At 44.5% G+C, this 125493-nt stretch overlaps 1 protein-coding gene across 3 annotated transcripts; it reads left to right on the plus strand.

Moving 5' to 3' along the window:
* Positions 1 to 10240: 10240 nt before the first annotated feature.
* Positions 10241 to 114028, plus strand: ACTN1 (actinin alpha 1). 3 transcript variants are annotated; one of them, XM_040412547.1, is made up of 22 exons: positions 10241 to 10502; positions 55168 to 55282; positions 59824 to 59943; positions 64834 to 64920; positions 66897 to 66984; positions 67184 to 67262; positions 68520 to 68601; positions 74798 to 74883; positions 89627 to 89719; positions 90853 to 91083; positions 93214 to 93361; positions 94342 to 94492; positions 95417 to 95525; positions 96309 to 96449; positions 100356 to 100538; positions 101151 to 101285; positions 101406 to 101585; positions 102047 to 102193; positions 107723 to 107803; positions 108123 to 108188; positions 112379 to 112537; positions 113343 to 114028. In XM_040412547.1, the coding sequence occupies exons 1-22, from the start codon at positions 10401 to 10403 to the stop codon at positions 113499 to 113501; spliced, it is 2742 nt and encodes a 913-aa protein (XP_040268481.1). In that variant the 5' UTR covers positions 10241 to 10400; the 3' UTR covers positions 113502 to 114028. The 3 variants fall into 3 exon arrangements, with proteins under 3 accessions (XP_040268481.1, XP_040268479.1, XP_040268480.1); XM_040412545.1 differs by lacking the exon at positions 108123 to 108188 and having other exon boundaries at positions 10242 to 10502; XM_040412546.1 differs by lacking the exon at positions 107723 to 107803 and having other exon boundaries at positions 10242 to 10502.
* Positions 114029 to 125493: the final 11465 nt, after the last annotated feature.

Consider the following 125493-nt stretch of genomic DNA (forward strand, 5'->3'; position numbering starts at 1 on the left):
CTACCAACTTTTCACTCCACAAAGTGGCATGGTGAAGTGCAACTCTCAAAATTTTGGACAAATCCTTGCATGCAACAGCACTTGTAACATTTCCACGCCAAAAACCTGGCACACCAGATTTGATAAACGTCTCCTTATTTCACTTCAAGGTCTACTGAATGACTCAATTTCTCTGCCACCCAATGTCTCAGACCTCATACTTAAAGGGGTTGTCTCACAAAGCATATTCTACATTTTACAAACCAGCACCTGGATCTAAATACTTTGAATAAAATGTATCTGTATAGCGCCACCTGCTGTTTGTTCTTTTCCTTATTTTTTTGTCCATCTCACTGAGCTGGTCACACACGCTCAGTTCAAATCTTCAGCTGCCACCGGCCATATGTTCTGTTAGAAGCTGTGGCAGTTACAGGGAGAGAGCTGCAGCAGAAAGGACACGGCCCCTGAGCTGCCAGGCCGACGATAATCTAGAAGAGCAATTGGGGCAATGAATGGGGAGATCTCTGGACCCATGTGAGGTACAGGGCTGGTTCTAGCTTTGTTAGAAAGAGGTTGTCATGTACTATATGATGTCTGATTATCACTTTTTACATCGATCATGTCATAACCCCTTTAAGTGGTTGATGTGAATCCAGTAGCTGACCCCTAGATGGCACCCTTCAAATAATTGGACAACATACGTGTATAGAGGTTGGCTTGTCATGATGGGCAATCTCTATGTATACTACCCAGTAATCTATCATCTAGTGGTGGAGGACAATGGCCTTGGTGATCTGGTGACCGAGTGTCCACCAATGCGATCGGTTTCATTTCTAACCATGAATGCAGTGACCTATGGCTAGTCCTGTAATAACCCAGTCCTACAGCAGCCCGGCTCTCCTCTGACAGGAAGATAAGTACATCACATATGAATCACAGGAGGAGAGTTGAGATTGAAGAATGTTGTCTGTAGATTCTGATGAATCATCAGTCTTTGTCTTAATAACGGTTTCGACAAATTAAACCATTGCCAGCCATTGTTTCAACAAATTAAACTCGGTTCATTATTCCGTTAATTTACAGGACTTGCAATTATTATCCGGTCTAATTCAGCTTCATGAACTTGAGCTGAACCTGTGTGAACCTCCTGCTGACATTTCAGCCCTTATTATATCACATTCATAATTCACAGCATATTTAGAAATGCCATTTAAAGTCCTTTTAGTGATTAGTGCGGTATTCAGCGCCCAGACCCTCACGGTATTATCTCCTGACATGTTGTTGAGCCACAAAACGTGGTATCAAAGACACAGAAAGTAACCTATTAATATCTAACAATATTTAAGGGGGTTTCCAACACTTTTTAACGGATGATCCATCCTTTGGATAGGTCATCAGTATCTGATTGGTGGGGGTCCGACACCCAGCACCCCCGTGATCAGTTGTTTGAAAAGTCACATGGCCTAGGCCAGTGATGGCTAACCTCCGGCACTCCAGCTGTGGTGAAACTACGACTCCCAGCATGCTCCATTCATTTTTATGGAGTTCTGAGAACAGCCAAGCAAGTGTTTATCTTGGGAGTCGTAGTTTTACCACAGCTGGAGTTCTGGAGGCTAGCCTTCACTGGAGGCCTAGGCACAGCTCAGTCCTATTGAAGTGAAAGGGGCTGAACTGCAATGCCAATCACAGCCGCTATATAATGTACGCCGCTGTGCCACTCCACTCAAAGGCACGCCAGTGACTTTTCAAACAGCTGATTGGCGAGGGTCCCGGATGTCAGACCCCCATCTATCAGTTTGATCACATCTAATGATAATTGCTTCACTTAGGCTACGTCCACATCTGCGTTTTAGTGTTCCGCCACTCTGTTCCAGCAGAGTATAGGCATAGCCAGGGCCCGCGAGATCACTATTCACTGTAATCGGATCCGTCAGGTTCCAAGAAGAAGAGATGAATGCAAAACATTCTTGCAATACACCCAATGGATCCCATTATAGTGAACAGGGATCCGGCGGTGTCTGGCTATGCCTGAACTCTGCTCCTGTGTTCTGGAATGCTAAAACGCAGATGTGGACGTAGAACAGCATGACCTAAAGTCACTACTGGATGAAATGTTGTCAGACAAGTCCAAATGCAGTGATCAATTTACGTAAACAGTCTTCTCCAGCTATCAGCATAGATATGTCATTGTGATAGAGTGATTGCCTGTACACACACTTCATACAGTCATCCATAATCATCATGCTAATCATCGCAAAAATGACATTATGCAAACCATATGACAGTACAATGATTGCGCCATTTAAATGTTCATGTTGATTGACATGCTATATTGCGATATCATCTATTAGCGCTCATTTACACTGCGTGCAGAATTATTAGGCAAATGAGTATTTTGACCACATCATCCTCTTTATGCATGTTGTCTTACTCCAAGCTGTATAGGCTCGAAAGCCTACTACCAATTAAGCATATTATGTGATGTGCATCTCTGTAATGAGAAGGGGTGTGGTCTAATGACATCAACACCCTATATCAGGTGTGCATAATTATTAGGCATAATTCCTTTGGCAAAATGGGTCAAAAGAAGGACTTCACAGGCTCAGAAAAGTCAAAAATAGTGAGATATCTTGCAGAGGGATGCAGCACTCTTAAAATTGCAAAGCTTCTGAAGCGTGATCATCGAACAATCAAGCGTTTCATTCAAAATAGTCAACAGGGTCGCAAGAAGCGTGTGGAAAAACCAAGGCGCAAAATAACTGCCCATGAACTGAGAAAAGTCAAGCGTGCAGCTGCCAAGATGCCACTTGCCACCAGTTTGGCCATATTTCAGAGCTGCAACATCACTGGAGTGCCCAAAAGCACAAGGTGTGCAATACTCAGAGACATGGCCAAGGTAAGAAAGGCTGAAAGACGACCACCACTGAACAAGACACACAAGCTGAAACGTCAAGACTGGGCCAAGACATATCTCAAGACTGATTTTTCTAAGGTTTTATGGACTGATGAAATGAGAGTGAGTCTTGATGGGCCAGATGGATGGGCCCGTGGCTGGATTGGTAAAGGGCAGAGAGCTCCAGTCCGACTCAGACGCCAGCAAGGTGGAGGTGGAGTACTGGTTTGGGCTGGTATCATCAAAGATGAGCTTGTGGGGCCTTTTCGGGTTGAGGATAGAGTCAAGCTCAACTCCCAGTCCTACTGCCAGTTTCTGGAAGACACCTTCTTCAAGCAGTGGTACAGGAAGAAGTCTGCATCCTTCAAGAAAAACATGATTTTCATGCAGGACAATGCTCCATCACACGCGTCCAAGTACTCCACAGCGTGGCTGGCAAGAAAGGGTATAAAAGAAGAAAATCTAATGACATGGCCTCCTTGTTCACCTGATCTGAACCCCATTGAGAACCTGTGGTCCATCATCAAATGTGAGATTTACAAGGAGGGAAAACAGTACACCTCTCTGAACAGTGTCTGGGAGGCTGTGGTTGCTGCTGCACGCAATGTCGATGGTGAACAGATCAAAACACTGACAGAATCCATGGATGGCAGGCTTTTGAGTGTCCTTGCAAAGAAAGGTGGCTATATTGGTCACTGATTTGTTTTTGTTTTGTTTTTGAATGTCAGAAATGTATATTTGTGAATGTTGAGATGTTATATTGGTTTCACTGGTAAAAATAAATAATTGAAATGGGTATATATTTGTTTTTTGTTAAGTTGCCTAATAATTATGCACAGTAATAGTCACCTGCACACACAGATATCCCCCTAAAATAGCTAAAACTAAAAACAAACTAAAAACTACTTCCAAATATATTCAGCTTTGATATTAATGAGTTTTTTGGGTTCATTGAGAACATGGTTGTTGTTCAATAATAAAATTAATCCTCAAAAATACAACTTGCCTAATAATTCTGCACTCCCTGTATAGGCAGATTATCCACCCACGTACATTGGCTGTTGTCCATCTCAACTTTAAACTGTTGGGACATGGATCATTCTTCGACATTGCTAGTGTTTCTAATAGTAGAATGTAATTCTATATTATTTATGATGTTTTCTGTGTCCCTATGCTGCTTGCTGGTAGCGACTTGTGTATCTGAGGTCGGTCATATTGTCCATAATGTATATGCCTGACGTTTCTACTTGGTTGGAAGCGCCGTGTGCAGGAGGCTAAACAGTGGATATGTATTACCGGGCCCCTGACACAGAGTGGCTCCGTTAGGGCCCATATCTCAGTGCTTCCAGGAGAAAATACCTCCATAATATAGAATCCAGGAGAGCACGCTGCAGCTTCTATTCTGTCGGATTCATAGGGAATCCAATAGGAGAACACTCTGGCCCAGATTTACTAATCTATAGAGGGTGTAAGGGTACTTTCACACTTGCGGCAGAGGATCACCAGAACTGACTGCCGGATTCGTCAAAACATATGCAAACTGATGGCATTTGACAGATCCGTATGACAAATGCATTGAAATGCCGGATCTGTCTCTCCGGTGTCATCCGGAAAAACGAATCCGGCATTTTTTTTTTCACATTCTTTGCGGTCTGAGCATGCGCATGCTCAGTTTTGCCGGAACACTCGGGGCCGGCATTAATGCATTTCAATGGTATAAAATGCCGGCAAGTGTTCAAAAATTTTGGACGGAGATAAAACCGCAGCATGCCCAACACGCCCATTGGAGTCTATGGGACATAACACGAATGGCATCTGTGTTTGGTCCGTTTTTCACTGACCACTGGTAGGAGATGCTCTGGAAATTAATTTTCAGCTGCGCATTGTCCATGGAATATGGATGACACACAGAGGACAAAAAGCAGACACATGGACCAAACACAGATATCTTCACAGATAAAACATGGACAGATTTTTTCACAGACATCAAATTGACACGGAAATATGGCCTTAGAGCTGATGCATGTGACCGTATGTTTGGTCCGCATCCGGTCCTCATTTGCGGACCCTCAAAAAATTAAGAACATGTCGTATTCTTGTCCGTTTTGTGGACAAGGGTAGGACATTTCTATTGAAGTTAAAAAGAAAATGGCAGCATGCACATGGCCAGGATCCATGTTTTGTGGGTCCGTGATTTGTGGACTGCAAAACACATATGTCCGTGTGCAGGAGGCCTTAAAGTCAGTTTTCTCCACTTAAAGGAGTTATCCGGGTTCAGAGCTTCACCCACTCAGCCCCTCTAAGATGAGCATCGGAGCATTTCCGCCTAGCAGTGTTGCCGTCACAGCACTAATGGGCGGGCTTTAGCGCTGCTCTAGCTAGAAAAAGCCGTTACCCTGCGCGATTCAGTGCAGGGCAAGTGAAAGCATCAGAGCATGAAATACTCCGATACTCATCTCAGAGGGGCTTTCTGGGTGAAGAAGGGAATATGTCCGGGTTAAGCTCTTGAATTGCCCCATAACCATTAGTGTGAATACTGGACTATTTATTTGACATGCACGGTCATGGACTGTCACTAAGCTGAAAATGAAACCATTTGCACAGGGGCTGAGTACAGAGGCCTGACAAGGTTTTGGGCAGGTGGATGGACACCCTAGGCCTTTCAACACTAGACGTGCCCCAGTGACATGCAGACACTGGTTGTCACAGCTAATCTAGCATCTCTAGTATAAAGCCATTGTTATGTTGCAAGAAGATCCAGATTGTAACCCAGAAATGTAATAGCTTTACTTTGAAACAAGTTGTACTGTCTTCATAGTGATGTGGGGCTTAGCTCCCCTTCATGTCATTGCGCAGCGTAGGGGGAAGTCTGACCAAGTACATAGACAAAGGAGGACATAACAGCAAGAATAAACAGCTCCCAAGTGGGCAAACTGCAATCCATCACAACACTTTATTTTCTTATTATGCATCATAAAGCAAAGTGAAATATAAGATCTTCTCTTATAGTGTTCTGTGGATTTTGGCTTAATGCCAGGAAGCATTAAGATGTCAGTCAGGCACAGGTTTCCTTGCCACAGGGCATATCTGTTTACTGTGCAGCTATTTCACGTGTAAAGTATTTGTGATGACTGGAGGATGATGGCTAGTCACTAATCATTATTTTACGATTATGTATCTGGTGATCATTGGGTCGTCCGTTCTGCTACACTGATTCTCCAGTTGTTCTTAACCCTTCTCCTGCTCTGCTATATTTCTTTTCCTGCTCTGCTACACCAGTGCTACCTATCTGTGATGCTCAAGATCTTCTCTGTTGTAAAAGATCCGCCATTTATTGTCATTTACCATATACCCAGTTTTGTTATCGCCCCTATATTAGCTTGCTATTAGCATTTCGGCATACAGTGCACGCTTCTGGGCCGTGTTCAGCTGGTACATCTACAGCTTGGAAAAGAAATGCTGTGAAAGACTGAAAGACTTACATCAGTTAGAAATTGCGAGTCCATAAGAGAGACAAGGGCATAATCGACTGATCGGCTGGTCAAGTGTGAGGAAGCATATATGGGGTAACAGCTACAGGTGTATTCTGATAGCATTTATCATTTGGGAACTGTGGACTGTTCCTTTTTGCCTGTATTGCAATAAACTATATATATTTTTTAAATGTTGCATCTGTATGTGCTGATGTGTAACATGAACTTACAGAGAACGGTTTATCTTCTTCTCTTTTAGAACAGCATTTGAAAAGGGACAAAAGGTGGGACTTTGAGAAGTTGGATGGTCCATCCGCCAAATCTCAGAAAAAGGGCTCATGATCCCGAGCGTTAGGTGTTTTGCGGTCGTGCAGAATGGAAGGGCCGGCCCCTAATTGAATAGTCCTATTCTTGTCCGTAATGCAGACATGTTCTATTTTTTGGGCGGAACAGTCACACAGAGTCATTTCCGTTTTTCTTGCGGCCCCATGGAAGTGAATGGTTCTGCATACGGGCCGCAAAAAGAACGGAATGGACACGGAAAAAATAATCAATTGTGTGCATGAACCCAAACAGCTGGTGAAGAAGATAACTGCAGCATTCCTCTAGTCCTAGCAAAAAGGTGATATATTTATCAGCCAGCATCAAACTGTTATGTTTCGACTTATCCAAAGAGTTGGAAGAGAAGTTTCTGTAGTGCATCAGTGATGTCAACAGTGGTGAGTAGAGATTTTTCTGGACATGCAAGACACAGCTTCACACCAAGATCACCGTATCTCAATGGACAGCCATGGCATCACAATTGGTTCTGCAGTAGCCCCTGCAGTTACCGTCTGGACCATAAGAAACTGTCTACTTGAAGCCGGACTGCATTCACAAATTCCACTGCCTCATTTACCACTGACCTCTCATAATCACCTAGAAGCTGTGCACTGGTGCCACAAGAGAGCCCAGTGGAGGAATGTTTGGCAAACAATAGTGTCCATTGATGAAAGAAGGTTCTGCCTTGATACTATTGATGGCTGCACCAGAGTTCTCAGGAGGGCTGGAGAGCGTTTGCTGTCATCATGCATAGTGCGGAGACACATGGAACCGACTTCAAATGTCATGGTGTGGGGCACCATTAACTACCATGCCTGTTCCCATCTGGTATTCATGGAGGGAACATTGACCAGCTTTTGGTATGTCCAGCACATTGTGGAACCAGTCCTACTTACTGCCTTTTCTGACTGGAGACATGTTGTTCCAACACACACTGCTGGAGCTTTGCAGCAGCTCCCCTGACCAGCTCCATCATAGATCTCTCCCCCATGAAGAATTTCTGGGACTGGATGGGGCCGATGTCCCATGCACAAAAGCCAACAACCACCTTGATTCCAAGCTTGGAATGACATATCACAGGAGTTTACCTGCTCATAATCGACATTGCACTTAAAGTTAATGGGACGGAGGAGCTGTAATTACACTGCGCGGCCGCTGCATTGTCGACAGCAAGCGGGTAAACAGTTAAGACTTGCAGGCTCAACCTGCGGCCCTCCAGCTGTTGTAAAACTACAACTCCCACAATGCCCTGCTGTAGGCTGGTAGCTGTAGGCTGTTCAGGCATGCTGGGAGTTGTAGTTTTGCAACAGCTGGAGGGCCGCAGGTTGAACATGCCTGATAAGAGAACGCAACGTTCATACAAGCACCGCAGTCTCTTCAAACTCGGGACAGGTCATCAATATCGTAAACCGGACAACCAGGTGTTCTTTTTTTTATTTCCCGCTACTGTAGTAACGGTCTTGCAGTTTTGCTGGTGCTGCACGGCCATGCGGTCCGAATTCATTCATCGGCTCGTATGGCTGCACGCAGGGCCGTTTCTTGGGCCGGGTGGCCGCCCGGGGCACTGTCAGAAGGGGGGCGCCGGCAGGGACACCGCGTAGAGCGCCCTCTTGTTGCTGGGGGCGCGGGTTCCTCTGTGACTCTCCTGCGCCCTGGCTCCCTCCCTCGGATTTCTCCTGCCCTGTGACCTGCGCTCCTCTCTTAATTACTGTGTCTGTACCTCACCAGTCACTTCGCTCCGGTACGTGCGGGCGGCGCTCACTGACGTCACGTGCCTGCTCCTCCCACTAGGCGGAGCAGGCGCGTAACGTACAGTGAGTGAGCGCCGCCACCCGCACTGCCTGCCTGTTACCGCCCGCCCGGAGCAGTGCTGAGAAAGAAGCCTGCTGTGAGTGAGAGCCTGAGTCTGTGGGACAGACCTGGACAGTGGGTGCGGCACCGTGACCGTGCAACGTGGTTACACATTTTTTTTACAATGGGACACTGTGGGGGGGGGGGGGGGGGGGGGGGCGATGCGGGAGACATAAAAATGGGGGCCACTGTGGGAGACATAAAAATGGGGGCCACTGTGGGGACAGTGGGACATGAAAATGGGGGCCACTGTGGGGGACATGAAAATGGGGGCCACTGTGAGGGACATTATTTTTAATAAGGATCACTATGGCCATTATTTAGAATGGAGGCTGCTGTGGGTGTCATTATAACTGTATAGTGTCTGATAGGCCTAGTCCTGAGTTATATTACCCTGCCCTGTATAATAATGCACCCTGATTCCCCTTAGTTATATTACCCCTGTATAATAATGTACCCTGATACCCCTTAGTTATATTACCCCTGTATAATAATGTACCCTGATTCCCCTTAGTTATATTACCCCTGTAAAATAATGTACCCTGATACCCCTTAGTTATATTACCCCTGTATAATAATGTACCCTGATACCCCTTAGTTATATTACCCCTGTATAATAATGTACCCTGATACCCCTTAGTTATATTACCCCTGTATAATAGTGTACCCTGATACCCCTTAGTTATATTACCCCTGTATAATAATGTATCCTGATACCCCTTAGTTATATTACCCCTGTATAATAATGTACCCTGATACCCCTTAGTTATATTACCCCTGTATAATAATGTACCCTGATACCCCTTAGTTATATTACCCCTGTATAATAATGTACCCTGATACCCCTTAGTTATATTACCCCTGTATAATAGTGTACCCTGATACCCCTTAGTTATATTACCCCTGTATAATAATGTACCCTGATACCCCTTAGTTATATTACCCCTGTATAACTGATACCCCTCAGTTATATAATATAACTGAGGGGTATCTGGGTACATTATTGCCTTCCTTTATACTGCAGTTCTCCTGTACCACTCTGCCTGCGACTTTTAGCAGTTTAAGCAGTAATCAGCTGCAACGTGGCCGCCTTGTGTGGTTGTACCATAAGGGCCCATTCACATGGTGGGTTTGATTGCAGAATTTTGGTGCGGACAGCAAAAACTGAGAAGGGACAAGTCCATTATTGGCGCCGGCCGTGGCTTTAAGCCGCCGCTCTGCAATCCTCACCGATGCCTCTCATTGAACTGAATAGGAGACTGAGAGGACACCACGTCTGCACTAAAATTCCGCATTAAAACCCGCCGTGTGAACAGGCCCTTACGATTCCAGAAACATTGCAGATTTTCAAATGCCCATATTTGTTGTCTGAAAGCGCCATGGATTTTACTCACTGCAAAGCGAAATCTGCATGTATTTAAGGTGCAAAAAATTCCCAGGATACTGGTGTGGGCAATCTCAATTTCCTACACCCCTATGGGAATTTGGACTGTGAGCAGCACTGATGGGTGGATGCAAATGGTGACAATCCAGGGAAAGAAACTGGGAATAAAAAACAAAAAACAATGTGAAGCCTTTACTGGGCGGCTGTGTCTGCCTCTCTGCTGCACACAACCGCCTGGCCTCTGCTACATCTGCCTCCCCCGCCCTGATTGATGGGCCCTGCCTCCAGTAGCAGCACTCCCAGCCTCGGGCAGGGGGAGAGACCAATCCGCTTGGTGGAGGCGGGGGGCTGACCGTGCCCCCTCCCCTCTCCCGGGCAGGCACTCTGCTCTCGGTTATTACATCGTAGCGCTGGCTGCACGCTCGGATCCGCTGCTGTACAGGGGGGACCCGGGAGCACTACAAGTCCAAGCATCGCTCAGCAGTGACAGCCGCCAGGGATGGATCAGTATGACTCTCAGAACCATGACTATATGCAGCCGGAGGACGACTGGGACCGGGACCTCCTGTTAGATCCAGCCTGGGAGAAGCAGCAGAGGAAGGTGAGCCTTGCCATGCCACTCACTTGGCCTCCTTCTACTACTACCCCCATCATGTCCTGATAGCTTATTACTGCATGCAGGTTACTCAGGAGGGATTCTCTCCAGTCTGTTAGAAGTTTTCACCAGTGCCAGGGATGCCAGTCACATATTACATTATAACATGCCAACCAGTGGTCAGGCCTGCAGTCCAGGGACTATTCTATTGCATGGATGTTACAAGACTAGGAAGGGGTTAAGGCTTTCCCAGTTTAGAGGGCAGCTAAACAGTTCCAGTAATCCAGTCCTAATCTAGCGGTGCGCTGTAGTACAGGTAGGTGGCAGGGTGTTGCCTCTATCACACCGGTGCGCTGTAGTACAGGTAGGTGGCAGGGTGTTGCCTCTATCACACCGGTGCGCTGTAGTACAGGTAGGTGGCAGGGTGTTGCCTCTATCACACCGGTGCGCTGTAGTACAGGTAGGTGGCAGGGTGTTTCCTCTATCACACCGGTGCGCTGTAGTACAGGTAGGTGGCAGGGTGTTGCCTCTATCACACCGGTGTGCTGTAGTACAGGTAGGTGGCAGGGTGTTGCCTCTATCACACCGGTGCGCTGTAGTACAGGTAGGTGGCAGGGTGTTGCCTCTATCACACCGGTGCGCTGTAGTACAGGTAGGTGGCAGGGTGTTGCCTCTATCACACCGGTGCGCTGTAGTACAGGTAGGTGGCAGGGTGTTGCCTCTATCACACCGGTGTGCTGTAGTACAGGTAGGTGGCAGGGTGTTGCCTCTATCACACCGGTGCGCTGTAGTACAGGTAGGTGGCAGGGTGTTGCCTCTATCACACCGGTGCGCTGTAGTACAGGTAGGTGGCAGGGTGTTGCCTCTATCACACCGGTGTGCTGTAGTACAGGTAGGTGGCAGGGTGTTTCCTCTATCACACCGGTGCGCTGTAGTACAGGTAGGTGGCAGGGTGTTCCCTCTATCACACCGGTGGGCTGTAGTACAGGTAGGTGGCAGGGTGTTCCCTCTATCACACCGGTGCGCTGTAGTACAGGTAGGTGGCAGGGTGTTGCCTCTATCACACCGGTGCGCTGTAGTACAGGTAGGTGGCAGGGTGTTGCCTCTATCACACCGGTGCGCTGTAGTACAGGTAGGTGGCAGGGTGTTTCCTCTATCACACCGGTGCGCTGTAGTACAGGTAGGTGGCAGGGTGTTGCCTCTATCACACCGGTGTGCTGTAGTACAGGTAGGTGGCAGGGTGTTGCCTCTATCACACCGGTGCGCTGTAGTACAGGTAGGTGGCAGGGTGTTGCCTCTATCACACCGGTGCGCTGTAGTACAGGTAGGTGGCAGGGTGTTGCCTCTATCACACCGGTGCGCTGTAGTACAGGTAGGTGGCAGGGTGTTGCCTCTATCACACCGGTGTGCTGTAGTACAGGTAGGTGGCAGGGTGTTGCCTCTATCACACCGGTGCGCTGTAGTACAGGTAGGTGGCAGGGTGTTGCCTCTATCACACCGGTGCGCTGTAGTACAGGTAGGTGGCAGGGTGTTCCCTCTATCACACCGGTGCGCTGTAGTACAGGTAGGTGGCAGGGTGTTCCCTCTATCACACCGGTGGGCTGTAGTACAGGTAGGTGGCAGGGTGTTCCCTCTATCACACCGGTGCGCTGTAGTACAGGTAGGTGGCAGGGTGTTGCCTCTATCACACCGGTGTGCTGTAGTACAGGTAGGTGGCAGGGTGTTCCCTCTATCACACCGGTGTGCTGTAGTACAGGTAGGTGGCAGGGTGTTCCCTCTATCACACCGGTGGGCTGTAGTACAGGTAGGTGGCAGGGTGCACACCTAGCCCTGTCATCTGCCGTAACAGTGGGCATGGCGCAGAGCGACCCCCTACCATGCAGTAACGGATCACTTGCTGAATCAAGCCAGAACCTGATCCTGTAGGTGGACCTCTATGGCGATAAACTTTTTGGAATCATCTGGTCCGGTCAAGATGCAACAGCAAAAATCCTCCCACCTACGGCAGCTCAGATCCTTCAAGGAGACACTATGCGCTTTCTTTCCTCGTCACAATCCCCTTTTTTATGTTTTTATTTTTTCTTTGCACATGTGAAAAGCGCCCCCCCCCCCATAGTGAAGGGTACGACGCATAAAAATGCACCACAATTAAAAGAAAACCACTACTAGCATGTGCGTGCTGTAAAACAGACTTTTCACCTAACATCTGGAGTTGATTTTATTTATTTTTTACAAACAAATGCACCTAAAGATTTATATGTAAAATGCCATAAAAACTGTGAACCTAGCTCTAAAGTTTTCTTTTATTGTTTTTAGCACGTGTGACAAGTTTGACAGTAGGGTGGTCGATGAGTGATAATTGTTCTGCAGACACTCGCCGTATCTATTGTCAGCCTTGCTACAATGTATCCGATTGGTTAGATCAAACTGATACGATGGCGTATCCGTCAGCAATCCATTCTCATTCAGTGGTCGCTTCCATTCGTGGGGCGGATACAAGACTGATGCCAATAAGATGACACTATAGTACTAGGAGATGATTGCAGTTATTAGGAGCATATAGTAGCCCAGGCGCAGCCCGCTGTAGTATATACCTCTAGACCGCAGGTATGCGGCCGCAGCCACCTGTAGTATATACCTATAAACAGCAGGTACCGGCCGCAGCCCGCTGTAGTATATACCTCTAGACCGCAGGTATCCGGCCGCAGCCCGCTGTAGTATATACCTCTAGACCGCAGGTATCCAGCTGCAGCCCGCTGTAGTATATACTTATAGACCACAGGTATCTGGCCGCAGCCCTCCGTACTTTTTACCTCTAGACCGCAGGTACCCGGCCGCAGCCAGCTGTAGTATATTACTTATAGACCGCAGGTACCCGGCCACAGTCACCTGTAGTATATACCTATAGACCGCAGGTATCCGGCCGCAGCCCGCTGTAGTATATACCTATAGACTGCAGGTATCTGGCTGTAGTGTATACCTATAGACCGCAGGTATCTGGCTGTAGTGTATACCTCTAGACCGCAGGTGTCCCGCTGTAGTGTATACCTCTAGACCGCAGGTGTCCCGCTGTAGTGTATACCTCTAGACCGCAGGTGTCCCGCTGTAGTGTATACCTCTAGACCGCAGGTGTCCCGCTGTAGTATATACCTATAGACCGCAGGTGTCCCGCTGTAGTGTATACCTATAGACCGCAGGTGTCCCGCTGTAGTGTATACCTATAGACCGCAGGTATCTGGCTGTAGTGTATACCTCTAGACCGCAGGTATCTGGCTGTAGTGTATACCTCTAGACCGCAGGTATCTGGCTGTAGTGTATACCTCTAGACCGCAGGTGTCCCGCTGTAGTGTATACCTATAGACCGCAGGTGTCCCGCTGCAGTGTATACCTCTAGACCGCAGGTATCTGGCTGTAGTGTATACCTATAGACCGCAGGTATCTGGCTGTAGTGTATACCTCTAGACCGCAGGTATCTGGCTGTAGTGGATACCTATAGACCGCAGGTGTCCGGCTGCAGTGTATACCTATAGACCGCAGGTGTCCCGCTGCAGTGTATACCTATAGACCGCAGGTGTCCCGCTGCAGTGTATACCTATAGACGGCAGGTGTCTGGCCTTGGTCCGTCCTACACAGCAGCTGGTCTGCGGGCAGAGCTGACACTGAGACCAGGGACTTTATCTATTATTCAGCACTCGTGATGTTCTCGGTGATGTCACTTTGTCACACTGGTTAGCTATTGATGATGGGTAGAAATGTTGTTCTACTGCAGAATTGTACAAGGTGAACATTATGGAGGGATTCCTCCCTGGCCTATGTAAGGGCCCTTTCACACTTGCGTTCTTTTCTTCCGGCATAGAGTTCCGTCGTCGGGGCTCTATGCCGGAAGAATCCTGATCAGTTTTATCCTAATGCATTCTGAATGGAGAGAAATCCGTTCAGGATGTCTTCAGTTCCGGAACGGAACGTTTGTTGGCCGGAGAAAATACCGCAGCATGCTGCGCTTTTTGCTCCGGCCAAAAATCCGGAACACTTGCCGCAAGGCCGGATCCGGAATTAATGCCCATTGGAAGGCATTGATCCGGATCCGGCCTGAAGCTAAACGTCGTTTCGGCGCATTGCCGGAGCCGACATTTAGCTTTTTCAGAGTGGTTTCCATGGCTGCCGAGACGCTAAAGTCCTGACAGCCATGGTAAGTGTAGTGGGGAGCGGGGAAGCAGTGTACTTACCGTCCGTGCGGCTCCCCGGGCGCTCCAGAGTGACGTCAGGGCGCCCCAAGCGCATGGATCATGTGATCACATGGATCACGTCATCCATGCGCTTGGGGCGCTCTGACGTCATTCTGGAGCGCCCCGGGAGCCGCACGGACTGTAAGTTTACCGCTCCCCCGCTCCCCGCTCCTACTATGGCAACCAGGACTTTAATAGCGTCCTGGGTGCCATAGTAACACTGAAAGCATTTGGAAGACGGTTCCGTCTTCAAATGCTTTCAGTACACTTGCGTTTTTCCGGATCCGGCGGATCCCAACAACGCAAGTGTGAAAGAGGCCTTAGCAGCCTGTAGAGATCACAGGCTGTATATGAAGACCGGCAAACTGTGGGGCAGCTGTCCAAAACCACCAATAGGAGCACCACTTTCTTTTTTTTTTTTTTTTGTACTAAAACAAAAACTATAGCAAAGATCTGATCAGTTCCTATGACCTCCTTCAGGTGGATCAAGAAATTAGAGGACATCTAGTGCTTTGATATTTTATATTTATGTAGTCCATGTCTTTTGCGGCTTACTCTGCTGCATGTAACACTAGACATGCGGTAAGTGCAGACCAGAACTCTGTTTGGTCACTTACCTCATGTTAAAAGGGAAGTTCCATCAATCAGTATGGTGTATCCATAGGGTGATATAAATGTCTGAATGGTGGGGTCTCATCCGTTGGGAGAACAGGGGTTCCTTTACATCTCTTTCAGTAATCCAAAGCCGCTGGTTGCAGGTATATACTGTACATTGCAGGGCTGCCTGCGCGTGTGCACCGCGTTCTCCAGTGTAGCTTATGGGTGTTGTGCAAATGGTTGCGTTTACCTTCCTGTAGGCCAGATGTCAAAGTAGACCCTTTTATGTTTCATTCGTATGCTTTACTCACGTTTTTCAGTATTCAGTGTTCTTCACATCAAACGTGTGTACACATACTTCCCTTTTATATGGCATTTGTGTGTTTTTTTTTTTTTGTTTTGTTTTTTTATTCCTTTTAGAGGATCCTTTGGAAAACCATTTTTGTGTTTAAAAGAGTTCTCCTACCATAAGAGCGAATGCCCTATCCACAGGATAGAGGATAAGTATCTGATCTGTGGGGGTCCGACGGCTGGGACCTTCAACCACTGTACTGCGCTTCTATGGGGCAGTTCCATACAGCTGAATGTAGCTGCCGCTCCGTTGACTCATTGCCTTTAGCACTTCGTTCTTGTAAGTGGTCGGACCCCCACCGATCAGATACTGTGGATATGGGATAAGGCTTTATGGTGGGACAGACCCTCTGTTAGGGCATATGCACATCATAGAGAGGGATCTCCCACTTATGATGCCCCTCCATGAGCCAGAGTACAGCAACAGGACCGAACTGGTCTGTCTTTACAGACAGCCATTCATTTCAGTGGACGCTATAGGGAACTACGTGGCTAGCCACAACTTCCTGCAGCAATCAGCTGTGGCTGCTTCATTCTCAGAAGGGGTTGGCATGTTGACATGATACACTTTTGTAGATGCCTTTGACCTATAGTAGATCTTTATCCACTAACAATCTAATCTATATGGGCAGCTTTAAATAGCGGCTGTAGCTCTGAAACTTTTTCACCTCCATGTTTTTCTTCATGATCATTTTTTTGCTTCGGCTTTATGCCTCTGGCTTCAGCTTTAGGCCTATTGCACACGACCGTATGCCCTCAAAGATATACGGTCCTTGAGCGTGCCATATGTCCCGGAGCGGCATTGATCGTGCACACAGCATCATAGATTACAATGATGCTGTGGACTTCAGGCCACCCGCGGGGCTATTGTCCCACACTTATATGATCTTATGAGTGCGGGACAATAGTCCCGCGGGCGGCCCGACGTGCACAGCATCATTGTAATCTATGATGCTGTGTGCGCGATCAATGCCGCTCCGGGACATATGGCCCGCTCAAGGACCGTACATCTTGGAGTTCATACGGTCGTGTGCAAGAGGCCTTAGGGTGAATTCCCAAATGGCCAATTTGTTGCAGAAATTTCAGTGATTGTCCCAACTTTAAATGGTAACATTTTCAGTCACAGTAATTTTAGCAACAAAATCTGCTGCATGTGAATCCCCCCTTAGGGGATATTCACACGACTCTAAGGCCTCTTTCACACAGGCGTTGCGGGAAAATGTGCGGGTGCGTTGCGGGAACACCCGCGATTTTTCCGCGCGAGTGCAAAACATTGTAATGCGTTTTGCACTCGCGTGAGAAAAATCACGCATGTTTGGTACCCAAACCTGAACTTCTTCACAGAAGTTGGGGCTTGGGATCGGTGTTGTGTAGATGTTATTATTTTCCCTTATAACATGTTTATAAGGGAAAATAATAGCATTCTGAATACAGAATGCATAGTAGGTGATCAATTGAGGGTTCAAAATTATTATTATTTTTTTTTTAAAACTCACCTTCTCCTCTTGTTCGCGTAGTTCCCGGTCTCTTCTTTACTTCTTTAATGATGAGCTGTGGGCTAAAGGACCTTTGGTGACGTCAGATCACATGGTCCATCACCATGGTGATGGAGCATGTGATCTGACGTCACCACAGGTCCTAGCCGGTAGTTCATCATTAAAGAAGAGACCGGGAACTACGCGAACAAGAGGAGAAGGTGGGTTTTTTTTTTTTTTGTTTTTTTTTTCCCCCTCAATTGATCACCTACTGGTGTAATACAGGCCTAAGGCCTCCTGCACACAACAGTATTTTTTCGTGGTCCGCAAAAAGCTGTGCCGTGATCCTTGATTTTTGGAGGATCACCAGACATGAAAAGTGAAAAAAGTCAAGTTTGCCTTGCAAATTATAGGAAAAAAAACGGATGCGTGGCTGCGGATGACAATCTTGTGTGCCTCCGTGTTTTTTCACGGACCCATTGACTTGAATGGGTCCGCGAACCGTTGTCCGTGAAAAAAATAGGACGGGTCATATTTTTTTGACGGACTGGAAACACGGATCACGGACGACAAACGGTGCATTATCCAAGATTTCAACGGACCCATTAAAAGTCAATGGGTACGCAGAAAATCACGGAAAACTGAACAACGGACGCGAAACACAACAACAGTCTTGTGCATGAGGCCTAAGTCAGAAGGTTTTCCACCTGCATTATTTATGTTTTAGGCCTCCTGCTCACGGCCGTTTTTTTTTTCCCGTTTACTGGCCGTTTTTTGCGTTCATATCAATGGTTCCGCAAAAAAAACGGAATGTACTCCGTATGCATTTCGTTTCCGTTTTTCCGTTCCGTTCTAACATAGAACATGTCCTATTATTGCCTGCAAATCACGTTCCGTGGCTCCATTCAAGTCAATGGGTCCGCAAAAAAAATGGGACACATACGGAAATGCATCCGTATGTCTTCCGTTTCCGTTCCGTTTTTTGTTGAACAATCTATTGAAAATGTTATGCCCAGCCCAATTTTATCTATGTAATTACTGTATACTGTATATGCCATACGGAAAAACGGAATGGAAACACAACGGATCCGTGAAAAACGGACCGCAAAACACTGAAAAAGCCATACGGTTGTGTGCAATAGGCCTTAGACAGATATTACCTGTATGTGTAATGGAGAGTCAGTGAGTGGTGAGTAGTATCAAGGCATAAAAGATTTGCTTATCCGTGCTGGATAGTTGTGCAATTAATAGCAAGATATAGATTTGCTCTCACACCAGCTAGAGGGTCACCAATCACTGTGGTTTGGGCTGCACAGAGTTCTCTCTTTGTTTCTGCAGTGTTTGCTTTGTAGATAAGGGTAGCGGTGTAGACTTGCCGTACAGCCCACCTGCCCCTATTATTGTTCTGCTTGTCTCAAAAGAAGAGGAAGGAAATTGATGGAAAGCCGGTATAGGCCAAGTGTACTGATTCCAATATTTAAATTCAAGCCCCCAGCTATTGCACTAAAGCAGATCTGTTACCATAATCTGCGGCACTATTCAAATAGGGACTGCGCTTTCAACAAACTGTGCAAAAATCAATAGTACAGGTGAATATAGAAAATGCTGTAATATATCTTATTAAGGAAAATGCCTTTTTCTCCACATATCAGCCACTTCCTTTCTTCCTGGGTTGATCATTCATTTTTAAAGGTCCCTTTACATGGGACAATTTAGCAGGCAGTTGTCAGGAAGGAAGCGTTCTTTCCTAGCAAGCGCCTGTTCGTCATTGAAGGAGACCTCTGCAGGTACATGCAGCAATCTCCTCCACAGTTTGGGGAGAAGATGCTGTTTAAATGGCACAATCTGCTGCCGGCAAATGACGATTTAGGTGGCTGCATGAATGATGCGATTACCCCATTTGTTAATCTGCGGCACCTTTAAGGCCTCTTTCACACGGGCGTCATGTTTTTGACCCGGATAAGATGCGGGTGCGTCGTAGGAAAATGCACGATTTTTCTGCGCGAGTGCAAAACATTGTAATGGGTTTTGCACGCGCGTGAGAAAAATCGGCATGTTTGGTACCCAGACCCGAACCCGGACTTCTTCACACAAGTTCGGGTTTGGGATCGGTGTTGTGTAGATTTTATTATTTTCCCTTATAACCTGATACAGAATGCTTAGTACAATAGGGCTGGAGGGGTTAAAAAATAAAAATGTAACTCTCCTTAATCCACTTGTTCGCGCAGCCCGGCTTCTCTTCTGTCTTCATCTTTGCTGTGCACAGTAAAAGGGCCTGTGGTGACGTCACTGCGCTCATCACATGCTCCGTCACCATGGTAGATCATGTGATAGACCATGTGACGAGTGCAGTGACGTCATCAAAGGTCCTTTTCCTCAAAGAAGAAGAAGACAGAAGAGAAGCCGGGCTGCGCGAACAAGTGGATTAAGGTGAGTTAATTTATATATTTTTTTTAACCCCTCCAGCCCTATTGTACTATGCATTCTGTATTAAGAATGCTATTATTTTCCCTTTATAACAATGTTATAAGGGAAAATAATAATGATCGGGTCCCCATCCCGATCGTCTCCTAGCAACCGTGCGTGAAAATCGCACCGCATCCGCACAAAATAGAGCATGCTGCGATTTTCACGCAACGCACAAGTGATGCGTGAAAATCACCGCTCATGTGCATAGCCCCATAGAAATGAATGGGTCTGGATTCAATGTGGGTGCAATCCATTCACCTCACGCATTGCACCCACGCGGAAATCTCACCCGTGTGAAAGAGGCCTTACAGAGGCAGATAATTGCCAATGGGCATTTCTATGAACGCTTGTTAGCAATTATCTGGCTAGTTCTCTGCCTATGTAAAAGGCCCTTAAGTCACTGCTAAAGTCTTTTTTTTGAAAGAGATGAGATGGACTATCAGCTCTTTGAGGGGTCAGATTACATGCTGCCTATAGAAGTCTATGGAGAGGGCTGGAAGAGGAGGGAGCTGCTAGAGGGAGACAGTGGCACCCACCGACAGAAATGCTTCTGCAGCAGGCTACACTAAAAGTTGTGTCTCAGGGCTCTTTCACACCTGCGTTGTTGTCTTCCGGCATAGAGTTCCGTCGTCGGGGCTCTATGCCAGAAGAATCCTGATCAGTTTTATCCTAATGCATTCTGAATGGAGAGTAATCCGTTCAGGATGCATCAGGATGTCTTCAGTTCCGGTACGGAACGTTTGTTGGCCGGAGAAAATACCGCAGCATGCTGCGCTTTTTGCTCCGGCCAAAAATCCGGAACACTTGCCGCAAGGCCGGATCCGGAATTAATGCCCATTGGAAGGCATTGATCCGGATCCGGCCTTAAGCTAAACGTCGTTTCGGCGCATTGCCGGAGCCGACATTTAGCTTTTTCAGAGTGGTTACCATGGCTGCCGGGACGCTAAAGTCCTGACAGCCATGGTAAGTGTAGCGGGGAGCGGGGGAGCAGTGTACTTACCGTCCGTGCGGCTCCCCGGGCGCTCCAGAGTGACGTCAGGGCGCCCCAAGCGCATGGATCACGTGATCGCATGGATCACGTCATCCATGCGCATGGGGCGCTCTGACGTCATTCTGGAGCGCCCCGGGAGCCGCACTGACTGTAAGTATACCGCTCCCCCGCTCCCCGCTCCTACTATGGCAACCAGGACTTTAATAGCGTCCTGGGTGCCATAGTAACACTGAAAGCATTTGGAAGACGGTTCCGTCTTCAAATGCTTTCAGTACACTTGCGTTTTTCCGGATCCGGAGTGTAATTCCGGCAAGTGGAGTACACGCCGGATCCGGACAACGCAAGTGTGAAAGAGGCCTTAGCTTGCTCAGAAATTCTTCTCCTAGAATACATAAAACTTTATATTGCAGAGCTCAGCTTCTGTAAGTCTTTCATATCCTTCTCTCAGAAAGGGCAGCAAAAGTCAACTGACAGACTGAAGTCTCTGCTAGGGTTTGGACCAGGGACATCCACATGCAAGGCTGACCACTTATCTCCAGGCTACAACTTTATCATATTGAGAAAAGTGGTTTTCTTTACATAGAAAGTGAATACCTATTACTAGTTTCTTTATAATAATATATTGTGTCTGTGGATAAACCAGTAATATGTACAGTCAGGTCTATAAATATTGGGACATCGACACAATTCTAACATTTTTGGCTCTATACACCACCACAATGCATTTGAAATGAAACAAACAAGATGTGCTTTACCTGCAGACTGTCAGCTTTGATTTGAGGGTATTTACATCCAAATCAGGTGAACGGTGTAGGAATTACATCAGTTTGCATATGTGCCTCCCACTTGTTAAGGGACCAAAAGTAATGGGACAGAATAATAATCATAAATCAAACTTTTACTTTTTAATACTTGGTTGCAAATCCTTTGCAGTCAATTACAGTCTGAAGTCTGGAACGCATAGACATCACCAGACGCTGGGTTTCATCCCTGGTGATGCTCTGCCAGGCCTCTACTGCAACTGTCTTCAGTTCCTGCTTGTTCTTGGGGTATTTTCCCTTCAGTTTTGTCTTCAGCAAGTGAAATGCATGCTCAATCGGATTCAGGTCCGGTGACTGACTTGGCCATTGCATAACATTCCACTTCTTTCCCTTAAAAAACTCTTTGTTTGCTTTTGCAGTATGCTTTGGGTCATTGTCCATCTGCACTGTGAAGCGCCGTCCAATGAGTTCTGAAGCATTCGCCTGAATATGAGCAGATAATATTGCCCAAAACACTTCAGAATTCATCCTGCTGCTTTTGTCAGCAGTCACATCATCAATAATTACAAGAGAACCAGTTCTATTGGCAGCCATACATGCCCACGCCATGACACTACCACCACCATGCTTCACTGATGAGGTGGTATGCTTAGGATCATGAGCAGTTCCTTTCCTTCTCCATACTCTTCTCTTCCCATCACTCTGGTAGAAGTTGATCTTGGTCTCATCTGTCCATAGGATGTTGTTCCAGAACTGTGAAGGCTTTTTTAGATGTCGTTTGGCAAACTCTAATCTGGCCTTCCTGTTTTTGAGGCTCACCAATGGTTTACATCTTGTGGTGAACCCTCTGTATTCACTCTGGCGAAGTCTTCTCTTGATTGTTGACTTTGACACACATACACCTACCTCCTGGAGAGTGTTCTTGATCTGGCCAACTGTTGTGAAGGGTGTTTTCTTAACCAGAGAGAGAATTCTTCGGTCATCCACCACAGCTGATTTCCGTGGTCTTCTGGGTCTTTTGGTGTTGCTGAGCTCACCGGTGCGTTCCTTCTTTTTAAGAATGTTCCAAACAGTTGTTTTGGCCACGCCTAATGTTTTTGCTATCTCTCTGATGGGTTTGTTGTGTTTTTTCAGCCTAATGATGGCTTGCTTCACTGATGGTGACAGCTCTTTGGATCTCATCTTGAGAGTTGACAGCAACAGATTCCAAATGCAAATAGCAGACTTGAAATGAACTCTGGACCTTTTATCTGCTCATTGTAATTGGGATAATGAGGGAATAACACACACCTGGCCATGGAACAGATGAGAAGCCAATTGTCCCATTATTTTTGGTCCCTTAACAAGTGGGAGGCACATATGCAAACTGTTGTAATTCCCACACCGTTCACCTGCTTTTGATGTAAATACCCTCAAATTAAAGCTGACAGTCTGCAGTTAAAGCACATCTTGTTCGTTTCATTTAAAATCCATTGTGGTGGTATATAGAGCCAAAAATGTTAGAATTGTGTCCATGTCCCAATATTTATTGACCTGACTATATTTGCTTTCTAAGTATAGAAAACCTCTATTCTCAACATGGTAAGGCTATAGTGAGTAGTGTATATGATACGTACCAGCTAGGACACAGCTCTGCCCTCAGCATGCTGCTGTCTAACCCTATCAATCAAGGAGAGGGGGAGTGTACAGAGTGTTACAAAAGCAGTGCCCTAAGGACTCGGCCCTGCCCTCTGGTGCCCCAATATGCTAATTTGCATAGGAATAAAAACGCTGAGATTTTTGCAGCTGTTTAACATGCAGACTAAAGAGAGGTATAATTTTATTCAGCATGATAAACTCTACCAGGCAGTATGCCTGGTTTAATAGGGTTGATAATGCTGACAGTCTCTTTAAAGTCATAGATAACTGACAAATGTAAAGAAATGTCATAGCACTTCTGCTGCTGGATATGATACCATTTATGAAACTCACTTTTTATTGATCGACTAATGCACCGGTATAAGAGTCCTAATGCAATACTGTTGTATCCTTAAAGGGGTTGTACACCTTTGGAGGAGACCTGCGAAAATGAGCATACTTACCTGCTTTTGCAGCGCAGGCTCCCGACTCTCTGTAAACTTCCTGTTTGACGCCTGCTCCCCCTTACATCACGTCGCCATTTGTCATGAAGCAAGGCGAGCAGGTCGCTGCATTGGCCAGTAATTGGCTGCATCGGCGTCAAACGGAAAGCCTACATCCAGAGAACCCAGTGGAGCAGCCAAGAAGCAGGTAAGTATGCTTCTCCTCACACACATCCAGAGGTGCACAAGAGTTTCTATGTAACTGAGACATCCTGCGGGTTTGATTTATTTTATATTGATCCCATACTTGCAACCCTTCCGATACCTTATGGTATGTTGTGAAATCCATCCCGCCCTTTGAATTCTCACCAGCCTGCCATGACCTAATAGTCATCAGCTGCTTTTTTTTTTTTTATCCCTGCAGTATTTCCGTTTTGCATCCATAATATCCTCCTGTCTCCCCCCTCCTTCCATCTGCCACATATTACTGGGAAACATATGTAGATAAAATAGGGAGCCTTCGTCTCCTCGGTATCATCACTTAGGAGTTGGCTCGCGTACAGCTTCTCAGCGGCTCGCATGGTATGTTGACCCCTGTTTAGTCCAGAGGTCCCCGTCTGGTCTGACTATCTGGTACTAGTCTGCCTAATATTCTTGACCTAATAAAATATTTTCTTTACGCAGTATATTTCTCACAGTACGATCACATCTCCTACTGGTCATATGGGCGTTTGGGACAACAGGAAACCCTTGGCCTCTGTTCTCACAGTGGCATATCCATAAATAACCATAAAACGCCATGGGGGGAAGTTTATCATCTCCCTGCACCAGAAAAGTGGCGTTCAAAAATTTGCACACCACGTATTTGCGACTTTTTGAAGCAAAATTTTACGTTTCTGCACTGTGTTCACCACTTTCTGAAAAGAAGGTGTAGCAACGAGTGGATGGGGACAGCATTTTTGCCACATGTATCATCATTTTCAGGCAGCTCAGACCTTCTGTAGATTTCACACTGGCGGCCAAAGGCCTGCGCTTCGTCGTAAACTAGTGGCAGCTTCGGACAGCGCAAGAGATCTCAGACTGGTGTAAAATTCAGGTCTTTGATAAATCTCCCCCTATGATTCCCCTTCCCGGATATCAATGGTTTATGTGACTGGTGAAGCAGTGGAAAGGATCAGTTCATAATTATAATTATCCGTACGCGAATCAGCGCATGACCTAATATCATACTGATCCGAAATTCGCTGCCCCATAGTATTCTGCACAGAGGTTTATTCTTACAGGAAAACATGGCTGCTTTATTCCAAAGATGGTCCCATATCTCCATGGGTTGTGCCTGGTATTGCGCAGCTCCATTGAAGGAATTGGACTGAGCTTTAATACTACAAACTACTCCCTTGCTCCAAAGCATTCCCTATTGTGGACCGTTTTCACATCATACTGTGGCCCCAGACATAGCGGCATGTACAGGACCACAGTGCCTCCGTGGACATGCTCCCTCACACAGTACCTGTGCCCAGACTCTTTCAGTAGAGTAACAGTTTGTATTCTGCAAACAGAATGCTGGCTGCTATAAACTTTACCTGTTTTTCGTCAATGTCATTATTTTTCTTTCTTTTACCATTCAGAGGCTATTAACCCATTCTGACCCAGTCATACTCTGACATCTGATAGATGTTTCTACACTGATGCATTTTAACAAATCAATCCGCCTGGACAGGAGTGAGTTTTGTGCAGATTCTGGAGTGTTGTCTGAATTGCATAGCGTTTAGTGTGAGAAATATTGGATATGTATAGCATCCTATTCACTGACAACAAACAGAGACCTTGAAATGGTGAAGAGTTGACAAACTATAGTAGAAAATAGCACAGTGTTTAGTTATGTTAGATAGGCCTCATGCACACGACCGTTTTTCGGGTCCGCATCGGAGCCGCAGTTTTTGCAGCTCGGGTGCGGACCCATTCACTTCAATGGGGCCGCAAAAGATGCGGACAGCACTCGGTGTGCTGTCCGCATCCGTTGCACCGTTCTGTGGCCCCGCAAAAAAAAATAGCATGTCCTATTCTTGTCCATTTTGCAGACAAGAATATGCATATCTACAATGGGCCGCCCGTTCTGTTCCGCGAATTGCGGAAGGCACACGGGCGGCTTCCGTTTTTTGCGGATCCGCGGTTTGCGGACCGCAAAAAAACGGCACGGTCGTGTGCAAGTTGGCTTTTGTTTTACATTCTGGAGGCACCATGGTACAGTAAAGGGTCTATTAGATGGGCAGCTTTTCTGCCTGATGATCACTAACGAGAGTTCGTATGAACGCTTGTTAGGCTAGTTTCACGCTAGCGGCAGGGGACTCCGGCAGGCTATTCAGACAGGTGAACAGCCTGTCGGATCCGTGCTGCTGCTAGTTCACGTGTGCCCCCGGACTGCCGCTCCGTCCCCATTCACTATAATGGGGGCGGAGTTCTGGCGGCAGCGCACGGCTAGAGGCAGCCGGACTAAAAGTACGACATGCAGTACTATTAGTCCGGCTGCCTCTCGCCGTGCTGCCGCCGGAACTCTGCCCCCGCCCCTGTTATAGTGAATGGGGACAGAGCGGCTTTCTGTGGGCACATGTAAACTAGCAGCAGGACGGATCCGACAGGCTGTTCACCCGCCGGACTCCCCTGCCGCTAATGTAAAAGTAGTCTTAGCGATCATCTTGCAGTGTAATACCGCTGCCGATTGCCCGATAAACATGCAAACAGTCGTTCATCGGGCAGTCCAGATCTTTTAGCATGCTGAAAGATCCTGATTTGACGGCGACAGATCATGCTGTCTAATTACGATCTGGCGCTGGCAAACCACGGTACAGCATGGGGACGAGCGATGGCATAGCAATTGGGGGGAAAAAATCAGTTTCGTCTGCAAGTCCGTTCAGTGTTTGTTTTTTCTGTCCGGATTGCATGTATTCTTCACGCGCATGAAGCAAAACTGAGGAATAACATTCAATACCTCCTAGCAACCTTCAATGAAAAATGCATTGCACCTGGATGCCTTCCATTCATTTCTATGGGGCCAGGGTTTCGTGAAAAACAGACAATCTAGAACATGCTGTGATTTTTCCTGAACGCAAAGCTGGTCAGTGATAAACAATGCTCCTTTGCATATACCCATGAATAGGAATGGGTCAGGGTTCAGTCGCTGTCTGTTTGCAACACGAAGCGGTTCCGGATGAAAAAAACGCGAAATTAGCCTAAAGGTGGTGTTCAGATGCCTAGTGCTGACCAAGTATGTCTCCTGGCTGGTCTTCATGATTGATGCCATGAGCCGCGCAGTGAATTGTGCAGGCCCATCGCATCTTTCATGATGGGATTGAAATGAATGCATCCAGGAGGCTGCTGCGAGCACGTGTGCAGCCCCTTCCCAATATGAAGTTACCTCTGTTCTAGGGAAACCAGAAGCAGGATATTAACTCTGCACAGCGGGGGGAGGGGGGTGGAAAATTAGCGAGTGGCCCTGGAGGTAGCGCTGTCCTTGTTTGGTGTTGGACATTTCTATAGAGCTTTTATTGTTTGGCGACACTCCTGGAAAGCTATGCTGCAGCCTGGCTCGTGACCACAGTCCCCAGAGCCTCTAATCCCGGTAAATACCTCCCAACCACCGCCTGTGTGCGAGGTGTGAGCAGCACAGAGGCCAGAAGACCCTGCTAATTCCATTCCAAAATTTACTGGGCTGTTTTTATTTTTTCTGGTTTACAGATACATTTTTGTCTATGAGCCATTAAGGAATCTGGAATCCAGCACGGGGCCCACAGCCAGTGCCACCATCTTTTCTGGCAGCTGGGACCAGATATGTGCCACAGGGGGCTTAACAAACCACCATGGGGCCCCATAGCAAAACTTGAAATGGGGTCCCGTTCCACCATGACCACGTTCAGAAAAGCTTATGCTTAGTCTCTCTAATGCACAGGGCTAAGGCACACATTAATGTAATGTGTACAGTGATGTCACAGTATAGAGAGCGCACACAGTGATGTCACAGTATTGGCACACAGTGATGTCACAGTATTGGCACACAGTGATGTCACAGTATTGGCACACAGTGATGTCACAGTATTGGCACACAGTGATGTCACAGTATTGGCACACAGTGATGTCACAGTATTGGCACACAGTGATGTCACAGTATTGGCACACAGTGATGTCACAGTATTGGCACACAGTGATGTCACAGTATTGGCACACAGTGATGTCACAGTATTGGCACACAGTGATGTCACAGTATTGGCACACAGTGATGTCACAGTATTGGCACACAGTGATGTCACAGTACAGGGATAATCTACTCAGTGATGCTACAACACTGCAGCTGAAAATTTGTGAAACACGGATGCCATCTGTGTTATGTCTGTGATTTTCACGGACCCGTAGACTTCAATGGGCGTGTTTGGGCTCTATCAGGGACCAAAGTAGTGCATGTCTCCGTGATTTATTTTTTTTTTTTTTCACTGACCCACGGTCAGTAAAAAAAAATACTGATTTGTGAAGTAACAGATTAAAATCAATTGGTGCGTGTGCTGTCCGTGGTAAATGCACACGTCGGTGTAAAACGTAAATATGAACGAGGCCTTAGGCCTCTTTCAGACGGGCGTTGCGGGAAAAGGTGCGGGTGCGTTACGGGAACACCCTCGATTTTTCAGCGCGAGTGCAAAACATTTTAATGCGTTTTGCACTCGCGTGAGAAAAATCACGCATGTTTGGTACCCAAACCCGAACTTCTTCACAGAAGTTCGGGCTTGGGATCGGTGTTCTGTAGATTTTTATTATTTTCCCTTATAACATGGTTATAAGGGAAAATAATAGCATTCTGAATACAGAATGCATAGTAAAATAGTGCTGGAGGGGTTAAAAAAAAATATATATATAAAAAATTTAACTCACCTTAATCCACTTGCTGGCGCTGCCGGCATCTCCTTCTGTCTGCTTCTTTGCTGAACAGGACCAGTGGTGAGCATTCATTCCAGGACCTGTGGTGACGTCACTCCGGTCATCACATGACCCATCACCACGGTAAAAGATCATGTGATGACCGGAGTGACGTCACCACAGGTCCTGGAATGAATGCTCACCACAGGTCCTGTTTAGCAAAGAAGGAGACAGACGAGATGCCGGCAGCGCCAGCAAGTGGATTAAGGTGAGTTAAATTTTTTTTATATATTTTTTTTTTTAACCCCTCCAGCGCTATTTTACTATGCATTCTGTATTCAGAATGCTATTATTTTCCCTTATAACCATGTTATAAGGGAAAATAATAATGATCGGGTCTCCATCCCGATCGTCTCCTAGCAACCGTGCGTGAAAATCGCACCGCATCCGCACTTGCTTGCGGATGCTTGCGATTTTCACGCAACCCCATTCACTTCTATGGGGCCTGCGTTGCGTGAAAAACGCAGAATATAGAGCATGCTGCGATTTTCACGCAACGCACAAGTGATGCGTGAAAATCACCGCTCATGTGAACAGCCCCAAAGAAATGAATGGGTCGGTATTCAGTGCGGGTGCAATGCGTTCAACTCACGCATCGCATCCGCGCGGAATACTCGCCCGTGTGAAAGGGGCCTTAGGGCTCATGCACACAGCTGTATTTTTCCTCAGTGTGCTATCCGTATTTTTTTGTAGACAGCACAGTGACCCATTCTTTCCTGTAGGGCCATGCATATTATAGAACATCTCCTATTGTCTGTTTTGCAGACAAGGATAGCCATTTGTATAAATGGGACTGAGAAAAATGCGGATTGCACACGCAAGGCATCCGTATTATGTGGATCCGTGGTTTGTGGTCATGTGCAGGAGGCCTTACCTGCTGCCCACGTCCTTGGTTGTGAAGAATTGGCCCAAACATGGCTAAGGAAAAATTTTATTTGCGAGTCTGAAGAATTACGGTTAGAAAATCCATTTTTTTTTTTCTGCGGTTTCCAATTTCATTTCTCCACAATCTGTAAATGCTGCAGTCATGGTATGGGCTTTGGATGGGGCCCAATTCTAATATGGGCAGAATTTCCTTGGCCAGATATTTGCAGTTGTCAGCAACTGCGATTGCAGTAAAACTGTGAAAAGAGGATTCTTGAAAATATTAGTAAGGCCTCATGCACACGACCGTTGTGCGTTTTGCGGAACGGCACGGACAGCCATCAATATAACTGCCTATTCTTGCCCACAAAACGGACAAGAATATGACAGTTTATATATTTTTTGCGGACCACAGAACGGAGCAACGGATGCGGACAGCACACTGCATCTTTTGCGGCCCCATTGAAGTGAATGGGTCCGCTTCCAAGCCGCAAAAACTGCGTCTCAGATGCGGACCAAAACAGCGTTCGTTTGCATGAGGCCTAAATCAAAGCAGAAATTGGGAATCATTAGGAAGAAGCTGATGAATACACTGGAGTCCAGGCTCGCGGCACGCCACGGTTAATAAGAAAATGCTGCCATACACATTTAATAGCCGTCAGCCAAACGATCATTTGCCCCATTCTCTCCTAACTCCCCCATACACACCCACTTGTATGTGTATTCAGTGTGGAGAAGGAAGAAAGTTGGTGTCGGACACCTCTGACTACGGCTTATCTCTAGGGAGAAAAAAAAAGGATCGGGCAAAAATATTCAATTTGCCCGATCCTTCTCTCTCCTGACATCATCTGTCGGGGAGAGAGTCAGTAGCTCCCCATACAAATTAGACTACACTAATCTGTATGGTGGCCTTAAGTGGCAGTGCCTATTTTGTGCCATCAGAAAGGACACTGTGAAGTAAGTGACAAATTTAACTTTAAAGGGATTCTCTGGGAATAATTAAAAATGGCCACCAGCATCATGTCCTGGAATGGGAGCAGGACTGGTTGCCACCATTTGCAGAGCTGCCTAGGAGGGTGAGAGGGCAGGGTCTCGCTACACACTACGCTCTGGCACATATACTACATATTGGTGAGTTCTCCTGTCAGGCTGCTCAGCCATGATGGCATATTGTAGGCAGGATCACATCTATTGTAGAGGAGTGTAGTGAGGCCCTGCACCCGCACCCCCCTAGGCAACTTTGCAAGGTAGCAACTAGTCCTGTTCACATACTAGGGCAGGTTGCTGGCGGCCATTTTGAATCCTTCCTGGAGAACCCCCTTTAAAGGGGTTGTAATATTTGAACGGCCCCTGTCAGTATGCTGTGGTATAGCAGATGGACTTTATAGAGGTGAGAACGCCGCTATAGTCAGAGTTAGGCCGGCTTCACACGCTGCAGATTTTGTTGCAGAAAATTTCTGCAACTGAAATTCCGTTCCATTCACCTGAATGAGGCCTGCAGAAATCCATGTGCCGGCTGTTCAAACAACCCCATTCACATGAATGAACTGATTGTCAGCTACAGAAATTCCTGCCACTAGATCTGCACAAAGCCGTTTTTGTCCGGCTGCTCCGTGGCTTATTTGCAGTGTTTGTGGTTGGATGTCCGCCGGACCTCATCATAGTCAATGGGGCCGGACGGATTGCCGGCAGCGCGTTGTTGTGCCTGGCCGGAACAGTATGATATGTACATCGTGATCAACCTACCTCACATGGTTTACTATAGCATTTCTAAAGTACTCCTAATGCAGTTTGTGCACTGTGGTGCGGTATTATTGCCTCTTTATTTAGTATTGTTTTTTCTGACTAGGTCCATGCTGATTGCTCTCACTGTCTTGTACAGACACTTCCAAGCCCTGACAGTATGTTAGCCGTGTTCCTTTAAATGCTAGGCCTGCGGCGGAGCAGACTTTACCTCCCATCATTTCCTCTCAGCTGATCGCAGCCAGCCTCAGTTTATGTCCCTGTCTGAGCTTGTGGTCTAGGACTATTCGGCAAGAGCTCCCGCATGTCCAAAAATGGAAATGTTCTTCTTTTTTTTTTTTTATTCCTATTAAACTTAAGGGGACGGCGTTTAGGAGGAGTTTTCTTTTGAATTACAAAGCCAAAGGAATCCTGCATTAGATCACTCTCTGGAATCCAGAACCCTGCGACGAGGAACTTCATGAAGCCATTCATTTCATTCATTCTTGCTGTGCTGCTGAGAATCTCCAAATGTGGCATAACACTGATCATGTCCCTGCCGTTACCTTCTTGACAATCTTTAGAGCCGCCATCTAGCAGGCCGCGCTGAGATTTGTACTCCCTTTTGTTGTTAGAGGGGCCCTAATTCCATAACAATACATTGGGAATCTAAAAAGCATTGGAATAATATTCATATTAGTAACTAATTGACAGCAGTGGCAGAGAGAGCAGAGCCTCTAGGTGTAACGGTAACGCCCCCGTTGCTCCTAGAAGCTCATTTACATACATTAAAACATCATTTTTCTCAGCAATGCGGGCACATGAGAACACGGGACCAACACAGATGCCTTCAGCTGCCAAGTGCACATGTAACGGGTCCGCCAGTGTCCTAGGGACAGATCTGCTGACAGATGCCCTTTAAGATCCTGCTACATGAAGAGAGGAGCATATGTGCTGGAGGTTTTGCCCATAGATAGAACAGTCAAGGGAGACTTTTCACTTTGCTGCTAACTAAAACCCTGTGTTGGTCAGGCTGTGTCCACATCTGTGTTGGGGCCTCCGTTCAGAGCTTCTGTTGCAGATTTTGTCATGTGTGACTGAAAAAAAAAAAGCACAAAAGCACTATATATTTCTTCTAAAAAGACTCCAATCTAGCAATGTAGTGTGTCATGGTGTCTGCCATGTGACAGATCCGGCAAAGGCATGGTGCCGTTCACATGTTGGCCATCAGCATGGTTTATAATGAACTTCTGCCGTTATAAGTGACCCATCTCCGTCTTCTCTATCATTAGGCCATGTTCACACTTCAGTGATTTGATCAGTTATTTCCATCAGTGACTGAGAGTCTAAAACCCAGAACAGGAGCAGATCTTACCCTTATACCTCATCTCTTTGTGGGCCTCACTACTGGTTTTGAAATCACTGACCAAATCACTGAAGTGTAACCTAGGCTTTGGGGCTCATGCGCACGGTCTGCAAAACACAGATTCCCCCCCCCCCAAAAAAAACAGGCGATGTCTGTGTTACATCAGTTTTATTTATTTTTTGCAGATCTGTTGTAACAGTGCCTCTCCTTGTCCGCAAAACGGACAAGAGTAGGACATGTTCTATTTTTTTGCACAATGGACTTATGTATACAGATTGTACAATGAGTCATTTCCGTTTTTCTGCGGCCTGTATGCGAAACCATTTAAAAAAAAAAAAAAAACGGACAAAAAAAGTGTTCATGTGCATGAGTCCTTACTCTGTTGTATCACTGAAATAGTCAAATATAGTACACTGGCTTGTATTAAAGGAAACGTGTCATCTGGAAATGATCTGTTGTATGAAGCAAGTTTTTTATTTTTTTGTCACTATTAGGGATGAGCGAATCGACCTCGGATGAAACATCCGAAGTCGATTCGCTCATCCCTAGTCACTATATTAAAAAAAATAATAGGGGCCAATTCTTGGTCTGTTTAGATCTCAACAATCATCTCGTTATCATCAGACAGGATTACAATGACAGATATCGCCTATAAATAGCTCAGGATTCACTATGCACAATAGGTGACATCACACTCACCTCCCTCCTTGTACAATGACCCCTCAGTGGGTCACAGAGCCTTCTTTTATGTAAAATTAGTAAATTTGCTGGGTCCGGAGTGCTCTCCCCCCCCCCCCCCCCCCCCACTACCTCAACACTCCTGTGCGTCACAAAATGGGGGTAGTGCAACAATTTTACGCCAAAAAATGGCGCAACGAGACTCTCCCCAGGACTATTGTGTCTAAGGTCCATGCAGATCTCTAAAATCTGTTAGGAACCGCTCAGGAGGATGGCCGCCCCCATATTCATGTTCAGGAAATAGTTGCAATCAGATGTCTGTCACTATCTAGCGTTGACTGGTAGAATAAAAATAATTGACGCCCCATTTAACCCAGATCACCACATAGGGCCACACAAGGTGTTCAGAAAAAAGTCTTCACCAATCATTAGGCTCATGGTCATGTTTTCTGTGGACAGCACACAGATCCATTGAATTCAATGGGTATACTCAGACAGGTTCAAGTCTATGGGTCGGTGAAAACCACTGACAGCATATGGACGCCATCTGTGTTTGGTCCATTTTTTACAGACCTTTACTAGGAGACGCTCTGAAAATCCACTTTTCAGTAGGATGGGTCATTTTTCTCATGCACATGAAGAATGACAAAAAAACAGCCTCGCAGAACAAAACTAAGCTGCAACACGGACGTAGTCCCTGATGGAAAACTAAAAATTTTTTCACAGACAGAAAACTGACACGTGTGTGTGAATAAGGCTACTTTCACACTGGCGTTTTGGCTTTCCGTTTGTGATATCCGTTCAGGGCTCTCACACGCGGTCCAAAACGGATCAGTTTGGCCCTAATGCATTCTGAATGGATAAGGATCCGCTCAGAATGCCTCAGTTTGCCTCCGTTTCGTCTCTATTCCGCTTTGGAGGCGGACACCAAAACACTGCTTGCAGACTTTTGGTGTCCGTCTGATGAAACTGAGCCAAATGCATCCGTTCTGACACACAATGTAAGTCAATGGGAACGGATCCGTTCTGGCACACAATTTTAAGTCAATGGGAACGGATCCGTTTTCACTGGCACAATAGAAAACGGATCCGTCCTCCATTGACTTTTTCAATGGTGTTCAAGACGGATCCGTCTTGGCTATGTTAAAGATAATACAAACGGATACGTCCTGAACGGTGCAGACGGTCGTTTTATCTGAACGGATCAGTCTGTGCAGGCCCATGACGGATCCGCACCAAACGCCAGTGTGAAAGTAGCCTAAGGCCTTATGTCTTTTATAATATAAAAATCCCCAGAGGCTACAACACCTGAACATGGGCTAATCAGACAGTCCAAAGGAAGGTCACACAACCGTCCTTACATACAAGGGGACAATTATATAGCAGGGAGGAGCTCTCATATCTTATGGGGAATTTACACTGGGCAATTATCGGGAGTGAATGTTCCGATAATTGGTCCTTGTAAAGATGCTTCCAATCACCGATTATCGTTGATGCGGACAACTACACCATTGTTTTTAGGCAGTAGGTCGTGCTGTGTGAACAGCAATCTGCTGCCCAGATATAACAAATCTTTATAAAGGTGAGCGATTGCGCAGTGCTAGTTCTGGCCAACGTGGCTCTTTCAGCATACCGCGACTCGGCACTCATTTGAGTGATGGATCTTTCCGCTTCCAGCTCTGTCCATTATGTGTCCAGTGCCGATGGCTTTTGAAAACAGCTGACCAGTAGAGGTGCAGGATGTCGGACCCCCACCACTCTGGTATTGATGACTTATCCTGATAGGTTTAGAAGATCCAGAAACTGAAAAACCCTTCTAAAGGGGTTGTCCCATCTGCCATCTTCGGCAATCCCATAACGTTGAATGGAACATCAGACACAGGATAGAGAATTAGCGCCACTGAGCCAAGTACAAGCTCTTGGCTAGTCCAGCATAGTCGAGTGAGGCCGCGGACATGCAGGCTTGCCTTCCACTCCATTTAAACGGGGAACACAGGCCGCCGTTCTCACAATCGGCAGGTGCCCCAGCATTCGGACTCCCACCACTTTTCCTCTATTCTGCACATAGGGGATCATTTTTGGTAATGAGACAACTCCCTTAAATGATCTAGCAGGGAGGATTTGTATATGCTGATATTTTTTGGGTCAGAGTTAGGGCTCATGCACACAACTGTGCCGTTTTTTTTGCGGTCTGCAAAAAACGGATGCCGCCCGTGTGCCTTCTGCAATTAGCGGAGCGGAACAGGAGGCCCATTATAGAGATGCCTATTCTTGTCCGCAAAACAGACAAGAATAGGACGTCTCATAATTTTTGCGGGGTCACGCAACGGATGCGGACAGCACACAGATTACTGTCCGCATCTTTTGCTGACCCATTGAAATGAATGGTTCTGTATACGGAATCAAAATACGGTCCGTATACGGAATGCAAAAAAAAGTTTGTGTGCATGAGCCCTTATGCTCCAAATTACTTTTCTGTGCCAAAACCCACATCCAAAAACACTTCCCATAGTTTTCAATGCGTAAGCACGTCATTGGGATGTACGACAATTTTTTTTATTTAATGCATAGAAAAAAATGACTGGTCAACTGTAACTGTAACCACCTACGAATCGGCCCCATGAAAAGGGGTTAATTCCACAAGTATATTCGTATGTTCCGCAGCAGTGCAGACTGCAAACCTTGGCTGAAATCCAAGGGTCAGTCTTTGAATTGCTGCCTCTGGTTCCACGGCAAAAATACACGTCAGGTTTTATTTTCGCCATGTGAACATGCCCTAACTGATTCTGTTCTCAGATGTAATGACTGTGGTATGCTGGTCCATGATTTGTTTGTATATGGGAACAGAGCTTCCTAGTCTGAATGATATCATCATCGTCGTAGCATGTACATATAATCAGACCATAAAGAGAACAAGCTGTGAAACAGCGAATAGAGATTTCCTCGACTTATCATTTTATCCTTGACCCTCCCTAGAGCTCTACAGCGCAGACTGGCTGAGGAAGCCATGGCGTCCTGCATGTGAATAGTCATGTCTTCTATCTCTCTATTACAGGGATCAGCAACCTTTGGCACTCCAGCTGCTGTGAAACTACAACTCCCAGCATGCGCACTTACTCAGCTCTTCTTGTAACTCCCATAGAAGTGTAAAGAGGATTCTGGGAGTTGTAGTTTAAGAACAGCTGGAGTGCCGGAGGTTGCTGATCCCTGCTCTATTACATGTCATGTTGCATGTGACATCTAAAAAAGAGGAATTTAATTCCTTTAGGCTACATGCACACGACCGTATGTGTTTTGCGGTCCGCAAATTGCGGATCCGCAAAAAAAAGATGACGTTCCTTATGGCATCATTTTTTTTTTTTTTTGCGGATCCATTGTAATAATGCCTATCCTTGTCCGCAAACTAGAAAAAATAGGACATGCACTATTTTTTTTGCAGAGCAACGGAACGGATCGGACACAGAAACAAAATAGGGTCGTGTGCATGAGGCCTTAATCGTATTTCAGTTAATATAAAGTCTGATATCCCAGCCCGTGTTTCCTGCGCAGATCTGACTATTCCAATAGCAGAAAGCTGAGCAGCGAAAAACATTTAGGAAATGACTGATTCTACTTACAGTAGCAGATCTTTATTTTTGGGCTTCTCTCCTCAAGGTATTCTAATGTAATAAGGCTAAATTCACGCGACCGTGCTGCCGCCATTCCTGTGCTGCGGACCGCAAAACACCGGCCATGTGAATGCCACCTCACGGTGCAGACTCATTGCCTTCAATGGGTCCGTGATCCACAAGATACGACGAAAGATAGGACATGTTGCGGCGCGGAGGCACAGACCCGGAAGTACATGGAAACACACGGAAGCCCTTCCAAGTTGCATTTATTTTTGTATTGCGCAGCTATTCTGCGTCTTGCTGTTGCGTAAAACATGTTGCCGACTCTTCAGTATAAATTTCCCCAACATTTTGGCCCGTGAGGGTCCAGTTCTTTGCTCTTACGGATACCATATTACTTATATGTAATATTTACATTAAATATTTATGTTAATATATTTGTATGTATCTCAAAGAGAAAACACAAAGTGCAGCGCTCACCTGCTTGCAATCGCATAAAGAGACATGGAAGTGTTTGAGATGTAGCACTAGTAGAATCCCAAAAACAAGGAGATAAATCCGTCTTCCATTAAAAAGAATGACCTTTATTTTTAGCTCTGTAAAACCCAGTCCAAAATACACCATGGAACACACACGGTCTATGCGTTTCGGATCAGGAAAATGCGATCCTTAATCATGACCAAATAATCAAGGATCGAATTTTCCTGATCCAAAACTCGTAGACGCTGTGCGTTTTATGGTGTTTTTGTATTAATGGAAGCTGGATTTAGGCTGCTTTCACGTTAGCGGCAGCCTTCTCTGGTGGGTGAACAGCCTGCCGGATCCGTGCTGTTCACCCGCTGGAACAGCCTGCCGGAGAAGGCTGCCACTAGTGTAAAAGTAGCCTTATCTCTGGGTTTTTTGGACTTGTATGTAACTGTATATTTACGGTTTGTGGTCTTGGGACAAGGACGCTTTTTTTTTTTTTTTTTTTTTTTTTTTTTTTTTTTTTTTTGTGCTTATGCATTGCCATATACTTTGGTGTATTAGGTTCTTTTTTTGTAGGTGCTTAGCTTGGTGTATTTTGATCCTATACCATTTACTGATTTAGGCCCAGGTTTTATATCTTGGTGGTCTCAAAACATCTAAGAGGGTAATTGACAACTGAAGATTCAGCACCCTATGCAGATTTTCTGTCCATTTATGGCAAAATAGATGCTACTTATAGACCTTGTCTTTTAGGAAAGCGTTGTTTATAGCCGTGGAGTGCCTGATTTAAACATATCCACATGTAAGTTTACACTATGGGAAGACAAGATTGAGGGTAAGATAAACAGCTTGAGCTGGTCCCGGCCGTCGTCTTCATTCCCTGTTAACTTCTCTCCCTTATGTGTTTAGGTTTAAATGCAAATAAAATATTCTTTACATGAGACAGCTGTAAAACCTGGAGTGTGGCACAAGGAATAGGGCTACCTTACAATGTAAAAGTTTGTAATGAATCTGAATGCTCTAGTAACGTAGTACGGGATACTTGTAAAATCCTGGTATTCATGGATGAGTTGGTTGGTTGCACATAGATCCCCCTTTATGTGCTCTTGGTTGAGACATAGTTGATCAGTCTTGTATACTTTTTACCCCTAGGTATGTATTATTTTCCCTTGTAACCATGTTATAAGGGAAAATAATAAAATCTACAAAAGACCTAACCCAAACCTGAACTTCAGTGAAGTAGTTTGGGTTTGGGTACCAAACATGCCAGTTTTTCTCACGCGCGTGCAAAACGCATTACAATGTTTTACACTTGCGCAGAAAAATTGCGCATTTTACCGCAACGCACCCGCATCTCATCTGGGCAAAAAATATGACGCCCGTGTGAAAGAGGCCTTAGGGTAAATAGGACAAGGGTTCTTGCCCCTAAGGGGGCTAATAGTTAGTAAAAAAAAAAAAAAAAACACAAACGCCAAAATATTAAGTATAAATGATCATTGGCCTTAAAGTTCACAGATTATCGGTATCGGCTCTAAAAAATCACTATCAGTCGATCCCTAGTGCATAGCCTTTATCCGCACTATATGCTTGCTACATTTCTGGCTCTGTTCACCCTCCATTGAGGTGTTCTCTTGGCCTTTAAGCTTTTATTGACATAAAGAATAGCAGAGTCTCAGTAAACCCCATTGTATTGACATGTGTCCATCGGGATCTGTTTGGATCTGTAGAAACGGATTCATCATGGATTTTGTTAGTTTGGTAAGGTGGCAGTCATTGGCATTAGTAGCGGGTCTACAGCCGAGGGCTGGTGTCTGTGACCGCAATTTGTCTTCTTTTGACTTCTATTTTTTATTTTATTTTTTACTTTTGGTCTTGAAGGGTGAAGCGGCTGATGTGTGTACTTCACTTTCAAGTCAGTGCTATGGAGTGGTCGCCCTTATTCACTGAACGAATGTTGAAATAAAATGGCGGACTCAATAGCGCATCATTATAATGTGGCTATATAGAATTGGGGTAAAACTTGTCCCTGTGACATTCTTTACTCTGTGAGTATTTGCCCATTAGTAAGGTTATATTTGTTTCTATAGTAACAATGTATTGTTTGTGGTACGTTGTATTTCGCATACCACGATGTGACATGTAGGCTGCTCTTTTCTTGCTGACCCCTTTAACTATCCTCCTGTGCATTATTGTATGCATCTGTATTTAAAAAAATTTAAGCCTCATGCACACCACCATATACAGTGCTTTCTGCATCCACAAAATACGGACGATGGGGGCCATTTACAAAGCACGCCACACCATACATTTTTTTTTTTTTTTTTTTTTAATGCTCATATAGAAACATATAGAAACATAGAATGTGTCGGCAGATAAGAACCATTCAAGTCTGCCCAATATACTGAATACTATGGATAGCCCCCGGCCCTATCTTATATGAAGGATGGCCTTATGCCTATCCCATGCATGCTTAAACCCCTTCACTGTATTTGCAGCTACCACTTCTGCAGGAAGGCTATTCCATGTATCCACTACTCTCTCAGTAAAGTAATACTTCCTTATATTACTTTTAAACCTTTGCCCCTCTAATTTAAAACTGTGTCCTCTTGTGGTAGTTTTTCTTCTTTTAAATATGCTCTCCTCCTTTACCGAGTTGATTCCCTTTATGTATTTAAAAGTTTCTATCATCTCCCCTCTGTCTCGTCTTTCTTCCAAGCTATACATGTTAAGGTCCTTTAACCTTTCCTGGTAAGTTTTATCCTGCAATCCATGTACTAGTTTAGTAGCTCTTCTCTGAACTCTCTCCCTAGAGTATCTATATCCTTCTGGAGATATGGCCTCCAGTACTGCGCACAATACGCCAAGTGAGGTCTCACCAGTGTTCTGTACAGCGGCATAAGCACTTCACTCTTTCTACTGCTTATACCTCTCCCTATACATCCAAGCATTCTGCTGGCATTTCGTGCTGCTCTATTACATTCTTCTTCTTACCTTTAAGTCTTCTGAAATAATTACTCCTAAATCCCTTTCCTCAGATACTGAGGTCAGGACTGTGTCAAATATTTTATATTCTGCCCTTGGGTTTTTACGCCCCAGGTGCATTATCTTGCACTTATCCACATTAAATTTCAGTTGCCAGAGTTCTGACCATTCTTCTAGTTTTCCTAAATCCTTTTCCATTTGGCGTTTCCCTCCAGGAACATCAACCCTGTTACCTATCTTTGTGTCATCAGCAAAAAGACAAACCTTACCATCGAGGCCTTTTGCAATATCACTTATGAAGATATTAAACAAAATCGGTCCCAGTACAGATCCCTGTGGAACCCCACTGGTAACATGACCTAGTTTTGAATGTTCTCCATTGACTACAACCCTCTGTTGTCTGTCACTCAGCCACTGTCTAATCCACTCAACAATATGGGAGACCATGCTCAATGACTGCAGTTTATTGATAAGTCTTCTATGTGGGAGTGATGTATTTTTATTTTTTTTATTTTATTTTTTTACGCCGTCTTCTCATTTGGGAGTGGAGGGGGTCGGGCTGGGGTCGCATATTTAGTTATAGTTATCAAAGTGGTCTACCTCTTCCATTAAAAAAGTGGGGTAGTTTTTCACGATAGGGGCGCACACAGCAGGAGTATGTGCCTATGCGCCTCGTCATAAATTAGGAACATCCTCCGCCAGCAAGAAGGAGAACCAAAGAATGGCGTAAAAAAAGCCAGTCTTTTTGTAAATGACCCCAATGGGTACACAAAAAAAAGTTCTAAAAATCGTATTTATCATACTGCAGGCCATGACTGTAATACAGTACTGTCTAGCAGAGCTGCATTTTACATTCCGAGTACCGGATATGTTTAGCGTAGAAGACTATAAATTCAGGGTCCTGTCTCGTGGACACACAATCCCCCTTAGTTCCAGCTGGAAAATGCATTTTACACATTGTATATCCAGGCATTTGGGGGGGAGGGGGGGGGGTTCTTTTACAATCATTTTCTATTTAATGTTTTTTACCAGACTGACTTGTATTGATATAGAATCATTAATACAGTCCCTTCAAGCCAAGCGTATGCGCAGGGGAGATGTGTCAGTAGTCTTGTACTTTTTATAATGTCGATTAAATTTACAGTGTCTGCAGTGGTACATCGGAGCCAAGAGGCAACTGTGCCAATGCAGGTCTCAAAGTGCCAGCTACATGGCAGCTGCCAAATATCTACTTGTGCCGTCTATGAAACTTAGTGTATGTCCATGCATTATCATTTTGCATTCCATTTATTTGTACTCAAGAAGACCTGGTACGTGGTGCATTTTGGGCCTGGGTACCCTGAACTGACTTATGTCAGCCCTTTGAAAAACCCAGGAGAACACATTGCTACCAGACGTTATGCCAATATGACCCTGTTTTCTGCTGTGGCAGATGAAATCAAAGCTGATTACCAGTTAGGTTGTTAATCTGGAAACGTTTTGGACTTGGAGTTGTAAAGTGACTCATGAGGATGGAGGAAACTGCTTGAGCTTTGGTAACAAATGCCGAACTAGACTCTCAATAGATTGTGTCTCAGAAGACCTCATGTGCTTATGTGTGACCTTTACGTGATTACACATAAGACAACCAGGAACGAGTGCGAGGAATGACTTCATTGCTTGGGTTACATCCAGAAAGACAAGATGACTTATACATGTGGGGTTACAACAGGAGCTGCTACTTTTTTTTCTTTTTTTTTTTACCAGGTTCTGGGAATTGCTGTCAGTGTAGTCGATGATTATTTTTTATTTTTTTTTATATATTCAGAGTTTTTTATATTTTATAGCAAGGGATCAAACAAGGAACATTTACAAAGTGTACATCTTGTGATATCGAACTAAACGCTGTGTAGATGTTCCTCAAACACACTGGCTTGAAATGTGGACATCAGGATGGATCCAACATCTGACCCTGCTTGATAAAGATGGATTTGGGAGTCATCAGCCCAAGGAGACCAATTTATAGTGTACGTGGTCCAGTTTTCGTGTCCAGGAGGCCAGTACTGTTGTGGTCATGTTCTGCTATTGTCCATCCATGTGAAGGACTGTAGGCATGGTGTGTGGTCCTTTTTGTGTAGAATGCATGATTTTCACATGCAGCATCCTCTTCTGTAAACGGACATTGTTTCACAACTGTAGAAATGTAAAGTCCATCCAGGATACCATCCTGATACTGTAATATTGTGTGTAGACCCTTCTGTGCATATTACCGGGTGCTTTCCTCTAAAATCTGGCCTGTTGGTTCTGCAGTTATTCGTCCGCTGAGGACATGAATGGACCATGTATCCGTTCATTAGGGTGCTGTCCCAGAGGTTTTGTTTTATTCTTTTTTTAATCCCACTGCATACAAAAAAATGAACAAAACCTGAATTTGTAACACACCTATCACATGATAAAGGTGGAAAAATAAAAAATCGGACATCATATAGTACACAAGAACCAGCCTTGTATCTCACATAGACCAACATTATTATTATTATTTTTTTTTGTAGGACAACTTCTTTAACTATGGCTTGGGGTCCTTTTACATTTTTGGACGCTGGTCTTAATATAAAGAGTTATAAAGAGGCACCGGCCTCTACAGAACTTCGGCGCATGCGTCGTCGGTCTCAATATCAGCCAGCTTCCTTGTTGGCTTAAATTTAGACCATTATTTATGCTTACAACAGGCATAGAAAATGATAAATGAGACGGGCCTGCCCACACCACGTCCACTTTTTTTAGACCTGGCATGAGTGGGGGAAAAAGTCGCACAACCTTTGCGCCACAATCTGCGACAGATAAATGCCAGAAAACTGGCGTATATCTGATAGTAAATGACCCCCTTTGTGTTTTACTAGCAACATAAGCCATTTTATGCCCTTGTCATGCCGCAGTCTTCCTTATATCTTGCGTATAATTATCTGGCATTGTTTTGCAGTTTCTGAATGAGGTGAACGTTGACAGTACCATTAACACGTTTCTTGTGCTGTTTTGCAGCTGCGGTTGCTCCCTGCGACACCCCTCCCCTCCTTTTCTCTCTCCGCTTCTACCTTTTTATAATCCTGATTTTAAGTAGTTGCTTGGCAACCAGAAAACTGTCAGCTTTTAAGTAAAATGTAGCGAGAGTTTGACTTCTTGCTACAGTTTGTTACATATCGGTAATGTATATTACAGGCGAAAGCTATTGAGTCAAATGGCTTCCTGGTCGCTCTCCGTTTATTGCTGCCTGCAATCAGAACCATGTCACTCAGAAAATCGTGCGTGTTAGAAATCAGCCAAAGCACTTCCAGATGGCGATGGTTCTTGTTGTGTACGGCTCTATATATATTCAGCAACACATATGCTCGGAAATGTGTGAAACTGTCGCCGCTGATCAGTGGTTTGGTGCAAAATCTGCTGCAGAGAGGGAGGTCAGTGGTTCCCAAAGACGCACACGTAAAGGACAACTTTTGACTTCTAAGTAGTGTTGGGCGAACTTGTGTTTTAAGTTCGGCGTCTAAAGTTCGAGTTCAGGTTATCGAAGTATCCCGTTATGGATTCTAAATTCAGTTATGGTCCATGGTAGCGGAATCCATAACGGGATACTTTGATAACCCGAACTTTAGACGCCGAACTTGAAGCACAAGTTCGCTCAACACTACTTCTAAGTCTTGGATCCAATCCCACCATATTGTAAAAAACAAACAAAAAAAACCTGCTTTATTCTCTAGAATGTTTTGCTTCCCAGAAAGTAGTCATTTTTGATGGGGGTACGTGAGATCCGCGCTCCTTGCCATTCTTTGCGTCGAGGTAATTTACCTGGACTTACTTGAAGGCACTTACAGGTCTACAAGCAAAGTGCTGTTGAGTCACTGCTCATGCAGACTGTTTTATTCACGTTGCTGAGCAGCTGCATGGCTCTGTTCATTTGGCGGCTTTATTCTTCTGTTTGTCTTTCAAGCGGTAGAGGAGAGATTTAGCTGCGTTCACATCACATGTGTTCGCCTTTCTTCGGGAAAGTTCACAACGTACACGGTAAATGGGTCCATTGGGCTCCATTAGTCAAATATTCTTCTTATGGTCTCCATCTGGCCATATGTTGGTATATTGCAAAAAGATCCCAGTATAGAAAAGCGTAGTAGACGCCATTCATTATCTTCACCACCGGCTCCATTTCATATCATGCTCGCAGGTTCCCGGCTGGAGGCTCCAATTTCTGAACAGTTACCACATATGAAATATACATTCATACTTATGGGGAACGTGGAGGAAGTCGCCATTCTGTGACCTGTGAGGAGGGGTGTATATAGGCAATGTTCCCCTATACAGTGGGATGACGGCCTTCTGTTGGAGGTATATATATTGGGGCTCCTCCCAATAGATACCTTCAATGGAAGCCTCCAAAGGTTCTATTCAGATTGTCATCTGAAAGAGAAGCCCCATGTAAATAATAAAAAAATAGGTAGTAAATTTGGTTGATGCTGCAATATATCTGGATAGGATCTTCGTATTTCTGTGGCAGCCAATACTTGAAATGTATGTCCACATGGGATGTAGAAAAGCAGCTGAAAAATCCATGTTCTATTCGCTGCTGATCCACAACGAATGCATGGAAGGTTTTCGCTGCAGACCCACTGCATAAATTGACAGTCTTCAGATTTAAAATCCGCACCGCGTGTCCATTTCTGCCTGGAATTTGTATGCAACCTGTGGATGAGATTTGTTTAAATCTTGTCCACTTTGCTGCTCCTGTAAAATGCTGCACATGCACCTTGTGTGGACATATTCTTATAACGGTCACCCACGTAAGGCTACTTTCACATATATGGTATTTATGGAGTTCACCGGGTCCGGCATAGCCCGAGAGAGCTGTGCACCGACGGAGCCCCTTGACTATAGTGGGATCTGGCCGGTTCCGACATGAGCGTGGGGTTTTGGCCGGGCCAAAAAAAAAAATGCTTACACCAGTTGTTGTCTGGCCAAAACTTGGTGCTCATGCCAGAAAAAATGGTCGATCCCAGACAGATCCCATTATAGTTCTTTTTTGTGGTGCTTCTGTGCCTCCCTTCCACACCGACCTTCCGGATTGCGGACCCAAGTGAATGGGTACGCATTCCGTGAAGCAGGGTGCACACGGCCGGAGCCCGTGTATTGCGGACCCATTGTTTGCGGGCCGGGTGATAGCCAACGGCAGTGTGCATGAGTCCTAAGACTAGGGCTACTAGGTACATTGCTGCAGTATGCATTCTACTACAAGAGAACTAGATATAGCTCCCCCAGAGGTATATAATTGTAATGACAGCGTTGCTGCAGACGTCTTCATTTCTGTCTTGCATATATGTATATAATGTATGTATATATTACGTCTCTTCAGATCTGTCAGATTGATGTATAGATCGCTTCTCTTCAGATCTTCACACTGCATTATTCACCGGTGCTCCAAGTAAACAGATTATCCAGCAATTCCTTAATCTATATAAGGCCGCTTTCACACGAGCGAGTTTTCCGCGCAGGTGCAATGCGTGACGTGAACGCATAGCTCCCGCACTGAATCCTGACCATTTTCATTCGTGAAAAACGCAGCATGTTCTATATTCTGCGTTTTTCACAGTCATAGCCCCATAAAAGTGAAAAACGCATTGCGTCCGGAAGCAAGTACGCCTGCAATCCGTTTTTCACTGATGGTTGCTAGGAGATGTTGTTTGTAAACCTTCAGTTTTTTATTACGCACGTGAAGAACGCATCAAAACGCATTGCACTCGCGCGGACAAAAACTGAATGCAGACGAAACTGACTGAACTTGCTTGCAAAATGGTGCCAGTTTCACTGAACGCATCCGGAGCCAATCCGTGATGCTCGTGTGAAAGAGGCCTTAGGCCCCTTTCACACGGGCGAGTTTTCCGCACGGGTGCAATGCGTGAGGTGAACGCATTGCACCCGCACGGAATCTGAACCCATTCACTTCAATTGGGCTGTGCAGATGAGCGGTGATTTTCACGCAACGCAGGCCCCATAGAAATGAATGGGGCTGCGTGAAAATCGCAAGCATCCGCAAGCAAGTGTGGATGCAGTGCGATTTTTCACGCATGGTTGCTAGGAGACGATCGGGATGAGCAACCCCGGACCCCATTAAGGCTCCATTCACCCGTCCGCAAATGGGTCCGCATCCGTTCCGCAATTTTGCAGAACGGGTGCGGACCCATTCATTTTCTATGGGGACGGAATGGATGCGGACAGCACACAGTGTGCTGTCAGCATCTGCATTTGCGGAGCGCGGCCCCGATCTTCAGGTCCACAGCTCCGCAAAAGATAGAACATGTCCTATTCTTGTCCGCAGCTTGCGGACAAGAATAGGCATTTCTATAGGGGTGCCGGGCGGGTGTGTTGCGGATCCGCAATTTGCGGGTCCGCAACACACCACGGACGTGTGAATGGAGCCTAAAGTCTAATCACTGTATTCTGTATTCAGAATGCTATTATTTTCCCTTATAACCATGTTAGAAGGGAAAATAATAATAATCCTACAGAACACCGATCCCAAGCCCGAACTTCAGTGAAGAAGTCTGGGTTCGGGTCCGGGTACCACATTCAGTTTTTATCACGTGTGTGTGCAAAATGCATTGCACCCGTGCGATAAAAACTGAATAACGCAACGCAATCGCAGTGAAAACTGACTGAAATTGCGTGCGCACTCGCATGGGTTTCCCGCAATGCACACGTGACGCAAATCCGGGACGCCCGTGTGAAAGAGGCCTCAGGGAATTATTTCCCCTGTGTTCAGGAGATGAAATCATGGGAAGCAGTCACTCTGGCAACACCTGCGCGCTATTTAGGTACCAGCTCTATATTTGTAGAAGTGACATAATCCCGTGTCTTCCGAATGCTTCTGAAAAGCAGTGTGTGGGCAGGAGAGAAGAGAAAGCCGTTACTTACGGCTTTCCTGAGGTCCCCTACAGGAGTAAAGAAAAGGTTGTTTGGACGGCACTCCTATAGCGATGGTCCGGTGCTCAGCGGTATGACAGTCAATATGTAAAATATATAGAACCGCGGCACTCGAATTAAGTAGTTAATTATTTATTTATTTATCCATCCACAAGATTAGGACTTAAGGCCAACGTTTCGGTCTCATCCCGAGACCTTGTTCACGGCCTGTAGGAAAGAAACGTCTGGTGTGGAGGATGGCTTGGCTCTAATGGGACGTCTCACGAGGAGTCAAATTGAGGCGTGAGACGTCCTCGTGAGACGTCCCATTAGAGCCAAGCCATCCTCCACACCAGACGTTTCTTTCCTACAGGCCGTGAACAAGGTCTCGGGATGAGACCGAAACGTTGGCCTTAAGTCCTAATCTTGTGGATGGATAAATAAATAAATAATTAACTACTTAATTCGAGTGCCGCGGTTCTATATACCCTACAGGAGTAAGGCTGGGTTCAGACCTGAGCGTATTCGATATGCGCTTTTTTCAGGCGTTTTTATCGGGCGTTTATAATGGGCGGAAAAAAGCAAACGCCCATTTAGGCGCGTTCCCGCTGAAGACTATATGGGCTGGAACGCGCGACAATACGCCCTAAAGAAGCTCCTGTACATCTTGAGGCGTAGGGCGTTTTACAGCGCGTTTGTACGCGCTGTAAAACGCTCAGGTGAGAACCATGCCCATAGGGAATCATTGTTTTTTGCCTGTTGAGCGTTTTACAGCGCGTACGAACGCGCTGTAAAATGCTCAGGTGTGAACCCAGCCTAACAGTCTGTATTAGAACAAAGGTCTGCATGGCTTTATTGGATGCTAGATTAGTTAGTATTTAGATACTAATTACATTTAATTATGTTATGATATTATCTGTATTTTAAAAAGGACAGTTCTGCCAGAAAGGAGTATTTTTTTAAACTTAATATTCATACATTTTTTCTTTATAATTTTTGGCAGTTTTTCATTCATTTTGGCAGCACTATGCCATTGAAAATCAAATACAAAATACTGTCCTTGTGTAGCAGTGAACACCGACATAAAATTCCTATATCGATAGCCCATTGTTATTATACTGCTGCTGTGAGGGGGGAGATGTTATCTGGTAGTAGAATGGTAGGTTGTAGAATTGGAATAACAGTATACAAGCTCGATAAAGATGGCGACAGAAGAGCACCGCACTTATCAGTGTAACGTGAGCTGCTCTAATTGACCTCTCTGGTCACAGTGATGGTCTGACTGAGAAAGTTAAGGGCAGGAAGTAGAATACATGGAGGGACCTCAAGACATTATATCCAGAAAACAATTCACAAGTTACGTTTTGTTTTTTTGTAAAATACAATTACATAGAATATTCACATATAGGCTGTTAATAAGTAATAAAAAAAAATTCTGCCAGTTGAAACCAGATAGCAGCACATACCTTTTTTTTTTTTTTAATTATTTGATTGCATTGATTTTTTTGCCGTCTTGCCTGACCTGTTCTTATCAGCATTTAGCAAACATGTAGAAAGCATTTAGACAATTACTTTACGGCAGCCCCGTGGTCAGGAGCGAACCTCATAGACTTCTATGGGAGAGTTTTCTAGGAATGCTGTGACCTGTGCAGAGGTCGTTGTACAAGGAAGCGTTCCTTCCTGAAAATCTGCTGATCGCTAGTGGAGGAGACTTTTACATACAGCAATCTCCTCCACAGTATGGAGGAGGAGTAATCCCTAATCCTATAATGGTTGTTTCCCGGCAGAAGATCGTGTTTACACAGCATAATCTGCCACTGGGAAATAAGGATTTTTTGTGCTGCACAAATGATCCAATTACCCGATTAAACGAGCGTTTTGCTTGTTCATCGAATAATCAGTGGTGAATTTACACCGCCAGATCATCGCTAACGAGCGTTACTATGAATGCTCATTAGAGATGTTCAATTCTTGGCCCATTTAAGGGTAAATGCAGACGTTCAGGATTTATGTGCGGACAATCCGCAGTTGTTAGCAATCCGCATCAATTGGTGCGTATTTTACGCATGTGGATTTTACTCTCCTTATTGAAGTGAATGGAGAAAATTCGGTCAGGAAAAATAAAATAAATTGACATGTTGCAAAATCCGTATAAAAAAAAAAAATCTGCATCATGTGCATGAGAATTTTAAATTCTCATAGAATACAATATACATGACCTATGGTGCGGATTCTTGATCATATGCATTTACCCTAAAGGGGCAGTAGACGGTAGGCTGCATGGCCATAACAAGGTGCTGGCTGAAGCCTTCTAATGTCAGTACAGCGGGTATGTGCACAGTCTAGCTTTCTGCAGCACAGAGCATTTAGAGCACTTTCAACTACTACATGATCAGAGATATATACTTTCACTTGTTAGGTGAAGGTTCTTGCTAAGATGACCGTATTAGGCCGAATGCACACAGCCGTGTTCCGCGGCCGAGAGCGGTCCGTGGTATGCCGGGCTGGATTCCTGTTCAGAGCAGGAGCGCACGGCGTCATTGGTTGCTGTGACGCCGTGCGCTTCATGTCGCCGCTGCACTACAGTAATACACTATACGAGTGTATTACTGTAGTGCAGCGGTGGCATGAAGCACACTGCGTCACAGCAACCAATGACGCCGTGCGCTCCTGCTCTGAACAGGAATCCAGCCCGGCATACCACGGGCCGCGGAACACGGCTGTGTGCATTCAGCCTTAAAGGGAACCTGTCCTCAACTTTGTGTTGCCCATACTAATGGCAGAATAAAGTAGAGACAGATGAGTAGATTTCAGCGGTCTGTCATTTAGAAGTTAATAGTAAGTGGTTGCCGAGAACCAACATCACAATCATTGCAGACTGAGCCTGGAGAAGAGTCCCGGCCACCTGAGAAGAGTCCTGGTTATTCATGAAGTCCTGCACCTGCTGATGACTGACCGTCTTCTACCTAGTTTTCTCCATTTCTCTCTAGGAGAGAACTGCCAATAATCAGCAGACGGGGAGAGAGCAGGAGATATGAATAACCAGGACTCTTCTCAGGTAGATCTGACTCTTTTCCAGGCCTGGGCTGCAATGATTATGATGCTGGTTCTCGGCAGCCACTTACTATTAGCTCATGAGTGACAGACCGCTGACATCAGCATTTCTGTCACTACTTTATTAGGCCCTCAGTACGGTCAGCATGAAGTTGACGACAGGTTCCCTTTAAAGCCTTCCTACAATTCCTTATTTTTCCTATTGTAAGTCATTATCCCATATATATAATATGGCTGAGGTTTCTGTATCACACAAGAAGTATTAAGCATCAGGTTGTTTTTTTGAGGTACTCTTGGACCTGTCCTCTATGGTGGCATCTGGGAAGGTTACAGGTAGCCATCCTCGCCTGACACAGGAAGCTCAGTCTGCTTCTCTCCTAAACATGTTTGCATGTCACATACCCAGGAAGTGCGGTGAGCGACTGTTACCAACCACAGACTGTGACGGTTTGAGAACGCCTGGTCCGGCTGTGACTTATCACTTCGTACTCTTTCTTGAGACCAGCACAGAGAAGCGATTGTTCTTTGCTTTGTATAGGTGCCATAACTGGAAGTATACAGCTACAACAATAGTCTATTCATTATATTTGCTTTTCTTCAAAGGTCAGTGTGTTTTCTTTAGATGCATGCCATAGTTGTCATGTAATCCATTCTGAAAATGAGATAAAGCAGTAACAGCACATTTAAAGAGGACCCACGGCCTGTCCAGACTTGGCTGTTTTAGGGTACTTTCACTCTAGCGTCGCTGGATTCCGGCAGGCAGTTCCGTCGCCGGAACTGCCTGCCGGATCAGTCAATCTGTATGCGAACAGATACCATTTGTAGACTGATCCGGATGCGGATCCGTCTCACAAATGTATTGCAATACCGTATCCGCCTCTCCGGTTGTCATCCGGAAAAACAGATCCGGTATTTATCTTTTTCACATTTTTAAAGGTCCAAACCATAAAACCGGATCCGTTTTTCAAGAACACCTAGCACCATGTAAAATAATGGCTGCAAGTGTTTTGGAATTTTGGACGGAGAAAATACCGCAGCATGCTGCGGTATTTTCTCCATCCAAAAACCGTACAGTGACGGAACTGAAGACTTCCTGATGCATCCTGAGCGGATTGCTCCTCATTTAGAATGCATTAGGATAAAACTGATCAGTTCTTTTCCGGTATAGAGCCTCTAGGACGGAACTCAATACCGGAAAAGAAAAACGCTAGTGTGAAAGCACCCTTAGTAACTCCTTTCATCCCTGTGTAATAACAATGCTGGAGCATCTATTCTTTTATCTGTATGTTGTGCCATTCCTTTATTATTCCTGCTAGGAGGTATGAAGGAATTGCTAGCAGTCTGTAGTGAAGGTCCAGATGGGCGTTACCATTTGGGGGTGTCCTTGCGCAGTCTCACACTATCCCATCAGTGCTGCCAGTGTTAGACAGTGCAGGGACACATCCCAAACTGATAACACCCAGCTGGACCTTCTTTCAAACTGCTAGTAAGTCATTTATAACATTATCGCCAATCGCGCACATGAGCCGCGGTTGTCTGCTCTACGCGGAGCAGGCTTCTTCTCTAAAGACCCAGCCAGCGCCGTACTAGTTGGGAAGGGTCATCAGTATCTGATCGCTAGGGGTCTGACACCCGGGACCCCCGCCCATTAGCTGTTTGAGAAAGCACTGGTGCACGCAGTAGCGCTGCAGCCTTCTTGCAGTGTTGCCTAGGCCATGTGAAATCACGTTCATCGGTCTCCTGGCCTAAGCACAGCTCAGCCCCATAGAAGTAAATGGAGCTGAGCTGCTATACCAAGCACAGCCACTATACAATGTATGGCGCTGTGCTTGGTGAGCAGAGAGAAGGCCACAGTGCTACTGTGAGCGCCGCTTCCTTCTCAAAAAGCTGATCAGCAGGGCAATCCCACAGATCAGATACTGATGACCTATCCAGAGGATAGCACACATTTGTATGTAGAGCAGCACCTCCGTACCTTCCTGACTCTGTTCGGGAGTTATGCATCAGCCTGCCTCGGACCCTCCATCCACAGTAGCCCAGTTTTTCTCAGAATCCCGTCTCTATCGCCCACCTCTTCTCAGCTTTCCCACGGAGTCAATCGCTCTGAATCGTAGTTGATTAATTGAATGACCACATCCGATAAAATGTTTCGCTACAGGTTTGTCCATCCTTTTCTTCCTAATAGTACTTTTATGTTTATTGATCCTTTCTCTGATCTCCATCGTGGTCTCTCCTATATAGATCAAACTGCACGGGCATTGGATCATATAGATAACCTCCCCTGATCTACATGTCAAATATCCCCTAATCCTAAATTTACGACCCATATATGGATGTGTAAAGCTGTCACCCTTCAACATAGTACCGCAATTGCAACACTCCAAACAGGGGAAGTTGCCATTTTTGCGTGGAGCTAGAACCTGCTGCCTCTCCATCTGTGTACTGCCCATGTCAGTTTTTACAAGTCGAACTCTAAGATTGGCCTTCTTTTTATATGCCATCAAAGGAGGTGCCTCAAACTCACGGACAGTGGGTAGACCCTTATATAATTGATGCCACTCCTTCTTTTAAATATTTGCTATTTTACCACTATGATTACCAAATGTGGTGACAAACGGGATCCTCTGTACTGTACCCTCTTTAGGCTGAGAATGTAGCGTACTATCGCTATGTGTTCTTTTTATCGCATCACCTCATTAATATCCTGGAGGGATATCCCCTATCCACACATTTTTTGCACATTTCTTCAACTCTAAGGTCAAATCTTCGTTCATCAGAGACCACCCTCCTGACTCTCAGTAATTGACTCCATGGTAATGACTCCACCATTTTGCGTAGGTGATTACTGCCATATTCTAACAGGTTGTTTCTGATATAAATCTGTTTTAAAGGGAACCTGTCACCGGGATTTTGTGTATAGAGCTGAGGACATGGGTTGCTAGATGGCCGCTAGCACATCCGCAATACCCAGTCCCCATAGCTCTGTGTGCTTTTATTGTGCAAAAAACCCGGTTTGATACATATGCAAATTAACCTGAGAGGAGTCCTGTATGTGAGATGAGTCAGGGACAGGACTCCTCTCAGGTTAATTTGCATACGTATCAAATCGTTTTTTTACACAATAAAAGCACACAGAGCTATGGGGACTGGGTATTGCGGATGTGCTAGCGGCCATCTAGCAACCCATGTCCTCCGCTCTATACACAAAATCCTGTCCATATTAAAAAATATATATATATACATAATCAATGAATAAATGGTGGTTTAAGGGATGCTTATTGTGATTGGTGATGTGTGAACCAAAGGGGGCGATACGTAGGGTATAAATGTTTTGGAGTAAGCACTGTATACTAAGCTTGACAGTCGAAACGTGGTTGTTTTTACTGGTCGTTTTTTTGGACATATTCAGAGGATAGGTCATCCGTTAAGAAATCTCCGAAAATCTCTTAAATATAAAAAATGCGTTCAGCGCCTATGCAGACCAATGCAAACAAGCGCTACATTGTAGTCTGATCATGTCTTAGGCTCCATTCACACGTCCGTGGTGTGTTGCGGACCCGCAACACACCCGCCCGGCCCCCCTATAGAAATGCCTATTCTTGTCCGCAAGCTGCAGACAAGAATAGGACATGTTCTGTCTTTTGCGGAGCTTCGGACCTGAAGATCGGGGCCGCGCTCTCTAAATGCGGATGCGATCAGCACTCTGTGTGCTGTCTGCATCCATTCCGTCCCCATGGAAAATGAATGGGTCCGCACCCGTTCCGCAAAATTGCGGAACGGATGCGGACCCATTTGCGGACGTGTGAATGGAGCCTTACTCCACTTCTACCTTCCCCTCTTTTTTTGTTCAAACTGACAGATTAAAAACATTAAAATGAAAAGAAATAAAACGTATAAATCTCATCAACCTTGTGAGAAGGTGAAGGGTATTGAGTTCTTACGTAAAACCAGAGAGACCCTCCAACAAACGGCTGTGACAAAATACAGAACCTATTGTACTGGAAGCAGAAAACGCCAAGAGAGATGAACATTGTCAAAGTGTGAATGCAATAAAAAGATGACCGCTCTCATCGCTAGCTGGCGGTGCAATGCTATAAAGCAAGGAGTAGAAGCAGGTTAGCCATGATTTATGCTCTGTTGATGAAGAGGTGAAAAGTGCTGAATATTTCAGTGCATTGGATATACTGTAATAGTAGTTGATGCCAGTTTTTTCAAATCAACCTTGTGTTACTTTGTAGCTGTGCAATATGCCTTGTATACTTCTTGGAGACTGGGTTATACTGGGAAAATCCTGGCCACGTGCTGACCTTTGGCCTGTGATGTGTCCAATTGCAGTGCAAGATAAGAAGAAAATAAAACCTGAGAAGATTCCTCAGTGGTTGATAACCTTTAATGACTAACTGAAAAGATGATGAAACGGTTGCAAGCTTTCAAGACTACTTGGGCCTCTTCCTCAGGCACCTTTTAAGACCGTGTCTGAAGACTCCCATATTTATACATCAAAGTACATGGGGATAACGAGGTAGAGGAGCCAAGTGATGTAAAGCAGATCAATGTCACGTGAGGAGGAGGCAGTGAATTGTTGTAGCGATTATAGAGGAGGAGTGTGAAAGTTTTATTGTCCTATAATAGATATCCAGTCCATGAATGTGCTGAACCTAAGAAGTCCGAGGGGCGGATTCGTTAAGAGATGTAGAAGGGCGGAAATCCATGAGACCCATTCATTCCTGCTCGGAGAATGCTCACAGCAATGTCTGAATGTTACCACACTGCAGAAGCAATGCAACATTTATTAATTGTCACTTTCCACTGAATTCTGTAGGGAAAGATACACAGTGGGGTGATCTGAATCACAAGATTGGGAGCAGAGGTTGCCATGTATCATGAATGCTGACACTTTGCTTCTTGCTAAATGTTATGACCTACTATCCGAGGCTGACCCTTCCCCTAAACCTCAAAAAGTGACTATGGGATCCAGATATAAAGCCTACGAAATCCATTGTGTCACAAACCATCAGACATCCAGTGGAAATGAAGCAATCTTGGAATTTTTTATATTTTTATTTTTTGATCTCCTTTTCAGCAATTGATAAGTTTATCGTTTCGTTCACAGACCTTCACAGCTTGGTGTAATTCACATCTCCGGAAGGCTGGGACGCAGATTGAGAATATAGACGAGGACTTTCGAGATGGCCTTAAACTCATGTTATTACTTGAAGTCATTTCAGGTAAGAATATTTAACATGTCTCCTTACTTTACAGTGTTTACCGTGTCCAGTGTGGACTGGATTACTAGTAGATAATGCTGTTCTGCGGTGGATGTGATCGGTCACCACTTTATGGCCTTATACAGCACTTACCTGGCTCTGTAGCACACCTATACATGAATGTAATGGTACCTTTGTTATTTTCTTTACACTTGCAGAAGCGGGAAAAACCACGTTTAATTCATATGCAAATGAGCCCTCGCAAGTGCCCAGGGGCGGCGTTCACTGTGTAGGTGCCCAGGCTGCTCTGTCTTCTTTCAGCGTTACTCCTCCCCAGCCTCTTCCTTTGCTCGCCCTCCTATTCCCTTGAGTCATCCATAGGTCCGGCCGAGATCCAGCGCACTGCTTCGGCAGGCCGGCGCATGCACACAAATCCAATCGATGTCATGCCCACAAAGTGCATGCCCCGGCCCGGCAAAGCAATGCGCAGGCGTGGGATCTCGGCCGGTGTTCTATCAAAAAACCTTCCCCCGTGAAAACAAAAACCTTCCCCCCCGACAAAGATCAGCTGGAGGAGGGGATGTGCGCCTCAGCGCAAGCGCACTACCACGGGTAAGGTAAAATTACAGGGAGCGATGCGGGAGAAGCGGCCACCAAATGCGCATGCGCGATCACCAACAGCTAGGCTCCGGGAGACACTGCGCCTGCGCATGGAGCCTTAGCTGCGGTAAGAGGAAGGGGGGGGTGCAAGTCGCGATGTACTCCCGTCGGCCACAAACGCCGGGATTACACTGTGTGTGCGCTCCATCGGCCAGGGATCGCTCGCTCAGCGAACCACCATCCGAACTCCCTACCCCTCAGTACGCACGTGTGGAGCCAGCCAGCACAGCCTGTCTCACGGCGCACGTGCGGACACAGCGCTTCAGATGCATTGCTGGCTGACATCCGTGTGCATTCCGTATTTTGCAGAACGGAACAGCTGGCCCCTAATAGAACAGTCCTATCCTTGTCCGTAATGCGGACAATAATAGGACGTTCTACTTTTTTGCGGAACGGAAATACGGAAACAGAATTCACACAGAGTACCTTCAATTTTTTTTTGTGGACCCATTGAAATGAATGGTTCCGGATACAGTCCGCAAAAAAACTGAACGGACACGGAATGAAAATACGTTCGTATGCAAGAGGCCTAAAGAAAATAACAAATGTACCATAAGATTCATGTATAGATGTGCTACAGGACAATGTAAGCACTGTATATGGCCATATGGAGGGGACAGACTGCCTTTAAAGGGGCATTCCAGCCTGAAGTATTTGTCTATGCACTGGATCACCAGCACTTGACTGTTTGTTAGGGCCCATTCACGTAAGGGCTCCGTGCCCATATTGCGGATCGCAAGCAGCGGGTTCACATTATATAGGCACTGGTCGTGTGCACTCCATGCTGCAGATGCGGACCCGTTGATTGAATGCGTCTGGGATCCGCAAGGTACTGCAAAAGATAACACATGGCCTGTCTTTTGCAGAGCGGATGCACGGATCGGAAACGCTCGGCAGCCCTTTTGTCGGCTTTCTGGTCCGTGCCTCCCCACTCCAAAATACAGGACTTGGCCTATCTTTTGCTGTATCTTGCAGATCGCTGACCCATTCAAGTCAATAGATTCGCAACGCAATATGGGATTCACGCGGCTGGTGCCTGTGCATTGCAAACCGCTATTTGCGATCCGCAGCGTGGGCACTGAGCCATTATGTTCACATGAATGAGCCCTTAGTGCCATAGATTTTGAATCAGGAGGCTGAATCGATTTTCCAGAAATTATTCGCACAAATATGGGAGATTATTAATTCCCCTCAACAACTTGCATTGTATGGACTTTATATGAGTTAATTTACCTATTACCTCATCCATCCCTCTATTATGTGTATGTATGCTTTTATGTATTTTGTGTTTTATTTTACCATACTATACTGGTTCTCTGCGTGAACCCATATGTTTGAGTGCCGGTCCAATACTATTTAAATACCACTTGGAACCGAACCGGAGTTCAGGAAATGTTTTTTTACAGTAAAAATTTATCTATCAAGTTATTACGCGAATTCACGCGAGATTTCGCAAAGTAATAACTTTGGCTCATCGGAGCCAATACATTCTAATACTGTACGGAGCAGTATTAGAACTAAGTTTTATGCGAATCAACTTTGGATGTTTCATCCGAAGTCGATTCGCTCATCCCCAGTGCTTTCCATTATACTTAGTGTTGAGCAAACTTGTGTGTTAAGTTCGGTGTCTAAAGTTCGGGTTATCGAAGAATCGCGTTATGGTTTCCACTACCACGGACCATAACGAAATTTGGAATCCATAACGCGATTCTTTGATAACCCATACTTTAGACGCCGAACTTAAAACACAAGTTTGCTCAACACTAATTCTAATCCATTCAATTTTGTCTCACTTCAGTAAATGGTGGTGATCATGTAGAGAAAGTTAATACAAGGCAGTTACTAATGTATTGTGATTGTCCATATTGCCTGCTGGCTTGATTCATTTTTTTCCATCACATTATACAATGCTCGTTTCCATGGTTTTGACCACCCTGCTCTCCAGCAGCAGTGGACGTACTTATGCACTATAAGAAAGAGTGCAAGTATGACCACCGCTGCTGGATTGCAGGGTGGTCTGTAATCATGGAAACGAGCAGTGTATAATGTGATAGAAAAATGAATCCAGCCAGCAAAGGAGGCAATATGGACAATCGCAATACATTAGTAAGTGCCTTGTATTAAAGGGTTTCTGTCTTCAGAGAAATCGTTATGTAGCTCCCTGCCGCCGTTCGCGCTAAATAATGACTTTTATAATATGCAAATGAGCCTCCAGGTGCTAGTGGGGCGTTGCTGCAGCACCTAGAGGCTCCGTCCTCTCACCGTTTGGCACGCCCTTGTAAAGGTGATTGACATCCTCTGTCTCCTCCGTGCCCCGCAAATCCCACGCCTGCGCCGTTCATTTTAGTATTAGGCGCAGGCGGAGTGAGTGAAGGATGCTCGTCTGCTGCCGTCCTTCACTCACTGCGCCTGCGCCTAATATTAAAATGGACGGCGTGGTATTTGCGGGGCACGGAGGAGACCGAGGATGTCAATCACCTTTACAAGGGCGTGCCAAATGATGAGAGGACGGAGCCTCTAGGTCAGGGCTGGCCAACCTGCGGCTCTCCAGCTGTTGCAAAACTACAACTCCCAGCATGCCCAGACAGCCTACAGCTATCAGTCTACAGCATGGCATGGTGGGAATTGTAGTTTTACAACAGCTGGAGAGCCGCAGGTTGGCCATCCCTGCTCTAGGTGCTGCAGCAACGCCCCACTAGCACCTGGAGGCTCATTTGCATATTATAAAAGTAATTATTTAGCGCGAACGGCGGCAGGGAGATATAAGTCATACAGTTATGTTCTGCTGACATTAGCAGATCGCTAACGTCAGCCAGCTACATAACGATTTTTTTTTATGACAGAAACCCTTTAACTTCATCTACATGATAAATGCTATTTGCTGAAGTGAGACACCCCCTTAAAAGTGTAAACCCCTAACACCGCTTCAGTGTCTTTGTGCCCCTTCCAGGTGGGCAGATGAGCTTCTCTAGTAAGGTGGCAGGCAGGGACGTAGCTATAGGGGGTGCAGAGGTAGCAGTCGCTACCGGGCCCAGGAGCCTGAGGGGGCCCAAAGACCCTTGTGCCATATACAAAGACACCTGTATTATAGAAAGTACATGCTGGTCAAGTTACACCTCTGGCTGGAGGGAAGGGGTTGTTAGGTCAAGAATTTGGCATGGGGGGGGTATAAATTTTTTTCCTTAGGCAGCACGAAGGTTATGTGCTTCCCTGCCCTTGGCCACAAACCACTGAGGGAAGGGGGGCCCATGAGCCTTTAGCTACGCCCCTGGTGGCAGGTGCCACCATGTCTGGCTTTCCTTGGGCAAGCCTTATGTTTCTATGCATGCTGCTTGACGTGAGGATTTTGCAGTCTATTCTATCCATCTCTCACTGTATTGCCTGTTGAGAGGGGGCAATAATTTGGATTAAGTTGACTTTCTGTGAGGCCTATAAAGCTATGGGGCAAAGTCTCCCCCAAAACGTAGGCTCTTACTTCTTTATATACGTAAATAAGTATACATTTCAGTAGAAGAGAGACGGGATAATTGTTTCTGCAAGAAGTCTTTTAGGGACAGTCAGGTTCCAGCAGATACAGAGAAGGTGTTGGAGGTGGGCTCTTCTAAGGTTCTTGTTCCTACCTGGAGTGCTGAAGATCATCTAATGGTCATGTGACATTCCCTTTCCTGAAAAAGACTTTATTTTATTTTAATTGTAATTTGAGTTGAAATGTATTCTAAAGGGAAGAGAAGTACAAATAAAATAATTAACACTACACCTGCAGAAGACCAAATGATCTTATTAGGTCCAGCCTGATCCTCATTGCAGGGTTTATCGGTTATGGACACCTCATTGTGGAGCCATATGCATTTATTTAGTTTACCCCGCACTTACTAATTATTTCCTTTTTTACCTCGCCACAGGGGAACGTTTACCCAAACCTGAAAGAGGCAAAATGCGAGTACATAAGATCTCCAATGTCAACAAAGCTCTGGACTTTATTGCCAGCAAAGGGGTAAAACTGGTGTCCATAGGTGCTGAAGGTGAGATACTTGTTATTGTACCTCATAGGAAATTCTCTGAAATCATACTGGCTGAATTTGGTATAGAAGATAGTGATTATTACTGCATCTTCCACATGAACACGTCAGGTGCATTCCTGCTCACCACAGAAGTAGAAGGCCTACCTATTGTCTTACATATATTGATGGCTAAACGTCTTTAGTAGGTTGTCCCACAAAGCCAGCCCCTTCTTTTTGCCATTTTACAGAACATAGATGTTAGATTGGGGTCCCCTGCCAAACGCCCCTCATCTGGCAGATCCAGATCATTTATGTATTTTTTTTTTTGGAAGGCCAACAATTTACAACTCTTCTACAGTGGTTAGCCACAGTGCCTCCCTGTAATAACTTCTGGTAGCTGGAGGCTTCTGAATTTTTGGTCACTGGACCAACTTGAACTGAAAATAAGAGGGCGTCTTGATGAGAAATAGAATAAGGGCTCATTTTACATGGTCCCATGCACTGGGCAATGTATGAGAATGAACCATCATCTCCAATCATTGCCTGCTCATGTAACTGCATTTACATACAATGGGCATGAAGGATCACTACTACGATTGTTTGTCTCCATACAAATGCATTTTTTTTGTTGCCAGCACATTCCTGTCTACACAGGCAAGTATACTACCGAGAAAGGATGACATTGTGTCACATAAACAACAGATCACCTGACAAATTACTGTTTTTCTCATTTGTTGGGTAATCTGAAGCACATTTAGGCTACAGTCACACGAATGGGAAAAACAGCCGTGGGACCCATCACACGGCTGTTTTTAGAACCAATAGAAGTTGATGGGGCTATTCACATGGGCGTTTTTTTAACTGCCAGTGAATAGCGGGTGTCAAAAAAATATGACTTCCTATTTTGGACCGTTTTTATGGCCAGACGGGCCCCTTTTGAAATCAACTTTTTTTTTTTTTACAATCCTCATCCACTTGAACGTGAGGGAACACTCACTCTGCACTCCTAGTGTCATGACTTCACATGTGGCTGATAATAATCTGCCCAAGTAAAAGGGCCGTAAAGGGGTTTCCAAGATTATTATTATTTTTTTTCTAATCACCCCCTCCACCCATCACCAGCCAGAGATACCTGTGAAGAAATCTATACTTGCTTGCTCGGCCATCACTTCGCTCAGTTCTTTGGCTCCCTGGCTGTATTCACAAGACTTCCAGCCCAGTCTTTATACTTTCCACATAAATGGGGTCACATGCGCTGCTGCAGCCAATTACTGGCCACAGCAGTGATGTGCTACTTGGGGATATGTCACCGCTGATGCCAGTCATTGGCTGCAGCTGCACACATGACCCCATCCATTTAAGTTGACAGACTAGGACAATAAATCCAGTGAAGACATCTTGGGAACCACAGAGCTTTAACAAACCTGGAAAACTGCTTTAATGCATACTCTTGTACGTGTATGTCATTATGCGTTAGGGGGTGTATGGAGCGGGCTGCTGTGCTCCATACATGGCGGGTGTCAGCTGTATAATACAGCCGACATCCAGCCGCAATGACCAGTATCGGTGATTATGCTAAGCCCAGTCATTTAGCCCCTCAGATGCCGCATTCAGTAGTGATCACGGCATCTGTGTGTTATGCAGGGAAATCCTGAGGCATCGATCTGTTACACTGACATCCTGGGGCTTGCTGAAGGTTCCCAGGCCTGTCATGGTTAACTGCCTATAAAGCTGTGCATGAGGCACTACTCAGCAGGGAGAGTGCCAGAATCCCATAGACCGCAATAGAACTCTATTATAGTCTATGGTATAAGCGATTAGAAGATCACAGGCTCTAGCCCCCTGTTATTGTGTAAAAAAATAAAAAAATAAAAATTAGAAATTCAAATCACTTTCCTTTCCCAATTTTACATATAAAAATAAACAATAAAAAAAATAAACCTAACAGGTATCGCAGCAGACTGAAATACTTTTAAAATAAAAAATTTAATTCTGCGTGGTGAATGTGTGATGGAAAAAAATATATAAAAACCAGAGATTCAACACTTTTTGTTACTTTGTCCCCCACAAAAAAATTGAATAACAGTGAACAAAAAGTAATTTGTACCCCGAAAATGGTACCAATACAAACTACAGTTTGTCCCACAAAAAACAAGCCTTCATCAGAAATATAAAAAGAAGTTGGGTCAGAAAATGAAAGGGGTTTTCCAAGACTTTATAACTGATGACCTATCCTGAGGAAACTTGGGACAACACCCTGGACCCCCATTGGTCAGCTGTTTGAGAAGGCACCAACACTTTCTTTTCCTAAGCCAGTGAAGTCACGTTTCAGTCACATGGCCTAGGCTCAGCTCCGCCCCACAGAAGTGAATGCGGATGAGCGCGATACCAAGCACAGCCGCTATACACTGTCAAAAAGCTGATCGGTGGGGGTCCCAGGTGTTGGACCCTCACCGATCATGTACTGGTTACCTATCCAGAGGATAAGTCATCAGTTATAAAGTCTTGGATAACCCTCTTAAACAAAATAAAAGCTATACAAAATTGGTATTGCCGTAATTGTATTGACCATCAGAATACAGGCGTCATGGTATTGTAGCGCACAGTGAATACTGTAATATCAAAACCCAAAAAACCTTGGCTGAATTGTGGTGTTTTTTTATTTCATTTTCACCCCACAAAGATTTTTTTTCCCCATTTTCTAATACAATACATGGTAAATTAAGTGGTGCCATTAAAAAAAACACAACTTGTCCTGCAAAAAAATGCAAAACCGAAATTTAAAAAAAGTAATGGCTCTTGAAATGTCGGGAGGAAAAAACAAAAATGGGCTCTGTCTTTAAGGGGTAGACAAGTCCTTTCCAGAGCTGCTGATTTTTTTTTTTTTACCTTTCTGAAATATTTTATCACGTGCTTGTTTTCAGAAACTATAGCATTGTGATCTGATAAGGAATTCCTGATGTTCTTGTATCATAATAATTATGGTGCAGAAGTGCAAAGTATATTCATTATCACGATGGTATGTGTCACAGGGTGTTCTAACCACCTCGTTTCCTGGTTCAATGTATTTCAGGTTGATTTGCATTCAGAATTGATTATTAAACTATCAATGTAAAAATATTACTTAGTCCTTAAAAAAAAAATGACCACACACATGAGATCACTCCAACTCCAAAGTACACATGCACTCTTGTATTGGCCAGGCATGCATGGTTATTTCAATAAGCTGCTGCCAGACCAGTGCATCTAAGATAAGTGAACAAAAAGTTTCAGTTAATATTGTTTATTAATATACAAACGTTTTGTGTCTGCAGTTCCTATGCAGACCTATGTGTCTCCATGGCAGCAGACATCTGTTCCCTGTTTATAGCTAATCTACTGAATTTACTACATTAGTGAATTGGAGTCCAGCCATCTGTCACCATATCGATTGCAGAAACTGTGACAGGAAGTGGTGATATGGCATCTTTGATTGCTGCTCACCCTTAAAGGGCATCTGTCGGCAGATTTGTACCTATGACCTGTGCACTTGGCAGCTGAAGACATCTGTGTTGGCCCCATGTTCGTATGTGCCCGCATTGCTGAGAAAAATGATGTTTTAATATATGCAAATGAGCCTCTAGGAGCAACGGGGGCGTTACTATTACACCGAGAGGCTCTGCTCTCTCTGCAACTGCCGCGTCCTCTGCACTTTGATCGACAGGACCAGGCAATGTAAACGTGATCACACCTGGTCCTTTCAACGAGTCAGTATCTTATCACTGTATAGCAGGCGTGTGTTTGTTATATATATATATATATATATATAGTAAGGTAGTAAAGTTTTATGACCTGATAGAAATGTTTTTCATGATTTTTGTCGGTAAGAACAATGAAGTCTTGAACTAATTGCATAGGCTCGGCCTGCGTGTAATGATTCCTCGTCACTTGTACGGACTCCAAATAATTTACACACTGGGCTATTTGAAGACGCTGTGGTGAAGTGTTACCAGACACGGCTATTATGTATAAGCGGGGTCTTCTCTATGATTGCAGTTGACATAGTAGGAGTGCAGCTAAAGTGGTTCCCCTCAACTCCCTCCCGCCTTATAAAGTCCTTATTGTGGGACAACTTCTGGCTGTAGATGTGTAATCGCTGTAGGACATGCTGAAATACAAATTCATGGTGTTGGGGACCACCATACATCCCCCTCGAGCATTAATGGGGTTGTCTCCTCTGAGACGATGAAGGCCTATCGCTAGGATATGCCACCAAAGTCAGATAGGTGTGGGTCTCGCCTCTGGGACATAGTAACATGGAGGGTCGTTTATTAAACAGAAATATGCCTATATTGGGAGTATTTCTGGTGCAGATTACGGCACAAAGGTCTTGCGACTCTTCCCTGTTCACGCCTGATCTAAAAAGGTGGGCGTAAAGGCCGATGCCGCTACATAACTGCGGCGGATTCACCACCAGTGCAGGGCCGGTCTTAACAAATGTGCCCCATAGTTCGTAAGGCTGAAAAAAGACCTATGTCCATCCAGTTTAGCCTGTTGTCCTGCACAGATGGCAAAAAACCCTCCTGAGGTAGAAGCCAATTTTCCTTATTTTAGAGGGGGGAAAAGGACGGTAATTATAGGACCTGTCACCTCTTTACGGGCAATAAGATGACCATATGGTCACCTTATATAGAATTTATTTTGTATGTCATTCATCTTGCTGGAAGTAAAGAGCTGAATCCAGAGGAGCAATGAGGCATAAAGATATGTGGCCCCTGTATTTGAAGGATGCTTGTGGCCACTTGAGATACTTGATGTGAGTCTTGGGTATAGTATCACTTGTGAAGTTCAGGCCTACTTACCCTTATTCTCTTTCGGCAAATGATTTCACCCCAGGTTCCCATATTTACTTTGTGGTTTTTTTTCTTTCAGAAATTGTCGATGGCAACGCTAAAATGACCCTCGGAATGATTTGGACAATTATCCTCCGTTTTGCTATTCAAGACATTTCTGTTGAAGGTAATTTAGCCCTTTCCCAATACATTTTTATGTTGCTTCCTCTAGGGGCATAGCAGTGGGTGGAGAGGGGTGCAAAGTTTGCAGTCCTATTTGGCTGGGCCTCTTTGCCATGTAGGAACCTGACAGTACTAAAAAAAAATGCAATTGTTGGAGTGTAAATTTAGCATTGGAGCCCAGAAGCTACTCCTCTGCAGCCTGTATACAGGATGTGTGTGTGTGTGTATGTATGTGTATATATATATATATATATATATATATATATATATATATATATATATATAATTTTTTTTTTTTTTTTTCGGAACTGGGAACTATTCAACAGGCTTTATGTTGACCTGACAGAAATGTTCAGTGCCAATTATTCTGATATTGCTAATTAAGGGGGTCGTGAACTAATGCAACGTTGCCCTAGCGTGCATACATATGTAGGGCTTACACTAAAATGCTGTACTCCCAATATTTCACCTCCGTCAGGGCTGTAGGTGATCAGAGGATGAAGAGGGAGACAATGGGTGTAGCATTGTAGGAGCAATGTAATAAATGTGCTCCTATACCGTATTCTTGTTAACAGAGTATTTTGTTGCTACACACAGGCAGTACTGAGAAAACGGGAGGGTCTCTGCAGAGAGGACCCTTTACAAATTGACTCCTGCGTTCAGCAGCTAACAGCTGATTTTAGGCGTGGGAAGTCTCCGCTCTTCCTCTGCAGCAGCCAGTATAGAGGTAATAGAAGGATGGCTTGGGTCTCTCAGAATGGGAGCTGCCGTCATAAGGAGGCTCTTCGATGCGGCTCATACCGGGGATTCTGATTGGGAAACGCCTCACTAAGGCGCCCATATGTCCTAATAGTGCACATGTACAGGAGTTGTGTTCCTGAGAACTTATTAATCGGCCTATGCATCTTAGAGAAAATCAAGGCCACCTGACTCTCCACTGATGTGAAAAGATGACGAAAGCGGTATTGGCTCAGATTTCAATATACGCTGTTGACCGTTATTTAAAGGGGTTGTGACAAGAACTTATCGCCTATCCACAGGATAGGGGCTATGTGTCTGATCGGTGAGATGTCACCGCTGGGGCCCCCACTGATCACTAGAACAAAGGCTGTGTTCCTGGTCAGAATGGAGCAGCAGACAGGCATGTGTGTCCACCAGTTCATTCAACTCTGAGACTGCCGGAGATAGCAGAGCATTTGTACTCCGCTAGCTCTGGTAGCCCCATAAAGTTGAAAGGAGAACCGTATAGTTTCGGTGCCTTCCTAGCTTGGCTTCCGGATCGCATAAATATCACAGTCTGTGTATAATGGCCAAAGAGTAGGATGGAGAACCATGGCGCTCACCAACTGAGGTTCAAATCTCTTTATTAAGACTGGGTCATATTGCGTGGAGGATACAGACTACATATTATGCATGTTGTATTAGCTTTAAATAATTTATCTATTTGGGGGAAGTGTCTGTTATGGTGCAGACGTCTTGACGAAGCGTGGGACTACAAGAACCGGCCGTAGGCTGTATCCTTCACACGATATGAGCAAGTCTTAATAAAGAAGCTTGAACTTGATTTGGAGTGCCACAGTTTTTCATTTTGTCCTTTGCGGTTCGTGGATTTAAAATGTATGTCCTATTAAAAATGTAAAGGGGCTCTTTACGCAGGACGATTCTCAGCCAGATCACAGGAACGCTCGTTAGCAATTATCTGGCGGTGCAAAGGTGCCGCTGTTTAGCTCGTTCATTGGGAAATCGCATCATTCATGCGGTCACAAAAATCGTTGTTTGCCAGCAGCAGATTGTGCCGTGTAAACGGCATCTGCCGCCGGCAAACAATGACTCTGTATGGGGACGAGCGATGGCATTAGCGACTGCTCCTACTCGTACTGTGGAGGAGATCTCTGCATGTAAATTGGCCTTAAAGATTGGTAATCTACTGATTACCGAGTTGTCGTCTCCTCTACGTAACTGGTTTACTTTCTTTCATAGAAACATCTGCCAAAGAAGGGCTTCTACTATGGTGTCAGAGGAAGACTGCACCCTATAAGAATGTGAACATACAAAACTTCCACATCAGGTGAGTGACCTTAGGGGGCTTGTGGATCTTTCATCTTATTTCTAAGAATTTTTGTACAAGATGATCTTCATGTTGGAGTCCATGTTGTCAATTCCTCATCCTATACAAACTATAATGCTGCCTTTATGGTGCTGTCTGTGGGATTTATGATCTCATCAAATATGATTCTCAGTTGCCTGCATTTATGTTTCTATTGCAGCTGGAAAGATGGTCTTGGCTTCTGCGCTCTCATCCATAGGCATCGTCCAGAGCTTATCGATTACGGCAAGTTACGGAAGGTAGCTAGAAACTTAATACGAGTTCCTTCTCACTTGTGACTTTCTAAGTTATTAGCTACCCCATAAGCAACAAGTTTCTGACTTCTGGGACCCTCAACGATCATAAGAATGGGTGTCCTGTGTCCACCGTTTGAGTAGAAAGGCGATTTATGCCTTTGGGAATGACTTGGATGGCTGAGTATAGGACTCATTGATCTTCATCAGTCCCATAGACTTTGAATCTATTCAGGCGTGAGGACACAGTATTCAGGGTTCCCTTAGAAACAGTTTATAATGGGAGCTACGAGTGTTGGAACGGTTTCAGAATGGATGCCTCTACTGCACCTGATGGATCCCATTGATTTATATTGTTTTTATTATGGCAAGAATAGCACTGCATGCTGCCTATTCCTCACATCAAATGTGATGGAATTGATAATGAAGCCTCTGATGGCAATGTGAAAACATCTGAAGGTGATCATTGGTTTTTACATGGCTTTAAAGGCTATGGACACCTTCAGGACCATTTATTTTATGATTGCATTTTACTCATTTTGGGCTTAAAATCATTTTTTAATTGGTCTTTATTAAAACTTTTCAGTGTTTTTTTTTTTTTTTTTTTTTTTTTTTTTTTGGTGATACATGCGGTTAAAAATCATTCTATTTGCAGACTGTCCCTCCTGGGTTCCATCAGCTGACGGCTTATGTGAAGCTTTACCTCCTATCTCCAGACCTTATAAACATTTAAACTGTATTTTTATCAGCCTGTTTGCAGACTTGGCTCTCCTGAGTTCTGCCAGCTGATGGTTTATGAAGCCTTACCGCTTATCTCCTCATAAATACTCAATTAGGCCTTATTTATATCAGTTTGATAAGAGTTTAGCGATAATGAGTGTTTGAGTGCAGGAGATCAAAGATGAGGCTTGACATGAGCAGTCAGCAGACGGCACTCAGGAGGGTTAGTCTGCAAATGGGTTCTTTTTTTAAACGGATATATCCCAAATACTGCTGAAAAGACCAATTAAAAAAAGACTTTTACTCCAAAATGAGTAAAATGCAATCATTAAAAAATTGCCCCAAAGGTGTTCATTGCCATATGTAATAAAATAATGCATGGGGGTATGATCATTTTTTCCAGATGACATCATGTGGCTGGCATCCATAATTCTATATTTTGCACCAAAAAATTTGAGACATTTTGAAATGACTTTTCTAATGGATTGTGGGAAATAAACCATGGGAAGCCTTCACTGATAATTCTTTCCATTGTACTTCTAGGATGATCCCTACACAAACCTGAACACTGCATTTGATGTTGCCGAGCGGTTCCTGGACATTCCTAAGATGTTGGATGCTGAAGGTAATGCCCTTACCTTGTAATAAATTAAAATAATCATTTTGTGCCAGCTATACCAGTAGAGTATATATTTTTTCTCCTCTTTGCATCTCCTGCCTTCTCCATAAGTCATCACTGGGTATATTAAAATTATGAAGGGCAGACACCATTGAATTGGGTTCCTTAGGTCCACCAGTGGAAATGAATTTGAGGGCCTATGCTTCATGCAGAATCTGAGCACGTCACTTTTAATGCATTGTAAACTTTATTATTACAAACAGGAACCATCATCAACAAGATCTAATAGGTTATTTGTGTGTCACCCCATAAGAAATAGACCATTATGGAAAGTGATTGGCTGCAAATGGGTACTTCTAGTCTGCATTTAGTACATTTAAGCCACCCCTACACATTCAGTGTTCGGCCGCCAGCTATCTCTCCCGAATCCCTCCCGGCTTCCCCATACACATTTATCTCGGATGACTGTGTATGTGTATTATAGGGCTCATGCACGTGACCTCAGTGTTTTGTGGTCTGCAAATTGCGGATCTGCAAAACAAAGTTGCCTCCTATGTGCGTTTCACAATTTGCGGAACGGGCGGCCCATTATAGAAACGCCTATTCTTGTCTGCAAAACGGGGATTTGGAAACAGGGAATTTTTTTCGGGGTCAAGGAACAGAGCAACAGATGCGGTCAGCACATGGAGTGCTGTCCCCATTTTTTGCGTCTCGGATGCGGAACCAAACCACGTTTGCGTGAATGCGCCTTAAAATGGAGAACTGAGAAAGCCACTAACAGACACTTCTGGCGGGTGTCTATCTTACCGGAGAACAAAAGAATCGGGTGAAAATATTCAATTCGCCCAACATTTTGGCTCCCCACTCACATTAGAGTATCGGACGAGCCCACCATTCTCGGATGGAAAAGACTAAGGCCTCATGCACACGACCGTTGTTTGGGTCCGCATCCGAGCCGCATTTTTTGCAGCTCTGTTCCAGACCCATTCGCTTCAATGGGGCCGGAAAAGATGCAGACAGCACACTGAGTTGCTCCGTTCTGTGGCCCCGTTTTGCGGACAAGAATAGGCATTTCTATAATGGGCGGCCTGTGATTGCGGAATGCACACGGGCGGAATCCGTGTTTTGCAGATCCGCAATTTGCAGACCGCAAAACCCGGCACAGTCGTGTGCATGTGGCCTAATGTGTATGGCATTTCATCTCCCCAAAATAAATGTAGTAGTCCCATACAAATCCCTTTCTCCTCTACGATATGTAACGGGATACTTTCATCCATTTATTGGTATCTGAACCCCAGTTACTATGTGAATGCCCAATAAACGATCAATAAAACTGGTGTTTTTTACTACTATGTTACATAAAACCTAATATCCTGGGTTTAATGTCAGGCATTTTACACTCTGCAGTGTGTGCCATACAGCAGCCACTGCCTGCAGAATGGCACCAGTAGAGCCAAAGCTTCTTAAAGTGGCCCTCTGGGCTCCCTCTTACCTAGGGTCCTTTTACACCGGTTGAGGATTGTGTCAGTTATCAGGAGCGAATTTTCATTATGACTATGTAATTGTGCCACTGATGCTGATCTCCTCACATATTCAGGTGATCGATCTTCTATCTGGCACCTAAAATCTGTGTTTGTCACCAGCTTATTACCCTGTGTTGCTGACTATATGCAAAGTGAATGATGGCGGGGGAGAATGATCGTAATAATGATCGTTCTCCCTCCTTCTCCTTAGCATTGGGCCACATGAAGGGCCCTTTAAAATGGCATCAGTTGTATATCGCCGATCGGCACTCGTTGTTGACTTGGCATCAGGCAGAGTAAGAGGTCCTTTAGGCGCTTTCCTCACAGGATCTGTGTGACAATATCTGATAGTCCTCTTTTTCTCTCTAGTGGTTTGGTGATCTGTACTTTATAGTCGCCCTGCCCTTGTCCGCTCCCCATAGACTTGTGTTTGTACATAGCAGCCAATCAGAGGAGGCAGAGCTGCAGTGGGGAGGGAAGAAGCAGCAGTCTGAACCAATGATGAGACAGGGGGTGTGTCACAGACAACCTTAGGCTTTGTAGCTAAACTGTAGTCGCAGATCACATCTCTGCCCTAATGGGGATGATCTAAAAGGCAGCAATGCACCAGAATACAAGGAAAATACATGGCAGGTGACCATCCCCTGTAGGTAGGTAGTTACATATCATTTCTGACGTCCTGACATAGTCCCTTTAAGTAATGTCATTTGAAGCCCTGCCTATTCTATTTTGTAGGAATTTCCTTTAAGTCCGCTTGGAGTAGTTAACATTAATTTTTCTGTAGCCTATAGGTCTAAGAAAATGCTCATTTCCTTTGCTGGTGTCACTTAGTGGTCGGTTTCCAGCCAACAATGTTAGAATGGGCTGTCTGAACTGGAGAAGAAAGTAATTGAACTGGTTTGAATGGGCTTGTTTGTGACTTTTAATTGATGGCTGCCCCCTCTGAGCAGGAGAAGGAAGGGACTTGGGCCACAGCCCTTTCCTTGTTGATTCGGGCGCAGTGCCATGCATACTGACCGTCCCACTTAGTCCTATTCATTTCAGTGTGCCAAGTTGCTGTAGTGGGCACATCCACATCCGCACGTTCAGTGCTGTGCCTAGAAAGACTATTTATTGCGCTGATTGCAGGAGTCCCAGGTATCGGGTATCCTTCCATTATACATTGATAATTTATCCTGAGGATACCTCATTATTGAAAATCCTGGATAACAACTTTAAAGGGAATGTCTCATCAAAAAATGAGCTATTGTTTAAGGCCTCATGCACACGACGTTATTATGTATCTGTGTCTGATCAGCATTGTTTGTGGTACACCCCTTAATTTCCATGGGTTAGAAAAAAAAAAAAAAAAAAAACGGACATCACATGTGCTGTCTGTATACATTTGCAGTGATGGCCAGTTCAGTGTTCGCCAGCGAACACATGCGGGCTGCCATCTTAACTCACAAGTCCGGCGATGCACAGGTAAGTCCTTACCTGTGCCGGGAGTCGATCTGACACAAATGCGGTCATCAGTAGCAGGCGGTTCAGAGAACAACCAGATGAAGGCCTCCGGTGGCTGTTCTTGGAACTGCCTGCTCCCGGTGACCGCATTTGTTTCCGACCGGCTCGCGCACAGGCACAGGTAAGGACTTGCCTGTGCATCGCCGGACTTGTGAGTTAAGATGGCAGCCCGCATGTGTTCGCAGGTGAACACTGCGAACTGGCCATCACTGTACATTTGTCCATTCCGTAAATTATTGAACGTATCCTGCGGACAAGCATAGTCATTTTCAGTGATGGAAGTGAGAATAATGCGGATTGCACACAGAAGGTGTCCGTGTTTTGCTGATCTGTCTTTTGCAGACTGCAATTTGGACATGGTCGGGTGCATCAGGCCTAAATCACATTTTTATGTTAAATCCTTTTTTTTTTTTTTGCCATGTCACACTCTATATTAAAAAAAAAACTTGTGTATAATCCTTCAGTTTTCACACAGGCCACTAGTCCTAAAATATGTTAGGACATCCTGTCTTTTGAGGGCATCTACATGGGCTATAGACACAATGGATATGACCCCATTGACTTCTATAGGAGAGTTTTGTAGGCATGCTGTGTGACATGTGCAGAGGTCAGGAGGGAGTAGATTAGCTGTGATATCACCTATTGTGAATGATAGATCCTGTGTTATCTATACCAGGGGTGTTACTTGTCATTGTAATTCTGCCTGTGATGATAATGACAATGGCTACTACAAAGTTACCTGTACAGAACAGGACATCATGACCTATTATTAGATCTGGTGTGAAAATTGCATAATTATATATACTGTAAGATATATATTGTGACATGGGAAAATTTAAAAAATCTAAATTTCGTAAAAAAATATGCTTAACATAAAAACACGATTTAAACAATGGGTCATTTTCAGAGTAACACCTCACCTTACCACAACGCCGCCGCTGTGGTGCTGACACTCCTTCCAGGAAAGCTTTGGAGCTGGAGGGCCTTTTGTTATTTTTGTATTTTTTTTTTTTGTTAATTAATAGGGTTACAACTTGTCAAAGGAGTGTGCACACAACCTGGATCAATAGAGCAGTTTAATTAGATTTAATGAGATTAACAGCCTGTCTTAAAAATTATTTGAATTCTATTCATTTTTGTGGTTTAGGAATTCCTACGTCTTTCATTTAAAGCTAGTCCGTGCATGAAGTGTATAGTGACTGCACCGTGTCTGGATGATATGAACATGTAGACACCCGTCTGTACGTTCACACACAGTCCCATAGGAAACAATACGTGTGTTTTATGGAGAGGGCATCATGTGCATTTCATATTTTCATCTGTTGGGCTAAGTAGTTTGAAATGTTTTTATTTCATAAATGTGCATTTTTCCCTACAATCTAAAAATACCGGAAGGTCACGGAGCTGTCTTCTTGTGTGAAACCTTTTGATATTCATTAAAGGGGTTTATCTGCTGTGGGCAATTGTTCTTTGTTTTTGTTTGGCTTAGTTCACCTAGAAGTCCTTTGGTCAGAGCTTGAACAGTGATTTCCATCAGTGATTGTGAGCCGAAACCAGGATTGAAGCCTCCACTGTTCTGTGTTTTTGATCTGTCCCTGGTTTGGGCTCACAGTCACTGATGGCAACTACTGGTCAAATCACGGAAGTGGGAACTAGGCCTTAGAAGGTTCCCACAAAAATGAACTGATTACAGAGTACCTGCTGCTGCTTCGGCAGTCAGCAGTCATCTGCAGCAAGTGTTCAGTTCCCCTGCAGCACCTCTACAGGGTAATTAAGCGTGCTCTTATTAAAGAGACTCTCCGTGGCCCCTCTCACACAGTCAGTATTTGTAAGACAAAACAGGAGTGGACCCTACAGAGAAAGACGCTAATAGAAAGATTTCTTCTCTGTTTTGAACCTGCTTCTCCCTTTGTCTTACAAATAGTGACCTTGGGCTCCATTCACACATCCGCAATCCCATTCCGCATTTTGCGGAACGGAATTGCGGACCCATACATTTCTATGGGGCCGCACGACGTGCGGCCCCGATCCGGAATTGCGGACCCGCACTTCCGGGTCCGCAATTCCGATCCTGAAAAAATAGAACATGTCCTATTCTTGTCCGCAATAGCGGACAAGAATAGGCATATTCTCTTAGTGCCGGCAATGTGCGGTCCGCAAAATGCGGAACGCACATTGCCGCTGTCCGTGTTTTGCGGATCTGTGGATCCGCAAAACACACACTGATGTGTGAATGGACCCTAATACTGAGTGAGTGAAAGTGGCCCTTGTAGAAACTCAACTAATTAACGGAGGGCCCAAATATATTCATTCGGAGTCCCCTAATACAGTATTTTAAAAGGGACTCTTTGGCTGTGATAATCCCCTTACATATTTCTGAGTTACTGCAGGATGACAACCTGTGACGGCAGCATCACGGTATCCAAAGTGGTGTTACCCACCTTTCCATAGACACTTACCGGTCTGTACATTTGTGGTGTTGTGTCTCTGATGGCTCATTGTTATGATCACCCAGGTCCTCACTTGCCTATAAATCTGAGTTGATATGGAATATATCTTTCTAACGATGAATATGCCAATTAGGAGCCGTGAAAAGCTTATAGGTTGAATGGAATAGAACAGAAAGGTCTTCACACAAGAGGACAACAGAAAGGCTTAAGGTTCGGCTACATGGCGATCTTGGCTTGCGGTGCTAGCATAGAAATGAATAGGATTGCAACTCACACATTTGCTGTGACCCCAGAATCTAAAAAATTCCAGCAGTGTTCCCATGGTCCAGCGCATGTGCGAGTCGTACTGCAACCCTATTCAGTTCTATGCTAGCAACGCTACAGTAAGGTCCTTGGGCGCCGGTCAAGATTGCTGTGTAGCCGAACCCCTATATTTCGGGTTCCATCTTAATTCATGACTTACGTGCACCTCAAATGTTTGCAGCAGATGTAATTTAGTCTGTTACCCATCACACTCGTGTCCACTGCTACATCAGATATCTAGGGGTAAATGTATATGAAATAATGTATTGGAAAAGGGGGGTACCTGTTCTATGTAGACGTAGGGTAGATGTTCCATCCACAGTCACTGGTTGCATCTGCTTCGTCATACATGTCACTGTTTTACATTTGACGTGTTTCCATCTCATTTCCTGAATCAACATGCTTTAACCCTTTTCTTGACAGACATTGTTGGGACAGCTCGCCCTGATGAGAAGGCCATCATGACCTACGTTTCTAGCTTCTATCACGCCTTTTCAGGAGCCCAGAAGGTATCCCAGGGTTCCAGTATCTCTCCAATCAGCGCATTATTCCTGTCGCTAATGTGCATATCTTTCTCCCTTTCTCTGTCTTAGCTCTGGGATATCCTTCCTTTTGCTTCTTAGGGATGTTCAGGATAGTCCCTAAGCACAGTTCTCCTCTATTCTGTAACATAATGCTTACAGGGACATTTATCAATGCTCTTGTGTCAATTCTGTGGGTAAAAAAAAATCCCAAATTATGGTGCACGCCATTAAGTGGAGATACAAATGGCAGGGATTAGCGGGAACGACACTGCCTGAAGAATTGTCTATAATGCCAGAAATGCGCATAAATTATAGCTCAAACCTGTGCCAGCTGGTGTAGATTTGAGTTTCTTACAAACGGGGCGGGCATCAACCATCCCTTTTAATGGAAAAGCCAACAGGAATTTAAATATTATTTCTCTAGCATTACTATTTAGATATTGTTTACCACTGTCATTTATGGAGTATATATAGAGCTGGTATTTAGTCCACTGTATAGCTGCATTTCCTTCGGTATTGTGTGGCACTGCTGTTAGGCACTGTACGGTATACCATTTATATATAGAGGTATAGAATGTTTAACTATATGGAAGTCTTCTTTGACCAACTCTTGGCAGTGTTATTTGTGCAGCATGTGGTGTGATGTTTGTAATTTAGCCCTGTATATTATAGTTATTTGTACACATTTTAAGGGGGTAAGTGGCACCAACAGAAGGTTCTGCACTGGGCATCATCCAGTGTAACTCTAGACCTGAGGACAAGCTATAATGAGTCTTTAAGGATTAAAACTAAGAAGACATTAAAGGGGTTATCCAAGAGTAAGACAGACCTCCCAGAGTGGCCGACCCACAGTGGAGATCATACTCACCTGGTCCCCGCTGCTGGGTTCGGTGTCTGAGGTTCCCGGGCCGACTCTTCCTCTCCCTGCTGCGCTGAAATGAATATCTGTACACGGGGGAGAGAAGTCGGGACACGTGACCGCTGCAGCCAGTCACAGACCGCAGAGGTCACATGTTCTCTGTCAACGGATCTTGATTTCAGCGCAGCCGGTAGAGAAAGAGCCGACATGGAACCAGGTAAGTATGATCTCCACTGTGGGTCGGCCAGTCTGGGATATCAATATTAGGGCTCATGCACACAAACATATTTTTTGTCTGTGTTTGTTCCATTTTTAAAAAAAAAAAATTTCAGCCCGTATGCGGAACCATTTATTTCAATGGGTCCGCAAAAAAAAACGGAATTGAATGGGTCCGTAATTCCGGAGATGTGGAACTGAGTCGCGGAACGGAACACCGGAAGCACTACGGAGTGCTTCCGTGGTGTTTCCGTTGTTCCGCACTGCAAATAAATATGACATGTCATATTTTTTTGCGGTGCGGACAGACTACGGACCCATTCAAGTTGAATGGGTCCGGCCCCATTGACGGATGTTGCCCGTGCATTGGGGACCACAATTGCGGTCCCCAATGCACGGTACGGCCGCACAACGGCCGTGTGCATGAGGCCTTAATGTGTATGGGCAGCTTTGCTATTCACTTCTTTGGCAGGGATAAAGGGTCCCTGCAAAAAAAACATTTTCATTTTTTGGCCGCACATTTTTCATTATTTTTTAATCATTTCAGTAAATAGCATATTTGTGCATCCTTGGGGAAACGTTCTTCATCTATTCTTTCAGTGATTTGGGATGGGCAGCACATGACTATCCGCGGAGTACAGATTACCTGTATATAGGAACCAGCAGAATTTTTGCCTTCACTTTGTATGTGTGAATGGTGAAGAAAATTGGGGGGGGGGGGGGGGGGGGGGGAGAGTACAAGATAAGTAAAGCAAACTACTTAGGCTGAGTTCACGTGTGCATTGGAGGCTTCGCTATTTTGTAAAGTAAAATGATGGACATTATGGAGGAAGCCCAACAGATCCCATTACGGTTGGTCGGGTCCATCAGGCCCATTAGGTGTCTGTCATGAACCCGATCCGGCACTGACATTATTTTTGTTGTTCTGCTCCTATAATGGAGGAGAACAATGGAAATAACACAGATTTGCTTTGCTAAAAGTTGATAGTGGATTTGTTTTACCTCAATCACATCTTTTTTTTTTTTTTTTTTTTTTTTTTATATAGTCATTCATTTTAGGGTTTACTGCACTGCATTGCCTGGATGTTTGTATTTTAGTCGTCTTTTATTCTTGTGCATAGAATCCTTAGGTAAAATCAGCAGGGTCTGCAATTGTCTATGCTTGTGTCACATTCTTTATTGTCTCCATGAAAAGGTTTTGGCCTTCAGGTAATATTTGCATGCCATAAATGTAAGTGTATCAAGGGTCATATATTATAAGCCTGCTGATGAGTGTATTTTGTCTTCAAATATTTGCAAACCTTTAGCAAAGTATACAGAAGCTGCCGTTCTTACTGGGCCCAGCTAGCCATCATGTTAGTTCCCCAGTGTGACATTGATCCATTAGGTATAATTAGCATTATATAATCCCTCAATGGCCTATTATATAGTTTTATCAGAACAGGGCACAGGAGGGCAGAGAATTCCACATTTCCTGCCTTGATTAAACTTCACTTGCATGCCCAGCATGTTTGCCGTAGACAGTTGATTGAACACTGTTCATATATATCATATGACAGCATTGAGGAATTCGATATCTAAGATATTCTGCTCAGGGGCGGACTGGGAGCTCAAAGTGGCCCTGGAAAACAATCAAAAAGTGGCCCCATGTATGCGAGTCCAAATTGACGGAAGGCGGGGCAACACAAGTAGGCAGGGCCAACAAAAGCTACAAGTGGGCAGGGAAAACGAAACCAGGCGGGGTTAGCAATACCGTTGTGCAGCACAAAATACCGCCCCAGTAAAGCCGAATACCGCAGGACAGCACAAAATACTGCCCTATCACCCTACTGAGGATGGTCATACAGTTGAATTCAGGAGGACACATGGCTGCTGCCCAGGTGCATAAGTACCTTGTAATTAATGTTGAGAGCATTGTGTACCTGGCCAGCGGCTGTGAGGAGGGCTGGGGCGGCCCACCGGGAAATTTCCTTTTAGGGTCTATGGCCAGTCCGCCCCGGATTCTGCTGGAAAATGGATATTAGAGATTTGCTGGACAACTCCGTCCCACATCAGACGTCTCTGCATGGGGACCTTCTATAATCTGTCATCTCTGAAGGAAGCAGCTGAGAAAAAGTACCTACAGGACAAATGAAATCAATGGTCCATCCATGTAATGCACAAATAAGGTCCTCCAGGGGGAAAAAATTGCTCTTTACAGCCTGCTGTTGCTTTGAATTATAGGATGGACTCCTAGCCATGCATATGCGCTATCATGGCTGATTCCTGTTAGTGTATACAGGGAATTACTTATTTTGTAGCATTGGAGCCTCACAAAAACCTGGCTTCGGACCTTAAGAGCTCTAAGTAGGGTTTAATCACTATCTAGGTCCCAACAATTTGATATACAGTCATGGCCGTAAATGTTGGCACCCCTGAAATTTTTCAAGAAAATGAGTTATTTCTGACAGAAAAGCATTGAAGTAACACATGTTTTGCTATACACATGTTTATTCCCTTTGTGTGTATTGGAACCAAAAAAGGGAGGAAAAAAAGCAAATTGGACATAATGTCACACCAAACTCCAAAAATGGGCTGGACAAAATTATTTGCACTATTTCAAAATTGTGGATAAATAAGATTGTTTCAAGCATGTGATCCTCCTTTAAACTCACCTGGGGCAAGTAACAGGTGTGGGCAATATAAAAATCACCCATGAAAGCAGATAAAAAGGAGAGAAGTTCACTTAGTCTTTGCCTTGTGTGTCTGTGTGCGCCACACTAAGCATGGGCAACAGAAAGAGGAGAAGAGAACTGTCTGAGGACTTGAGAACCAAAATTGTGGAAAAATATCAACAATCCCAAGGTTACAAGTCCATCTCCAGAGATCTAGATTTGCCTTTGTCCACAGTGCGCAACATTATCAAGAAGTTTGCAACCCATGGCACTGTAGCTAATCTCCCTGGGCGTGGACGGAAGAGAAAAATTGATGAAAGGTGTCAACGCAGGATTGTCCGAATGGTGGATAAGCAGCCCCAAACAAGTTCCAAAGATATTCAAGCTCTCCTGCAGGCTCAGGGAGCATCAGTGTCAGCGCGAACTATCCGTCGACATTTGAATGAAATGAAACGCTATGGCAGGAGACCCAGGAGGACCCCACTGAGAGAGACATAAAAAAGCAAGACTACATTTTGCAAAAATAAACTTGAGTAAGCCAAAATCCTTCTGGGAAAACATCTTGTGGACAGATGAGACCAAGATAGAGCTTATTGGTAAAGCACATCATTCTACTGTTTACCGAAAACTGAATGAGGCCTATAAAGAAAAGAACACAGTACCTACAGTGAAATATGGTGGCGGTTTATTGATGTTTTGGGTTTGTTTTGCTGCAAGGCATCATGGAAACTGAGGATTACCAACGGATTTTGGGTCGCACTGTAGAGCCCAGCGTCAGAAAGCTGTGTTTGCGTCCGAGATCTTGGGTCTTCCAGCAGGACAATGACCCCAAATATACGTCAAAAAGCACCCAGAAATGGATGGCAACAAAGCGCTGGAGAGTTCTGAAGTGGCAGCAATGAGTCCAGATCTAAATCCCATTGAACACCTGTGGAGAGATCTTAAAATTGCTGTTGGGAAAAGGCGCCCTTCCAATAAGAGGGACCTGGAGCAGTTTGCTAAGGAAGAGTGGTCCAAAATTCTGGGTGAGAGGTGTCAGAAGCTCATTGATGGTTATAGGAAGCGACTGATATCGGTTTTTTTTCCCAAAGGGAGTGCAACCAAATATTAAGGGTACCAATATTTTTGTCCAGCCCATTTTTGGAGTTTGGTGTAACGATTATGTCCAATTTACTTTTTTTTCCTCCCTTTTTTGGTTTTGTTCCAATACACACAAAGGTAATAGACGTGTGTGTGTATATCAGAACGTGTTTACTGCGTCCATTGAGCAGTGTCGCCCATTATACCTTTTTTGTGTCATTTGCTAATGTCTATACAAGTCTGGTTTTTCTAGGAACCTGATTCATGCTCCTTTTGCATCCTATTGTAACACGCATACATGTCTTTGTCCTATACCTTGTACCTATATAATACTTCAGTAGACAAGCTGCTTAACCAACATGCATGAAGGAGACAGTAACCATAAAGTGTACAGCTATACCTGTATACATCATACCCGATATGTTACAGGGAACCATTTTTGTGTCCTATTTTGCCCTCGGAGCTTCAGAGCATGGTTTTATTATTGCAATAATGTGACTCTCCTTATTAGTGGAGTGAAGGGGATAAAAAAAAAAACAGAATAGTGTGCAAGCATTAAAGGCGCAATATAGGAAATAACACATTTTAGTGCAAGAGCTAAGAAAGCATTGCAGAACTCAAAGAACACCGCAGATAGAAGTCATGCACCGCCCTCTCCGCAGCATTGATCATCTCTCTTTCCTGGAGCGTTTCTTTAAAAGAAGTTAAACTTTTCAGCTCTTGCTATCAAGCCCACTATAGCAATTCCCTAATATAACCTTACCATTTGCTGCAGTAGTAGTATCGCCCTGCTGACCCATAAACCATACAGGCTGCTGCATTGCGTCAGTGCGCTGCTCACAATAAAATACATGGATAAAATACAGCAGCCTGTATTCTCCTAAAGACTCTACAGAACGAATCCTTCCACAGCCAAAGGTCAAGCTAGCCATAGACATGAGATATTTATATGCAGATCATTTGGCGATCCGTCTTATTTTAGTAGCATCAGGTGTTAAAGGGGTTTTCTGTGAATAGAATATGGATAACCGATCCTCAGGATAGGTCATCAATATCTGATCAGTGGGGGTCCAACTCCCCGGCACCCCTGCCGATCAGCTGTTTGCAGAGGCGGTGAGCGCTGCGACCTCTTTCTAGGCAAGTGTGGTCAGTCATCGGTCCCATGGTCAATAAGCAGCTCAGTCCTATTCAGGTGAATGGGGCTAGGCTGCAATGCCAAGCACAGCCACTACACAATGTACGGCGCTGTAGTTGGTATGCTGTGATGAGGCCGTGGCGGTGCTGGAGTCGGACCCCCACCAATCGGATATCGATAACCTACCCTGAGAACTGTTCATCATTATTCTGAAAACCGCTTAATTGATCTGATCTTGCTATATTTAAGCTGGCCACGGACATCAGACGAGCTTGTTCAGCTGCCCCGCACACATGCACCCTCGGCTCACTGTGTTCTTAGGGGTGAGCCTCTTCCAGGCACCTCAGGCAGTGGCTTCTCACCCTCAGAACATGCTGAAATCCAACATGCCTGATCCTTCTCTCATCCAACATCTGCCATCAGGGGAACGTTGGGAGGCTGTATACAGGGGCGTAGCTGCAGGGGAAGCGGCTGCTTTGGGGCCCTGACCCCGAAGGGGCCCATCCAAGAGGAGGAGGACTAAAAGATTTTGTCAGGGCCCCCTCAACAGTATTACACAATGAAATGATATACAGTGACAGTATAGATGGATGGGCCTGGTCTGAGAGAGCGACCTTTACTAGCCACAGGAATGGGGGCGGCATGAAAGGAAGGGGTTGCGAATAAATAACTGGGGCAGGGGGGCCCCATTCAAAAATTTTCTGTGGGGCCCAGTCATTTCTAGCTACCCCACTGGCTGTATACGTATTAGATGATCAGCCGGCTTCGCTAAAATCGGCATGCTCGGCTGACATACATCTAATATTTCCAGCTTTAGCAGATCAATATCTCATGTCTCTGGTAGGCTTTACACTGCAGGGACAGAAGTAGGACATTGTGTTTGCAATATATTAATTTCTATGTGATTTTTCACTTTAAACATTTTTATGTGTGTGTCAGTTTATGATGACTGGACGAGCTTGTTTCATTGGTACGTTGCCCCCAACCCTTTATTAGCGATAGACCTATAACCGTTTATATCACCCCAATGTTACTGCACATCCCGCCGGTAAAGGGTCTGATTTTTCACCCCTGTTGTACAGTACGACTTCCGTTCTTTCGGTCCTTCCTGCAGTGCATGCTGGGAATTCTTTCCCATTTTTAACCCTCCTCACTCCATGTGACTGTTCTTGCACTTTGCTCTTTTGCTTCTTTCTCTTTTCCAACCTCTTTTTTTAATTTCCTGTACAGATATTATAGGGACGCTAAGGCCGGATATGAAGGCTTTAATGACCTATGTGTCATGTTATTACCACGCCTTCTCAGGTGCCCAGAAGGTGAGATATAATACGCAATAAATCGGACTATGCACATATTTGCATCCTCAATAAAAAATAAGGACCGTATGTCTCGTCTCACTGAGTGAATGCAAAGGTGCGTTACATCTCTATATACATGGTGCATATGAACCCTACTCCAATGTTCCCATGCCATTTAAGTGTTAAATCTGTGCCGCCCACCTCTACATTGGTGTTTCCTTCAGTTGAATCCATTATCACCATTCACGTATATAAGAAGGGGACAGTTTGTAGCTCTCCAGGTAACTACCAGTCCCAGTGTTCCTGCTTTACGACCACAGCCTTATACATTTGACCATTATAGCGTTAAATACCAGTCTAATGTAATAGTGTTATTTAGGGGGGATTCACACTACCGTATGTATTTTGCGATCCGCAAAATATGCAGATGAGATCCATGTTGCATCTGTTTTGTGGACCCTTTGTAACCATGCCTATTCTTGTCTGCAAAACGGGGGCATTGCCATTACACCTAGAGGCTCTGCTCTCTCTGCAACTGCCCCGCCCTCTGCACTGTCTTTGTGATGTCGTTTACACTGCCTGGCCCTGTCAATCAAATTGGAGAGGGCGTGGCAGTTGCAGAGAGAGCTGGGCCTCTAGGTGTAATGGCAACGCCCCTGTTGCTCCTAAAGTCTCATTTACATACATATAAAACATAATTTTTCTCGGCAATGTGGACACATATGATCATGGGACCAACAGAGATGGCGTCAGCTGCCAAGCGCACATGTAACAGGTCAGCCAGTGTCAGAAGTATAAATCTGCTGACCGATGCCTTTTAAACCATCAGCATGACAAAAGCCAAATTACAGAGGTTTTCTGATGAGTTCCTGTCAAGCATGGAGTAAGAGTCACATGGAGAGCGCTTGGGATACAAGTGAGCACACTCGCTCTGAGTGCTCCCATTTCACTGGAGGAGTGGCGGTGTCCCGCTAGCGCTCTCTTGCTTTTACCATCGGGGGTCGCATGGCCCGACTCTTACGGCATGTTAGTCAGCGGTTCAGAAAACCAAATTTGGATTGACTACTGGAGAACACGTATATCCCTGTGTAAAATCAATATGTATAATATCAGATATTTTTAATATCTGATATTACGGCAAAATTGGCACCTATTACAAAGAACGGGATTAGTACCAAGACCGTATTATGTTCTCAACTGTTCTTCATGATGACTTTTTTTTCCTTTTCTTCCTGCTTTGGTCCATTCCATATTTCCTGCTGCTTCACACCAGTCTTGCATTTCTTAATCTATACGTCACTTACTGTAGAAATGAAACTTTCACCTCTGTGCATAAAACCATACAGACCACACGAAACCCCCTTGTACAGCCTAAGCTCCTTAGATAATTTTTTTTGGGGGGGGTAATTTATATGGTTTTTTAACTTGGTGTTGTTTGTTATTATGTATGAATAATTTTCCTGTTATTTTGTTTTACTCCAGTTTATTTTTACTATAGACCTTTTGGTCAGGAGATGCCTCCTCCTTCCTTTTTCCATGTTCACCCTTGTATATTTTTTGGGGGGCTCAGAGGTTGTCACAGCCCCTAGTACTAACCGCAGAATAGTAACCATTCAGGGTATTCCTAATTAAAGGAAAATGCCACCCAAACATTTCTTTGATTTTGTGTATTTGCACACTTTATCAGATTCTGTTATATCAAGTTGGATTGTGAATGGTAGTGTAAGTTCGGTGACAGTTGCCAAGCAGTGACTTTGTAATATATAAGCATTCTTACTATAAAACACTGCTTATTTTTAGGTCATACCCTATTGCACAGAGCAAAAAGAAAAACAACAACATTTGAGTTCCTCTTCTATCAAGTTATCTGTTCGGATATTTTTTGAGCTGGGCTGTACATAGCAAATATCTAAATTGGCCCTCCTGCTATTACTGGATTGTGCCATCACATCCCACCGCCCCACAGTTCATTATCCTCTCCAATCCCCTTCCTACCACTTAGATGAGAAAATGGTGGTGTCTGCTAAATTGCTGTGATCATGGCTAGCCGTTCCTTATGCAGGATTATATGAGGGGGCTATCCTGTGGTAGACCAACCCTTCTCTTCTAAAGGTGGTGGTCACCACTGCTGCTCCCACAGAATGTCCACTTTCCTCTGTACTACAGTATATACGCATATAGTATAGGATCTATCAAGTTTCTCCACTAGTTTGTATGTAGTGAATTCCAGTTATGAATAGACTTGCCATCTACAGTGCGGTGGTTTATTAATGTCAGCATTGCAGGTATATTATCCATCTGGATTCCTCATGTCCATGTTAGGTTCTGTTCACATCACGTGTAAGCCTACCTTCGGGAAGATTTTTGGACGTATTCTACTTTATAAGCAATATAGTAACATACACCACCCATACTGTAGGCATACATGTTCAGAATATATTTCTATCCAGGATGCCTCTTCAGCCATGACAGTATCTCTTACAAATATTGCATCAGGTATTAAAGGGGATATCCGATGACTAATGTAAAGAATGGAAACCAGACATCATATAATACATGGCAATCTCTTTTCTAACGAACCGGCCCTGCACCTCACATGGATCCATAGATCTCCACATTCATTGCTCTGCTAGATTTATATCAGGCTACTTTCACACTAGCGTTTTTACAGCATCCGTCATGGATCAGCAAAAACGCTTCCGTTCTGATATAATACAACCATCTGCCTCCGTTATGAACGGATCCGGTTGTATTATCTTTAACATGGCCAAGACGGATCCATCATGAACTCCATTGAAAGTCAATAGGGGACGGATCAGTTTTTTTATTGTCAGAGAAAACGGATCCGTCCCCATTGACTTACATTGTGAGTTATGACGGATCCGTCTTGCTCCGCACAACATCGCGGACAGAAAAACTCTGCCGAACGGAATGCATTCTGGTGATCAGTTCGGTTTTGTCCCCATTGACAATGAATGTGGACAAAACAGAAGTGTTTTCCCCCACTATTGAGATCCTATGATGGATCTCAATAACGGAAAGGGAAAGTGCAAGTGTGAAAGTAGCCTCAAGCTGGCATGAAAACATGGTAGTAATCAAAGAGAGGTAAAAGCCCATCATTACATGAGAACGCGATCACTGTAAATCGCATAGAGTTGTATGAAGCAGCAGCAAGCTCCACTGCCACTCTATACAAACTCCTCCGTCCCTGGCATGAACGGTGGCAGGGGGGGGGTAGCGATCGGTGGTGGTTCAAGCAGTCATACCCCTATTAATGTGACATTTTTTTAAAATGAGTTGCTAAGTGATGACTGCTATCAGCTGAAATGCCCCTTTTGAAATAAAAAAAATCAATTCTAATTAATTCTGCGTGTACCCTTAGGCCTCATGCACACGACTGTATTTTTTGTCCACAAAAAAAGCGGATCAGATGCAGACCCATTCATTTCTATGCTGTCTATCTGTATGTCCATTCCAAGGATCCGCCAAAAATATAGAAAATGTCCTATTCTTGTCCTTATTGCAGACAACAAGAAGTATTTGTAGGAAAGTGCAGGTGACACACAGCCAATAACTGTGTTTTACGGATCTGCGGTTTGCGGACCACAACGCACATACGATCGTGTGCACTAGGCCGCATCTCTGCTGTAAATAATGAGGGGTAGTTGCAGCTGTCAGCGCGGTGCCATTCATATTGAGCATGTACGGGTGCGTCATCTGGTTGCTAAGGCCTAACAACTGCAGGGACCATAGCAACCAGCCCATGTCAGATCGGTCCACCTGGTGGCACTTCTGACCTTTGTTGATATAGATGAATATTTATATTGCTTTTTTTATTTCTATTTCTTCGGGTAGAGAAGCTGACCATCCTGCATGTAGTTTGTGTGTCTATAGTTGACCGTTTGCAGGTCACATTTTCTCCTTTTCTGATGCCATTGGTTTTCACTCCTGCCTTTTCTCGTACTGCTTACAGGCTCTCCATCCACCCTGTCTCTTCTAAGTGTTAAAGGTATAGGTCATAGACGTGTGTATACTAATGATATATAAAATCTGAAATAATCCAATACCTGACATTAATCCTCACTAATGTGTGTGATTTGCAGTCCGTGTTCTGTGAGAATACTTACCCGGTGATTATTTATACCATTAATACTATAAAGCACCGCCAGCATGGGTCTCCTATTTCCCATCCATACGTAAAACTGGATCAGTTCAGTTAAATTGCATTATGTGACCCTGGGGTCCAGTATGGTAGACCAGTGTTAGAGGGGCTTCCTGGATGGGTGCTGGGAGGGCACCTTCTCATAATGATTAGACAATGTCATTGAAATCAATGGCTCTCCATGTAATGCAATATTATGTTGAATTGTGAAAACTTAGTTTGTTAGTAGTTGTACAGGCTGTGGTTAATCTCACGCTACTTTCACACTAGCGTTTTAGTTTTCAGCTATTGAGATCCGTCATAGGGGCTCAATACCGGGGGGGGGGCTGAGAATCTTCCGTTTTGCCCCCATTCATTGTCAATAGGGAGAAAACTGAACTGAACAGAACGGAATCCTCCAAAATGCATTCTGTTCCGTTTAGTTGTGTTCCCATACTGGAGAGAAAACCGCAACATGTTGTAGTTTGCTTTCCGTCCTGGGATGTGGAGCAAGATAACAATAGAAAACGGATCCATCCCCATTGACTTTCAATGGAGTTAATTACGGATCCGTCTTGGCTATGTTACAGATAATACAACCGGAGGCAGATGGTTGTATTATCAGTAACGGAAGCGTTTTTGTTGAACCCTGCCGGATCCAGTAAATCTCTGAGATTGCTGCTGTTTGCTTCCCTTTTACACTGGCAGATCTACTGGCCATATTGAGCATCGATTGATGATATAGGGAGTCAGCCAGGGCTAATATAAAGGGCCTCAGTCAGCAGATCTGTACCTCTGACCTGTTACATGTGCGCTTGGCAGCTGAAGACATCGGTGTTGGTCCCGTGTTCATATGTGCCTGCATTGCTGAGAAAAATTATGTTTTATTATATGCAAATGAGCCTCTAGGAGCAACGGGGGTGTTACCATTACACCTAGAGGCTCTGAGCTCTGCACTTTGAAAGGACCGGGCAGTGTAAACGTGATCACAACTAGCCCTGTCAATCAAAGTGCAGAGGGCGCAGCAGTTGCAGAGACTGTAGGTGTAACGGCAACGCCCCCGTTGCTCCTAGAGGCTCATTCGTATATATTAAAACATAATTTTTCTCAGCAATGTGGGCACATATGATTAGGGCTGCAGCTATCAACTATTTTTGTAATCGAGTATTCATCGATTTTAATCCAACAATTAAGAGTACTCTAATAACAAAAAACAAATTAAAAGAATGTTTTTCTTAACTCATCTGCCCCCTCCGTGCCATCAGCTGGCCCCCTCCCCCGTTGCCACCAGCTTGCCCCCTCCCCCGTTGCCACCAGCTTGCCCCCTCCCCCGTTGCCACCAGCTTGCCCCCTCCTCCGTTGCCACCAGCTTGCCCCCTCCTCCGTTGCCACCAGCTTGCCCCCTCCTCCGTTGCCACCAGCTTGCCCCCTCCTCCGTTGCCACCAGCTTGCCCCCTCCTCCGTTGCCACCAGCTTGCCCCCTCCTAGCCATGTCCCCAGCGCCAGTGAAATAAAATACTTACCTCTCCTGTAGGGGCGCTGCTCCACTGCTCGTCCATCTTCTCCGCGCGCTGCACTGTCGTCCTGACGTCACACAGCGTCAGGTCATAGTGTACGTAAGCGTGCACGATGTCCTGACGATGTGTCAGGAGGATGGTGCGGGCCGGCGGGTGACCATGGAGCGGTGAGTAATAGCAAGTGCTTCACTCCCGCTCCGTGGTCACATGACAAACGAATCATCAATGCAAATAATTTGCATAGAGGTTTTTTTTTTTTCTTTTCGTGTCAAATAACTCAATTCAATCGAGTAATCGTTTCATGGGACCAACACAGATGCTTCTGCTGCCAAGCGTACATCCCATTTTCCTAGGTACAAACCTTCGGACAGATGCCTTTTAATTCCATTTACATGGATCAATTATGACTGATTGTTAATGCGATCCTTCATTCACATACAGTTTATTACTGTTGGCAGCTCGTCCCCACTTAGAGGGCTATGTGCTGCTGACAGGTGATTACTTTAATGTCTGCAAAAAGATGTGATCATGGACAAATGAGCAGTCGCACGTTTGTCATTTGATTGGCAGTCCTATGTACACGGAGCACTGATCGGGAATTAGCGTTGGTAAGAATGATCATCGGCCCCTGTAAAAGGCCTTTAATCCTGACGCTTGGTGTCCTGATCTGTCACCTGTATAATTAAGGGTCTCTGTTGGATCCTTAGGGCTCATGCACACAAACATATTTTCTTTCCGTGTCCATTCAGTTTTTTTTGCGGACCGTATGCGGAACTATTAATTTCAATGAGTCTGCAAAAAAAACTTGGTTACTCCGTGTGCATTCCGTTTCCGTATGTCCGTACTTCCGTCCAGCAAAAAAATAGAACCTGTCCTATGATTGTCCGCATTATGGACAAGGGTAGGACTCTTCTATTAGGGGCCAGCTGTTCCGCAAAATACAGAATGCACACGGACGTCATCCATATTTTTTGCGGATCCGTTTTTATGCGGACTGCTAAATACATACGGTCGTGAGCATGAGCCCTAAGAGGGAGTAATTATTTTTACAGGTCATGATCTGGCGGAAGTAGGCATCATGAGACCTCGGTGATGGAACTAAGCAAACTTAGTCTAGGATTCCAAAAACATGGCAGCGTTCTTCCAAAAACAGCACCACACCTGTCAACAGGTTCTGTGCGGTATTGCAGCTTAAGTCCATTGACTTAAATTGAGCCAACTAGATACAAGCCATGGACAGGTGTAGTGCAGTATTTGGAAGAAATCCACCATATTTTTACAATCCTAGGCAATCCTAGTAAGTTATTACTCCTGACTATACATGCACACTCCGTTCAGCTGAGCATGCATGTTTATTTCCGTGTGAATCGGGTAATAGGCCACTGCCAGACACAGTAAGAAAGGATAAGGCATGTGAAAATCAAACCTGCCCAATCATTCTTTCCCATACAAATTTCGGTGTGTTCATCTAATATGTATGGGTAGTTTAAGCTCCTAAATTCTTTTTTATGTCGAGACTTAACTTAAACATTCCCCAAATCCATAAACTTTCAGATTAATGATCTACTTTTATCATTTATAAATCCCCTGTACTAGGCCCACTTTTAATTGCGTTTGGAGAGTTAGCAGAGGACCACAGGGTGCAGAAGGGGACTTTCTGAGCGGGATCTAATGGTCTTCTCAGTTATTTATTTTTGGGGAGATTTCCTTACTCGCATATTTTAACTAAAAACTAATTTTATTTTTTGGCTTGTGAATTGCTTTCACAGGTACGTTAAGAATTTTCTATGCTATTCTGCAGTTTTTAACTATTCCTCTTTTTGTGCAGGCGGAGACGGCAGCCAATCGTATCTGTAAAGTGCTAGCTGTCAATCAGGAGAATGAGCAGCTTATGGAAGACTATGAAAAGCTAGCAAGCGATGTAAGTTTTGAGAAAAAACGGGGATAATGGTCGAATCTCTTGGTAAATGGTGGACGCACATAATGCATCGTCTTATAAGGCCTCATGCGCTCGACCGTATATGTATTTTGCGCTCTGCAAAATCCGGATACTGTCCGTGTTGCATCTGCCTTGTATGTGGACCCATTGACTACCATGGGTCCACGGTCCGCATTTTGAGGCCAATTATAGGGAATGTTCTATCTTTTTGCAGAACGCACATACGGATGCGGAAAGCATGCGGATGATCCGTGTGCTTTCGCATCCGCATGTCCGTTCCACATAAAGATAGAATATGTCAGCAGAATGCAGACCCCTGACGCTTTGAAGTCAGTGGGTCGGCAATAAAATGCAGACGGAACACTGTCGGCATCTGAGGCCTAATAGTGAAAATAGGAAATTTACTGTGCTTGTTTTCACATATTTTTTGCCTTTTTAAAGGAGTTATCTGGGACATAACATCATCAGGAGTCCAAGTCCCAGTGCCCCCGCCGATCAGCGGTTTCGGGAAGCTGCGGCGCCCACCAGAGCTCTAGTGATTGCGGTGGCCTCCCAGGCGCTTATCGAGCACAGCGTCGCCTTGGTATTGCAGCTCAGCCTCATTGACTTAAATGGGACTGAACTGCAACTTGGTCATGTGAACAATGTACGGTGATGTCACATGGGGACAGGCCGCAGCGCTCACAAAGCCCCCAGCCTCTTCTAACCGCTGATCAGCGGGGGGTGTCAATCTGATCTTGTCCTGAGGTCATCAATATTAATTCTGTCACTTGTGGGAAGATGACATCGGGCATGTTGAAATCCTGCATGCTCGATCCTTCTTGTGCTCGACATTTGCTGCCAATGGAAAAGTGGGGAGGTCGCCATAGGCATCTGTATGGGCACCTTTATACCTACATAGCTCCTGCTCTTTTAGTATTCTAAAATGTAAAAATGTATATTTTTCGGAAAGTGGGAAGTTAAAAGCAGAAATATCCTTTGGAAACGCATTACATAACTATGGGTAGTGCACGGTTTCATTTGGATGTGGTAACTTGATAATGAATGAAGGGAACGAGCGGATGTAGTAATATATATGCAGTATATGACGCGTGATCATCTTTCTGGTCTTGTAGCTTTTAGAATGGATCCGACGGACCGTTCCTTGGCTGGAGAACCGTGCGCCTGAAAACACTATGCAGGCCATGCAACAGAAGCTTGAGGACTTCAGAGACTATAGACGTCTTCACAAGCCCCCTAAGGTCCAAGAGAAGTGCCAGTTAGAGATCAACTTTAACACTCTTCAGACTAAACTGAGGCTTAGCAACCGGCCAGCCTTCATGCCGTCCGAGGGGAAGATGGTCTCGGTGAGTACTGACACTATGGAAGTCTATGAAAAGTGCTGCAGATGTAGATGTCTTACCTGCAGCGAGTGAATGGAGCCGATAACCTGAATTCTTTATGTAATTAAATATATAAATTGTATAGAAAACTGCTGAATTCTACTGCACAAATACGAGAGAAGTAATTATGCGGAGCATGAGAAGAGTTTTTTAGATGCGCTTTATGTGGATTGACAGTTTTTTGTGTATGTTTTCAGTTTTGCAGCCATAATTAATGCATAATTCCACTTTTTAAGAATCTCATGATTTGCACTTATGCATAAAGTCCAGTTTATTTAAAAAAAAACTTTGTCCTCGTTTTATCAAAACTGGCACGTGCTATGCTGGTCTTGATGGGCCCTGTGCTGCCGGAGACGGCATTTAATATATGATGAGGCGCAGGCGTCCTCCAGCAGTCCGTGCGCGGAATTCAAATCTCTGTCGGCTCTTAGCTGGCGTAGATTTTCATCATCATTTACGTCAGTTTCCGGCATAAATGATGATAAATGTTCTGGGGCCAATGGATCTGCCGTCGCCACATAATCCTTTTTTTTTTTTTTTAAACTTTCAAGGGTTATGGAAAAATGCGAATTGCAACTAAATCTAGTCGCAGTGGCATTGAATAAGTCGCAAAACTGGGTTTGGCAGCTTTTTAATGCCAAATTTGTGGCATAGAGGAATGATAAATTTAACCCCTTTTTTTATTTTTACTCTCATTTATTTATTATTCTTATTATTATTATTATTATTATTGTTTGCTTTTCACCCTTGAAAGCAGAGAATCCTTTAGTTTCACTCTGCCATCAGTCATTTCACACCTACGGTATATCTTTTTTTCTAAGAAAACCAAAGCAGTTTTGGATTTAGCTTTAGGCATGATTAGAGAAGGAAATAGTATGAATCTCAAAAGATACTTGAAGCGAAGCAGTATAAAAATTTTTATTTCAGTTTATACCATGAAATGTTATAAATATGTGGTTCAAAGGTAGCGTTTTCTGTTTGCTTCTGGTTTCTATAAACTCCTGCTTGTGTGACAGGCCGGTAAAAATTCACTGCCATAGGTAAACATATGTGGTGTTCACTTTCACTGCCATAAAATGCCACTACACCTTTATAGAAGTCCTGTTCCATTTGTGATTGCTGCAGGGTTATAGAGTGGAGGATAAATAAAGGGAATTGGCAGCCACAATTATCGAGAACCCTCTTTAAAGGGGCTCTCCAGCATGATGATACACTGACCTTTCAGTGGTGCGTCACAGAGCTGCACAGTACAGATAACTTCAGCCCTGTCAATCCCCATGGCTGTACTGCGCATGCGCCAATTTCCAAAGCGACTGTGCCCACGCAAAAACACAGGGCTAGACCAGATAACATGAGGTGGTTTTCACGATACAGGGCAGAGCTGTAGGTTTGACAAGGTGCAAGGGTGCCACCCTCATTGCACCAAAGAGCTCGGAATAGACGTGATTTTTATACAGCGGAACCGCAGATCTGGATGGGGGCAGAAACATTTGAATCAGCAGAACGGAAGGAATCTGACAGTGCTCTTCGTATAATACTGTGGTATCTGCTACCACAGTGTTCCCCCAACTCCAGTCCTCAGGGCCCACCTACCAGTCATGATTTGAGACTATCCCACAGAATATGGTAAGATCTGATGCATTGGCACTAATTATATCACCTGCTGAATACTAAGGAAATCCGGAAAACTTGACCCACAGGTGGGCCCTGAAGACCGGAGTTGAGGAACACTGTGCTAACAGATTCCCCATAATAGACAATTAGACAAAGCAAAAATAAACCTCAGTATGACTTTGGCTAGGGTTATATCTCAGCAATAGGGACACCGGAAAAACGTGAAAGTATTACCAATGTCTCGTAATGACGACCACCTGTAAAGAAACAAGTCCACCCTCTCTCATCACTTTTTGGAGCAATGCAACGATTGGGTTATTAGTCACTATGTTCTCTTGCCCTACCAGTTCTTCCTGAAATAAATTGGACGTATGACTCTGTCCAGCATACGACTTTCTTTCATTTGCCGCTCTTCTCATTTCAGTGACTTTTTTTGTTCTGTAGCTACAAGATTGATAATGTTTCTCGATTCCTTCCCAGGATATCAACAATGCATGGGGTGGTTTGGAGCATGCAGAGAAGGGCTACGAGGAGTGGCTGCTGAATGAGATCCGGAGGTTGGAAAGACTAGACCACTTGGCTGAAAAGTTTCGTCAAAAGGCTTCCATTCATGAGGCTTGGACTGATGGTAATAGGATCGCTCTCATGCTACCTGTCCCAGAGCTGACTTGTCACTAGTTGTTCCCAGGATTGTTCAGTATTCCCCACGTGCTGGATTAGTTTACTACACCGTAATGTAGAGGATACATCTCTAACAGTGGTGACGAACCTATGGCATGGGTCCAAAGGTGGCACTCGGAGCCCTCTCTCTGGGCACCCGCTCCCTCTACGGTGTACCAATATGCCTTAGACTTTTCCTGCCAATCACAGGGCGCACTATGAACAGCGCACTGAATGCGGGCAGGCTATTCTACCTAAATGATAAAGTACATGGAAGATATAATGTATTGGACTGTAGTATTCAGGTTAAATTGCTGTGTTTGCCATACATGTGTGTGTTTTGGGTTGCAGTTTGGGCGCTCGGTCTGTAAAAGGTTCGCCATCACTGATATACAGCCCCTTACATCCTTGTGTTGGAAAATTTTTAAAAAGCAGCATAACCTTTTCATGTATTTATCTCTAAATGTTCATATTTAAGGATTTAAGAATCGGGCAGAGTACAGACATGCAGGCACAGAACTCCACAGACTTCTAATATTCCGTAGAATTATTAGTAATGGGCACGTTATTGCTTATAACATACAGCTGCTGCAGAACCTCTCTTGTAAAAGTAAGGGAGAGCTAGCTTTCTGTATGCCGTTGGTTGGTCATGCTATTCAGGAAGTTCTGCAGCATCTCAGTTGTATAGTAGGTTCATACACATGGCAGCTGTTGAAGAAGCTCCTATTTGGTACTTGAAGGGAGCACCACAGGCCATGTAGGGGTTGACAGAGCGAGGAACCATCCAGTGCTCTGTAGAAACCTGGGGTTCCTCCAAAGAGCCATGATATTTACTGTAAAGATGGGATTGTTTAGGGGTCCCCCAGAAGAAGACGCACAGGTTGCCCCATATCCGCCATTATACTGTGTTCCAGTCCTAGCCCTTACAATTCTCTGGTTTCTCAACAGGAAAGGAAAATATGCTGCAGAAAAAAGACTATGAAACGGCAAGTCTGTCCGACATCAAGGCTTTGCTGAAGAAACATGAGGCCTTTGAAAGCGATTTGGCAGCTCATCAAGACCGAGTAGAGCAGATAGCAGCCATTGCCCAGGAACTCAAGTATGTCTGGCACATCTTTTATTATTTTACCGCCCTTCTTTGTAGACGTCATGAAGCATGTGCAAGTACATGTACCCATTATCCTGTGTTAATCGATGACCCAGTCACTATTTATATGCTTTTTATACTATTTATTAGCTTTGGAGCCCAGAAATGCTAGCTTCCCCCTCATAGAAGGCATGGAGTAGGCTGGACCTTGGATGATAATGTACATGTACTCTCTGTAGTAAGGGTATACAAATGGTTTAGGTGGGTATTGATAGCTTACAGTGCAATATTCTGTATACTGCCCATGTGCCACATTTATAGGCTTCCATGTATATTGTCTTAGTTCTCTTTCTACATAAGTTGGTGCCCATGTACGTGAACCTCACTTGGCCAGACCTTTAGAGGAAAGCTTACTAACCTGCTACCCTGCGCTGGCTCCCCGATTCTTCTCCTTCCGGCCTGTGAGGCTCCGCTGCGCACCCTCACTGTAAACATCCTGGCCGTCAATCAATTGCCGCGGTGGTGACCGGCTACCCTCACATCGTGACAAATGGTCACATGATGCAAGGGGATGCGGGCACCGCCGTGGCCAGTTATTGGATGCAGAAGTGTCAAACCAGATGTTTTCAGCGAGCATCACAGGCTGGGAGGAGAAGGAGCAGGGCACCTGTTCCAGACACTGCATTTCACCCTGATGCCAGATTATATTCTATAATAATCGAGGCGCTGACAAGGCACTGAATTTATAGGGTAATTCATCATTGAATTGTTGTAGCAGACGAGAAATATGTCAATGGAAAAGTCAATAAACAGTCCAAGTCCTCTTCTCAGCGTGTCGGCTCGCTTGTACTGGGGCCCATGTGGTTTGATGTTGCATTTGACGCATTGATTTTCTTTTCGTGCTCGCTGAACTCTGCCTCCTTTGTTTTCACGTAGCGAGCTGGATTACTACGACTCTCCAAGTGTGAATGCTAGGTGCCAAAAAATCTGTGACCAGTGGGATAACCTTGGTGTACTCACCCAGAAACGTAGAGAGGCTTTGGAGGTAGGAAACTTGTATATTTTTCCACAACACTAGATTTTAGTAAAAAAAAAATCTACCGGTTTTATTGGAAGAACAAAATGTTCCTGCTGCATGCCACTGTTTAGGGCCCGTTCACATTGCATCTTTGTCGCTGATATATTGGCACTGCAAAAAAAAAAAAAAAAAAAAGTTAATGGCTTTTTTTTTTTTTTTTTTTTTTTTGCAACCATGCCAAGAAGGAACATGTCCAGACAGACCAGACAGATGCCTCTGGAAGCTGCAGTGGGTGTCGCATGATGGTTTCGCTCCATTCAGTGCGGCTAAACCTCCAGTGGGTCCATGGTATTCAAAGTGAAAAACCACAGCAGAGGCCTCTGCAAAGTCCACCTTGTGAACATGCATGTAGCTTACATCCACACAAGGCACAGAATCTAGGAGGGAAATCTGCAGCATTTTACAATAGCAGCAAAGGGGATGAGATATGCTTACTGGCGCGTGCTCATCCAACCAGTGCATAGGAGAAAATCTGCGGGGAACGGATTTTGCCGTAAATTTGATGTCAACGTTGCTGAAGATCCACTGCAGAATTTTCCCAGCCTTTTTACATCTCGTGTGGACGTACCCTTATAGTTGTAATGTAGGAAGTTGTATTGTAATTTACAGATCGCGTATAGACACCATTGCTTTATTCTTGTGGAAAATATTAAAACGCATTTCAGGATGGTTCCTTTAGGACTAGTGTAATTCACCTTTAATTTTGCCATTTGCTATCTGTATATAATGGGTTTTATTGTCCTAACACAGAGAACGGAGAAGCTGTTGGAAACCATTGATCAGCTTTACCTGGAGTATGCCAAAAGAGCTGCGCCATTTAACAACTGGATGGAAGGAGCCATGGAAGACCTGCAGGACACCTTTATTGTTCATACCATTGAGGAGATCCAGGTATGCCCCATGTTAGGCCTCAGAATAAAGTCCAATATCTAAGTATGCAGATGGACCTGGACACGTGAATGGAACAAAGCTGCAGTACCCTTCACTGCTGCCACTAAGTAGACAGTGTGCAGAGTCAGGGTCTATTCGCACGTCCGCAAAATGGGTCCGCATCCAATCTGCAATTTTGCGTAACAGGTGCGGGCCCATTCATTTTCAATGGGGCCGGAATGTGCTGTCCGCATCCGCACTTCCGTTCCGCCAAAAAATAGAACATGTCCTATTCTTGTCCGCAATTTGCAGATCCGCAAAACACATACGGACGTGTGAATGAACCTTAAATAATGAAGAGGGCGTGGCGCTTGGCCACGGATAGACCCTCGATGGCGTAAATGTGGAAAAAACCTTTAAAGTTGCTGTCCAATTGGAACACCCATTTTCAAATGAATGGGGTTCTTAGAAAAACATGGTTGCTTTGTTTCAAAAACAGGTTCACGCTTGTCCATGGGTTGTCTGGTATCGCAGCTTGGCTCCATTGAAGTGAATGAGACTGAGCTGCAGTACCACACACAATCTGCGGACAGGTGTGGCACTGTTTTTAGAACACAACCATGTTTATCTTTAAAGAGGCTATTCCCGTTTCAGTATGGGCTTCCTTCCAGCCTCATCCTGTCTTGATGCTGCGGCCAGAGGTGGTTGGAGGTACGGACAGCTGAGCAGGCTGTGCTATGCTGTTCCCATAACTCCCATTCACTTCTAATGGAAACTGTGTAGCACAGCTCAATTGGCTGTTCCCATAGCTCTGACCACTTCTGGCTGTGGCATCCAAGATCAGAGAGGGGGCCCATAGCGAGATTGGAATATCCCCTTAAGGGTGTCAAAAATGAAAGGGTCCTTCTGCTGGAAGCTCCTTGAGCAGATACTATGAAGCATTTAAACGGGTATTCCGGTTATAGAAAGTTATCCCCTATCCACAGGATAGGTAATGACTATTAGATTGGTGGGGGTCCTACCATTGGGATCCCCACCGATCACGAGAACAGAGGAGCCCATGGAGCCTCCCCTGAAATGGACAGAGCAGCTGGTCCAAAAAGCACGCTGAGAGAGATAGCCGATCGGATAGTTATCCGATTTCCCGTGGATAGGGGAGAACTTTCTATAACCGGAATACCCCTTTAAGTGGACTCTTGCAGCAAAGAGCGTCTGAGTCCAAAGTCCTGTAAAAGAAGGTTATTGTTCTCTTCAGATAATTATATAAACTGAAAGGCACATAATGAGGTCCCGGCAGCAACCAACGGGATTCCAGCAGTTTGTTTTTCCGCTGCAGCTGAAGAAATGAATTGAATTTAGCGATTAGAAAGAAATGTAGCATTTTTCATTTCGGCAAGTGTTTATAAATGCTCCCCATCATATCAGTAATGTCACCTGTTCCATTTGTTTTATTTGCTCAGTAGGTTTACATTACTGTGTGCATTCATCCATCTGAAACACAGAAGAGGCTCCCTGGTGTTCAAATGCTAAGCATGATAACATAGTATTATAAATCGTCACAGTCTGGAAATGGAACTGCCAATTACCGTGCATTTCTCATAAATGTGAACTTAAAGGGCTTGTTCACCCCTGGGACCTTTTCTGCAGGCCCCCCCAGTGTGGCAGGACCTGCGGTGGAAATCATACTTGCCTGATCCCTGCCACTTCTTTGCCCCGCCGGCACTGCAGGTCCTGGATCTCCCTTCGTCAACATCTGGTCATGTCACAGGTTCACGTGATACGTGGGTGATACGTCACCACTGAGGCTAGTCATTGGCTGCAGCGGCCAACTGGATCCAGGGAGACCTAGAACCTACAAGGGAACGATGGAGGCAGAATGCAGCAGTGGGGATCAGGTAAGTATGATTCCCATTGCGGGTTTGATCACGTCTGCAGAAAAGGTCCACAGGGGGTAAGAAACCCTCTTAAAGGCGTTGTCCCATTTCAGCAGAAAACATGTTACTGCTGCAGCCAATTACTGTGTCAGTGGTGAGCTGCTGAGGCCTGTGATTGACTGCAGCAGTCATGTATTGTTGACACAACGTCCTTGCTGCTGCCAGGGAGAACTGCTACAGCAGGGATCAGCAAACTCCGGCACTCCAGCTGCGGTGAAACCACCACTCCCAGCATGCACACTTTCTTGACTTTTGTCAGAATTCCCATAGAGGTGAACACAGCATGCTGGGAGTTGTAGTTTCACATCAGCTGGAGGTTGCTGATCCTGGGATACAGCAATGCTGGATCTACTAGGTAACCGCTACTACATTTAGGCCATTTCTAGCGTTCTATGGTTTCTTGCTGGCCAACCCCCTTAGCTAATATGATTCCCTCCTTATATGTAGCTTCTTCTTATTCTCCCATTAATATCTCAATATTCTTGTTTTTTTAACTCGCCACTATTTCCTTTGCTTTTCCAATTTTCTTCCACCGATGCAATATTATCAGCTTCCTGCACATTGTCTCCCCTTTCATATATTTCCAGAGACCCCTATTGTTTCCGGTTCAAAGATAATATACGATGGGAAGACTGTAAGCTGCTCATTGCATGCAGTAATGTAATATATTATTAGCCAGATGGCTACTGCTGTAAGCTGCAACCATATAGCGTCTGACAGTCTGTGGCTGGCTCCACGTTGGGAGTGCTACTTATCGAGTAAACACAACAGAATATTCTCAAAAACGTTTTATCATATTTAAAGGGCTTCCTGACTAATGTATAATAGAATTACAAAGCGTGTAAGCACATGGAGTACGGTACTTTTTGTAATATTCATTCCAGTTGATGCTAAAGATATTCACTGTGCAACAGCAGGGGAAAGTAGGGAGCTTGTAGACATCTCCGGCACTTTCCTTGTAAACCTATCTTACATAAACGGGGTTGTCTGTAAGGACAACATTTATATTTTTTTTAAAGGTCTAAAATGTATTAAAAGTAAAATACGCATTACTCAACTCGCCAATCCTCTGCTGGTGCCATTACAACTCTTAGGCTACTTTCACACTAGCGTTGTTTTAATCCGGCGTTCAATTCCGACACCGGAACTGCCCGCCGGATCCGGAAAAACGTGTGAAAACGGATTACATTTGAATCCTGATCAGGATTTTGATCACAATGAAAAAATGCATTGGAAAAAACGGATCCGCCATTTATGGACTTTAACTTTTTTTTCACATTTTTCGGGTTTAACATGCAAAAGCCGGATCCGACGTTCAGTCAAAGTGTTCAGGATTTTTGGCCGGAGGTAAAAATACAGCATGCTACGTTTTTCTGAAAAGCCTGATCAGTCAAAAAGACTGAACTGAAGACATCCTGATGCATCCTGAAGGACGGACTCTCCATTCAGAATGCATGGGGATAAAACTGATCAGTTCTTTTCCGGATTTGAGCCCCTAGGACGGAACTCAGCGCCGGAAAAGAAAAACGCTAGTGTGAAAGTACCCTTACCCGGTCATTGGTGGTCGCCACTCCTTGGGTTATCTCAACATAGGAAAAGCCCAATCGGCCATTCGGTGACCGCAGCCAGTGATTATCTGAGGGAGTAGGCAGGACTAGGAAGTGTAGGCCAGGTCTTGGAAGGGCATGGTAAGGTAAGTAATGCTTATTTTAGTTTTTTTTTTTCACTTGGTATGCCCTTTTCTGAAAAGTTTTTTTTTTTTTTTCCTGCCAGACGAGCCCTTTAAGCTGGCCATACACATTAGACCCAAGTTGAATGAACATTTGTCTAATATGCATGGATGGCTGCACTATTGAGCCTTTAAAGGTGCCACCATTTATTTATCCACAGTACCATCTGTTATGTCAGTAGGATCTATTTACTGCGCCGTGCCCTCTCTAACCCTGTGGTAAAGAAAAACTATAAAACTAATTGTGATCACCTTCCCATCCAGGGATTGAGCACCGCACATGAACAGTTCAAGGCGACACTTCCAGAAGCTGATAAGGAACGGCAAGCAATCCTTGGAATACATAATGAGATTTCGAAGATGGCTCAGACATACCATGTCAACATGGCTGGAACCAACCCCTACTCCACTATCTCACCGCAAGAAATTAACAACAAGTGGGACCATGTGAGTTTATTTCACTTCATTCTAAATGATGTCATTTACGGTATATTCTTGCCAGTCAGATATTGATTCCTTAACGACAAGCCAGTTTGGATCTTGATCAGGCGCTACATTTTTTTCATTTTGGCTCCATGTTTCAGCAGATAAGTTTTTATTTTTTTATTGGGATAGCTGTGGTTTTGTTATACGCTGGAGAAATTGTACATTTTTTTTGTGCTGCTGTAATTTCTGTAATTTTTTTTGTCTGCACAGATATAGAAAAATGCTATTTTTGTCTTTTTATATTAAAATTAATTCTTCAGGTTATTACAGTTGTTTGGATGTGTAATAGGATTTATTTAGTGTAAGGAAATGTATTTTATACTAAAGAATTCCTTAATTTTTTATATATATATATTTTTTCCGGACGTCCATTCACTTTGGGAGTCCTGTTCTGGAGATAGGTGCGGGTTCTACCTCTGGAACCTGCACCCATCTGACAATTGGTGGCCTATCCTACCGATATTGCACCAATGTCTGGGGTGAGACCTTTAGGTAGGCCCAGAAAAACTCTTTGTTAAACAAAACGCATGTAACAAATTTTTGCTCCAAAAATGATCTAATTAATATGTGCAGGTAAGACAACTGGTTCCCCGAAGAGATCAAGCCTTAATGGAGGAACATGCGCGGCAGCAGCAGAACGAGCGGCTGCGGAAGCAGTTTGCAGCACAGGCCAATGTCATCGGTCCATGGATACAGACAAAAATGCAGGTACGGAGTCAACGAACTTCTGCCACCTACAAAATATGGATCTTTTTCATGACTGACCATATATAATGTTCTATATGTGTTCCGTTCTGAAGTGTGTTTTATGTGGTTTGTTACCTGCAGGAGATTGGGCGCATTTCTATAGAAATGCATGGCACTCTGGAAGATCAGATCAATCATTTGCGACAGTATGAGAAGAGTATTGTCAACTACAAACCAAAGATAGACCAGTTAGAAGGTGACCACCAGCAGATACAGGAGGCACTTATATTTGATAACAAGCACACCAATTACACCATGGAGGTAAGTCCGCTTCTTTATATCCGAGGTACCCAAAATGACATAAATCACATAAATGGTTGCGCAATGTAAATTTAGTGTTTTAATTGTATTAAGATATTACATAAATTATGAACGTGAGGTTTTTCTGGTCTGGTTAAAGAAATAAAAGGCCAAAATAACATTATGGCACACTTATTTAATAGATGTTTCTCTGGGTGTACACAGATCTCATGGGGTAGAACTTGCTCCCCCTAAGGGCACACGGGGAAGGGGAAAGCAAGTTCTTTGTGGCCCCCTCCCCCTGGGCCCTATAGGACGTGGTCTTCCTCTATTGCAGGTACACCTCTGTACACTGTATATTCAGGGCAATTAGATGAGTATATAGTGAGAATTGTCAGAAAGGAAAATAATCAACATATTTAAAGGTTCCTTTCAGCCATCACCTCCACTATACGTAATATTATGTCTATTCTCTACTCTAGCACATCCGCGTGGGATGGGAGCAGCTCCTCACCACCATTGCCAGAACCATCAATGAGGTAGAAAACCAGATTCTCACACGAGACGCCAAAGGCATCAGCCAGGAGCAGATGAATGAATTCCGGAACTCTTTCAACCACTTTGACCGGGTAAGAACACATGGCTCAGTAAGCATACTGCGTCATAGTCATCATGACAGTCTGATCGAGGGAGAACCTTCCTTTATAGAGGTGCTTTTAGGCTACCTGCGCACAGTACGGGTTTTCATGCAGAAAAAAATGCAGTGTAATACAGTACCAGCAAACAGAGCGAGATGGGAGAAATCTCATTCACACTTTGCTTCTTTTTTTTTTTTTTTTATCACTGCGTAATTCACCTGCAACATGTCGATTGTTTGTGCAGATTTCACCCTTTGCATTGCAAAGGGTAAGTTCATGGTAAAAACACATTACAATCCGCAAGTAACACATGCAGACTTGGCGGAAAAACACACTGACTTTTTGTTTTAAAACCCACATCTGTGTGCAGGTACCCTTAAACGGAATAATTGTGACGCTGCTGGTCGGGCAGTGTATTTTCCCAGTATTGCTGTAAATATATTAAGTACAACTGGATTCACCTACATGGCTCATGGTGCCTATAACAGCAGGACGTGCGCATATAAAAGGTTTTTGTGCCATGGTATACACGCTGAACTACTCGGTTTACCCAAGTGCTGTTTTCACCTCTATAAAAGAACGTTAACATTCAACATATACTTCTAGTTTTAATATTAGAGCTATAGACAACCATGATCAGTGGTGGCATGCATTTGATGATGTGTTTCAAACAGTATTGTCTAAGGTATTACAGTAAATATACAACCAGGAGCATGCCTCTACTGAAAAAAAACAATATTCAAAAACTTAATTTTTAATTTCTATTGATAAATCTTAAGCCCCCAAATTACCTATAATAAATCAGTCACATAACATACAAAATAAACAGTATACAGAAATAGTAGAAAGGCGCTGTCGTGCCCATAAAACCTCCAGATGGGATCACCTGGCTGCCTCTAGCAATCCCTAAATATCCTACACCTGATCTGGTTGTCCAGGTGAACAGAGTAATCCCCCTAGAGTTTCCCTACTCCGGAGCCCTGGATACAGTCCTATGAATAAGGAATGGTAAAAATGTCTTGATCCCAGGAGCAATATAAGTGGCTGGTACTGTAATCAATGTGCCAGCAAACAGCACAGCATATGGCTCTGTGCCGGGAACAGATGCACGTGGTGCACGTTGGATAGGCGGCTCCTGGTTATATATTTACTGTTTTTAATTGTAGTTTGTTTAAAAGAATAAATGTATAAACCAGCAACAAAATAAATAATGCATTTTACTTATTTTGGGCTAAAAATAATTTTTTATTAAAAATGTTCAGCTGTTTCTGCACTACAGGTGTTAAAAATCAGTCTGTTTGCAAGCTGTCATCTGAAGCTCATGTGTAGCTCTTACCTCTGATTTAAAGAGGACCTTTCATCGGTCCAAACGTTGTAAGATAACTATCAGGCTGTGTAGAGCGGCGCCCCAGGATCTCACTGCACCTACTAATATTCTGGGGCGCCGCTCCGTTCTCCCGCTATGTCCCCCGGTATTTTCGCTGACTTGGTAACACTGGGAGGAGCCTGCCCTTTTTCTCCTGGGCGTCTCCTTCTCCCAGGCTGTAGCGCTGTCCAATCGCAGCGCAGAGCTCACAGTCTTGGAGGTTTTTTTCTCCCAGTCTGTGAGCTCTGCGCTGCGATTGGACAGCGCTACAGCCTGGGAGAAGGAGATGCCCAGGAGACAAAGGGCAGGCTTCTCCCAGTGTTACCAAGTCAGCGAAAATACTGGGGAACAGAGCGGCGCCCCAGAATAATAAGTGCAGTATGATCCCTGGGAGCCGCTCTACAAAGCCTGATAGTTATCTTACAATGTTTGGACCGATGAAAGGTCCTCTTTAAGCCACATTCTTATCAGTTTTTTAAGAATTGAGCAATAATGAGTCAGAAGATCAGAGATAAAAGCTACACATGAGCCCTCAGATGATGGGCTCATCAGCCCTCCTAAAACCATAACTTTTTTTTATTTTTTCATTCACATAGCTGTATGAGGGCTTGTTTTTTGGGGGACAAGAAGCACTTTCTAATGGCACCATTTACAGTTGAATACAATGTGGTGGAAAGCAGGAAAAAAATTCCAAACTGGGTGGAATTATAAAAAAACACTATTCCGCCACAGTTTTATGGGGTTTTTGCACCATTTCCTAGGTGGTAAAACTGACCCGTTACTTGTATTCTCTGTAGGATTACAACAATACCACATGTATAGTTTTTCGTGCATTTTAATACAGAAAAAATTTAAAAACGTTGTAAAAAAAAAAGCTAATTTTTTCTTCGCATTGCCATATTCTGACCCCCTATGAACTTTTTTTTTTTTTTTGTGTACGGAGCTGTGTGAGGGCTCATTTTTTGCGTGGTGATCTGTTCTTTTCATTGAAACCATTCTAGGGTTTGTATGACTTTTTGATCATTTTTTTAATTCATTTTTTGTGGGAGGCGAAGCGACCAAAAAACTGCAAATTGGCCATTTTGAGGGGTTTTTTTTTGTTCCATTTCACAGTTTGCCATATGGGATAAATATTTTTATATTTTAATAGTACGAGCATTCTCGCACACGGCAATGCCCATGATGTTCGTTTATTTATTTATGTATTTTTATTTTGGGCAAAGTGTGTTGATTTTTAGATTTATATATATTTTTTAATTTTGAAGACTTTTTCTTTTCTTTTTTTTTTTTCTTTTTTTTTACGCTTTTTAATAGTTCCCCTAGGGAATTATAGCGAGCAATCATTAGATTGCTTTTCTCACAGCCTCCAATGCGTTAGCCCCGAGTACAGTGTACCACTCCTGAGTACAGAGTCTGCCGCACACTACATCCGGCTCCCCTGATTCTCACCAATGGGATCCTCCCCTGATCCTCGTACGCTCCCATTCTTTAACTTTCCAGATGCCATGGTCACATTTGACCACAACATCTGAGTGGTTAAATGTAGGATAACGTCGATCATATACTAGTGGGTGCCATTTTTAAATGTCTGACCACCAACGTAAATTCATGTGGGGCGGTCGGGAAGGGGTTATAGAGACCAGCCCTGCATGGAGACTTATTGGAAGTACTTCATGATATGAAGACTTATTGGCAATGCTCCTTGAGAAATGAATATGCAAAGGGGTATCTCATAAGAAAAGAAAGCCATCTTGCTAGCGCCACCTTGTGGAAGTGGCTACCTAGGAGTCAGAATCAGACTTTTTAACTGAGCTAGCATCATGAAAGACTTTATCTATACCTGCTGAGCACCACCTACAATATTGCAGACTCCCACAAGTCTTATCTGAATGAATTGATAGCGGCTCTTGTATTAGTGTGCAGTGCCGACCTTTGAATAGCCTTTGTGTTTGGCACAATCTCATTGTACTGATGTACCCATTGTAAAAATGACTGTAGCCATATAGAACAATCGTTGTCACTAGGGATGGCCTCTTGTCCCCACTTTTAACAAGCCTGTCCAGGCAAGCACTCTGGGCTGTGTTGTAGGATGCATGCATGGGTCTTAATGTTCAAAGCATTGATATTTGCAGATGAGGATGCATGCATCTACACGTCTGCAGCGCAGCAAGCATGCCACCGCACATATACAGCACTGTCCTGTTTCTCTCTGCAACAGTGTTTATATTGGTTTGCTGCAGTGTATTTTCTATATTGAAGAGTTGCTCCAAAGAAACTTCAGCTCTTGTCTTATAAGAAATCTTTTCACTTATTCTGGTTAAGGATGAGTAGTGAATCATTCCTAGTTATTTTGCTACCATGTAATTACCAAGTAAAAGCCTATTTCTCCTCCTTCTGAAGCCCTGGAACGATTAGAAAGAGTGCAGGCGAGTACAGGAGAGAGCGTGGCTTCTATACATAATTATTATATTTTACTGAAACGCAACTCATTTCACAAAAAAATTACGGCGCACATTAAAGGTGTCGTAACAAAGATGGGTGACGTATACCCTGTAATGACTGCACGTTTACAGCTTTTTGTAAATGGTTAAGGTGTACCTGCGTTTTCAAAAAAAGTTTTCATATTGGCTGTGCTTCTTTGTACAATCATAACTGTTAAGGAACAGTTATGTTTGGGATTCCCTGTTTCAGCTGCACAGCTAGATGCATTTCACTCAGAAGCAGGGGTGTCTCCCTTCTGCCAGCACTGTACTGCTGTGACGTGCTTTCCCTTACTTATGTTTGTTTTTAGCTCCGTAGCACACAGAACAGATAAGGATCTGACTTACATTGTAGAAGCAGTTCTTTTTTCAGGTTTAGGATCAGCTAGCTCTGACACCCCCATTTTCTCTCGGCCATCTTTTAATTCTGATATCAGGTGGAAGCAGGCATATTTTTTAGAAAATAGTTTTAGAAATTTGTAGGACTGTTGGTATGTAATGTGTCGTAATACTCATTGGTCAGAAATGTAAAAACTATGCCAAATAGTGACAAGGTTGTGCCTAAGGCTTCTTTCACACGAGTGTATTTTGCATCAGTATCCCATATGTTTTTTCTGTCCGTATAAAGTACGTGCATATTTTTTTAAAAACGCAGCGTGCACTACTTTTATGTGTTCTGCAGATGGAAAACATCCCTTAAAGTCTATGGAGAGTCATTCAAATACAGCTGCATCTGCTTGTCATCCATATTGTATCAGTATGTCATCACTATTTCATCTGCATTGCAGCCATTTTCCTAAGTGTCAGCCTTACGTTTCTGTCTATAAGACAGCCCATCAGTAACTACCGTATTTTTGTATCGCATCTGATCCGTATTCATTTCAATAAGTCTGTGCCGTAGTCCCATGGAAAACAAATGGAACACATGGTATACTTTTCCATTTTGCAGACAAGGATAGGATATTTCTGTAGAAGGAAAAAAGAAAATGGCGGCATGCACATGGCCAGGGTCTGTGTTTGCGGACTGCAAAACGCATATGGCCATGTGCAGGAGACCTGATCCTGATGATATACTGATGCAATTAAATCTGTAATATGTCCTTCTTGTGGATCCGTATTATGGACGTCTACCAACGCGCTCATGTGAAACAGGCCTAAAGGTCAAAATGCGACTCTTTAGCACAGAAGCTGTGGACCGTGGTGGAGGGTGTGGGGTCGAGGCTGGTTTACTATAGCTGCACAAAGGTCATCAGGACAGGGTAACGGTGCATACAGTAGAGGCATCTGTGCTGCTTTATTTAAATTTTTTGGAAGGAGTACATGTTCCCATCTTATTTGCTGTAAAATGTAACTGTTCTGTATTTTGCCTTCAATGGCCACGTGTTGTAATGCACAGTAAAAAGCCGCGCTGTGTACGTGGGGATGAATTTACACCATGTGCATGAACCTCAAATAAGTCACTGTTCAAATTGCATCCTTAGCACAAATAGTAATATTAACGGTGTTGTTTTTTTCTCTCCTCTGCCCCGTGCATGTCTTCCTCTGCTTACCCTGCATGACCCTGAATTCACCACCCACCCTCTCTGTCTTCCTTACCCCTTACGCTTTCACCCTCTCACCCACCGCTTGGCATGGCATGCCCTGGACACCTGAACGATCACTTACTGTAACAAGGACCACACCGGCACACTTGGCCCAGAGGAATTTAAGGCCTGCCTCATCAGCTTGGGTTACGATATTGGAAACGATCCTCAGGTACTGAAAAATGGCAGCTTATTGAATAACATGCCCATTTTCCTCCCCAGGCGCCGTGGACTTGTGTTGGTTTACTGCAATTTGAGAAGAAATAATGTCTTTTTTTTCTTGATGTTTGTGTGTTATGTCTTCTCCCATCTTGAACATTTCCACTAATTCCTCTTCATTTCATCTTCAAAACTCCTTTGAAACTGGTTTCCTATAAATAAATTAATATTAATGTGCATTCCTGCTGTTGGTTTTCCTTCCTGACTGTCCTGCTTCTGATCTGCATTACTCTCTCCTGTATTCTGTCCTTTCCTTCACTTCTACCTTGCAGAAGAAGACTGGTATGCTGGATAGTGATGATTTCCGAGCCTGTCTTATCTCCATGGGTTACAACATGGTAAAGTAAACCCTCATAGTTGACTGTGATAGAACTCCTCTGGAATGTTTTACCCGTGATGGTGTTTTTTTTTTTTCTTGGCTTTTAAAAAAGTGCGAATACTTCATATATTCTGCCTGGACCCTGCTGTTTACCGTCAGTGGGAATAATGCTGCATTTACACTGCCCAATTGTCGGGCAGATTATCGGGAGCAAACGTTGCTACAGATGCTCATTCCCAATAATCTGCCCGTGTAAAGGTGCCGCAAATCATCCGATGAACGAGCATAACAGTCGTTCGTCAGGTGAAATGATCTGTGGTGCGGACACCTCAATCGTTGTTCCTGGGCAGCAGATCGTGCGGTGTGAATAGGGATCTGCTGCCCAGAAATAATACATTTGTGTGAGGACGATTAATAGCCATAGCCATTGCTCATCCCAATACATTGAAAGTGGTGGCAGCATGTAACTGCAGCTCTTCACCTCCACTGACGAGAAGGCAATTGTATGCTTATCGGCTGCATAAACGTGCCTTAAGGCTTCGTCCATATTTGTCTTAGGGCATTCTGATACTCTGGTCTGGCAGGGGAGCAGAATACACATATCTGCAGTATTTCTCCAGCATCCAGATCCCATTTCAGTGAAAAGGAATCTGGGGGTGTCCAGCTATGCTGAATACGGGAATTCGGGCACTCTGCTTTTTTTGTACTGGAACAGAGTACCAGGATGCCCTAACATAAATATGGTCTTACCCTTAGATTCTCAGTAATTCGTTCTTTGTGTTGGTTTACCTGACTACGGGCAGAATTATCTGCTGTCCTTAAGGCCTCATGCACATGACCGTATCCGTTTTGGGGTCCACAAATTCTAGATCCTTAAAACATGGATACTGGCTATGTGCCTCCTGCATTTTTCTGTTCAGCACGTCCCACCCTATGTTAAAAATGCCTGTTGTCCTCAAAACGGACAGGAATTGAACACGTTCTATCTTTTTTATGGGATGGCAGAACAAACCTACGTATATGGACAGCACTTTTTGTGGTCCCATTGAAATGAGCATGTCAGTTTCAGATGCACAAAAAATGTGGATCAGATGCAGACTGTAACGTGAATTCAAAAGATTTGAGAATGAATAAGCTTACGCAGGCTATGTGAATAAATATATTTACTAAATGTGATTAAATATTTAGGCTATCTATGTTTATTTACTTTTTATTATTCTGTATGTGATTTGTTTGTTACACCGTATATTTATTCACACTTAGTAAATCTATTTATTCACATAGCCTGCTTATTTATTCTCAAATCTTTTGAATTCACGTTACGTTACAGGGACCAAAAATATGATCGGGTGCATGAGGCCTAATCATGTTCTCTTACTCCAGGTAACAGCTATCAGATCTTTGTGAGGTACAGGGGTTCATAACGAGAGGGGGAATCCTGTCCTTTTCATAGATTAATATTTGGCTCAGCACATATTTCTGTTATCACCAGGGCCGTCTTTAATATAGTCTCTGCAGTTTGACCAACAAAATCTTAGTTTACTACTTTTCCTTCATCCTCCCATCTTCTGGACAACTCATCCTACCACCCCCAATACTGTGCCACTGTGCTCCCCAATACTATACTGCAGAAACAGATAAACCCCCCTGATAATGGTACCATGCAGATAGTGCCCTTCAATAATTATTGGTCGCACAGTGCCCTAAAATAGCTGCGCCCAGCAAATAGTGCCCCTGACACTAATAGTGTACATAACGTCCCCCAAAATAATTGTGGTAAGCTGATACTGTGCCAAGGTGCCGCCACAGTAATTGCTACCAAAAGTCCCACCAATAAGAATAATTCTCTGCTAGAGCACACATGGTAGTAATAGTGCTCCTACAGTGCCCCCAACATGTCCCCACACCCATAGTGTTCCTCTCCCCCCTTCCTCCATATAAAATACCCCTTCTTTGTGGCCTCAGTAGATGCCCCCAATAATGTCCCAGTAAGTGCCCCAATAGTGACACCAATAATGTGCCAGTAACAAGTGCCCCCCAATCACGTGCCTGTAACAGGAGCCCCCATAGATGCCCCCCAATCATGTGCCAGTAACAGCAGCCCCCATGGATGCCCCCCAATCATGTGCCAGTAACAAGTGCCCCCATAGATTCCCCCAATCATGTGCTAGTAAGTAGTACCATATAAAAAAAATAAACACTTATACTTACCTCCATCAGGCTGGCAGCGATGCAATGCAGGCCTCTTCCGGCCTGTGTCCCGTGCTGTACGGCTCAGGCGGCGCAATGACTTTATCGCGCCACCTGCACCGGCCTCTGATAGGCTGCGGGCACTAGGCCTGCAGCCTATCAGAGGAACGGGGAAGGGAGATGCCTCTCCCTCCCCTGCCCCTCCGCAGCACATCCATCTGTATCACTGTCCCAAGGACGGCGATACAGATGACTATGGAGATGAGAGCTCCACAATGGATGCGCTCATGTCGCTGTGCCCTGCCCCCCCCCCCCCCCCCCACACTTGTCACCAGGGCCGCCTGGGGCCATCGCCTCACTTTGCCTAATTGGCGGTGTGGCCCTGCTAGCGCCCCCTGGAATTTTGCACCTGGGGCAACGCCCCCCCCCCCCCCCCCCCCCCCCCCCCCCCCCCTCCCTTACGCTACTGGCCAGCGGGGCTCAAGAGGCAGCTGCCTTGGGTTCCCCAGGAGCAACTGGGCCCGGGGCAGCTGCCCCTTTTGCCCCGCGTTATCACGTAACCTTTCTTGTTATAGCACAAATATGTTCTGCTGATTAGTTGGGAATCTGACCCTAAAGCCTTCCTATCTGAAGCTGCATATGCACAGTAGGTAAAAATCCACTGAACTGGCTAAGTCCTATGATTCGTTGCTGACAACTGTCTAATGAAAAGGCCATGATTTTTTATTTCCCCTCACCATTGATCTTCTGAAGTCATGTAAACAGCCTTTAAATTGGAGTTAACCTTTGCCTGTGATTGTTCAATTCATTCTGATTTAGAATGTATTATTAAGGTACATGCACATGTATCGAAAATTGTAGCGGGAAAATCCGCAGCAGTTTTTGCAGCAGTTCCACCCAAAAATAATGATGAAAACCGCAAAAAAAAAAAAGGCATCAAAGCCAGCAAATTTCATTGCAAAGGGGAAATCCTCTGGGAAGAACCACAACATAAATTGACATGCTGCAGATTTCAAATCCGCACCGCAGGTAAATTTGCGCTGTGGTTTTTGCACGCAGCATGTGGTTGACATTTCTTAAAATCTGGTTCACTTTGCTGGTACAGAACAACACTGCATATTTGCAGTGCAAAAATCCGCTATGGCAAATCTGCAGCTATTCAGTCACGTGTAAACCAAGCTTTACTGATCATCTGTATGACATGCATTTAGCTAATATGTATGGGTAGCTTAAAGGGGTTCTGCAGTTTTTTTTAAACTGATGATCTATCCTCTGGATAGATCATCAGCATCTGATCGGCGGGGGTCCGACACCCGGGACCCCCACCGATCAGCTGTTTGAGAAGGCAGCGGCGCTGGGAGTAGCGCCGCGGCCTTCTCGCTGTTTACCACAGGCCCAGTGACGTCACAACTAGTATCAATGGCCTGGGTGGGGCTAAGCTCTGCTCACATGAATGGAGCTTAGCAGCGCCCAGGCCAGTGATACTAGTCGTGACGTCACTGGGCCTGCGGTAAACAGGGAGAATGCCGCGGCGCTACTGCCAGCGCCGCTGCCTTCTCAAACAGCTGATCGGCGGGGGTCCCGGGTGTCGGACCCCCGCCGATCAGATGCTGATGATCTATCCAGAGGATAGATCAGTTTAAAAAACTGCAGAACCCCTTTTAAGGGTATGTCCACTTAGGATGTATTTGCTTTGGGTCTTCAGGTGGCAGATCTGCAGCATTTTACAATAACAGCAATATGGATGAGATTTTAATAATTCTCATCTACACACTGAAAAAAAAATCTGCATAAATGGACCAGCAGTGCAGATATTAAATACACAGCATGTCAATTTATTGTGCGGATTTCCACTGCAGATTTCACCCTTTGCAATGCTTGAGGCGAAAGTTGTAGCAAACTCCACAACTTACACACTGGAATTTTTTCCCCGTGTGGCCATACCCCTAGGTCGTAGGCGGATCAGTTACGTTACTATAGGCTGTATTACATATTAATTCTGTTTCCATTCTCTTCTAGGGTGAAGCAGAATTTGCCCGCATTATGGCAATTGTAGATCCCAACAGGCTAGGAGTAGTAACGTTTCAAGCCTTCATTGACTTCATGTCTCGTGAAACCGCAGACACAGATACCGCTGACCAAGTTATGGCTTCTTTCAAAGTCCTTGCTGGCGATAAGGTCTGTATATGTTCATCTTATTGTCTGTTCGTTTTTTATTTCACTGCTTTTCATTCTATTTTGCAGCCACAAACAGCACAAAATTTAGTAAATTTGTTTAAGGGTCCATTCACACATCCGCAAGCGTTTTGTGGTCCGCAATTTGCAGATCCGCAAAACAAGGACACCGGCCATGTGCGTTCTGCATTTTGTGGACCACACGTGGCCGGCCCTGTGATTAGAAATGTCTATTCTTGTCCATGGCTGCAGACAAGAATAGGACATGCTCTATCTGTTTTGCGGGGCATACTGACATGGACCCTAAGATGAACATGCAGTACAATCGCTGGTACCTTTAGTGTGCAGAAAACTTGAAAATCTAGCATGCAGCCATAAAAAAACGTGATATGCTACAAGAATTTACCTGATCGTCTGTACTTAGCAGGTCCCCATTGTCTCCTGAAAGTCACACTTTATAATAGGTGGTGGTGTCTTAACTCTGGGACCCTGCTGGGCACATGACTGACTTAACACTGCCTTCATTTCCAAGTTCAGCTTGCACCACCGTGCACTTCTTTGTATGAAAAAACTGTGATGGGCAGGCAATGCTAAACTAGTGCTACGGCTTCTTCATTCTGACATCAGTTAAGGTCTCAGATGTGTGACCCTCACTGATCATAACATGAAAGCATAATCCCGGTGATACGCCATTACTTATATGATGGCAATACCCCTTTAGACAGAGAACAGAGAGCTGAACAGAAGCACGGTCTAGTGGGTGATGCCACCAGGAAATAACCAGCTTTTATTAAATATTTTATTCTAGAACTACATTACTGCTGACGAGCTGCGCCGGGAACTTCCTCCAGACCAAGCCGAGTATTGCATCGCCAGGATGGCACCTTACATGGGGCACGATGCCGTCCCAGGAGCTCTGGACTATATGTCATTCTCTACAGCGCTGTACGGTGAAAGTGACCTCTAACTCTTTCTTACTCACCTCCATGTCACTGCAGCGCTGACTGTCCACCACTCCTGTAAGCAATGTGGTTTCAGCTTTCACGCCTTTTCTGTGTCTCCATAGCTCACAAGATGAAGTCACTCTTTAAACCCCTCTAGAGTTCAGAGCCCCCGTCGCTCTGCTGCTGCAGGAAGGGCAACCATCTTTGACCTTAAAGCAATGGTTTACAAATAAAGTTTTTACTAAAGACCTTTAAATGCATATTTTATTATGAGAGTTAAAAAAAAAAATATTGAAGTTGTATTTTTCTGCCAACTCAAAAGAGCAATTACCCTTTCTTTGTAGTTTGTCTGACAAGAATAGTTGAAGGTTCCAGCTCCTTCACCCGTCTTCTTTTTGCTACCACATATGGGAAGCAATGACTGTTTAGTAGCCGTGGTTTAGCCTGCATTTTTTTTTTCCATCCACCAAATGCAATTTTTGACAAAAAGAGTTAAAGTGAACTTTGTCAAGGTGGAAATACAACCTCATGGAAAGCGACCATATTTTTCTAAGCAAAAAGTATGTTTTCAATATTTAATGTAATATAAGGAATGCGGCGTCCTGTCACCGGCTCATAAGCATCTTTTTAATGTTGCTATACATGGTTTGTTTTGAGACATGAAGCTTCGATGATAACTTGTCCTCAATATCTGCTTGTCACAAACCTTATTAAAGAAATTCTTGTTTCAGTTTTAATCATCTGTGTTATTGGTTACTTTCAAATAAATGACATTTAATAATACAGTTTATACTATTGGTTGCTTGTAATTATTATTTTGTATGTACCTGCATTGACTTTGGCTTATGTACACAGATGCCACGTGATCACGTAAGGATCCATAAGCTATGAAGTGGTTCGGGTGTAGTAACATGTTCCCTTACTCTGCTATCACTGCTTTGTAGGCTGCCAGTTGTCACTGCCCTTTTACAGGGGGCGAGAGATCGAGCAGTGATCAGAGATGAACGTTCTCATCATTCCCCACTGTATGGGGCTGAACAATCGTTACTACTGTTGCTTGTCCCCATACAGTTTCCTTGATTGTCAGCAGCACATCCCGACTTACACAGGGCGATGTGCTGCTGACTAGGATTTTCTGTGCCGTATAAAAAGGGATCGGTGGCACCTTTTTATACAGAGCAATTATCGGGAATAAGTAACGCTCATTTCCAATAATTGTCCCAGTCCTCGCCCCATTTAATAGTGTAACTGCCATTTATTGAGTTTCTTCTTCTAATGTGTAGGGATAATGATGGGGAATATTTTTATAATGCAATTTATTTAGAGAACATGTACATTTATATTAGAAAACTTGCCCTGAAATGCCCCTTAGCAACACTCTCTAAATGAGTGTTGCTAAGGCACAGAACAGAGCATCGCTCACTGTGAAGATGGCTGGGGTTAATTATTTTTCCTTCCCTTCTGGGTCCTATATGTTTCTAGGAAGGAACATCTGTACTATGCGTGTATATTGACACTGATCAGCATGGCCAGCACTGACGCTGGGAGATGAAAGGGCAGATCATGCAGTGAGCACTTGATATTGAGGAGGAGAAGACAGGGAGGAGCTGATTTACAACATATAGGGACAGTATATACTATAAATCAGCTACTCCCTGTCTTTCCTCCTCAATAGCCAGTGCTCACTGCATGATCTGCCCTGCATCTCCCAGCGCAGGGGACACAGAGGAATTATTCACGGTCAACGCTGGCCATCAGTGTCACTATGGCAGGAGGGAAGAGCAAATATATATGCATAGTACTGGAGCCAACAGGGAGGGAAAAAGAATTAACCCCAGGCGTCTTCATTGTGAGCATTGCTCTGTAGACAGTCATGCCTTAGCAACACTCATTTAGAGGGCGCTGCTAAGGAACATTTCGGGGGCACGTTTTCTCATATAAATGTACAAGTTCTCAGAGTAAAGAATATTAGAAAAATGTTCCCTATTACTGTCCCTACACATTAGAAGAAAAACAAATGAAGGTAGTATATTACAGGGACAGGTCTTCTATTCCTATTACCAGAAACGGCTCAAAAATCTTATGGGTGATTTACTAAGACCGGCTTTTTACACCAGTCTTAGATTTTCCCCTGCACTGCCATAAGATTCGGCCAATTTATGACGAGGCATGTGCCTCGTCATAAATTGGGTGCATCATGCTCCTGATGTTCTGATCTTATGTCAAACCAAAGGAAATCTCCTAATGATATCAGATCTATACAGAAATGCAATTAATCATGTTTAAGATTCCATTGGAGAAAGTCACACCCTAGGCTTTGTCTTAATTTTCTTAATTTTATATCCATATAAACCATGGCAGAAACCTGCAGAAAATAATCTGTGATTCATGACCAACTGGAACGGGTGGAGGAGACAGGGTGGATCTTTGTTTGTTTAGAGAATAAGGTTATCCATAATGATATATTGACACAAGACTTATTTTTTACAGTTCTCAGCATGCAGGGACTGGCAGTTCTTACACATTGTACAGTTTCCACAGTTTTTACAGGTTACATGACTGCAGTAACAGTATGCCAAGATGTATTCTCCTCACACTACACTTCTATGGCTGACTTTTGCATAAGCATTCAGAAATAGAGGTGCAACACTTTCTTACTATGCCGATGGTTTCAAGTCAAACTGAACCTTTTGTACAGATTGTTGTACTCACAGTGTTATGGTTCTACTGCAGGATGTATTATGGTATATAAGGATTCCGCCTAGGTTTGTCCAGGGCCAGAAGCCTTTTTCTTTCTGGACAATGTATGCTATGGAGTCTATAAGATTCTTCTTCTTAAGCAGTTTATCTCCACAGGATTTCTACTCGCACCCCTTTCTGACTCAGGCATGCTCAAATTCTTTCCTCCTTACTTTAGCTGATTACGTTTTCTTGTGTGCTACTTTTCTTATTGCTGTGTTCTGCTGCCTCAGTACACACTACACTGCACAGACATCCACTGTGTCTACACTAAATGCTCTACCTTCTCCCCATGGGGAGGGTGACAACAACCTCACCTAGAAACTGGTTGCTATAGCCTGATTATAATTTACGGTTTGACGCAGAGGCAGACCACAGATCCCACGTTGGCATACACATACCTCCCAACTTTTGAAAATCACCAAGAGGGACAATATATGCCAGCATGCATCGCGGCAATTTTTTTCATACTATGCTTCTAACTCCGCCCAAAGCATAATAACTGACTCCCTCACAACTGCAGCTACTGGGGATCGGTTAGGTGAGTGTAAGTTCCTTTAGCATGTGGAGCCCCTGGGACAATTTTCTTTTTTTCTTGCACTTCACTATCCATTTAAATATTGGCTCATAAAACATTTGGATTATAGATATTTTAAGGTCCAAATTGTACCAAATAATGAATGTTATGGTCTAATATACAGGTTGAAACCATACAGCTAGTTTAGTAAGGAGCAATTTAGTACATTTTATTAATGCACATTTACGCATTAAAAATAAAAAATGTGAGCATCTATTCTTATGACTCTATGTTGTACTGTTAATTTCTGATAGATGATCCAGAATTCTTATTACATGAGGAATACCAGTAGTTACTAAAACAGATGTGTCAAGAGGTGACAGGTGCTCTTTAAAGGGGATCCCAGGATTCATAAAATAAAATGACTGAAAATACTTAAATATTACTTTATTGTAAATACACTACTCACAAAAAGTTAGGGATATTTGGCTTTCGGGTGAAATTTATGGAAAACGTAAAAAGTTCACGCTACAGTGATATTATATAATACAAGTGGGGCATTTAAGTAGAAGCAGCAATGGTGATTTCCTCATCTCAAACAATTTATTGAAACAAAAGCCAACAACAGTGGAGGGTATACCCCCACAAAAAATTTCAATGTGGCCTTGAGCATCAATTGCAGCTTGACAACGACATCTCATGCTGTTCACAAGTCAACTTATTGTCTGCTGAGGCATGGCATCCGACTCTTCTTGAAGGGCAGCCCTTGGGTCATTGAGGTTCTGGGGTACAGAGTTACGAGCCTCTGCACAGCGACTCAGCTGATCCCATAGGCTTTCAATGAGATTCAGGTCTGGAGAAAGTGCAGGCCAGTCGATTTGAGGTAACCCAGTCTCCAGCAGCCGTTCCCCAATGAAGCGACCTTGATGAGCTGACGTGTTGTCGTCCATTAAGATGAAATTAGGCCTGTGTTGTTCACTGTACCATTTACAAAGTGTAGGGCAGTTCTGTACTGACTAGACACTCCTGCCCACACTATAAGAACACCACCACCAAAGGCTCCTCTGGTGACAACAGTGGCGGATGCATAGCACTCTCCTTCACGTCTCCAACATTGTTGGTGGCCATCATTTCTTCTCAATGAGAATCGACTTTCATCAGTGAACAGCACTGAGGCCCACTGCTCCCTGACCCATGCAAGACAATGCTGACCGTTTGTGGTGGTGTGGTGGGGTACCCTTGCAGGTCATCTAGCACGCAGACCACGCTGATGTAAACAGTTTAGAATGGTCTGAAGTGACATTTGGGTGCCTCTCTTAAGTGTGGCTGGAGTTGTGTGGCATTCATCATCCGGTTCTGTAGGGCATTGCTCACAATAAAGCGGTCATCAGTGTGGGATGTGGCCAAAGGATGTCCACTTCTATGCCTTCCTGTGACTCTTCCAGTCTCTCTGTTGCAACCTGCTGGTGACACTCTAAGCTCAGTGGCCACTTCTGTCTCAGAACATTCTGCTTGAAAGCTCGCAATGGCGAGGTACTTTTGATCAATTATTAGGTGTCGTCTTAGTCTCACGATGTGAACAGCATGATGAGGAGGACTGTTTAAATACCAATTCTAATTGAACCAGGACATTTATTGCATGATTCATGGATCAAACACCTGTTGTGAATTTTGCCGTTAAAGGGCTTCTGTCACCCCACTAAACTCCATTATTTATTTTTTTTTGTGTAAGAGAAGACGTCATTGGCGCAGGCGCACTGAGGGAGTGCTGAGGAGGCGAGCCTCCTTATCTCAGAGCGCCTGCGCCAAATCAACACAGGCGCGTGATTTTTGAAATGCTGACAGGGCTGGCCGGAGGAGGAGATCGCGGCTGGCCCTGTCAATCAACAAGAGGGGGCAGTTTTCTGCGGCTGCTACCAGCAAATAGACGCCCTACTTGCTGGTAGAAAGGTAATTAGCATATCATAAAAGTAAGTTTTTTTGCTAAATCTACTGAACAAAAATTATTAATAACATAATGTATGGCAATATGGCAGGATAGAGATTATAAGTACACAAAAAAAAAAAAACTTACCTGCTGCCTGCCCGCCATTCACTTCCTGGATTCTGGCTGGGTGCGGGCTTCATCTTGATTGAAGTCATCTCCCGGCTGCGCACGCCCTATGGTGACTTATTCTTGGGCAGTATAGTACAGAGCCGGCGTGCGCGTTCACGGATCTGTACTATTCTGGCCAGAAAGAAGTCACCATCGCGCATGTGCGGCGGCGTGCGCGTTCAGGACAGCAAGCAGCCCGGCCGGGAGAAAAGGAGTCTTCTGCGCAAGCGCGGCCACCGGGATTCCGGAGAAGAGCGGTTGTCGTAACCAGGGGAGACCGAATGACAACAATGAGGTAAGTGGGGATGAATTCTCTCGTAAACGGTGGGAATGGGTTAATCAAATATATTTACAAAAATGATCACTGTCAAATCATTAACAGATTTAACAGTGATCATTATGATGGGAATACCCCTTTAAGCTCTTTGTTAGAGAACAGCAAGTTGTGCAAAAAGTTATGAAACATTGAACAGTTGGACATTCAAAAGTTTAGAGAAGGTCACATTAAGTTCTCCTGTAAAGATTAGAGTGCATTTGAGGTTCATACTAAAATTTCACCCACAAGCCAAATATCCCTAACTTTTGTGAGTAGTGTATATTCCCAAATACCATTCATTATTTATAATGGCTCATTTTGTCTAGGAGCAATCATTAGGAGAAATAAAATGGCCGCCGTCTTATTAGTACACACAAAACCTGTCCTAATCACACAGCAGTACAAGTTACTTCACATCACTGAGCTAAAGAGCTGCCTCATCCTCCTCCCTGCTCTGCTTGTCAGGGATTATGATCCTGAATACAGATGGTCAGATCTTCAGTTGAATCTCTGTAGTAATGCAGTTCATGAGGAGACTTGAAATACAAAGAGAAAAGTGGGGATGTGGTTGATAAGCAGCAGCACTTGTATGCAGTCTCCATTACCATAGTCTATTCTGTCCGTCCTCTCTTTACTTCAGCTGTCTCCTCATGAACTCCATTCTTAGGCCTCATGCACACGTTTTTTCACTGTCAGTGATTTGGCTTCAGTTGTGTTTCCTTGTGTCTTCCTTTTTTTTTTTGTCTGACAGGGGGAAAAAAAGGAAGGTTAATGAAAAGTGTAATTTTATTGCACCAAGTTCTTGTAGAAAAAAACGGACGCGGACACGGATAACATACCAGTTGTGCATCCGTTTTTCTTGATGGACCCATTGACTTGAATGGGTCCGTCCTCCGTTTTCCACTGACAAGAATAGGACAGGTTATATTTTTTTTGACGGACTGGAATCACGGATCACGGACGCGGAGAAAAAAACGGAGGACTATAATTTTTTTTTCACAGCTCCATAGAAATAATTGGGACCTCCGCTAAACTGTGAGAAATGACGTAACGGACGCGGATGCACACAACGGTCGTGTGCATGAGGCCTAACAGAGATTTAGCTCAATATATTTTCTGTGTTCAGGATCATAATCCCTGACAAGCAATGCAGAGAGGAGGATGAGACAGATCTTTACCTCAGTGTTGTGAAGTAACTTGTCAGCTGTGTGATTAGGACAGGTTTTGTATGTACTAATAGGATGGCGGCTCATAGAGGTCTGGATTTGGAGTCACACTCAAAATTAAAGTGGAAAAACACACTACAGGCTGATCCAACTTTGATGTAATGTCCTTAAAACAAGTCAAAATGAGGCTCAGTAGTGTGTGTGGCCTCCACATGCCTGTATGACCTCCCTACAACGCCTGTGCATGCTCCTGATCAGGTGGCGGACGGTCTCCTGAGGGATCTCTTCCCAGACCTGGACTAAAGCATCTGCCAACTCCTGGACAGTCTGTGGTGCAACGTGATGTTGGTGGATAGAGCGAAACATGATGTCCCAGATGTGCTCAATTGGATTCAGGTCTGAGGAACGGGCGGGCCAGTCCATAGCATCAATGCCTTCGTCTTGCAGGAACTGCTGACACACTCCAGCCACATGAGGTCTAGCATTGTCTTGCATTAGGAGAAACCCAGGGCCAACCGCACCAGCATATGGTCTCACAAGGGGTCTGAGGATCTCATCTTGGTACCTAATGGCAGTCAGGCTACCTCTGGCGAGCACATGGAGGGCTGTGCGGCCCTCCAAAGAAATGCCACCCCACACCATTACTGACCCAATGCCAAACCGGTCATGCTGGAGGATGTTGCAGGCAGCAGAACGTTCTCCACAGCGTCTCCAGACACTGTCACGTCTGTCACACGTGCTCAGTGTGAACCTGCTTTCATCTGTGAAGAGCACAGGGCGCCAGTGGCGAATTTGCCAATCTTGGTGTTCTTTGGCAAATGCCAAACGTCCTGCACGGTGTTGGGCTGTAAGCACAACCCCCACCTGTGGACGTCGGGCCCTCATATCACCCTCATGGAGTCTGTTTCTGACCGTTTGAGCAGACACATGCACATTTGTGGCCTGCTGGAGGTCATTTTGCAGGGCTCTGGCAGTGCTCCTCCTGTTCCTCCTTGCACAAAGGCGGAGGTAGCGGTCCTGCTACTGGGTTGTTGCCCTCCTACGGCCTCCTCCACGTCTCCTGATGTACTGGCCTGTCTCCTGGTAGCGCCTCCATGCTCTGGACACTACGCTGACAGACACAGCAAACCTTCTTGCCACAGCTCGCATTGATGTGCCATCCTGGATAAGCTGCACTACCTGAGCCACTTGTGTGGGTTGTAGACTCCGTCTCATGCTACCACTAGAGTGAAAGCACCGCCAGCATTCAAAAGTGACCAAAACATCAGCCAGGAAGCATAGGAACTGAGAAGTGGTCTGTGGTCACCACCTGCAGAACCACTCCTTTATTGGGGGTGTCTTGCTAATTGCCTATAATTTCCACCTGTTGTCTATCCCATTTGCACAACAGCATGTGAAATTGATTGTCACTCAGTGTTGCTTCCTAAGTGGATAGTTTGATTTCACAGAAGTGTGATTGACTTGGAGTTACATTGTGTTGTTTAAGTGTTCCCTTTATTTTTTTGAGCAGTGTATATTTAAAGGGATTGTCCGGGTTCAGAGCTGAACCTGGACATATCCCCTTCCTCACCCTGGCAGCCCCTCTGAGATGAGCATTCCATGCTCCGATGCTTTCCCTTGCCTTGCGCTGGACAGAGCAAGGGCTTTTTTTTTATTAGATCCGGTGACATATTGGGTCTCTGCTAGGTGGAGGCTTCTGCTTGGCAGTGTTCCCGGTAATATCACAAGCACTAAGGCCCCTTTCACACGGGCGAGAAATCCGAGCGGGTGCAATGCCTGAGGTGAACGCATTGCACCCGCACTGAATCCGGACCCATTCACTTCACTGGTGCTGTGCAGACGAGCGGTGATTTTCACGCATCACTTGCATGAAAATCGCAGCTTGTTCTATATTCTGCGTTTTTCACGCAACGCAGGCCCCATAGAAATTAATGGGGCTGCGTGAAAATCGCAAGCATCTGCAAGCAAGTGTGGATGCGGTGTGATTTTTCACGCATGGTTGCTAGGAGATGATAGGGGTGAGCAACCCCGGACCCCATTAAAGTCTAGTCACTGTATTATTTTCCCTTATAACATTGTTATAAGAGAAAATAATAGCATTCTTAATACAGAATGCTTAATAAAACATACCTTGAGGGGTTAAAAAATAAAAAAATTAACTCGCCTCATCCACTTGATCGCGCAGCCGGCATCATCTTTCTTCTTCTTTCAGGACCTGCAAAAGGACCTTGGTGACGTCAACGCAGATCCTGCTGAATGAAGATAGAAGGATCTTCTATCTTCACTCAGCAGGACCTGCGCTGACATCGCCGCGCTCACCACATGGTGAGCGCAATTACGTCATCAAAGGTCCTTTTGCAGGTCCTGAAAGAAGAAGAAAGAAGATGATGCCTGCTGTGTGATCAAGTGGATGAGGTGAGTTAATGTTTTTTATTTTTTAACCCCTTAAGGCACATTTTACTAAGCATTCTGTATTAAAGAATGCTATTATTTTCTATTATAACCATGTTCTAATAGAAAATCATATCTACAGAACACTAAACCCGAACTTCAGTGAAGAAGTCCGGGTTCAGGTCTGGATACCACATTCAGTTTTTTCTCACACTCGTGCAAAACGCATTGCACTCGCGTGGAAAAAACTGAACATCGGAACGCATTTGCAGACAAAACTGACTGCAATTGCGTGCCTACTTGTGCGGGTTTCCCGCAATGCACCCTGAACGCATCTGGCCCTCACCCGCGACGCCCGTGTGAAAGAGGCCTAATGTAAAACGGCTACAGCAGTGCCTGAGCTGCTCCACACTACTCTCGTTTCACTGAAGTTTCACTGAGTTCCACCGAACCTCATTAGCATAAGTTGAAGAATCCTATTTTTCAATATCTCGTCGAGGGACAGAACAAATAAAGGTACCATTGTAATGTGGGCAAAGGAGTCTACCTGATCTAAGCCGTCTAAAAGGCTCAGGTTAGGTGACAGACTCCCTTTAAGTATTTTCAGTAATTTTATTTTATGAGTTCCCAGAGAACCCCTTTAATCATTTATTTATTTATTTTATCCTGCGCATTTAGAATTTTGCAAGTATTCAGTTGATGGCTATTCTTTCTAACTCTCCCATATACAGTTGTGGCCAAAAGATTTGAGAATGAATTTTGCAAAGTTTTACAAAGTTTGCTGTTTTAGGGCTCTTTTCACACAGGCGGATCTGATGCGGGTAATCATCTGCGTGAAAGAGAGCCAAGCCCCGCTCCGGACAGCAGAGACACGGAGCAGTAACATGATTGATAATGCTCTGTGCCTCTCTGTGATCTTTTTACTACAAAACCACAGTGAGATAAAGTTGTCACCATGATTTTGTAGTAAAAAGTTCACAGAGAGGCACAGAGCATTATCAATCATGTTACTGCTCCGTGTCTCTGCTGTCCGGAACGGGGCTTGGCTCTCTTTCACGCAGTGGATTCCACGCACAGGATTCGCTCGTGTGAAAGAGCCCTTAGTGCAGGGATGGTCAACCGGAGGCTCTACAGCTGTTGCAAAACTACAACTCCCATCATGGGCACGGTGGGAGTTGTAGTTTTACAACAGCTGGAGAGCCGCAGGTTGGCCATGCCTGCCTTAGTGTATTTCGATCTCTTTGACAGCTGTTTCTACGGTATACTGAAGTACAATTCTAAGCGTTTCATAACTTTTTAACTTTTCTTAAGTTTATGCAAAGACTCAATATTTACAACATTCACACTTCTTTTTCAAGACCTGGAATTCACCCTGGCATGGCAAATCCTGAATGATGGAAACCCATTCTTGCCTATTTAGCACTTGGAGTTTATAACAATTTCTGAGCTTTTGTTTGTCCACCCGTATTTTGAGGACTGACCACAGGTTCTCAATGGGATTGAGATCTGGGCAGTTTCCCGGCTATGGACCCAAAATTTCAATGTTTTGTTCACTGAGCCACTTAGTTATCACTTTTGCCTTGTGACTTTGGTCTCCATGATGCTGGGAAAAGCATTGTTCTTCACATTGCTCCTGGATGGTTGGGAGACGTTGCTCTTGGAGGAGGTTTTGATACCATTAATTATTTATGGAGAGTTCTGGCCCTCTCCCTTGGATGAGAAGAAGAAACCCCACACATGAATGGTCTCCGGAGGCTTTACTGTTGGTATGACACCGGAATCATGGTCGCGTTCACCTTTTCTGCTCTGGAGAATCATTTTTCCAGATGTCCCAAACAGTCAGGAAGGGAACTTCATCAGAAAAAAAGACTTCACCCCAGTCCTGTGTAGTCCAATCCCTGCCGAATGTCAGTCTGTCCTTGCTGTTTTTCTTGGAGTGAAGTGGCTTCTTTGCGTCCCTTCTTCACACCAGGTCATCGTCCAAATCGATCGGCAGGTGTGGCTGACTTTCCTCTTAAGGTATGCTTAGGCTACTTTCACACTTGCGGCAGAGGATTCAGTCGCTGGAACTGATCCGTCTGACAAATGCATTGCAATACCGAATCCGTCTTTCCGGTTGTCATCCGGAAAAACTGATCCGGTATTTATCTTTTTCACATTTTTAAATGTCTGCGCATGCGCAAAACCGGATCTATTTTTTTCGGAACACTTGGGGCCATATTTCAATGGGAAATAATGCCGGCAAGCGTTCAGGGTTTTTGGCTGGAGAGAAAGCTGCAGCATGCTGTGGTATTTTCTCCGGCCAAAAACCGTAAGAGGGACTGAACTGATCCATCCTGAACGGAATGCTCTCCGTTCAGAAGGCATTAGGATAAAACTGATCAGTTTTTTTTCTGGTATTGAGCCCCTGTGACGGAACTCGATACTGGAAAATAAAAACGCTAGTGTGTAAGTGCCCTTATTTAGGCTAGTTTCACATCTGCGGCATGGATTCTGGCCGACTGTTCCAGCAGAGAACAGCCGGCCGGAGCACTCCGGATTTGGCACTGCTGGATGCAAACGGAATACCGGCCGGCAACATTAAGTATAATGTGATGCAGTAGAGAAATGGTCGCATTCTGGTAAATATGCGTAGATTCGGACAGACACAAATCGCTGCATGGTTTGTGTCCGGCCGATGCCCAGGATTCTCCGTGCCGCAGATGTGAACATTCACGTATCTCTGTCTTATCTGTTACAGAAAACCTGAAGAAAACATTGGTACGAGGCTGAAACGCGTCATTTGTGTGTA

This window comes from Bufo bufo, chromosome 11, assembly GCF_905171765.1.
Source record: "Bufo bufo chromosome 11, aBufBuf1.1, whole genome shotgun sequence".
Classification (NCBI taxonomy): domain Eukaryota; kingdom Metazoa; phylum Chordata; class Amphibia; order Anura; family Bufonidae; genus Bufo; species Bufo bufo.

What these genes read in the sequence shown, in the direction of transcription:
- ACTN1 (XM_040412547.1), top strand. Translation starts at nt 10,401, where the DNA reads ATGGATCAGTATGACTCTCAGAACCATGACTATATGCAGCCGGAGGAC. An exon ending in CCGAGGGGAAGATGGTCTCG is followed by an intron (nt 91,084 to 93,213) that starts GTGAGTACTGAC and finishes ATTCCTTCCCAG; the next exon opens with GATATCAACAATGCATGGGG. An exon ending in AACGTAGAGAGGCTTTGGAG is followed by an intron (nt 95,526 to 96,308) that starts GTAGGAAACTTG and finishes GTCCTAACACAG; the next exon opens with AGAACGGAGAAGCTGTTGGA.